This window comes from Oreochromis niloticus, linkage group LG18 (assembly GCF_001858045.2).
Source record: "Oreochromis niloticus isolate F11D_XX linkage group LG18, O_niloticus_UMD_NMBU, whole genome shotgun sequence".
NCBI lineage: Eukaryota > Metazoa > Chordata > Actinopteri > Cichliformes > Cichlidae > Oreochromis > Oreochromis niloticus.
Genome location: NC_031982.2, coordinates 36425826 through 36528784, shown reverse-complemented (window position 1 = coordinate 36528784; position 102959 = coordinate 36425826). Strand labels below are relative to the sequence as shown.

Genomic DNA, 102959 nt, shown 5'->3' with positions numbered 1-102959 from the left:
TTTTTCTGCATTTGGTATAGAACAGACTCCAATTTAGACGATCTCAGGCCCCCTCCCCACCGGAGAGGTGACATTCAATGTCCCAAATTGTCAGTCTGGATAGCTGTGACCACCACCCAACACACAATAATGTCATGAAAGCATCATTTTAAAAAAGGGCTATGCAAACATGGCCAATAACTTTCATTCTAATGATGTGCAAAATGATTTTGGGCACAAAACAGATTTTGCTGTTAGAAAACTTGCAGACTTCACTATATACAGTGTAGACCCTCTAAACTAAGTTTGGGGGGTGTGATCTTTCAAGAAATGCAGACCAAACTGTTGTTGTTTGTTTACTTACACAGCATGTCTTGTAGAATTAACTGGAGTGATCAGCAACACCATAGTGCAGTCATATCTCAAGTCTAATAACAGAAGACAGGAAAAGATCAGTAAAGAAACAACTTCCCCAAACCAAAGCACAAATAAAACAATAAGTAAAACAGGCTGATCTAAAGTATGATTAAAGTTCAGCCTGATTAATATAAATGTCACTGACAGTTGCTAATATATTGGAAAACCAAAACACTTACTGATGTCTTTCTGTCCAACAGCAGGAGTGCTGGTCCCGAGCCTCAAAGACAGTAAGAAGCAAGCAGAGGGAGAAAAAACAGAACATTTTTCAGAAACTGATTTGATCCTTAATGGCTGTGCAATCATTGTAACAGAGTTTTTCAGCGGCGCTCCTCCGCCATTGCCGCTCTTACAAGTATGCACAGGCTCCGACAACCGTGGCCGACAAATGCGATCCTCCTTTTCCCCAGACTACCCTTTCTGGGTCACAAAATAACCTTTTAAGATATTTTCAGGCGAGAATGTAGCTGTGTAATGCTCAAATATCTACTTAATTTATCAAAATATCACATATTTGCAAAAGTGCTTCCACGTTTTCGGAGAGCTCTGTTATCCACCCCCCACATCCCACACCTACCCCACCCCTAACGGCTGCACCTCCCGAAGAATTTTGTCTGGGCTCTTATCTCACTTATTTATTTCAAACAATCAACAGAAAATTTCACCACATATTTTTATATAAGGTTTTTAAGGCTGTGGTGTTAATTTTTAAGTAACATGAGCCCAGCGGCAGCAGCAACGCTAGGCTAACACTAGCTAGCAAGATTTTAAACCTGGTGCTAAACTAAGAGAAGCCACAAAATCAGTTTGAATAAGAGTAAACATTTACTCACCAAGTCAGTGTATCAGGTAAAGATCCACAGCAATGACAATAATAATATTTTGAGCTGAGCTTCTCCAGGTTTGCTCAACATATTCCATAAAAAATGCACCGTGAACATGCGGACTGATCCGAGAGTGAGGAGGACGGTAGTCACGTGACATTTTCAAAACACATCTTTCATCCTTCCGCCCTGAGAAGCAAAACTTCCAGCTTATGTAGTTTTTCTAAGTTAGGACAACTCAAATAAATTGAGTTTATCAGCGTTTTTGCATAAAAAGTACTGGTAACTTACTTAAATTGAGTTCTAATAACAAATTGATAAAAATTGAGTTCAGCCTATTTAATATTTTTAATTAAACACAATATTACATTTTACAGTGCAACACTTACGATGAAACGTTTTGCTGTATCAAAGGCAACCTTTGATGGAGCAATAATACTGCGCTTATTTTTCTATGAAGGTTTAAACTTTGAGAGTGTTTAAACAAGAGAGAAAAGTGTGAAAATGTTCATGCCTGTCTGAGAAAAGTGTATAAAGTGTGTAGTGAGAGGTTTTACAGTCTTAAAACATCTATAATAATTGTAAAAAATAAAGTTGGCTACTTCATGAATATCACCTATTGCGGGTTATTTTAGCATGTAACTACCGCAATAAACGAGGGACCGCTGTATATAGAACTATTTGTGTGTCTACATAAATTCATCAATTTTTCTTCCACTCTCCAGCGCTACCTGGAGCTGCGTAAAGACTATCACAGCTCAGTACCCCTTGAACAGGTTGCCAGCCTATCACAGGGCTAACAGAGAGAGGCAGACAACTGTTGTGAGAATGGCAGCCTGTGGCAGCAGCTCTGTTTCTTTTCTTTTTTTAATATTTGTTGCTAATCTTTTTTTTGTTGTTGTTATTTTAATGCATTTTACAGCATTGTTGGCTGTAAAATGCCAGCCAACTCTAATTTTCTGTTCTGAGAACCATTCAAAAATGTTAAATACATAATATTGTTGGTTTTTGTCAATTTTATCTTATTCCCCTGTGGTTATGGTAAAGTTCTAGCAACCACGGCTGCCAGTATTTTATGGTAAATCTACATTTTTAACACATGACACCAGAGAAGACACTGAATTCGAAGGAAGACTATTCTTCTTTTATTTATCAAAATCTATTTTTGATTTCCTGCAGGAGCAACTTCTGTAATTCCGGCACCAACACAGTTTTTCAGGAAGTCAAGCAGAGTCTTGGCTTCCTGCCATCCCTTAAACCAAAAGAGAAAAAACAATTAAGAGTGTCCTGAGACGAGAGACACTAAAACTTTAACAAAATTTAAATTTCAGATTCTTTCTATTTCAGGACCACAGAAAGCGACGATGTTTCCTCCTGAATGTTGATGCTGATATAAAGTGTTGGTTTGTGGTTGATGTGGATTTGCTGCTCATGTGAATCCTCCCACAGTGTTTCATTAGCAGCTGTAACCACAGTGACTCTGATAAAACAGGAATTAGCAGAATCCATCTGATATGAAGCTGTGCTTTGAATACCACTTCCCTCCTCTTTGAAGAGTAGTCAGATATCTGTGTTCAGGTTTTTGTACAGCCTCTTCTACACTTTGTATCACTGTGTTTCTAGAGCACAGTAGTAGAGAGCTGTGTCTGCCAGGGTTAGGGCTGTTATGGTCAGATCAGTTCATGTAGGAGATGTTTCTGATCCATATCGATCATCAGGAATATACTGACGATCACTCCGTGATCTTGCTCCTTTGAAGAGTATAAAATGAGGAGCTTGAAGGTCAGAATCATGTCTGTACCAGTGAAGGTAAACTATGTTATCACTTGTCTCATAGCTACATGTGAGTGTGACAGATTTTCCTTCTGTTTCAGTGATTTCAGTTTGTTGAGGAGTGATTGAGTCTCCAGCTGTGAGTCCTGGAAAAAGAAAGAAGAAAAGTAGTGAAATGCAGTCTGTATATCTGCTTAATGCAGCAGCTTCAACTAAACTTTAATCCCTGTTCTTAAACTCACCTATAATGTGAGATAGAAGCAAAAAGAGGTGCAGCAACATGTCTTTGGAGTTATTAAAGCCAGACAGACAGCACATGAACAATGTTCTTCCACTGCAGCACAATGACCAACAAATAATGTCATTGGATGAGCTCAACTTCAGTGGGCGGGGCCAGTTTAATAGCTCAGCCAATCAAATAGTTTTGTGCTTCCACAGCAGCTCTGTCTCTGTCTCTGATCTTTACTGCTTCATTTCTCTGTTGTCTTTGTCATCAGTCCAATGACACAAGAATCAGAGGTTTAACAGTGTGTGGCTCCCTCTAGTGGATGTTGTGAAGTATTCTGTTGTCTTTGCTCCAAAGGTTTTTGTACAGAGTTTTGATGTTTCCTGTCACTGTGGGCTGCAGAGCACAGTAGTACACAGCAGAGTCTGTCACTGCAGCAGAGGAGATCTGAAGAGTCATCAGTGTTTTATCTTCACTCACACTAACAGACAGTCCAGAGATTTCTTCTTTCATTACTTTTCCTGATGATAAATGATAGATCAGGAACTCTGGTGGTTTTCCAGGATATTGTCGATACCAGTAGAAATAATCATTTCCAGCTGCTTCTCTGGATAATCTATAGGACAGAGTAGCAGTGCTGCCTTCTACACTGAACACTTCTTTGTTGGTTGGAGTGAGATCTTCACAGCTGACACCTAAAGAAACAGAAACATATTTGATACTTTTATAAATCATCACAATTCAAATGTATTTCTTCAAACACACAGATTGTAACGTACCTGTTAGAATGGTGAGAATCAGTAAAGAAAGTGCATAATAGTCCAAAGACAACATGTTGAATGAAGGTAAAGTTTATGGTTTGTGTGCTGAACTCTGTTGAATGTGGAGGTTTCTCTCTCTTCTAGTTCAGTAACAGCTCAGCTCCTCCCTGAATCTCTCCTCCTCCTCTCTGATCTGGGTTTGAACTTCTCTCACTTCCTCCTCTTTACACACTAGTAGCAGCATTTTCACTTTCAGGTGGGAGCTCATATTTCAGCTCTGTGCTGCTTCAGTCCACAGATGATTCATGATTCAGTTTGTCAGCTTAAAATCAGCATACAGTGAAAAATGATTTCTATTGGTTTACATTAAAACACTCGTTTGTACAGCCGACATGAAGTTTGGATGTTGAAGACAGATTTAATTAAATATCTAATTATTTAAATCCTGTATGTATGTAACATTGTTAAAAATGTGTTTCTCATATTGAAACTCAGAAATGGTAATTTGTTGAAACCACATTCTTGTGGTTTTGTGTTCATTTTGTGGATATAAATTTTGCCTTGCTTTTTTGTTTCCTGTGTTGAGCGGCTCTGGGTTCACCTGCCAGGTGTTCAGCAGCACTTTGGTCTGAGCTCATTTTCATTCACTAAGTTTTTCTGTTTTGACGTTTTTACTTTTATTTTCAGTTCTTCCACACAGAGACAGTACCGAGCACGGCCCTGATGTGCTGCTGGCATCAAAATGAAATTTAGCATTTAAAATGTAAAAAGCGCCTTGAGGCGACTGTTGTTATGATTTGGTGCTTCATAAATAAAATTGAATTGATTTGAAAATGCTCATAGAATGAAATGTCTGAACATTTAATATGTCTGGTCAGTTCAGTTTGGGACTGAAATATTTTCATTGTCTTCCCAACATGTTTGGAAATGTCTGGACAAAAACAAGCTTTCATGGAATAAACCAACTTTCCAGATTTATTATATTTATTTTTAACATAACCTCATTTGTTTTCAGCCAGAAAACAAAAGTAGAACAAAAACACATTGAATATAACCCTTGTGTGGATTCTTTTAGCGGCCAGAAAAATTATGTAATTTATTAATATTTCATTCTCACACTCCTCGGCTTTGGCTCGTTTTCTGTGAATAAACAATTCACACTTCATGTGACCACGGCTGATTGAGGTTTTGGTGTGTTTCTATGTTTGTGTGTTTGATTTTCAAACATGTAGTCTTTTTCTGAGTTAAAGAAACATTTTCATAAATTGATAATAAAATCTTAAGTGTGGCCAACTCAGCCCCAAACAGCTGAAACCTGCACGGTAACAGAAAACAGGTTCGCTGAAGCACTTTGTTCAGGACTGTCACGGCTTACTGTCATTAATAAACTCTGTGTTTTCTTTCCTGTCAAAGTGATAATCATAATTGTTGATGGGCTAATGAAACTAGCTGTAAGTAACTCAGAAGGTCAGAGTTCAACTCCAGCTCAGAGTGGAGGCAACATTTTGAAGTCTCGGTGCAGTAAAGTGAAGGCTACAAACAACCAGCCGTCAGCTGCTGTGTGGCTCATGGTTGACGGTTCAATTCCTGCCTCCTGTGAAGCTACGGGTGCTTCTCTGCTTCTCAATTTGATTCCAGCACTACTTTCACAAAGTAGGTCAGGTGTTGGTCCTTAAAGATTTGTTACAGGAGCAGTTTGCCTTTGAGCCTTTGAGTTTGGTAGCGCTGGAGATGGTCAAGAGGAAAAGAACAGTGACTGTAAAACCTGGGATCACATCTCAGATATGGAACAATCCTAAACTGTGAAAGCTGTGGCTGGATAAACATGGGACTGAAACATGACTCAACCAAAGACCAAACTGTGGGACACAAAGAAAAGAAAACATATAAGCTACACGCACTAATGAAATCAAATATAATAATAATAATAATAATAATAATAATAATAATAATAATAAATCAAGGTCCATGTGAAATACTTTGCTGGAAATGGCTGTGATGATCACGCAGAAGAAGAAGAGGGAGGGACACAGGGTGATGTAGAGTGGAGGAAGGTGCACACAGATGGACTACATCATATGCATATCCACTGGAAGGTGGAGTCATGTAGCTAGGCAGCATCAGATGGTGGTCTTTACAATGACTGTGGACATGAAGAAGAAGAGGAGAGTGAAGGCAGAGCAAGGATTAAAGGATGGAAAAAGAAGAAGGATCCTCATGTTTTAATTGAATAAGAGGAGATTTTAATACGTGCTCTGGCTCCTCCCATCTGACTGGGTCAGTCCAGCAGGCGGGAAAATAAGACGCTGGATCTGTTCTGGGCTTCATGTGAAACATTTTTTTGTTGGTGTCTCAAAACAAATAATTCAGTTCGCTTTTATTTATACAGCACCAACTCACAACAACAGCCACCTCAACACACTCATAAATACAAGCACATCATTGTTACGGCCCCGGGCTCACGTGACCCGCCTTACTGCATGGAAATTCAAGGGTGCCAGGGCTCACAGGTGATTGGCTGGCCAGGGACCTATGCCCGCTCAACTGCATGCAGAATGGAGAGTGCAAGTCCACACACACCATTGGCTGCTGCGGGATCCTCGGATGCAGCGGACCAATGACGCAGCTGCCTGCGTTTACCTGGGAGTACAAAAGGCTGAGGATTCTTCAGTTGTGGGGGACTCTTTGGTTTGATCAGGCTGTCCCTCCTGCCTCTCTTTTTAAGTTGCTGCCTTTGAGATGATTAGTGTTCTTGTGTTATTTGAATGAAAGAGAGTTGTTTTTTTGTTTGTTTAAATTGCCTCACTACCTAGTGAGTCGTTTCACTAACAGTTTTCAGTTGTGGTAATAAACCTTGTGTATTTTTAAAATCTGACCCTCCTCTGGGCTCATTTATGTCGCCTAGCAGAGCTGGGGCGTAACATTCATCAGTCTACAATAGCAGTGCTTTCATCATGTGGTGAGACGATGGAAAAACTTCCCAGATTGAATCTACCAGATTATTGATCATGTTGCTTCTGACAGAACTGTCCATGTATGTGGTGCACCTAAAGCCTCCTGGAGAAACGGGTTAAATAATTGATCGTCTATAGTTTTGCTCACATTTTCTAGATTTTCCTCTCGGCTCTCTGGCAGGTTCTTTTTGCCGTCTTTACCTTTTCACCATTTCTCCAGGAGGCTTTGTCATGTTTAAAGTGTGTTTCAGTTAGCCTTCACTTTATAGTGATCTTAGTTCCCCCTCTGTTACGTTCCCCCCGAAGGGGTCTAGGCGTGCGAGTGAGGGGACCAGTAACAAATGGGTCCGGAAACAGAATGAAAAGGAAAACGCACAGAGTTCTTCAATAATAATATAGTTTTATTACAAATAATATAGTTCTGTTACAAACAACATTAACTTAAAGAGCCGGCAACGCCGTTTTACCAATAATGTCAAAGAAACAACAGAAACACTCGCAGCAACAAAAGACAAGAAAACTACTAAACAAGAAGGAAGGCACTTCCCACACTTCCTACTTAACTCCTCACCACGAAGAAGAGACACTCTCAGGGCCCACAAGCCCGTCTACTCACTATTCAGAGGGAGGCTGTCTGTCCAAAAACCTAGCACAAAACCATGTAGAGTCACCAAGTGAAAAACCACCCTGCTCACTGCTCATCCCCAGCTTAAATAGCCTCAGAGGTGATTGCTGACAGGAGTCAGGTGGGAAACGAGGCTAATCAAGAGCAGCTGTGTCCTGGGGAGAGAGGAGAGTGAGAGAGACAGAGGGGGTAGGCGTGGCAAGAGGGGAGGAGGTGGGGAGAACAGGCAAACACCCCACCCACACACTCCCACAGCCTCACAGGATGTAACATTCCCCCCCCCCCTTACATTAAAGCTCTACCGCAAAAACAACAACATCTTATTGTGAGCTGCGTGAGAGTGCATCAGCCACTATATTGTCAGTACCTTTTTTGTGTTTGATCACCAGATTATAATCCTGGGCCAGGAGTGCCCAGCGCATCAGTCGCTGGTTGTGGTTGTACATCCGGTTCAGAAAAACGAGGGGATTGTGATCTGTGAACACGGTCACCGGGGAAGCACTGGAGCCCACATACACTGAAATGCTGCAGAGCTAGAAGCAGAGCTAAGGCTTCCTTCTCTATGGTAGAGTAGTTCAGCTGATGGTGTTTGAACTTCGCAGAGAAGTAACAGACCGGATGGCACACACCCTCCTCATCATCCTGCAGTAGAACTGCCCCGGCTCCGGTGGCACTGGCATCGACCTCTAGCTTAAAGGGTCGAGAGAAGTTAGGAGCCGCCAAGACAGGGGTGCTGCACAAGAGGGATTTTGCTGACTCAAAGGCATGCTGGCACTCAGCTGACCACTCAAAAGGCACCTTTGGGCTATACAGTTTGGTTAGTGGAGTCAGAACCACAGAAAAGTTTCTACAGAAACACCGGTAATATCCAGTCATACCTAGGAACCGCCTTAGTTCCCGTCTGGTGGTTGGACTCGGGTAGTCCAGGATTGCAGTAATCTTCGCCTCCACCGGGCGGACCTGTCCAAACCCCACCTGCTTACCTAGGTAAGTGACTGTTGCCTTACCAAACTCACACTTAGCGAGATTGAGGGTCAACGAGGCCTCGGCTAGCCGCTGAAACACTGTCCTCAGGAGGGACATATGATCTGCCCATGTGTCTGTGTATAGCACTACATCATCTAGATACACATTGCACTGGGGCACATCTCCCAACACCAACTGCATCAAACGCTGAAAGGTAGCTGGGGCATTTTTCATGCCAAAGGCCATTACTGTGTATTGCATGAAGTGGTCAGGGGTGACAAATGCAGAAATATCTGAAGCTCTGGAAGTGAGAGGCACCTGCCAGTAGCCTTTAAGGAGATCGAGTTTGGTGATGAATTTGGCAGGGCCTATGCTGTCGATGCAATCTTCCATACGAGGAAGCGGAAATGAGTCAGAGACCGTTACAGCGTTTACTTTCCGATAATCTGTGCAGAAACGGGGTGTGCCATCAGACTTAGGCGTCAGTAGACATGGGGAGCTCCAGGGGCTACAACTAGGTCGTGCCAAGCCGTTTTCTACTAAGTACTCGACTTCCTTTTTCATCACCTCACGTTTGGCGATGGGGCAGCGGTATGCATGCTGCTTGATTGGGGCTGCGTCACCAACATCAATGTCATGCTCACAAACATTGGTACGGGAGGGTACGTCACTAAAGAGAGACGGATAGGAGTGCAACAAGCCAAGTACATCCTTACACTGGGACGGAGGAAGATGGGACAGGTGGGTCTCGGCCTTAGCTAAAAAAACAGAATTTGACAACCGCCCACATTGCTGTCCCTCAGAAAGGGTACCCAGATCATCATCACCCTTAACTTCTACACTTAGCAGGGTAACAGGGACTGGACTGGGGACAGCCGTCCCAGCGGTGTCTGATGGTTCTGTCATGCTGGTGTCTCTGGTATGGTATGGTTTCAGCATGTTAACATGGCATAGGCGAGTTTTCCTCCTGCGTTCTGGGGTGTTGAGAATATAGTTGGTGTCAGACACTTTTTTCACTATCACATAAGGGCCTGAGAAACGAGCCATAAGGGCAGAATTAGGCACGGGCAACAACACAAGAACTTTGTCCCCAGGCTGAAACTGTCTTTCCACTGCTTTTTGATCAAATCGTCTTTTCATGTTCGCCTGGGATACGAAGAGAGCCTCTTTTGCTAACAAAGCAGCCTGTTGCCGCCTGTCCTTGCATGTTTTTACAAACTCCACCACATTAGTTTTAGGCACACAACCGCTGAGAAAACTCTCCTTCAGCACCTTTAGTAGACCCCGCACATCACGTCCAAACACCAGGGTAGCTGGGCTGAACCCCAAAGACTCCTGCTTCGCATCACGTATTGCGAACAATACAAAAGGAACCCCTTCATCCCAGCTTTTTCCTGTGTCATGGCAATACTTACTCAACATTGCCTTGAGAGTTTGATGCCACCGCTCAAGTGCACCTTGTGACTCTGGGTGATAAGCACTAGACACAGAATGAGAAACTCCAAAGGACTGTAAAGTCCGTTTAAAATCCCTGGACATGAAATTGGTGCCCTGATCTGTCTGCACCGTTTTCAGGAGGCCAAAGGTGGTAAAGAATTTGACTAGTGCTTTGGTAATGCTTGCTGTTGTGATTCTCCGCAGTGGAATTGCCTTGGGGAATTCAATTCAATTCAATTTTATTTATATAGCGCCAAATCACAACAAAAGTCGCCTCAAGGCGCTTTATATTGTACAGTAGATAGGACAATAATAAATACAGAGAAAAACCCAACAATCATATGACCCCCTATGAGCAAGCACTTTGGCGACAGTGGGAAGGAAAAACTCCCTTTTAACAGGAAGAAACCTCCGGCAGAACCAGGCTCAGGGAGGGGCGGCCATCTGCTGCGACCGGTTGGGGTGAAAGAAGAAAAACAGGATAAAGACATGCTGTGGAAGAGAGACAGAGATTAATAACAGATATGATTCGATGCAGAGAGGTCTATTAGCACATAGTGAGTGAGAAAGGTGACTGGAAGAGAAAAACTCAATGCAATGGGAATCGAGTGGACACACACATTATGGTTAACAAGAATTGATTCCCGGCCCGCGTCTTTGGTAAGGGGCCAACACAGTCTACCAGGATATGCTCAAATGGTTCACCGACAGCAGGGATAGGACGTAGAGGGGCGGGGGGCACCATCTGGTTCGGTTTACCCACAAGCTGGCAAGTGTGACAGGTGTTACAAAACTGCACTACATCTGCTTTCATTGCCGGCCAAAAGAAATGCTGCAGTATACGGTCATACGTTTTAGTGACACCCAAATGACCTGACCGTGCATGATCATGTGCTAACTGTAGCACATGCCGCCGCAGACTTGTCGGAACCACTATCTGCCGCACTGTACTCCAGTCTTCTCCAGGCCTTGGGGTCCACTTGCGCATCAATAAACCTTCCCAAACGAAAAATGTCTGCTTCTTGCTCCCCTCACCACCCTTATCCTGAGCTGCAGCGGTAAAACACTTAACTAATGAAGGGTCTTCTTTCTGAGCCTTCACAAGTGCTTCCCGGGTGAGCAGAAAAGGAGCTCCAGACTCAGGGGCTGGCTCAACCACACTTTGAGCCAACTCTAAGGCTCCATTATCTCCCTCATCAGTACAGGGCATCACATCCTTCTCTAGAATAGAGCCAATCACTGATTCTGACAAATCAACCCCCCCACCTTGTTGCTGGGCACGTGAATGAGTCAGAACGCTCACCGGGAACACATCCGGGTGCTGCTGGCTGAGGGCATCTAGCACAGGCCCTATAACAGGATTGTTGGTCACCTCAGGGGTAGGATAAACTCTCCCACCCGCGATATCATTCCCCATTATAAAATCCACCCCATTAATCGGGAAAGAAGGCCGCACACCCACTGAAAAGAAACCACTCGCTAGCTCACTCTGTACCCAAATACGATGGAGGGGAGCGGGCACAAAACTCATCCCAACACCTCTCACAATGACGCTAGCGTCACAGTCAGACTTCTCATCAAATTCAAGCACACTGGCTAGCATGAGGGACTGTGAGCCACCAGTATCACGCAGGATGGTCACTTCACGCTTGTCCTCGGGCTTACCAGACAGCGAAACTGTCCCCTTAAAAACGAAGGGCTTAAAACACTCATCCGGGGTCTCAGGGGAGGGGGGCCTACTGACAGGAGGCATGGTTTTAATCAGCCCGACCCCTTTTGGTTTACGTGAAGTTGAGACTGATTGTGAAGCTTATAAACGGAAACAATCTGCGATCAAATGGCCAGACTTAAAACAGAAAAAACACTTCCGGTCTGCCTTGGGACGAGACACAAGTACCTCACTCTTCGGGTGCTGTGCAACTGGCACCTCGCTAGCCTTTACTGGGGCATCGCGTCTGTCATACTTGCTGACACTGGTTTTGTGGACGAGCGCGAACTCATCAGCCAATGTCGCCGCCTGCTGTAGTGAGGAAACCTTTTGTTCATTAATATATACTGCAATGCGCTCGGCAATGCAGTTCTTAACTTCCTCTATGAGCATCAGTTCCCGGATCGAAGCCAGGCCAGTGGCTTTGCAGGCCGCACACCACCGATCGAAAAGAACACCTTTTTCTCTGGCAAAATCAAGATAAGACTGACCCTGTCCCCTTTTCAACCCCCGGAAACGCTGCCTATAGGCTTCTGGGACCAGCTCATAAGCCAGCAGGATAGCACTTTTCAGCTTATCATAGTCCAGGCTGTCCTCAGCTGACAGCGAGGAACAAACTTCCTGAGCCTTACCTGCCAGCTTACATTGGAGCAAAATGGCCCACGAATCCCGTGGCCAGTGCAAAGCTGTGGCTATCCGTTCAAACGATTCGAAGTAGCTGTCAACCTCAGTGTCACGGAACACCGGAACCAGACGACTGTTTTTTCCTACATCAAACAGTATGTCTGCCTGGCGAATGGAGGCAGTCGGAGGAAGGGAAGCCTGCTGGAGTTCCAGCTGCCGCAACTTAACAGCTGTCTCCGCCTCCACCTTTTTTAGTTCAACCTCCCTGGCTCTGGCAAGCTCTGCATCTAAACGCCTAAGCTCCAACTCCTTCCTTAACTGGAACTCCCTCTCACGTTCCTCCTTTTCCAACTGGAGACGAGCCAGGCGTACACGAAGTTTAGCATCCTGCTTCGAGCCTACACTTGATTCAATGGAGAGAGGTTCAAAGCGAGGCAATGTCATGGGTTTGTCCTCAGGCAGCCCCTGAGCAACAGGTGTAGACACCGATGGACCTACAGCTTGAGCTGGCACCTGCGGAACAGGCTGAGATGCTACACCATGCTCAAGTGGACTGGCAGACACTGGCAAGGCCACTATCCCTTTCTCCACCAAGCCAGACACAAGAGCAGCTTTCAGCTCAGCCTTACGCAAAGCCGTGGAAACAGAAATGCTAAACAATGATGCCACCTCATGCAAATCCCTCTTCCTACATGCGTCCAGCTGGACAAGCGAAGGGTTTTCCTTAAACACGGCAATATCAAAGGTAGCCATTAGATCCAAAACAAAAACTACCTGAGGCTAACAATAACAACAAAGAAGCACCACCTCCAATACACAAATGAAAAACAGGCGGGAAATATGTGTGGCCACAGGTTAACCAATAAATAAAAATACCACCGACCCTCTCCCCAGACCTACCTACTAAAAACTTAGCCTAGTTAGCTTCTGGAGTGTACCAGGCTCGAGGCAACTTTAAAGGCTAAGCATCAAGTGCACAAAGCACCGACAAGCCTACCCCCGACAGGGAACTAATCCCCACCCGGGGTTACTCCGAAAATAAAAAAGACAAAATAAAAAATGAGTGCCTGAAGGAGGAGCTTACGCTCAGCTAGACACTCCCCTGTGCTAACTGGAGAGAGAGCGCAGCAGACACCATGCAACTAAACAGGCCACCGGCAAACAACTCACTAAAACTCAACTACTATTCCTTCCATTCATATCCCGGACGAGCTCCCACATTGTTACGTTCCCCCCGAAGGGGAACATTGATCATGTTGCTTCTGACAGAACTGTCCATGTATGTGGTGCACCTAAAGCCTCCTGGAGAAACGGGTTAAATAATTGATCGTCTATAGTTTTGCTCACATTTTCTAGATTTTCCTCTCGGCTCTCTGGCAGGTTCTTTTTGCCGTCTTTACCTTTTCACCATTTCTCCAGGAGGCTTTGTCATGTTTAAAGTGTGTTTCAGTTAGCCTTCACTTTATAGTGATCTTAGTTCCCCCTCTGTTACGTTCCCCCCGAAGGGGTCTAGGCGTGCGAGTGAGGGGACCAGTAACAAATGGGTCCGGAAACAGAATGAAAAGGAAAACACACAGAGTTCTTCAATAATAATATAGTTTTATTACAAATAATATAGTTCTGTTACAAACAACATTAACTTAAAGAGCCGGCAACGCCGTTTTACCAATAATGTCAAAGAAACAACAGAAACACTCGCAGCAACAAAAGACAAGAAAACTACTAAACAAGAAGGAAGGCACTTCCCACACTTCCTACTTAACTCCTCACCACGAAGAAGAGACACTCTCAGGGCCCACAAGCCCGTCTACTCACTATTCAGAGGGAGGCTGTCTGTCCAAAAACCTAGCACAAAACCATGTAGAGTCACCAAGTGAAAAACCACCCTGCTCACTGCTCATCCCCAGCTTAAATAGCCTCAGAGGTGATTGCTGACTGGAGTCAGGTGGGAAACGAGGCTAATCAAGAGCAGCTGTGTCCTGGGGAGAGAGGAGAGTGAGAGAGACAGAGGGGGTAGGCGTGGCAAGAGGGGAGGAGGTGGGGAGAACAGGCAAACACCCCACCCACACACTCCCACAGCCTCACAGGATGTAACACCCTCCCTCAGTGTTTATCCTCTCCTGTGGTTGGTCAGTCTTTGTCCCCATGTTTGCTCGTCTCTCCACAGTCACCGTGTCAAGCATGTCTTGAGTCTGAGGCCGTTTATCAATGCCCAAGTACGCGAGTACGTACTCGCGTTCTCGGTGAGTACGTACTCGCCGAGAACGCACGGGAGTACGTACCCGCCGAGAACGCGAGCACGGACTCGCGATATGTACAATTGGAACACCTGGGTACGTGATGATGTCACAGGTCCGGAGTTTTTACTGCCGTCCCCTCCTAATTTAACTGTGAGTAACATGTTATGAAGCTTAACTGTAATCACAGCCAAACCGGTTTACTCAGGAACAAATAAAACACTGAAATAAACCAAACATTAACATTTAGAAGTGATCTAAGTGACTTATATATCATTTTTAACCTCAGTAGTGAAACCTCTATTAATAAAAATAGTGTACATGTACATACGTGTACATACCTTAATAAAAACAAGCAGGTGAGATGTTAGAACGCTTTTATTTCTATTCTAGTGGACACTCAATACTATAGACAGCTGCTGGAGTTTCTTTAACCTGAGTAGTGAGAAGTCCGCGAGCGGAGGGGGGGGTTGAAAACGATGTGCCGGGAGTCCGCTGTTGAGTTTTGGACGAAATGCATTCTGGGATATATAGCTGTCCCAAGTCCACACCGATGCATGCTCGATAAAACGGGCGGAGCGAGAACACATCCGGGACTTTTTCGCGTTCTCAGCTTGATGCGTACTTCGAATTGGAACAGTACTTGGTCTCCGACTGATGACGTATCACGAGTACACGAGAACGCAAGTACGCACAAGTACGCATATTGATAAACGCCCAGTGTTTCTTTCTGTGTTTCATGTCTTATTTTGATAGTCCTGTGTGTTCAGTTTTGCTTCCTCCCTGTCTCGTTATGTCTCATTAGCTCCAGCTGTGTTCCTAGTTCTTCCTAGTTCCTAGTCCTCATTTCCTAGGCTACGTCCACACGTACCCGGGTATTTTTGAAAACGCAGATTTTTCTATGCATTTGCACCTTTTGTCCACACGTAAACAGCGTTTTCGGTCACTGAAAACGGAGATTTCTAAAAACGCCTGCCAGGGTGGATATTTTCGAAAACTCCATTTTTGCATTTACGTGTGGACGGGATTATTTTTTAAAACGGAAAATCTCCGTTTTTCAAAAATACCCGTGTACGTGTGGACGTAGCCCTAGTTTCCAGTTTGAAATATGTTTTCTTGTATTTAGTATTTAATCCTTTTGAGTTTCGAGTGCTGCATTTGGGTCCTCATCCTGCCTACCACAGCCGCACAGGACAGAGATAACCGGGGTTTCATATTCAGTTTGATTAAGAATCAGTGATTGTTTTAATATTCATAATATGCACACTTCAGTTATGTTTACCTAATTAATGACTTAATGATTGAGCATGTATGAAGACAAGCAGGTCTTAAAACTTTTCATGTTCTGGCCTCAGAGCAGCTCACCTGTGCTGAGGTCAAGATTCAAAAAGTTTATTTTCATATACACCGTGAAACACAAGTGGTTACGCAGAGCAACGAAACTCTTACTTTGTGAGCTCCCTTCACACAACTAACTAAAATAAAAAATAAACTTAACTCTGAGATAGGAAATAATAAAGTAAAACTTTAAAGTAAAGCTTATATATGTAGTTAAGCTACATAAGCTTAATTTTAAAGTAAAGCTTATGTAGCTTATGTTTGAGTGTAGTCAGAATTTAAAGTGCAAGTACTTATGCCACACTGTCAAAGTGGTAATATACTCTGAATATGCAATATTAAAATTGTTTATATTGTATTTAAATATTGAAAATTGCTAATTTACAGGTCAAGGTCTGTACAGCGGAGCAGCTCAGGTTGTGTCAGTCGTCCTCGGCTCAAATGGCTTCTCACTGCAGACAGTCTCACCATTATTATTAACATCAGTCAGGACACCAGAGCTGTCATCAAGAAGGCCCAACAACACCCCCCTGTGCACGCTGAAGAACGTGGACACCCCCATCCAAACATTTTACAGAGGCACCATCGAAAGCATTCTCGCTTCCGGGTTTGGAAACGACACAACAGAGGAAAGACACAAACTGTAAAGATACTGAGAACTACAGAGAAAACCACTGGTGCCTCACGGCCACATCTTCAGGACATCTACGCTTAGGCCACAGAACAGCCGGCATCATGAAGGCTCCACTTGTCTCTCACACAGCGTGCTCACACTCAGGCAGTCTGGGAGGAGGAACACAAGCCAACCACAGTATGTGAACAAATCATTGGGACGGATGGTGTCTTCAGATAAGAATATTTGTAGCTATTTAACATTCATAATGTTTATTTCATTATTAAATATTCTCATTTATTCTTTTTCAACATTTACTGGCAGTGTGCTACTACTAAGTGTCTGATGTGTGAAAAACAACTTTGTGTTTATGTGAAGCATAAAAGTGACAAATGTACGGTGGCCCTGAAGTGCAAACCACAAAAACAAATCACAAAACGCACAACAAATTGAAAAGCGCAAAAACAAATTGAAAAGCGCAAAAACAAATTGAAAAGCGCAAAAACAAATCTCTTAACGCAAAAACAAATTGAAAAGTGCAAAAACAAATTCACTTAACGCAAAAACAAATTGAAAAGCGCAACAACAAATCACTTAATGCAAAAACAAATTGAAAAGCGCAACAACAAATCACAAAACGCAAAAACAAATTGAAAAGCGCAAAAACAAATTCACTTAACGCAAAAACAAATTGAAAAGCGCAAAAACAAATTCACTTAACGCAAAAACAAATTGAAAAGCGCAAAAACAAATCACAAAACGCAAAAACAAAAACAAAAACCAAACCGGAAGAGGTAGGTACCAATGCTGCAACAACAGGCATCACTGATTGGATGATGGATCCGGTAGCCTTTTGAACCGGAAGTTGTTCTGCCGAACGTGGTTATGAGAAAGAGCAGTCAACGGCTGTATCCCAATTCAGGGTCTGCAGCCTTAAAGTACGCAGCCTCAACGATCCTCAAGGGCCGCGTACTCAAAAACGCTAAGGCCGGAAGTACGAGGCTTGTGAAATGGGACGGTCTAGCCTCCGTCGCGCTGCCCAGGTTGCCTAGCAACCATAACACCAACCGCTGGAAACGTTTCATACAGCTTTGACGGAAATGAAGGAGAACATATTTTGTTCGTGTGTTTGTTTCTACACGAGCTTTGTGTGATTTAATACGTATCTGAGGCTGAGACCACAGGACTGTAAAATATGATTGTTGGACTTCATATCTGTACTGAACAGTCATTTAAGATTAGCTAGTAAATAACAATTAGCTAATGTTGTTCATGAGACTAAAGTCAGTGTAAATATGATATGGCCAATATTATAGTTATTATATTAATCATAAGTTATTACAGCAGTGAGTTTGAACTCTCAAATCAAATCACTTCTATTGTCACATCACATGTGCAGGTACACTGGTACAGCACATGTGAGTGAAATTCATGTGAGTGAACTCTGTGTCTAATACTGAGCTTCAGTAAAGATTCAAGTTGCAGTTATTTATATTTCCTATCACCTTAAATCTTCACTCAAAGACAAGTATCTCTGACAGTGTATATACAGATGTATCATATATAAGAGACAAACATTGTTCTTTTAATATGTTGGCATTACTAAATTTGGCTCAATGCTTACATATATGTGTAAAAAGAAAATGTACGAGCTGTGATAACTGTTTCTGATAGAATGAAGATCAGACTGATATATGAAATATTCCTTTATTGGGTGAGAAAATCAGACCATGTCATAACTGCTTTAAGTCATACAGAACAGATATCAGAGCCTTAAACAGGCTGACTTCTGCTAAATGGGTCAAACTGGGCAGAAAGTCTACAAACACATAACATCCTTATAGAATATGATGTAACACTATAGATCAACTTACCTCAGAATATATAAAGCATATAAACAATTACAGCAATATGATGCAACAAACACAGCAGTGCTACTAATCCAAAATACTCAAAGCTTCATAGAACTGAAACAAACATTTATCTTTAGCTCCATTCTGCTGCTGATACATACTTTAGGTTTCTGAATATGAAACTTGTTGCTGCCTTTCATAGTGTGTAACTTGAAGGCCCTGAGTACTTTCTCCCACACTGAAAACACTGGGATGATAACATTATTTGAACATTACCTAATAAGACTGATTCAGGACAGACAATTAGTTATTCTAAACTTTTCTAGCAGTCCTTCACAAACAGGGAACAGTCTGTCTATTCTCTCCATCTGTCAGCTGCTGCTGGCTCTTCCTCCTCCTCTTCCTCACACACTGCTGAGTTTGTCCTGGTGGATCATCAGGGGTGCAAAGCCTCACAGATGATGTGCAGCAGTGGGTCCCTCAGTCTGTCCTCACTCTGGACACTTGCAGTTGTCACACATGGAAATCAAATGTGTGATAAGCTGCAGGATTCAAACACAAGTGTAACTTATAAATACATGTTCATACTTTTATTCCACAATCAGAGAGAAAGAAACAGAGAGAGAGTGCAGGACAGACAGACAGGTGACAGTCTCAGGTGTACACACTGCTACAAAACAGCACAAGAGAAGGAGGATTTAGTGTTTGTGTTATTACGAGTGCTAAACAAGAAGAGTTCCCAGATGGTCCAGTGGACACATGTGTGACTCCTGTGATTAAAGCATCTTTCTTTCAGCTTAACGAGTGAACCGTCAGCTCGTTCAAACACACGTTAAAGTCCGTTTGGCTCGACACCACCGAACAGAGGCAGCAATATAACATAGCTAACATTAACAGTGCAGTGAATCCTGCTTGTGCCGTCATATTCAGGACTGCAAACCGAGCAGCATCACTGACTTTCAGCTTGTTGTGTTTGTGGATATATGACTGACTTTAATTATCCATAAAATCATCACATTCTCTGTAAGATTAAGGTCAACTATTGTATTATTATATTTTAAATGCTTTGAAACAAAGTAAACGCTGAAAGTACAAACATCGCTAATGGCAAATAACTTTGCCGACATGTGGCCAACAGTAGTGTTTTAATGTTCCTCATTATTAAACATTTGCACATAAAAAAGTGACATCATATTCAGTACTTACGTTTAACAGTTTACTCTTCGGCCGCTACGCTTCTGCCGTCTGCGGCAAAATTATCCACAGTGACTGCCGCGCTATAAATTGTGGGATATGTTGGGCCACGAAGTCTACACCGCCACAGCCTTAAAATTCAGGAAAATGAAGGCCGAATTTGAGGGCCGCATTTTGAGCAGCCTTTGAATTGGGACAGCCTTCGGCGCGCCGCTGTGACGTAATTGGCCTTAAAATGCAGCCTTTAAGGCTACAGACCCTGAATTGGGATACAGCCAACATGTTTTGTCCAAGTTGTGGAAAAAAGTTGGTAGAGCAGTCACCAAACTTCCGAACAGAACAACTTCCGGTTCAAAAGGCTACCGGATCCATCATCCAATCAGTGATGCCTGTTGTTGCAGCATTGGTACCTACCTCTTCCGGTTTGGTTTTTGTTTTTGCGCTTTTCAATTTGTTTTTGCGTTAAGAGATTTGTTTTTGCGCTTTTCAATTTGTTTTTGCGCTTTTCAATTTGTTTTTGCGTTTTGTGATTTGTTTTTGTGGTTTGCACTTCAGGGCCACCGTACAAATGAATCTGAATCTAAGGTCAACATGTCCTTGGCTCAGGGGCGACAATATTTGCTGTTTGTGGGACACACTACTAAAAATATAAAAAGCATACAGTACTTAATTGAGATGGAACATTTTAACAACAAAAGTATAGATAACCCCTCCCCCCTCCCACAATGGTTTGTTCCAGCTCGGCTCTCCCCTACTCTGGCTCTAGCGTAATGACTGTAGTCATCGCTCTAGGGTCGTTGCTACCAGAGCGATGGTGGCTGAGACGCAGCGGAGCGGAGGTGGAGTGCCTGGCTTAAAACACGACATATTAGCTGCATTTAACCTTCAGTTACTCTTTATATAGTTAGGTAGGAGTCAGGCCATGTTTCTTTTTAGGTAACCTGCAGTGTTGAAAACGTGTTTTCCGACGATGTTTGCTACCCTACAATCCGTCCTGCTCTGTAGTAAAATCAGCGATATTTGACCGTCCTGTTGCTCCCATTGAAATGTATACAGCCTATTTAAAATCTATAACTTGACATTGTCCGTAGCTTCTGTTGTTACCACTGTCCTGTTTGAAATGGATACTAACTAGCTAACTGACTGAATGCCCATTAACCTTATAACTCCTCTTGTGTTTGTGTGTGTGTGTGTGTGTGTGTGTGTGTGTGTGTGTGTGTGTGTGTGTGTACAGAGAGACAGCCAGGTTCATAGTGGATATGAGGAAGTTTTTTTTTTCAAAAAAAGGAGCCACATTAGAGCAAATGATCCATCAATAAAGGATAATGTTGGATCAGTGTTTCAATATTTATATCTTTTATTAGATGTACATGTGGTTTGGTTATTTGCCTTTTGGTCAAAGTACACTGAGAGAGGACTTTTTTATTAGTGATCTTAATAGTATTTTATTTAATCTAATTGAATACAATCTATTTGTGTGTGATTGTGGGGATTGTCAGTCCAAAGAGGGAGAGAGGAAAGAGGGGAACATGAGGAGAAAGTACAAGGTCAGGAAGAACCAGGTAAGAAAACAGACAGGGAGTACTAACAGGCAAAACAGAAACTGTTAAACTGGCAAAGAAAAAAACCCAACTAATTTTACTCATACAATCTGGAAGTTGTGTTCTCCCTATATTAAAGCTGCTGTACAGAATCTGCAAAACAAACTGGGTGGTCAGCCCTGGCACTGCATTACCATATTGAACTTCAGTCAGAGGAAGTCACGGTTGCCAAAAACGTTTTGAAGCTCAAGAGTGAGGCTGGTGCCATTCCAGATATGTTAACATTGTACAATCTTCTGGATAATCGGATCTTCCCCACACTGAAAACTGTTATTCAGGTTGCCCTAACAAACCCAGTTAGCAGCTGTAGCTGTGAAAGGTCTTTTAGTGTCTTGAGTCAGCTCCATAACTGGCTGAGAAGGACCGTGGGTCAAAGCAGACTCCAGCACCTGGCTGTGATGTCAGTTGAGAAAGATGCTTGAGAGACTTGACCACCAAAATGTGATAGACAGATTTGCCAACCTCAAGCTGAGGCGACATAGGAGAAAAAAAAAGAAAAAATCTGCAGAGCCACAGTAGTATCTGCAGTAAAGATCTTTTCATACATTGTGTACATTGTACCATAGGCCAAGGTGTCTCCATTTTTCTAATTTTTTTAATAATATTTTGTACATTTCAAGGACTCTTCTATTTTTGGAGTGTATTTTTTATGTATCTGTATTATATTATACAAACACTTTAAAAGTGAATCTCTCTCCAAAAAATGCACTCAGTTTACTTTTTACTCACTGTGAGCATCATTCATTATTCTCCCGCAGTAATTAAGGTTAGGATATGTTTTTTTTGTTTTATATTCCAATCCATTCTTCTTTGGCAGCATTTAAATAACCTTTGTCAGATTTGATGGTTTTGTTACAGACTTTTCAAAAAAGTGTTTTGCTTTTCCCATATGGAAAAGATGTATATAAATCTTATAAAGTTTGTATCTGTCTTGTGTGAAACTTGTATGAAAAGCATACAAGAGTGAAAACAGATATAAGATTCCTTGAAAAATTATATAATGAAACTTGTATGTTTTGGATATTTACTAGAACAATATATGAAAGTAATGAGAAAGTGGCCACTTTCATGAGTAAATCATGTAAAGTTTTTACTATTTCTTTTCCATATGGGTTCTTTCACAACTGTGGGGATTAAATTGTGTTAAAATGTACAAAACAGTGATGTCATGTTTTGTGACGAGGACCCAGGCACAGAGAGACTTGATGAATTTAAGAATCTTATGATTTAATAAAGAAATTTGCAGACTTGCACAGAGATGGTAAAAATTATGATGACTGATAATGGAGACGAAGACAACAGACGACGAGGACAGGGAGGAACAGGGGTTTAAATGCACCAAGGAGACAGTCAGAGAGTACTCGGGACAACTGGAGACATTTAAGGATGCAGGGACTGACAGAGACGGGGAAGACGTCTCATTGTGACGTGTAAAGTTTATCTTGCCTGGCTGGGCAGCTCTCTGGGTGCTCAGCACCCCCAAAGCTCTGATCCTAGAATCGCCCCTGCCTTGGCTGTGTCCCAATTCAGGGTCTGCACGCTTGAAGTACACACACTACGCGTACTACGTACGGTGCGTACTACAAGTACGGGAAGTGCGGAAGTGAGAGGCTTGTGAAATGGGACGGTCTAGCCTTCGTCGTGCTGTTCAGGTTGCCTAGCAACCATGATACTAACCGCGAGAAACGTTTCAAACAGCTTTGTTTGACAGAAATGAAGGAGAAAAAATGTTTTGTTGTTCATTCATTTTTGTCATGACATCACTTTGATTAGTTGAGACCACAGGACTGTAAAACATGATAGTTGGGCTTCATTTCTGTACTGAACAGTCATTTCAAGATTAGTTAGTAAATAATAATTAGCTAATGTTGTTCATGAGACTAAAGTCATCTCACTGTGGTAATGTTAATATAATATGGACAATATTATAGTATTGTCAGATTATATACATATATATATATATATATATATATATATATATATATGAGCTTGAACTCTGGGTCAAAGATTCAAGTAGCAGTTATTTAAAATTCCTATCACCTTAAATCTTCACTCAAAGACAAGTATCTCTGACAGTGTATATACAGATGTATTATATATATGAGACAAACATTGTTCTTTTAATATGTTGGCATTACTAAATTTGGCTCAATGCTTACATATATGTGTAAAAAGCAAATGTACGAGCTGTGATAACTGTGTCTGATAGAATGAAGATCAGACTGATATATGAAATATTCCTTTATTGGGTGAGAAAATCAGACTATGTCATAACTGCTTTAAGTCACACAGAATAGATATCAGAGCCTTAAACAGGCTGACTTCTGCTAAATGGGTCAAACTGGGCAGAAAGTCTACAAACACATAACATCCTTATAGAATATGATGTAACACTATAGATCAACTTACCTCAGAATATATAAAGCATATAAACAATTACAGCAATATGATGCAACAAACACAGCAGTGCTACTAATCCAAAATACTCAAAGCTTCATAGAACTGAAACAAACATTTATTTTTAGCTCCATTCTGCTGCTGATACATACTTTAGGTTTCTGAATATTAAACTTGTTGCTGCCTTTCATAGTGTGTAACTTGAAGGCCCTGAGTACTTTCTCCCACACTGAAAACACTGGGATGATAACATTATTTGAACTATACCTAATAAGACTGATTCAGGACAGACAATTAGTTATGTTAAACTTTCCTAGCAGTCCTTCACAAACAGGGAACAGTCTGTCTATTCTCTCCATCTGTCAGCTGCTGCTGGCTCTTCCTCCTCCTCTTCCTCACACACTGCTGAGTTTGTCCTGGTGGATCATCAGGGGTGCAAAGCCTCACAGATGATGTGCAGCAGTGGGTCCCTCAGTCTGTCCTCACTCTGGACACTTGCAGTCGTCACACATGGAAATCAAATGTGTGATAAGCTGCAGGATTCAAACACAAGTGTAACTTATAAATACATGTTCATACTTTTATTCCACAATCAGAGAGAAAGAAACAGAGAGAGAGTGCAGGACAGACAGACAGGTGACAGTCTCAGGTGTACACACTGCTACAAAACAGCACAAGAGAAGGAGGATTTAGTGTTTGTGTTATTACGAGTGCTAAACAAGAAGAGTTCCCAGATGGTCCAGTGGACACATGTGTGACTCCTGTGATTAAAGCATCTTTCTTTCAGCTTAACGAGTGAACCGTCAGCTCGTTCAAACACACGTTAAAGTCCGTTTGGCTCGACACCACCGAACAGAGGCAGCAATATAACATAGCTAACATTAACAGTGCAGTGAATCCTGCTTGTGCCGTCATATTCAGGACTGCAAACCGAGCAGCATCACTGACTTTCAGCTTGTTGTGTTTGTGGATATATGACTGACTTTAATTATCCATAAAATCATCACATTCTCTGTAAGATTAAGGTCGACTATATATATATTTAGAAGTAAAGGCTTTAAAATCAAGTTAGTACAAACATCACTAATGTCACATAACTTTGCCGACATGTGGCCAACAGTAATGTTTTAATGTTCTTAAACATTTGCACATAAATAAGTGACATAATATTCAGTACTTCCTTCTGACAGTTCACTCTTCGGCCGCTCCCTTCTGCCGTATTTTGCGGCAAAATTATCCACACCCACCGCCGCGCTATGGATTGTGGGATATATGGGGCCACGAAGCGTGCACCGGACCACGCTTGATATTTGGGGAAATCGACGGCGCATTTGGAGTATGCATTTGAAGTACACTTCGAATTGGGACAGCCGTCGTCGCGTGGCGGTGACGTAATCGCACTTGAAATGCGTACTTCAAGCGTGCAGACCCTGAATTGGGACACAACCCTTGTGTCATCAGAGTGAGTTGGTAACAGGAAGGATGCTGTCTGTGTGTGAGAATGTGGCTCAGAGTGTTCAGCTCATCGAGGGTGCAAGATCAGAAAATCTCCACAGAACCTGTCCTCTGATTTAAGAGGTTTGCTTTCTCCGCTGCACTCATCCTCTTCATTCATTCTTCAAAGCGCCAAACAAACCAGAAAGGTTTAACAGTGTGTGGCTCCCTCTAGTGGATGTTGTGGAGTATTCTGTTGTCTTTGCTCCAAAGGTTTTTGTACAGAGTTTTGGTGTTTCCTGTCACTGTGGGCTGCAGAGCACAGTAGTACACAGCAGAGTCAGACAGCTGAAGCTTCTGGATCTTCAGAGGAACTGAATTTTGTGTTTTGTCGACTTCGGCATCAAATCTGTCTTTTGGAAACTCCTGAGCGTTATCTGCTGTTCCAGAAGTGCCACGCTGTAAAACATACTTTGGAAAGTTGTTTATTTCTTGTTTGTACCAGAACAAATATGGATATGCAGTTGTTGTTGCTTCAAATCTACATCCAAGTGTAACTGTGTCTCCTTCAGCAGCAATGACATCTCCTTGTTCCTGGATCACTTTGTCTTCTCCTTTACACTCTGAGGAAGAACAGAACATGCAGAGGAAGAGATGGATCAATAAACATGATTGAAGTTATTGAAAAGTTCCACAGTGTAAATGATGAAATCTCCTCTTTCTGTCCTTGTTGTGAATCGTGTGCAGAGGAAACATGTTGATGTTTGTATCTTACCAAAGAAAAGAGCAGCAAGAATAATCCACAGCCAATGTTCCATCTGTACAACAAGGTTTCAATCAACAGGAGAAACTAGCTGATGTTCAACATTCAGTCTGAGAATTGTTCTCTTCACAGCAGCACTTATTATTGACACAATGGTTGAACACAGTGCAGAAGGAGAGCACCGCCTACTGGATGATGTCGCCCTCTAGTGGAGCGTCTCTGTGGGTTTGCTGTCACTGTGGGCCTCACAGCAGAGTCTGTCACTGCAGCAGAGCAGATCTGAAGATCCATTCATCTTTGATCATCAACAACTTTAACAGACAGTCTGAAATTTTCTCTGTTTTGTGTTCCCAGTGAAATACAACGATCTCTGTTGGTGTTCCAGGATATTGTTAATATTAGAGGATAATTTACACTAATTAAAGTTTTTTTCGGAGGTATTCATAAAATTGTTCACTTTGCCCCTTCATGTGGCAGCCCCGATATCAATCAGTCAAATCAAAATTATTTATATAGCACATTTAAAAACAACAGTTACGATCAAAGTGCTTCACAAGTTAGGAAATAAATAAAATAAGTCAAATTTACCAAACAACAACAGAAGACATGACAAACTTAGAAGCCAACCAAATGATAGTCAAACTATCTTAAGTCAGATCCAGAGTAAAAAGATGAGTCTTTAAACGAGATTTAAAAGACTGAATAGACTCAGAAGAGCGAATGGCAATAAGGAGATTGTTCCACAGTTGAGGAGCTGCAATAGCAAAGGCACGATCACCTCTGGTTTTCAGCCTGGACTTAGGTTGCAGCAGACAATGAGAGAATCCTTCAGGTTTCAGGTAACTCAAGTCCACAGAGCTATGAGCAGACACAAGAGAACATGGTGAGGTAACAGAAGCTACAAGCACAAACTCATAAGTCATAAATTAAGAGCTGAATTTCCACCAGAATGAAGACAACAATCTGACAGAGAGTGGATGTTTCAGCTGGACCTTTCATTCCCCAAAACATGAGGAGTTAATGAGATCTGGTTAGGAGGTCACCAACACTACAAGCACCAACCAGCTTGCAGCCAAAGCTCTGCACAGCCCCATCAGCACTGAGTCCCCAGCCTCACTCAGACTGCTGCAAAAGCTCTGCTGGAGGTGGGAGTTGAAGATCACCTGAACCACTTTGATACGCCAGGCCTGTCCAGCATTCTCCCCCACCACCTGACTCAACTCACCCCCAGATGGTGATCAGATGACAGCTCAGCTCCTCTCTTCACCAGAGTGTCCAGAACATACTGCTGCAGACCTGATGATGCAATTACAGAGTCAAACATCCGCCTATACTGTGGTTAGCACACAAGTCCAGTAAAACAGAAACCACCATTCTGTCACTCGGACACATAAAGTCCTCAGAAGCACAATAGAGTTACCAGATGATGCAGCGTCCAGGATCCTGCTCAGAGACCTCAAGAAGGCCAGGCACTCTGAAATGTTGTTCAGAGCACAGACGAGAGTCTGGACCTGCCAGAGGGGGAACATCACAAAGTACCCAAAACTAGTTTCAGCAACCAGGAATCAGATCTTCATCTGCCATCGTTGCCAGCTGACCCAAACTGCACCGGTCCCCGGTGGGTCCAGTTTCTGCCTGCTCAGCTCCTCTGACAGCTGCTGTAGGACAGGCTTCACCGTGGCTTCTGTACAGCTTCTAAATAAGAACGGGCACTCTGTAGTTTTACAGTTAACACTGGAATTTACACGCCTTCAAATGACATCGTAGCATGTTGAATATCGTTTTTAATAGTCGAATATATATTAATAAAAATATCAATTTTATTTCTATAGCACATTTAAAAGCAACAAAGTTACCAAAGTACTTCACAATTAGTTATGAACAATAGAAAAAGAAGACATGAGATGAGGCAACAACAACATATTTAACATAAAAACAAAACAAACCTGATGGTACTCAAATTGAACTTGGATTAAAAACTAACGTAAAAAAGTGAGTTTTAAGACGCAGTTTGAGACACTGTATAAACTCTGAAATACGAATATCGAGTGGTAAGTTATTCCAGAGTCTGGGTGCTGCTACTGCAACAGACTGATCTCCTCTGTGCTTTAAAGACGACCTCAGCTGTACTAAAAGCATCTGGCTGGACGATCTTAGTGGTTAAAATAATAATCAGCTATACTTTTATTAGTGAATGCCCCCTCCACCATCCCAATGATTCCATGGACTTAATCAGTTAGACTGTGGGTTTCAGTACAAATTAAATTTGTTGACACTGTGGAAAATAATGTTTTTGTTTATCTGAAAAATTTTCATTTCAGACATAAGCATGGGCCAAAATCCTGGACCTGCCAGAGGGGGAACATCACAAAGTAACAGAGCAGGACAATGATGAAGGAGAGCATCATCATCTGATGTGATGAGTTCAAAGAGAATAAATGGAATAAGCATGAGATGGTCTTCCTGGTTGGACTTTTAGCTTCATGTGAGAGATTTTACCTTAAAGAGATAAACCTCTGTTACTCTGTTTACTTTGCTTCTGCTGCATTTTTGCATGTCCTCATCCACTAAATATAAAATAGTGTAAATGAGCAGCTTTTGATGTTTGACAGTTTTTATTGTGTCTGAACGTTCCTACAGTTGGTTTGTGGTTGATGTGGATTTGCTGCTCATGTGAATCCTCCCACAGTGTTTCATTAGCAGCTGTAACCACAGTGACTCTGATAAAACAGGAATTAGCAGAATCCATCTGATATGAAGCTGTGCTTTGAATACCACTTCCCTCCTCTTTGAAGAGTAGTCAGATATCTGTGTTCAGGTTTTTGTACAGCCTCTTCTACACTTTGTATCACTGTGTTTGTAGAGCACAGTAGTAGAGAGCTGTGTCTGCCAGGGTTAGGGCTGTTATGGTCAGAGTAGTTGATGTATCTGATGTTGTGGACTGATATCGATTATCAGGAATATACTGAGTTGTGGATCCTCTTGCTCCTTTCCAGAGTATAAACTGCGGAGCCTGAAGGTCAGAATGATGTCTGTACCAGTGAACACCAGGGGTGCCACTTATCTGATAGTTACATGTGAGTGTGACAGATTCTCCTTCTGTTTCAGTGACTTCAGCTCGTTCAGGAGTGATTGAGTCTCCAGCTGTTAGTCCTGGAAAAAGAAAGAAGAAAAGTAGTGAAATGCAGTCTGTATATCTGCTTAATGCAGCAGCTTCAACTAAACTTTAATCCCTGTTCTTAAACTCACCTATAATGTGAGATAGAAGCAAAAAGAGGTGCAGCAACATGTCTTTGGAGTTATTAAAGCCAGACAGACAGCACATGAACAATGTTCTTCCACTGCAGCACAATGACCAACAAATAATGTCATTGGATGAGCTCAACTTCAGTGGGCGGGGCCAGTTTAATAGCTGAGCCAATCAAATAGTTTTGTGCTTCCACAGCAGCTCTGTCTCTGTCTCGGATCTTTACTGCTTCATTTCTCTGTTGTCTTTGTCATCAGTCCAATGACACAAGAATCAGAGGTTTAACAGTGTGTGGCTCCCTCTAGTGGATGTTGTGGAGTATTCTGTTGTCTTTGCTCCAAAGGTTTTTGTACAGAGTTTTGGTGTTTCCTGTCACTGTGGGCTGCAGAGCACAGTAGTACACAGCAGAGTCAGACAGCTGAAGCTTCTGGATCTTCAGAGGAACTGATCTGATGCTGGAATCCAGTGTGGATGAAAATCTGTCTCCAGCCTCTGTTTTCCCTTCACCAACTTTAAAGCGACTCAGGATGAATTTGGGGCTGTTGTTTCCATCCTGTTTGTACCAGAAGAGAGAAGGAGCTGTTGAGCTGCTGTTATAGAGACAGTGAAGTGTTACTGTGCCTCCTGCAGCAGCAGTCTCTTCTCCTTTTGCTTGCAGCACGTTGTCTTTTTGTGCTCTGCATTCTGTAAAACACCAACAAACAGTATCAGTGTGCTGTTAAAGAATCATGTCAATGTTGGATTGATATCAAAGAAACAGAGTTGTGTTCATACCGAGGCACATAGCAGCCAGCAGCACTGAGATGAACAGAGGCGTCATATCTGCAGTGTAGAGTAACTGTGAGCTACAGCAAGTATAAAGAAGCTGTGATCTCTCTGTTTAGTCTTCATCAACACTAAGTTGGTGGATTAGAAGGAGGAGCCTGATCACAGTGACAGGACTCATTCACAGCCCTGTGTTATTCCCCCTGCTGACAGCTTTACACTCAGCACGTCTTTCTGCTGCTCTGCTTTCATTGGAGATCTTGTCTTGGATGTAGGTTTGTAGGTTCTCAGTCATCCAGGTCATGGTAGTTTTAGGAGCTTGAAAGGACGGCAGCTGGACTTCATTATATTATCTGAAGACGTGTCAAATCTCATCCAAGAAGCTTCTTCAGTTCTAAATCCAAATGGTGGAGAGTCCCAGGGATTTAAAGCCCAGTGGGAGTTGCCCTTTAAGAAGGTCATTGATCCATGATTAATAATGTTTGTCATCACGAGCCAAGGTGTGAATTATTACCACCAGAGGTTCCAGTGAAACCATTCTGAGACCTCATCCTATCATCTGCTCTATTGAGATCACCTGACACAAGATGTGAGTGGGGGTGAGGCGTCTGGGAAGGATCTCAGACTACACTGTAGGTAGCAGACGGTTGGTGCCATAAGCCCCGCCCTCTATTTAAAGGGGGTCGTTCACAGTGGACACAGATGCTTCTTTCACTCCTCTTTCAAACCATCTGTCTTCTCTGCCCAAAATGTGAACACTGGCATCCTCAAGAGTGATTTGACCTTTGACCTTTAGGTGCAGATGTATACCTGAGTCTTGTCCTCTTCTGTATTGTGTCATGCATTTATGGAGTGGCTGTTTGTTTTCTGCAGTGTAGAGGTCTGAGCACTCCTCACTCCACTGCACAGCATGCACTCCATTGTCTCTCTGCTGGACAGTCTAACAGATAAACTTTGCCCAGTGTGTCCACATGTGTACAATCTAACATAGACGTTATTCATTGCCTACAGGTATCCCCTGCTGGAGCTGCAGGAGTTTCCCACAAAAGCTTCAACTGATTGCTGTCACTGCAACATGAATGAAAAAAGGAAAAGAAACTCTGCCTGTCTGACTCTGACTTACCTCTGTTTATTTTCTTTATGATTACAATTTGTGCACCATTAACCACTAAATTAGGAACATTATTGTCAAGGTCCTGCTTCGCTGACCCAGTGTTTTGTGCATTATTGTTCAGGTTTATTCATTTATATAGCACATTTACAAACAACAGGGTTGATCAAACTGCTTAACAATCAGCAAAAAACAGCAAGAGATTAAAAGTTAACAAACAAACAACAAACACACCAACAACCATCAAAGGTGACAGACATAAAACAGGCCTGATGATAGTTAAAACTAATTTGATCCGAAAGCCAAAGTAAAAAATTTAGTTTTCAGATGCGGTTTAAATGAATGTATAGACTCAGAAATGTGAATAGAGGCGGGGAGACTATTCCAGAGTGTAGGTGCTGCAATTGCAAAGGCCCGATCACCTCTGGACTTCAGTCGGGATCTAGGTTGTTCTAAGAGCATCTGGCAAGAGGATCTTAGTGCCCTCCTGGGGTCATACAAGCAGAGGAGTTCAGTCAGGTAACTGGGTGCCAAATTGTTTAAAATTTTAAAAGTAAGCAAAGAATTTTAAAATCTTTACGGTGTTTGACAGGGAGCCAGTGCAAATTAGCCAGAACTGGGGTGATATAATCATACTTTCTAGCACCTGTTAGAAAGTGTGCAGCAGCATTTTGAACTAACTGCAAGCGGTAGAGGGAGCATTGTTGGAGGCCCAGGTATAGAGAGTTACAATAGTCCGGTCTACAGGTGATAAATGCATGAATAAGTTTTTCAAGTACTTTTAAAGGAATATAGGGCTTCACCTTTGATATCAAACACAACTGATTAAAGCTAGTTTTTACCACTGAGGACACTTGCTTCTCCAATTTAAGAGAGCTATCCAAAAACACTCCAAGGTTTCTTACCGTGTGAGAGAGAAGCTGGCAAGAGGACCAAGGGTGTCTGTTAACTGACCCAGAGGGGTATGACTGTCAAAGACAATTACTTCAGTTTTATTTTCATTCAAAGTGAGAAAGTTTTGTGATAGCCAAACTTTAACATCATGAAGACAGTTGAACAAAGGTTGTAGTGGGTCAGAGACATCCAAGTTCAGGGGGAAGTAAATTTGGATGTCGTCGGCATAGCAGTGGAAGGAGATGTTATATTTGTTGAAAATAGAGCCCAAAGGCAGCAAATACAGGGAGAACAAAGTAGGACCAAGAACAGACCCCTGAGGCACACCACAGTGGATAGGGGCAGAAGAAGAAAAGTACTGACCCATAGGAAGTCCTCTCTGAAAGATATGATTTAAACCAAGATAGTCCTGTGCCTTTGAGACCAACAACGTGCTCCAGCCTCGATAATAAAATGTGGTGATCAGTCGCCAGTTAAAAGTAAATCATTAAAAACTCTTACTAAAGCTGTTTCTGTACTGTGGCGAGGTTTAAAACCAGACTGGAACTTTTCACCAATATTGTTAGCGTCTAAGAAGGACTGAAGTTGCTTAAGAACTACTTTTTCCAAAATTTTAGACATAAAAGGGAGTTTGGAAATTGGCCTGTAACTGGAGAGAGCACAGGGGTCAAGATTTTTCTTCTTAATAACAGGTTGTACAGCAGCATGTTTCAAGGCAATCGGCACACAACCTGATGACAGTGATGCGCTCAGCAATAGTAGAATATAAGGCCCAATGGTGTTCAAAGCTTCCTTGAAGATGCAGGAGGGAAGAATATCATACGGGGAGTTAGAAATTCTACGGTGACCAATTATCTCCTTTAAGGTGGAGAAAGACACTCAAACTGCTGAAAAACAATCTGAACTTGAGAAGCAGGAACTTGGCCAGCCAATGTCAGCAAATATGGAGCCCTTAGGGCTGAGATTTTATCAGTGAAATACTTGAGGAAGTTATCACAGAGTGCGGTTGATTTTGATGCTCCAACATGGAGGAGAGTGAAACAGTAAAATTTACAGTGATGATAAATAATCAAAATGTTGCAGTGAGTCTTTCTGAGCCTGTCATTCATATTTTCTTTGTTATTTCATATCTCAGCTGAGATGAAGAGCGTGGACACACCGGACTCCAAGATGGCAGCGTGTGTGTGTGAGTGTGTGTGTGCGTGCGTGTGTGTGTGTGTGTGTGTGTGTGTGAGTGTGTGCGTGTGTGTGCGTGTGTGTGCGTGTGTGTGTGTGCGCGTGTGTGTGTGTGTGTGTGTGTGTGTGTGTGAGTTTTTTCTGAAAATTATCTGTGATTTTAGTCACTGAAGCCTCTTCAACCAACCACTGTCTCACAATCTGGATCTTCCTTCTGAAGCATCCCTCCTGTTTTTAAACCATCTACTGAATCTTCTACATGAGAGGTGGACTCACAGCAGGCTTGATGGGCCCAAACCTCCCATGATAAAGGAAAGAGCTTTTTTCCTGCTTCTTACTCCACCTCTGACATGTTTTACCTTAGTATGTAAAAAAAACCACTGAATTACATTTTTATTGTACAGCTGTTTTCTCCTGGTGATTTCCTGTTTACTTGTGATGTCATCATACAAAAGAGGAGGGTGAAAACCCAGGATGGATTTTCAACATGGGTTGAAAATCTCTATGTTTTGTTGCACGTCTGTCTTTGTGACTAAAACCCTGCTAGTCTCTCTCCAAAAAGTTGATTCTGTTCATCTGGACGTAGCGTTTTGTGGGAGAAACATTTCATCATCATCCAAGTGACTTCTTCAGTCTCAGCTGACTGCAGGTTTCAATCTTATAAACAGTACATTTGCATAATGACTGAAACCAGCCCACTGAAGGAACAATGGGCTGTGAGGTCAGTTCCTTAATCATAATTATGCAAATTCCCATGACCATTGATCAACAATCACTGACCAAAACCCACTGATCAAAGAACACTGATCAATGGCCATGAGTACCATTCACAGAGAGTTGGGGAATGGCTGCAATCACAGCGTTGTAAGATGGTGACAGATGTACCCTTAGGCCCCCTCCTCGATTCAGAGATGGTCTTTCCCTTTTCACGTAAATGGCCTCCTTGACTCCGCCCTCAAACCAGCGTTCCTCCCTGTCCAGGATGTGTACATCCTCATCGTTGAAAGAGTGTCCACTGGCCTGTAGGTGTAAATAGGCTGCAGAGTCCTGGCCTGATGAGGTTGCTCTTCTGTGTTGTGCCATCCGCTTCGCCAGAGGTTGTTTGGTTTCCCCGATGTATAAATCCTGGCAATCCTCCTGGCACTTCACAGCGTACACTATGTTACTCTGTTTGTGTCGGGGGACCTGATCCTTGGGGTGGACCAGTTTTTGGCGCAGCGTGTTTTGGGGTTTAAAAGCCACAGAGACCCGGTGTTTAGAAAAAATGCGTCTCAACTGTTCCGATGCTCCTGACACATATGGGATCACTACAGGTTTTCGCCTGGGCAGCGGTTGTCCTTCTCTCCTGGATCGGCTGGAGCTTTCTTTAGGTGCCTTCCCAGCTTTGACAAAAGTCCAGCTGGGATAACCACATTTACTCAGGGCCTTCTTGATGTGCTGTTCTTCTGCCTCCCTGGCCGCTGTGTCAGTGGGGATGGTGTTCGCTCTGTGTTGTAGCGTCCTGATGACACCCAGCTAGTCTGTCTCTGATCTTTACTGCTTCATTTCTCTGTTGTCTTTGTCATCAGTCCAATGACACAAGAATCAGAGGTTTAACAGTGTGTGGCTCCCTCTAGTGGATGTTGTGGAGTATTCTGTTGTCTCCAAAGGTTTTTGTACAGAGTTTTGGTGTTTCCTGTCACTGTGGGCCTCACAGCACAGTAGTACACAGCAGAGTCTGTCACTGCAGCAGAGGAGATGTTGAGATCGATTTGTTTTTGATCATCTACAACTTGAACAGACAGTCCAGAGATTTCTTCTTTCATTACACTTCCTGATCCCAAATGAGAGATCAGGAACTCTGGTGGTTTTCCAGGATATTGTCGATACCAGTAAAACTGGTCACTTCCAGTTGCTTTTTTGGAGTATCTATAGGACAGAGTAAGAGTGCTGCCTTCTACACTGAACACTTCTTTGTTGGTTGGAGTGAGATCTTCACAGCTGACACCTAAAGGAACAGAAACATATTTTATTCTTTTATAAATCGTCACAATTCAAATGTATTTCTTTAAACACACAGATTGTAACGTACCTGTTAGAATGGTGAGAATCAGTAAAGAAAGTGCATAATAGTCCAAAGACAACATGTTGAATGAAGGTAAAGTTTATGGTTTGTGTGCTGAACTCTGTTGAATGTGGAGGTTTCTCTCTCTTCTAGTTCAGTAACAGCTCAGCTCCTCCCTGAATCTCTCCTCCTCCTCTCTGATCTGGGTTTGAACTTCTCTCACTTTCTCCTCTTTACACACTAGTAGCAGCATTTTCACTTTCAGGTGGGAGCTCATCTTTCAGCTCTGTGCTGCTTCAGTCCACAGATGATTCATGCTGTAAATATAAATCAGTGAGGGGAGGCTCAAGACTTTCACTCAGTACTGTACAAAGTACTGACAGCCTCACATTAACCTGATCTCACATCTACACAGACACTAACCCCATGCCTGTAAGTCAGGCTGAAATATCTGTATTAGGCAGTTAGTCTACTAACTGGAAGGTTGATGGTGCAATTCCCTGCTCCTTCAGTCTGAATATTTAGTTTAACTCAGTTTTATTTATAAAGCACTAAATCAAAAAGCACCCCGAGGTGTTTTATGTCATAAAGACTCGACAGCATTACAGGGAAAATTCCAACAGCTGATTCCCTGAGAGCAAACACTTGGCAACATTGGGAAGGAAGAACTCCCTCAACTCCTAGAAAATACTACTAATACAGTTACAAATACTGGTACTACAATAATACTACAATTACTTCTGCAAAGAATAATGATTATTATTGACATGATGTGGAGTTGGAAACACTGAAGATTATGTCTATATGTTCATCGTCTATGACTGAATCTGAAAGTGGAATAATGTAATTGGTTGGTTTAATTTCAATGGGCGGGGCCAGTTAGTTTTTGTAATTTCATCTCAGCCAATCAAATAGTTTTGTGCTTCCACAGCAGCTTAGTATGATTAACAGAGAATGGTACTCATGACCATTGATCAGTGGATGCTGATCAATGGTTGTGACAATTTGCATATTAATGATCATAAACTGACCTCACAGCCCATTGTTCATTCAGTGGTGCTGGTTTCAGTCATTGTGCAAAGGTCAGCTGAGACTGAAGACGTCACCTGATGATGACGAAACGTTTCTCCCACTGAAAACATCCAGATGAACAGAATCAGCTTTTTAGGATTTGCTTACCTGGATGACTGAGCGTGCATGTTGGTGTTCCAGGATATTGTTAATATCAGAAGATCATTTATACTCATTAAATCGTTGTTTTTTTTTTTCTGAGGTATTCATGAAATTGTTCACTTTGCCCCTTCATGTGGCAGCCCTGATATCACACCATCATCTTCACACAGGAAATATTCATATTAATTTCTCTCCACTACGATTAATACATGACTTAAATCACTGGAACAACCTCTCAGTGTCATGATTACAGGAATGCATCGACTCTAAAGCAGCCCACATGAGGCTAAAGCTTTACATGCTTTTATTTTGAGAAGGTTCAAAGACAGGGGGGGAGGTAAGCAGGTTTCCTGCGGAGGGACAGAGCAGGGAGACACCAGAGAACTGCCCGAGAGAACGACTGCTGAGTATCAGTGCAGTCGGAATTGCTTATATAGTATTTATTAGAGTCCTTTCTTGTGTTTCACTTTTAGAGTTTCTGTGTCAGGGAGGTAAGTGAAGGTTTCAGAAGGCTGAGTGGGTGGAGAGTGGATGGGCAGGTGAGTTTTCCAGGTGAGTTTTCCAGCTCTGTTACAAGTAAGTCCTTTCCAAACAGCAGACAATGAGAGAATCCTTCAGGTTTCAGGTAACTCAAGTCCACAGAGCTATGAGCAGACACAAGAGAACATGGTGAGGTAACAGAAGCTACAAGCACAAACTCATAAGTCATAAATTAAGAGCTGAATTTCCACCAGAATGAAGACAACAATCTGACAGAGAGTGGATGTTTCAGCTGGACCTTTCATTCCCCAAAACATGAGGAGTTAATGAGATCTGGTTAGGAGGTCACCAACACTACAAGCACCAACCAGCTTGCAGCCAAAGCTCTGCACAGCCCCATCAGCACTGAGTCCCCAGCCTCACTCAGACTGCTGCAAAAGCTCTGCTGGAGGTGGGAGTTGAAGATCACCTGAACCACTTTGATACGCCAGGCCTGTCCAGCATTCTCCCCCACCACCTGACTCAACTCACCCCCAGATGGTGATCAGATGACAGCTCAGCTCCTCTCTTCACCAGAGTGTCCAGAACATACTGCTGCAGACCTGATGATGCAATTACAGAGTCAAACATCCACCTATACTGTGGTTAGCACACAAGTCCAGTAAAACAGAAACCACCATTCTGTCACTCGGACACATAAAGTCCTCAGAAGCACAATAGATGTTTTTTTTTTTTTTTAATAAATCCTTGCAAACACAACATGTGCCCTCTCTTTGGAAAGAAGCAGTCGTGGTTCCTGTCCCTAAATCTAGACGTCCAAAAATTCTAAATGACTTTAGGCCTGTTGCCCTTACTTTAGTTGTAATGAAAGTCTTTGAAAAAATCATCAGAAATGTGATTATGAAAGAGACTGAACATCAGCTGGATCCAATGCAGTTTGCATACAGGCCCAACAGAGGAGTGGAGGACGCACTTTTGACTTTACTAAAACTGATTCTTAAACATGTAGAGAGTAAAGGGACTTTTGCAAGACTTCTTTTTATTGATTTTTCTTCGGCTTTTAATACAATACAGCCTCATATTTTAATTAAAAGACTTTTAGAACAGTTTGAAATCAGGAAAAACCTGGTGGGCTGGATTTTTTTTAACTGACAGGTCAGAAAGAGTGAGAATAAACAGGATTCAGTCTGACCCAGTGTTCTCCTCCACAGGTTCTCCTCAAGGGTGCGTCTTATCGCCCTTATTATTCATTCTCTATACAAACATGTGTCAGAGCAGATATGAAAACAGGGTCATTATTAAATATGCAGATGACTCTGTTATTGTCAGCTTACTGAAAGAGGGTGAAACTAACCACGGTCCAGTCATTGATGACTTTGTTCAATGGTGGGAGGAGTCTTATCTCCAGCTGAACATATCTAAAACAAAAGATATGGTTGTTGATTTTAGGAAACAACAAAATGGGCACAGAGTCACTTTAATTAAAGGTCAGAAAATAGAGCAAGTACAATCATATAAATATCTTGGGACCATAATCAATGAAAAACTGAACTTTGATCAGAATTGCAAATCAGTTTGTAAAAAGGGTCACCAGCACCTTTATTGTCTTAGGAAACTTGCTCATTTTCACAGTGACCAAAAATGTTAACTTTGTTTTATCGTTCTTTTATTGAGTCTGTTTTATCCTTTTGTTTGGTGGCATGGTTCGGTCAGACCTCTGTCACAGAGAAACACTCTCTAAATCAGATAGTGAGATGGTCCAGTCGTCTGATAGGTGAGCCACAGTCTTGTTTAGCCTCCCTGTACTCCAAGCAGGTACAGAGGATGGCTTTATCAATCCTTAAAAATGGTTCCCATCCTCTAAGGGGTGAATTTCAGCTTCTTCCCTCAGGACGGAGGTTTCTGTTTCCGAGATGCAGGACAAAGTGTTATAAAAATAGCTTTGTCCCCGTTGCTGTCACTGAATTAAATAAGAACTGTTTTTGATTCGAAATATTAAAATTACTATATATGTGCCACAGTGAGGTTTATATCTTTACTAGGTATGTGTGTTTTTAAAGGGATGCCAAATGCTGTCATTTTTCTGTAAAGCAAATTTACCTTTCCTATGGGTATAAATAAAGTTACCTTGAACCTTGAAGAGTTACCAGATGATGCAGCGTCCAGGATCCTGCTCAGAGACCTCAAGAAGGCCAGGTACAAAGTACCAGAGCAGGACAATGATGAAGGAGAGCATCATCATCTGATGTGAGGAGTTCAAAGAGAATAAATGGAATAAGCATGAGATGGTCTTCCTGGTTGGACTTTTAGCTTCATGTGAGAGATTTTACCTTAAAGAGATAAACCTCTGTTACTCTGTTTATTTTGCTTCTGCTGCATTTTTGCATGTCCTCATCCACTAAATACAAAATAGTGTAAATGAGCAGCTTTGGATGTTTGACAGTTTTGATTGTGTCTGAACGTTCCTACAGTTGGTTTGTGGTTGATGTGGATTTGCTGCTCATGTGAATCCTCCCACAGTGTTTCATTAGCAGCTGTAACCACAGTGACTCTGATAAAACAGGAATTAGCAGAATCCATCTGATATGAAGCTGTGCTTTGAATACCACTTCCCTCCTCTTTGAAGAGTAGTCAGATATCTGTGTTCAGGTTTTTGTACAGCCTCTTCTACACTTTGTATCACTGTGTTTGTAGAGCACAGTAGTAGAGAGCTGTGTCTGCCAGGGTTAGGGCTGTTATGGTCAGAGTAGTTGATGTAGAAGATGTTTCTGATCCATATCGATTATCCGGGGCATACTGATCACCTCCTCCTGATATTCTCCAGAGTATAAACTGAGGAGCCTGAAGGTCAGAAAGGTCTGTACCAGTGAAGGTAAATATAACTGTAACCCATCTCATCAACATAACGACCACCACTTATCTGATAGTTACATGTGAGTGTGACAGATTTTCCTTCTGTTTCAATGACTTCATCTCGTGATTGAGTCTCCAGCTGTTAGTCCTGGAAAAAGTAGAGAAAACGAAGCCATCAGACTAACATTGTCCACGAGTATTACTGTGGGGATTTTTTAAAGACACATTTTACTGCTGATTTCTCTGAAGTTTCTCTGATTTCACACTTGAAATATTTTTCTGTTTAATCATCACTCCAAACTTGAGCTCAAAGAAAATCCAAACTGGATCTGTAACGCTGTAAACATGTCTTTGAATTTCAGGTGTTCCTGTCAGAAACATACGTACCTACGAGAGCTGCAAAGATCCAAATCACAGCCAGTTTTTCCATCTTTCCAGAGGAGAAATGTTGGAAGTGATGTTCACTGGGAGTTAGCTGTGAGTGGTCTGATGTTCACAGCTGGAGTCAGACAGGTTTCTGCAGTCAGGAGGAGGAGGAGCTGCTTTTGTTCTCATGTGATGTGTCATGAGGAAGCAGGAAATGTTTAAAGTTTTCCTGCTTCAACTTTGTTCACACAGAGCATCTGGTTCTTCTCTCTGTGGTGTCTGAGCCAAAGAACATCCACTAAACACTCATGTCTGGGCTCAACTTTGAAAATAAAACGTTAAATGTCTGTAACCAATAAACATTTACAGCTTGTGTAATAATAAATGTAACACTGAGAAAACTGTTGGAGTCAGATTTGAAAGACCTGAAAACTAACGCAGTGACACAGATGAAGGAGGTTTTACTCCTTTTATTTGATACAGCAGCTGAAAAATAAGCTGCTGCAGTTTCTGCTCTTTTGTCTTTGATATTTTTATTTCAATATGATGGATTTGTTTAGTTGTGTATTAAAAACTAAATGAAAGTCAACACTGAAAGCTAAACAGTGAAAATAATTTCCTATGTTTTTATTCCACAGCCTGTCACAGCTGGGGAAACAGTCGTGTAGTGTGTGGGAAAAAGGACTCAAACGCAGGCACTTACTGAGATGCGAGGGAGATTTATTATAAATGACTGAATACAAAGTGGGGATGGCAAAAACAGAACTAAGGACAATCTAAACTGGGAGAAACTAAACTATACAATGGCAAACCTGAAGACAAAGGGGAAGGAGAAGGAAGGGGACATGGAGGAGGAGAAGGGCAGGAAGAATGTAAAGTAGACACGTGGACAGTTTCACGGAGACTTTCCCAGACGGACTAGAAAGGAGCACAAGTTCACACAACATAAATACACACAGAGGGACACAAGGAAATATAGATATAGATATAAATATATAGCTGGACCTGATTAACCTGACGAGACAGGGGAAACACTAACATCACCAACAGAGGGAGCACCAACCCAGAAAATCTCAAAACACAAACCATCCCAAGGCAAGAACACGAGTCGACAAATAATAATAATAATAATAATAATAATAATAATAATAATAATGATAATAATAATAATAATAACACTTCAAACCAAAATCACTGAGTCCGCGGACTCAGGACCCTGACAGCATGGAGTTTAATCCATTCATGGATCTGTTTTCTCTTCTCACTGCAGCCTTGCTGCTCACAATCATTTATTCATTGACTGCAACAAACTGAGATATCCTTCCACTGCAGATGACTGCCTAATTACCTTCCTTTAACACCTAATAATCCAGGCTCCATCCAACTCCTTTTAAACTGCCTTGAAGAGGTCAAGGCTTGGATGGCTCTGAACTTTTTGAGCTTCAATGAAAGCATAACAGAAGTAATTATATGCAGCGCTAATAATAACTGGTGCAATCCGCTTATTAATTGTGGGTGAGTTGGGTCATACATCGAACAGCAGGTCACAAAACTGGGAGTCATTGTGGATTTGAATTTTAAATGTAATAAACAAATCAGTTCTGTGTCGTCTCTTAACTGGTGCACACAGGCATCAACATATCTCACCTGTCCTCTCTTCACTGGCTTCCTGTTTGTCACAGAATTAATTTCAAAGTCCAGACGTTGGCTCATAAATGCCTAAATGGTCTAAATGGTCTTGCTCCTCCATACCTTTCGGATACCTTCGCCAGGTCTCTCTTGGAATTGAGAATTTTTATCTCAGTGAGATTTTTGACTGGAAAAATAAAGGACTAATAATATACTTCAGCCTCATATTCCCTTAGATCAGCCATCCGGCTGCTTTTGGTTGTCCCTAGGGTTGCCAACTCCATGAAAAATAAATAAGGGACACCTCATGGCCAGGGCTGGGCGACCCGATTGTCTTCACCCTTCCCAGTGTGGGGAATTTCCTAGCTCTTTTTTGTGTGTGTGAAATTATTTTTTTAACCATTTGACAAAGTGCGTCCATTTTCAGCTCAATACTTTTGTTTCTAAATACGGAACGATTCCGTTTTTCAAGGGACGGTTGGCAACCCTAGTTGTCCCCAAAAACTAGACTGGAACTTGGAGGAGAACGAGCTTTTTCAGTTGAGGCTCCCAAACCCGGAAAACGTTGCCTTCAAATATTAGACGGCCATCTTTGCTTCCAGCTTTTAATTCTCTTTTGAAACACATCTTTTCTTTCAATAGTGTTTGGACCGGTGTGAGCTGCTGTGCTCTTTTCATTCTCTTTGTTTTATTTCATGTGAGTGTCTTTATCTTTTGTCTTTGTGCAGCACTTTGGGCAAACTTTCTATTTTTTAAATGTGCTTTAAAAATAAACTGGATTTGGACTGCCACAGAGTGAGACTTTAACCAGGAACCAAAGGTAGCTATTGTCCACTGCCGGAACCTCACCATGTGACACAGGCGGAAGTAAACAAACAAAGGCGTTATTACCGTCCCACGTGTGTGTCTGAACACAGATACTGTTGTGTTGTGTGAGCCGAGTGTGTGAGCTGTGGCAGTAACAATGCCTTCAGTTCAGTATCTGAGAGAGTTTATCAACGAGCGACTAACTGCTGCTGCTGAACAAATATTCTTGGAGTTTGAAAAAACGATCGTCCAGTACGAGGAAGAGATCGACCGTCAGCGCAGACTGCTGGATATCACCTGGAAACCCCAAATCAAGCTGCACAGGACAGGTGAGTGTCCCTCTGAGGGAGGATCCTGATCACAGCTCTGCGGGACATTTCTGATTGTGAGGACTTTTTGGAGATGTGAGCTAACAAAGAGCAAACAGAGGACAGGACTGCACTGTGCTCCATTCAAACAGCAGGCGCTGAAATCAGCCTGGATTTGAGCCTTTAGTCAGAACTTTCTCTCTTGATTATTTAGTGAAACAAAGTTAGGATTAGGAGATTTGTGAGTCTGGTTCAGAGGGGGACCCATGTGCCGAAAAGCTCCCGGAAGACTCGTGGTTGGTGTCCGCCCTGGTCCGTTTCCTCCCCGCTCTGTCCCTCTGTCTGTTTGCGCTCCAAAAGAACATTCCTATAGAATAATTCATGTTATGCTTTGAAATCAGTCCGGATTTGAGTATTTTATTCAACCTGAATCCATCACAGAATGAGTTTGTTTAGGTGGACTTGCTTTTAAATACTCTAAGAACAACAAGTAAACCTGCAGTGCGAGAGCGAAGTGCTCTAATGGGGTGATATGTAGAGATGGCACGATACCACTTTTTTAATGACTCATACCAATATCATAAATTTGGATATCTGCCGATACCGATATAAATCCGATATAGCGTATTTTATGATCAATAAAATGTTGTTGTTTTTTTAATATCTTGCTGCATTTTGTATAAGTTCATACTCAAGTTTTAAAAAACAAAACACTAAAGCTATTCTGTTATACCTGTATGCAAAAAATACACTGCACCCCAAATATTTCATAGTTCAGCAACACTGATCAATCTAATAAACTTAAACCTGCTCCATCCTCCCTATTCTGGTATTTTAAAGACTACTTAGCAGAAATATTAAACAACCTAACTAACAGGGTTGCAAACTCCCAGCAAAAAAAAAAAAAAAAAATAGGGAACCACCCCCCACCTCATAATGCTTAATTGACTTAATCGACTTTAATTTAATGCATTTGTGAAAAAAAAAAAAATGCACAGAAATCAATAATTTTTCTAGAATAATTAAATAGATTCAACATCTTTCTTCAACAGAATTGCAGACTGCACAGATGGTTCCCAAAGGAAAAAGTACTATAGCTTACTAGGGTATAAGTTTGACTTAATAGTTCCTATAGGGCTTTGGAGCGTGATGTCACGGGGGTGGGCGTGGAAAGGATTTTGGCCCGATCCGCCATTTTCGGGGTCTAAGCGCAAGCGGCGGGCGAGCAAAAGCACAAAAGCACAACCATGGTTCGTACTTGCTGTGTGATCGGCTGCAATGTTCGATCTTACGATCGGCACGGGAATAAGCTTGGGTTGTCTTTTTATGCTTTCCTAACCTGGAAGCAATTTCAAGGAGCTCAGGTATCGGATGTTACCAAACGAAGGCGTCGAGCCTGGATAGCAGCCGTGAGACGAGCTGATATCAAGTTCTGTTCCATCTCCCGGTATCACTTGGTGTGCTCCAGACATTTTCATTCCGGTAAGTGCTAAATATGTTCATATCACACTTTATAGCTGAATAATATTATCGTTGGTGGTCTCAGAAGTTATAGAAAATGCGATCAAACATCGAATGGAGTGACTTTGCAGACATATGTGCTATGTGAAGATTCGCTAATTCTTTTGCACAACTGTAGGGAAGCCTGCCTATGAAATGGATCAAACAAATCCAGACTGGGTACCAACGCTACACATGGGGCACTCCGAAATCCGAACATCACATGCAGACCGTCACAGGAGGCGAACACAACGGGAACAAAAGAAAGCACTAGTAGGAGGTAAACAACAACCGCACCCCCCACCACAATCTCTCATTTTAAAAGTTGATCTTAGTGTCCGTCAATCAACACATACATTTTTGAGTATTCATACGACCTTAATGTATAAACCACTTAAAAATTTCCTTGTGTATTTGCACTCTTTGTATTGGACAGGCTTTCACAATGGAGCAGCAAAGTGTGAAGGTGAAGCCTCAGCAGAAGTTACCACAGAAGAGCAGCCAGAGATGGACACCACAGAAGAGCAACACCATAACAACCCTGTGATTTTGTCTGAGGGCCAGATTTGTGATGGACACGTAGAAGCAGAGGTAACAGGTGCAGATGCAGAAAACGCTGATCTCAGAGAGAGACAGACAGAAGATCAAAGACCGACAATTGATTGTGTGCGCTGTGTACAGAGCAGAGCAGAAATAAACCGGCTGCTGGAGGAGAACAGAAAGCTTAAATCACTGTTGGACAAGACAGAGCTGAATGAAAACTTTTTACAGGGTGACACGGAAAAAGTGAAATATTACACTGGTCTTACTTGTTTTGCTATTTTTATGTCTGTGCTAGACAATGTAAAAGCTTTCCTACCAGCATCAAAGAAACTGTCGCATTTCCAAATGCTTTTACTCACACTTATGCGACTTAGACTTGATCTTCCTGTCCAGCATCTTAGCATCTCTATTCAATGTCTCCCACAAAACTCTTTCTTCTGTCTTTGCTGATACAATTGACGTTTTGTATGCCCGCTTAGGAATACTTGTACACTGGCCAGAGAGGCACTGTTTGCAAGCAACAATGCCTCCACAATTTACGGAAGCTTTTGGAAATCGGGTAGCCATCATTGTTGACTGTTTTGAAATTCGTACAGAACGACCATCTAATTTAAAGGCTCGTGCTCAAACGTACTCGCACTACAAGGGTACACACACCATGAAATACCTGATCGGGATTACTCCCCAAGGTGCAATTTCATTCATTTCTAAGGGGTGTGGGGGCCGTGCATCAGATAAACACATCACAGAGCAATGTGGCATACTTAACAAGCTGTTACCAGGGGATGTAGTTTTGGCTGACAGAGGCTTTGACATCAGAGATGCGGTGGGAATGATGTGTGCGGAGGTTAAGATCCCAGCATTTACAAGGGGCTTCTGTCAACTAGATGCCAAGGACATTGAAAATACACGAGCCATTGCACACCTAAGAATCCATGTCGAGCGAGTAATTGGCAGTTTGCGCAATAAGTTCAAAATGCTACATACCACTATGCCAATCCGTTCTCTTCTTCCATATGAGGGTGAAGACGTTACCTTTCTTGATAAAATTGTGCAGGTGTGTTGTGTTTTGGTTAACATGTGCCCCAGTGTGGTAGTGAAGCCAGACACACATGAGACTTGTTCTTGTTAATTAATGATTGTGAAAACTTTGAGTATATCTCTGAGGAAATACTACTAGGAAAACCTTTTTTTTTGTGTAATTGTATGAACACACTGACATCACATTATGTAACCATTTCTGTATCTGTATACTATAATTGACTGTTTATCATAGCTTTAAACTCTGTGTTTCACTAAAATAACATTATAATAAAAGCCAGGTAACGACAAAGATCTGCATTTGACGCTTTATTTTACACTTAGACAATTGTTACATGGTAAGTGCTGCAGTGTTGAAATCAAGTTATACATATTTCAATGCACTTCTGACAAAAAAACTACACACAAGAAAGAAAAACTTTGTGACCACTCAGGGCTGCATTTTGCATAGAGAAATGTTTTCCTACTAGTTCAGGAAGGCACACCTTCTGAAAGAACTCCTGAGCTTTCTTTAAACGTGATTCCCAGAAGTGCACATCTGGGAAGATGCGTACAACTGCCATGTCTTTTTGTGTCCAAACCACGAGGTCGCAGTGCTTTGCGTTGGACACAAACACCTGTGTTTGCACTTGAGAGTAAAAGTGGTGAGTCTTCTTCAAGTTAAGTCCATTTGCTGTCAACTCGAGGCAGAAGTCTTTGTCATGTGCATCCAATGCTTGCTGAATGCTGTCAGATCTGTACTTAAATGGACATTTAATTTCCAGGCAGCCCTTCCCACAACATTCACACGTGGTTAGACCGTCAGGAGATGCACCTACTTCAGGAAAAGCCGTGTTAACAAGAAAACCACACATACAGACCTGTAGGTTTTTGTGACACGCTGACATTTTCTGGGTGTAGGCGTGGCGAGCGTCTGGTTCATGCTCCAGTCCCCAAGTTGTTTGCACAGTATAGACAGAGTTCACAGGACAGCAAACACGATTAACCACAGTAATGGCGGGTTTTTCTACAGTGGTGGCACACACAGCATGCATCATTGAAGCCGTGATTCTCCCAGCACGCCAAACATACCATTCTGGACTCTTGTGTTGTAGTCTTGTGCGTACCTCGATAGCTTCTGCCTGTTCTTCAGTAACTTTTGCTGTGTTTTCGTACTTTACACAGTGCAGTTGTAGCTCGGTAAGACCAAGGGACTCTGCTCCTGTGTTGTGCAAACACGCCAGAGACAGTGGTAATGTGGATGACTTGACAGTGTGTGATGTGTAGTATTTCTCCAATCCAGACAAACACACTGCTTTATTGTGTTTTTGAAGTGTGTCTAACACTGGTGACAACTCCTCAAACGTAGAAGAAGGAATCTTTCTTTTTGAAGGACGGCTTCTTCTGCCTTTCACCACAGATGGTCCCTTTATATTCTTATCAAGAGTCTTTTTTTGTGCTGCTGAAGACGTATAGTCAATGTTATGGCCAGCCGCTGGCAGTATCTTGGTTGTGTTCCCCGGCAAAACCCAGTAGGCTGATTCATCTGTGACAGTCTTTGTGCCATGGATCCTCACTGTTGCCTCCACTTTAAACAGAAGTGCAGCGACATGGGTGCAGGTCTCTGCAACTCCGGCCATACAGGTGCAGTGTGCGGCTTCGACCTTCCCCGTGGTGATTACAATTACCCATGGCCGTAATGCAGGTTCATTTAATCTTTGGGAGTGCAATACCTGGAACATACAAGGACAAGGTTGATGTAAAGACAATAAATGAAATGAAATGAGACAGGGGGGACACAAATTGGCGTTAGGTAATAATTTGCCTGATTATCAATGTGTTTGCTTGCATCTACTTTACAATTATGGGCACATAATAGGATAACAACATTTTAGCAGTTCAATGATACATGTATAACATTAATTATCGCAGGGGGTGGACAATGCACTCCAGCCGACTTACCTTGGTATGAATCATGACGTACTCGCAGTTTGGCAGCTTGAAAATAGCCAAATCTTGCACCCAGCCGTTTGTAAATTGTATGTGCGCCTCCAGTGACTTGTAATTACGAAACTGGTTCGCTGTGTAGGCGCTTACTCCACAAACAAGATAGGTGAAGATATCTGGGTAGGACAGTGGCGGTAAGTCATCTGGGTCTTTACTCCACTGCCGTATTTCATATGGGTCCAGATTTGCGATGCACTCTATTTTTTTCAAGTACCGCTGCTTCGCCTCTGGACGCAATCGGTCTCTATACCGTCCGTTTTCTTTGGAGCTGCTTTTAAGCATGATTCGTCGTCTTCGTTCCAGCACAGTGTCTCTTTTTATTCGTAGACCCCGAAAATGGCACCGCACTCCCACAATGCATTGCGGCGTGACGTCAACTCCAAAGCCCTATATACAGTAATGGATTTCCATATATTTTACATCAGATGAAAACTTTGGTTGTAAGATTCAGATAATTATTTATTAAAAGCTAGACATGACAGTAAGAAAGAAAAGTATTTTTGTGCCCCCCCCCCTTTCCCTACCTGCCCCCCTGGCTAAACTTTGCTAGATCCGCCCCTGCACAGTTACCAGCCGTCAGCTACGTAGAAAAGGATCCTGGTGTAGAAAGTAATATTAAATACATTCTAACAACAGCTTATCAAGCTTAAACGTGCTGCTGTTGTTCCGCCGCTGGTTTCCTCTTTCTGGTGCAAAGTGGGCCAAAAACAAAGAAGAGAGACGGACTCGTGACAGAAAAGCCGATCAGCTGATCATTGATCAGTTTCATGATTGAAGTAGCAGCAGGAGAGGGAGAGAGAGAGAGAGGCAGTCGCTCCATATATCGGTTGTTAAGCTTAACGTGGAATGCTTTACAAACATTCAGAGATGAACTTACACACTTGCTTTACTTCTGTGGGATAACTTTCTCTGAGATAAAATCCCGGTTTGGAAGCAGGTAGCGAGGCTCCAGATGCTCAACCAGACCACCGAGAGGTCTTGCACGCTCAGCCGCTCTATCACGTGACGCATACTCCTCCAACGTGCTATGGTTATGAGCTGAGTTACACTATGTCGCGAGTTTTGTGAGGTGCTTTTGTGATATTTAATGGATCGCATTACATTTTTTATTTCTCTCCAATAGCCAATCCAGTAATTTAGGTCAGTATCGGAGCAATACCGATACGGAATATCGGATCGGTCCATCTCTAGTGATATGGTACTACAAGGTCATTAAGATAAGATGGGCCCTGATTATTTAAGACCTTGTATGTGAGGAGCAGGATTTTGAATTCTGGATTTAACAGGAAGCCAATGAAGGGAAGCCAGTACAGGAGAAATCTGCTCTCTCTTTCTAGACCCTGTCAGGACTCTTGCTGCAGCATTATGAATCAATCAAGGCATTTCAGAGAGGTTAGGACTGATAATACTACAGTAGTCCAGCCTAAATTTAGAAGCACAAAATTAGAGGTCATTTATGTCTTTAAGACATTCCTGCAGTTTAACTAATTGGTCTGTGATACCTGGCTTCATGGACAGATAGAGCTGCGTGTCATCAGCATAGCAGTGAAAATTTATGCTATGTCTTCTAATGATGCTGCCTAAGGGAAGCATGTATAATGTAAACAGAATTGGTCCTAGCACTGAACCCTGTGGAACACCATAATTGACCTTAGTGTGTGAAGAGGACTCTCCATTTACATGCACAAATTGGAGTCTATTAGATAGATATGATACAAACCACTGCAGTGCAGTACCTGTAATACCTACAGCATGTTCTAATCGCTCTAATAGGATATTATGGTCGACAGTATCGAACGCAGCACTGAGGTCTAGCAGGACAAGCACAGAGATGAGTCCACTGTCAGAGGCCATAAGAAGATCATTTGTAACCTTCACTAAAGCTGTTTCTGTGCTGTGATGAGCTCTGAAACCTGACTGAAACTCTTCAAATAAGCCATTCCTCTGCAGATGATCTGTTAGCTGTTTGACAACTACTCTTTCAAGGATGTTTGATATGAAAGGAAGGTTGGAGATTGGCCTATAATTAGCTAAGACAGCTGGGTCTAGAGATGCTTTTTAAGTAAAGGTTTAACTACAGCCAGCTTGAAGGCCTGTGGTACATAGCTGATTATTAGAGATAGGTTGATCATATTTAAGATCGAAGAATTAATTAATGGCAGGACTTCTTTGAGCAGTTTTGTAGGAATGGGGTCTAAAAGTCATTACTAGTTAACGTTAAAGGGATTGTTGGCTCAACAGAGCTTTGACGTTATGTCAGCCTGGCTACAGTGCTGAAGAGAAACCTGGGGTTTGTTAAGGTTCAAAAATGTTGAGGAGGAATCCATAAATAAGCACTGATCCGGGCGTGTGCAATTAGACGGCATTTTAATGAATACACATGTGTGAGTCCGAACGCTGTGCAGATTTCAGCGTCGAACTGAACTTACAATAATTAGACAAAGGTTTTATAGGGTTGGCAGTCTTCCTGTTACCAGGCAGACTTAAACAAAGCATACGTCACTCCACAACCACAATGACTTTTAACATAGTCTAAAACAAACATCTTCTTCGGGTCGAAGCCAGGTGCTTCCTGTCTCCATCCTCGCTGTCGCTCATCTCTGGGACATCTGGTGTACTTCCTGGAACAGACTACCACGTACGCACCCAAACTTTGCAGTTATAAACTCTTACCTACTAAATGAGTCTATCTGTGTGTGCGTGCACGTGCGGGGGCGCGTGCGTGCTGTGTACTGCGTACGTGTCATGACCTCTCTATTTGTGTCTGTATGTGTGTGTATGTCTCGTCTGTCTGTGCGCAGATGCTCTCTGCACCTTAGTTGACCTCAACTCAAGCAACCAGGCTAAGGCCATCCTGTGTGTAATGATCTTAACTTCTATGTAAAATGTATAAAACAAATGTTTTAATCTAATACAACTACTTAAAGCTTAAATCAAAGATAAATGCATAATAAACACCCTACTCTTTGGCTTACACTCACTCTGCTTTCGGTTTCACTTCTGCAAAAGCATGCCCTGCAGACGTGTTTCCTGTCTCATTTTGGCACAGCGTGTATTTCCTGTCCCTGCAGTCAGTTTCTCACCCACTGAAGACTTCAGTATAAGAATATAAAAACATTCAAAAGCCTTTAAAATTGTAGATTCAACTCAACCATTTAAAGTGGTTCTCACTGAACCTGTAATAAAGACTATAACCATATATTTGAACATCTGAATGCAACATCACCATTAATAATGAAATGTTAATGATGATTATAAAAAATAGCAGCAAATAATAGCAGTAAAATATTCTACCACTCCGGACAGGTTGTTCTTATTTTCTTCAATCAGTGATGAATAGTAAGATGTTCTGGCTTTGCGGAGGGCTTTCTTATAAAGCAACAAACTATTTTCAACAGCAGTTTGTAGTTTAATGTGTGTCTATCCTTACTACTGTACTTTTCCTGGTTTTCACAGTATATTTCCTCACATGTGTTTTTCTTATATCATTTCTTTGTCATTTCTCCTTTTGTCCCTCCAGATGTCCCACAGCAGCATGTCTGTAAGGAGGAGCTTCTCACTGACCAGCAGCTCTGTAACCAAGCGAGTCTCAACCAGAAGGAGTCAGAGCTTCCTCATATTAAAGAGGAACAGGAGCAACTCTGCAGCAGTCAGGAGAGAAGACAGGTTATACTGAAGGAGGAGACTGATACCTTTATGGTGACTGCTGATTATGAGGAAAATGACCACAGTGAACCAGAACAAAAGAGTAACCAGGTTCTCTCTCACAGCTCTGCTGTAGGTGAGAGCCAAGATCAGGGAGTAAGCAAGAAGTTTGATTCAGGATCAGCTAGAAATAGAAACAAAAGTCACAACAATGCAGAATATCCACCTACTTCAGGAAGTCAATGTAACTCTGATAAAAGTAAAAAGTCCTCAAACTGTGATGTTTGTGGAAAAGCCTTTAAGTATAATTATATAATGAGAAGGCATTATCGAGTCCACACAGGTGAGAGGCCGTTCTCTTGTAAAATGTGTGGGAAAACGTTTATATCTGCTAGTTCTTTGTCGAAGCACACAAAAACTCACTCAGGTGTTAAGCCATTTTGTTGCACAACTTGTGGAAAAAAGTTTATGTATAATAGTGATTTACTGAAACACATAAGAACACACACTGGGGAGAAACCATATTGTTGTAAAACATGTGGAAAAATGTTTTTATATAATAGTGATTTACTGAAACACACAAGAACACACACTGGGGAGAAACCATATCATTGTGCAACATGTGGGAAAGTGTTTGGATATAGTAGTTCTTTATTGACGCATATGAGAATGCACACAGGTGTGAAAGCATATACTTGTAAAACATGTGGGAAGATGTTCAAACGTAACTGTCATTTAACAGAGCACATAAGAACTCACACAGGTGAGGAACTTTGACAATAAAAGAGTTCTAAGTTCTATGTACAGTTGCTTGCACACTCAAATTTGGAAGCAATACCACAAAGGTGTGAAAATAAAGAAAACGATATACAATAAAGAAGAAGAAGAGACAATATGAGAACACTATGTACACTATAAACATGATGTAGACGTCATAATAAATAATTGTAAATAATAAATAAGGGTGGAAGGGCTATGGTCATTAAGGGATGGAGATTGCACAAATAGCCGAAATATTGCACAGCAGGAGCAGAATATTGTACGGAAACAAAAAGAAACTCACGCACACACACAAAAAAGCAATAATGATAATAATAAATAGCAAATAGCAGCACCAGAATGATTGTAGGAAACTCTCAGTTTGCATTTATTTTCCTTACAGCCCACGGGAAGAAGCTGTTCTTTAGTCTATTGGTTTTGCACCTGATGGATATGAACCTTTTTCCAGAGGGCAGGATGTTGAATAGATGGTGGTTAGGATTGAGGCGGTCTTTTATGATTGCCCTGGCTCTGGAGAGACATCTAGAGCTGGAAATGGAGTCCAGGATGGAGAGAGCACAGCCAATCACCTTCTCTGCAGTTCTGATGACCCTCTGGAGTCTCATCTTATCGGCTCTTGTGCAATCGGCGTACCACACAGGGATGGCGTGCAGCAGCACACTCTCTATTGTGGCATGGCAGAAGGAGACTAGGGTGTCATCTCAGAACCCTCAGGAAATGGAGGCGCTGCTGGGCTTTCTTCCCCAGGGCTGATGTGTTAGTTGTCCAGGATAGGTCCTCGGAAATGTGGGTACCAAGGAACCTAAAGGAGGGCACTCTCTCCATGTAATCACCTTTTATTGGGGGGGGGGGGGGGATCCGTTTTTTTGTCTTGCAGAAGTCTGTGACCATTTCCTTGGTTTTCCTGGTGTTGAGGTTTAAGTTATTGTTGTAACACCATTCTGTCAGACGTTGGACCTCATCTCTGTAGGCGATGTCGTCATTGTCAGTGATGAGCCCCATCAGAGTGCTGTTGTTTGCAAATTTGATGATGATGTTGCAGGGTGCGTGGGGGTGCGGTCACTGGTGTAGATGGTGTACAGGTGTGGACTCAGCACACATCCCTGTGGTGAGCCAGTGCTGAGTGACAGGGTGGATGATCTCTGGTTGCCAACCTTGACAGATTGTCATCGGTCTGTAAGAAAGTTTTTGATCCATGCACATGTGGGAGTCCAAGTTTACCAGCTTGTCAATAACGATGTCTAGGATGAGGGGATTAAAGGCCGAGCTGAAATCAATGAAGAGCATCCTTACTGAAGTCCAAGGAGGGCAGTGGAAATTGCATCTTCAGTTGGACCTGTTTGCCTTATAGGCAAACCTGGTGGGGGTCGAAGCTGGGTGGGAGGGAGTCTTTTATGTGCGTTAAGACGAGCTTCTCAAAGCACTTAGCAACTACTGGAGTCAGAGCGATGGTTCTGTAGTCGTTGAGGCCACTGATGGTGGTGGACTTGGGGACTGTGGGATTATTGTTGCTGATTTGAGGCAATGCGGGACAGTGGCATGTGACAGGGAGAGGTTGAATAGTCTGGTGAACACAGGAGCAAGCAAGTCAGCGCAGGTTTTGAGGACACTCCCAGGTATTCCACTTGGCCAGTGGCCTTGTTGTCAAAGATGTGAAAAAAGGTTCAAAACCAGAACACAGTTGTGGCGCCATATGAGAACTCACACTGAGAGGTGTACTTTTGACACAAGGTTAATTGCTCAGTGAGCTGTGTTGAGCTAAAAGTCAGAGGTTTGTGTCACAAAAGTAACTCTTTTTATCTAATTCACTGTGGTAACTTACACTGAATATATAACCTGGTCAGGAGCAGGTAATGTGTTCAGAGTTTCACTTTAAAAGTGTCTGTGTTGTTATACCTCATTCTAATCTGCTGCTAAATCTCTTTAACACTGATTAAATTGTAGCAATTAGAACACACAACACAAGAAAGTAATACAATTAATTTAGATTTGCAACAAGCTAAAGCAAATCTTTTCTTACTTTTTACTGCTGTAAGTTTCAGGTCTCTAATGTGCAGTTGTTCCCTTAATACCATCTTCATAATAAACCCCTCAGGTTAAAGTCTTTTTAGAGAAAACAGTGTCTAGGTAGAGAGTTTCTAAAGGTTCAGAGTTAAACCACCTTAACGCAGTAGTATACCTGCTGTAACGGTCATTTTGCTCACCACCACAACCATTTTTTTACAGAAACTTGTTGTACACCCACTGTTACGGCGCAGATCAGATCAGCCTGATGTCTTCAGCTGTCAGACTGCGATGTGATCAATTTTTAACTTTTTGTTGTTGTTGTTGTTGTTTTGTCTTTTCCATGTGTATCAAAAAACTGAAATCTACTGTTGTTGAATTAAAGTTCGAATTTTACAATTATGATATAAACCAAAAATGCACAACAGCTGTTTGTTTTCTTTCTTTCTTTTTTTATCCATCCAAAACTCAAACATGACGGCCAACCTGCCCACTGTGGTGATCACTGAGTAAGGGAGCAGGTTGGCCGTCTATCACAGGTCTAACAGAGACAGAATATTCACACTCACACGTTTGCGTGTGTGATTTTAAGTTTGACTTTTTTGATCTCACAGGTAAAACTGTGTTACAGCAGCAGGATGATAAAGAGTAAAAAATGTGCAGTATACAATAAACAACAAATAACAGAGTTAAAATAGAAGTGCCAGGTAAGGGTCTAATACTCTGAGATACAACAGGAATGTAAGACTGGCATTGTGTAAGCAACTCATGAGATAAATAACAACGAAAAAAGTACAACTACATTTGTACAGTCAAAGGGAAACTAGTCCAATGTTCTTCTCACAGTTTCAGTCTGGTGGAGTAGTGATGTGTCGGTTGCGAACGAAATGGCTCTTAGAGCCGGATCTTTGACGTGAACAACGCGAGCCATGTTTTTTTTTTTTTTTTAGAGACAAAGCACATACAAACTCCAAAACACGTACAAAACACAACAGAAGTGCTCCAGGATGCTCCGCGCAGTGTTGAGCTTTTGTTACCTGGTGGCTACACAAGCCAGCAAGTACCAACGACCGGATTTGGTGTGTGGTAGTAACAGGTAAATGAACATTTTTTTTAAATTATTTAAATATATATGAGTGCTTGTGCATAAATACACAAACAATACACATGCTTTCAATTGTGTAATTTAAGTGATCTAGGTAGCTCTATTTTGGAAGGTTAGTAAACGCTAGAAATGTGTTTGGAGTTTGTACGTCCTTTGTCTCTGGGGGCCACCGCATATATTTATATATAAATATATAGAAATAAAAACCACTTTTTTTTTTTACATTAGTCATTCCTTTTGTGCATAATTTTATATTGTAGTTAATAATAAATTATTTAAAGCAACAAAACAACCTGAAGAGCCGGTTGGGAGCCGAAAGAGCCGGCTCTCTAAAAAGAGCCGGAAATCCCATCACTATGGTAGAGAAGTAAAAATAATAATAATAATGATAATAATAATAATAATACATTTTATTTGTGGGCACCTTTCAAAAACCCAAGGTCACCTTACAAAAGAACAAAATTAATAAAAGGAGCAATAGTCATAAAATACATAAAATAAGTTAAAATTGCAAACCAGAACTTGACAACAGATAAAATCAGCACTAAAGTGAATAAACCAGTTTGAACAGATGTGTTTTGAGCTGTGACTTAAATACAGGAAGAGAGTTCCAGAGCCGAGGAGCAGAGCGACTGAAGGCTCTGTTCCCCACAGTGATGAGACGTGCGGACGAAACAGTGGTGATATGAAGCAGGTCACACAAATAGGAAGGAGCAGATTTATGGATACACTTGTATGTGAGAAGATTTTAAAGTTTATCCTTCTATGGGCAACTAGTGAAGCTGCTGAAGAACTGGGGTAATATGAGCTCTTGATGGAGTACGAGTTATGACCCGAGCTGCAGAGTTTTGAAGAAGTTGGAGTTTATGAAGGGACCTTTAAGGGAGACAATATAAGAGGGAGTTGCAGTAATCAATACGGGATGTAATAAAACCATGGACAAGGATGGCAGCAGCATGGGGAGTAAGGAAGGGGCGGAGTCGGTTAATATTACGTAAGTGCAAGTATGCAGACCGGGTTATGTAATTAATGTGAGACTGGAATGAAAGAGTACTGTCGAGTATGACACCCAAACTCTTAACCTGAGGGGAGGGAAGGGTGGGAGAATTTTCAATGTTAATGGAAAAACTGTGGGATTTAGTTAAGATAGAGGCTGTGCCAACGAGTAAAACTTCAGTTTTATTATTGTTAAGTCTAAGAAAATTGGAGGAGAACCAAGATCTTATCTCCATAAGACAGTTTGAGAGGGAGGTAGGTGTGAGGGATGAATTGGGTTTAGAAGAAATGTAGAGCTGGGTTTCATCGGCATAACAGTGAAAATTTATATTATATTTTCAGAATATGTGACCAAAAGGGAGCATGTAAATAATGAATAAAAGAGGCCCTAAGAAGTGTTTCTTTCTCTGAGCCTGTCTGCTGCACAGAGCCGCCTGGAGGACCCCGACACAAAGCCCTGCCCCAGCTTTCAGCTCTGCACTCAATAGTTTCCTCATTTCATATTCTGATGTAATCACAGCGATTTTAGTAAAGCTTATTCACTTTCCACCCCAACTTCCAGCACAAAAGCAAAGTGAATGTTTTGTCCTAACTCTCTGTCGTTGCACCGTGTTACATAAAAGAAAGAGGAATCCACTTGTTTACCTGCTTCATACAAGCTTAAAACAAGACAAAAAAGAAGAACAAAGTTCAAATGTTCTGTTCTAAACCTGTTGTGTTCTAAAAATTAATTTGAGAACTGTAGGAAAAGACATCCCAACTATTTTTAGTTTTATTAATACTGGCAATAGTGAGAAGTGTTACTGTTAGGTTTGAATGTATTTGATATAGGCCATCCAATTAGGGTAAATATCATGTTTTTAGTTGTTATAATCTGATGAGGAATATTTTATTTTATTTTTTGTTATTTTATTTTTCAGTTTTCCCCCTTAACATGATCAGGCGGTTTGCTAGGCTCAGTGTCCCTAAGAGCTAGACCAGTCCAATCACGTGACAAAAACAGTTATCCAGAGGACCCCACCACCACCACCCCTTTCCTGCCTCTGTTGCCACCATGTGCCCCCTTTACATCTCTGTCTGCCCCCTCATATATGCCTGTCTAGAACCAGCTGAGCCTCTAACATCAACCCAAATTAACAAGTGCCACTATCAAGAGCTGCCAATACAAGTGAGACAGGCGAGGTCACATGCCACTGAACTCATACAGAGTTAAGTGCCAGGAGGATTGCCAGGATTTATACATCGGGGAAACCAAACAACCTCTAGCGAAGCGGATGGCACAACACAGAAGAGCAACCTCATCAGGCCAGGACTCTGCAGTCTATTTACACCTACAGGCCAGTGGACACTCTTTCAACGATGAGGATGTACACATCCTGGACAGGGAGGAACGCTGGTTTGAGCGCGGAGTCAAGGAGGCCATTTACGTGAAAAGGGAAAGACCATCTCTGAATCGAGGAGGGGGCCTAAGGGTACATCTGTCACCATCTTACAATGCTGTGATTGCAGCCATTCCCCAACTCTCTGTGAATGGGACTCATGGCCATTGATCAGTGTTCTTTGATCAGTGGGTTTTGGTCAGTGATTGTTGATCAATGGTCATGGGAATTTGCATAATTATGATTAAGGAACTGACCTCACAGCCCATTGTTCCTTCAGTGGGCTGGTTTCAGTCGTTATGCAAATGTACTGTTTATAAGGTTTGGGGAAACCTGCAGTCAGCTGAGACTGAAGAAGTCACCTGGATGAGTGACGAAACGTTTCTTCCACAAAACGCTACGTCCAGATGAACAGATTCAACTTTTGGAGATTTACTTTCCTGGATGATTGAGAATGCATCAAGACGTCATACAGAGTGTGTGGCTCCCTCTAGTGGATGTTGTGGAGTATTCTGTTGTCTTTGCTCCAAAGGTTTTTGTACAGAGTTTTGGTGTTTCCTGTCACTGTGGGCTGCAGAGCACAGTAGTACACAGCAGAGTCAGACAGCTGAAGCTTCTGGATCTTCAGAGGAACTGACTTTTGTGTTTTATCGACTTCGGCATCAAATCTGTCTTTTGGAAACTCCTGAGCGTTATCTGCTGTTCCAGAAGTGCCACGCTGTAAAACATACTTTGGAAAGTTGTTTACTTCTTGTTTGTACCAGAACAAGTATGCATAAGTAGATGTTTCAAATCTACATCCAAGTGTAACTGTGACTCCTTCAGCAGCAATGACATCTCCTTGTTCCTGGATCACTTTGTCTTCTCCTTTACACTCTGAGGAAGAACAGAACATGCAGAGGAAGAGATGGATCAATAAACATGATTGAAGTTATTGAAAAGTTCCACAGTGTAAAATGATTAAATCTCCTCTTTCTGTCCTTGTTGTGAATCGTGTGCAGAGGAAACATGTTGATGTTTGTATCTTACCAAAGAAAAGAGCAGCAAGAATAATCCACAGCCAATGTTCCATCTGTACAACAAGGTTTCAATCAACAGGAGAAACTAGCTGATGTTCAACATTCAGTCTGAGAATTGTTCTCTTCACAGCAGCACTTATTATTGACACAATGGTTGAACACAGTGCAGAAGGAGAGCACCGCCTACTGGATGATGTCGCCCTCAAGTGGGGCTCAGAAATGACAATATTTACCCCCTCAAAAAATAAAGATTGCGTCGGATCTGTGACCCAGTGTTTATGTGTTTTGGGGTTTTTCTACATTTCTTTGATTTAGTGTAATTTGTACTTTTCTGGCTTTCTGCTTATTTTATCGTGACAAAGTGGGTGAGAACACAATTTGTCCATATTCTTAGTTAATATTCTTGTTTTGATTTAGCCATATCTCATATGTAGTCTGCAATAGGCAAACATCTACTATCCCAGGTTTGTTTATGTTTTGCACTTTTACAGATTATGTAACATAACATCTTGGTTTAAATCAATTCCTAATTTTAACAGCTGTACTGTACTCTGCTTTGGTAACTATTGTCCTTGATGTACATATCACGGACTCGCGATATGTACAATTGGAACACCTGCGTACGTGATGATGTCACAGGTCCGGAGTTTTTACTGCCGTCCCCTCTTAATTTAACTTTGAGTAACATGTTATGAAGCTTACCTTTAATCACAGCCAAACCGGTTTACTCAGGAACAAATAAACAAATAAAACACTGAAATAAACCAAACATTAACATTTAGAAGTGATCTAAGTGACTTATATATCATTTTAACCTCAGTAGTGAAACCTCTAATAATAAAAATAGTGTACATGTACATACGTGTACATACCTTAATAAAAACAAGCAGGTGAGATGTTAGAACGCTTTTATTTCTATTTTAGTGGACACTCAATACTATAGACAGCTGCTGGGGTTTCTTTAACCTGAGTAGTGAGAAGTCCGCGAGCGGGGGGGGGTGAAAACGATGTGCCAGGAGTCCGCTGTTGAGTTTTGGACGAAATGCATTCTGGGATATTTAGCTGTCCCAAGTCTACACTGATGCATGCTCGATACCACCTCATCCCCCATCACACTGAACACTGGTGCTCCACAGGGGTGTGTACTGAGCCCTCTCCTGTACTCACTCTACACCTACGACTGCACGGCCACTAGAAACTCCAACATCATTGTGAAGTTTGCGGATGACACTACAGTGGTGGGTCTTATCACCAACGGTGATGAGACGGCCTACAGGGAGGAGGTCAGCGCCCTGACCCACTGGTGTCAAGACAACCATCTCACCCTCAACGTCGCAAAGACAAAAGAGTTGATAGTGGACTTCCGGAGGTGCAGAGGAGTACACACCCCCATCACCATCAACGGCGCCGCTGTGGAGAGAGTGAGCAGCTTCCGCTTCCTTGGTGTTCATCTGGCTGAGGATCTTACGTGGTCAGTACACATAAACAAAACAGTGAAGAAGGCGCAGCAGCGCCTCTTCTTCCTCAGGAGACTGAAAAGATTCGGCATGAGCCCCCGCATCCTCAGGACCTTCTATCACTGTGCCATTGAGAGCATCCTCACTGGATGCATCACCACCTGGTATGGCAACAGCACCGCCTACAACCGCAAAGCTCTCCAGAGAGTAGTGCGGTGCTCTGAACGGATAATTGGAGGTGAGCTTCCCTCCCTCCAGGACATCTACAGGAAGCGGTGCCTGAGGAAAGCGGGGAGGATCATCAAGGACTCCAGTCACCCCAGCCACAAACTGTTCAGACTACTTCCATCAGGAAGGAGGTTCTGCAGGATCCGGTCCCGTACCAGCAGACTGAGAGACAGCTTTTTCCACCAGGCCATCAGACTGCTGAACACGTCATAGACACCTCACCCTCACTACTGGAACTTCAACATTATGCACTCCATACTGTACATTAATGCCACTGTTTTGCACATACCAACCTCTGTATATTTTATATATCTTATTTTATTGTTTACTTTATTTCATTTGTAAAACATGTATATACACACACACACACGTAGAAAAACATATTTAGTACACACGTTCAGTAATGTATATACTAGACTTGTAGTCAAGACCGCCTAATCCGAGACCAAGACGAGACCAAGACCAGAGGGTATCAAGACCAAGACAAAGACCAAGACCAAGTTGAGACGAGACCAAGACCGAGACCGAGTCGAGACGAGACCAAGACCAAAACCGAGACAAAAAAAGTCTTTAAACTGCAGCCAGATGCTGCTTCGTTTACAGGTGTCGGGCATATTTATGTGTTTTTGCTTTCGCACAGCCCTCCTCACCGCTGTCTACTGTCTCACTCACTTGCTGAGAGGACAGACGCACGCTCCACTTGACTGTCGCGTCTCTCACCCTCTCTGTTTTTCACATAATGATATTATCCTATATCCTCGCATGTGATTGGCAACAATATGGTAAATGGTAAATGGCCTGCATTTGTATAGCGCTTTTCTAGTCCATAGGACCCCAAAGCGCTTTACACTACATTCAGTCATTCACCCATTCACATACTGGCGATGGCAAGCTACATTGTAGCCACAGCTGCCCTGGGGCGCACTGACAGAGGCGAGGCTGCCGAACACAGGCGCCACCGGGCCCTCTGACCACCACCAGTAGGCAAACATGGGGTTAGTATCTTGCCCAAGGATATTTGGCATGCAGCCAGGATGCAGCCTGGGATCGAACCACCGACCTTCTGATTAGTGGCTGACCTGCTCTGCCACCTGAGCTACAGCCACCCCTCCACCCCATATGGAGGGATTGGAGTATAACTGAGCCACTGTGCGAGAGCTGAGCAGCCAAAGGAAATTAAGTGAGGGTAGAAATGACTGAAAGATTATTAGGCTCTGTTTTGAGTTTTGTTCAAAAAAGAATGACTTCATATAGGAAAAAAAATAAATATCACATATGCAGGACACCTTAAACTAGTTTTTTAATTAAGCAGCAAGGCAGAACAAAGTCGGGGCTGTATCAAGACACGAGGACTAAACCCCAATTCAACCAGACCCAGAACTGATCCGGAATTAAAACAGGACTACAACAGTTCAAAATCAGGACTGCTTAGGACTTAACCAAGACGGAACCAGAATCAGAACTAGATGATAGTAGCACTGAAAATCATCATAGACCTGCACTACACTTATTTTTTTAATTCTACCAAAGTACACTATTTAGATTCAGAAAAGTTTATATAATTATTTAGCCTTGTTGTGCAAACAAGCCTGCAAAACTTAATAAATATAGAATTTGAAAAGTAACAAATGGTATCTAAAAAGAAACAGGTACTAGATACATGTTCTGATGAGTTTTGGCAAACAACCATTTGACTGACATGTGTGTCTCACCTGCTCTTGTTCCATCTCTGCTCCTCTCTCTCCCTCTCTGTTCCTCTCTCTCCCTCTCTGTTCCTCTCTCTCCCTCTCTGTTCCTCTCTCCCTCTCTGCTCCTCTCTCTCCCTCTCTGCTCCTCTCTCTCCCTCTTTGTGCTGACAATCAAGCCAAACACCAACATCATCAAATATACAGTTGAAACCAGATATTTACGCACTCTTCAGATAAAAACACAAACACTTTTTTAATTGTAACATCAAATCAGACTAAATGTTTATTTTTTTAGATTGATAAATATAAAAAACATATTTGTTAACTTTAAGAGTAAAGAGAGAAACTATCTGTATTTCTTAATTGCAAATGGCACCAAATTGTATTCAAAATTGAGCCACACTTATGGAGCTCCACAATTCTGTTCCTGGTGTTTTGGTTGACATCTCTTGATTTTCACATGTCACAGAAACAGGCTCTGTGTTTTGCCTTATATGCTTCCACAGCTGTGCCACCAATTTACTCACATGGACTCTATGAACCTATCAGAAGCTTCTTAAGCTCAGAATGGAATCGTCTGGAGTTTTTCTTATTAATTAACAATAAACTTAGTGTATATGTACTCCTAAATTTGATGAAAGGGATAAAAATAGACAGCTCTGTCTCTCTTTATTCTGTCATTAAACTAATTCAAAAGATTAGTTTATTTATCTAAAACAAAAGTTTACTCTAAATTAATGTTTAACAGTAAAAAATAGTTTTTATGTTTTCTCCCTAAAGTGTAAATATCTTGTTTCATCTGTGAATATACTGCTGTGTATTGAAATTCCTCTTGTTTTGCATAGATATACTGAACAACATACAAAGCATAATATATAAAATAACATCTACCTGAGTTTTTTCTTTGAAAGAAGCTTCTTATGTCCATTGTTGTATATCAGTAAATTACTGAAACCGATTTAGAGAGTTTGTTTAGCCGTGGAGGGTAACAACTGAAAATATGAAATGTAGGCTAAGACTCTCTAAAAAATCAGCATTGTTGTTCGGCTTTTTATTTATCCATTTGTTGATTCACTCGAAGAGCAAGTAACGCAACCAACTGATCAGTTTGATATCAATCTTTTGTGATACACCGTCATATTTACATTATTAGTTCAGTACGAATGATTTGCTTTGGTACCTGGTCAAACTTAAGCTCTCCTCTGTCTGCAGCAAACTCGCAGGCAGCCAGTGTTGCCAACTCCTCGGTAAGGAAAATCGCTATTGGCTGTCCTAAAAGTCGCTAGAAGTCGCTAAATGACGTCATCACCTAATTTGCATAATTGGTCATGCTAATATAATTGTAACCTATGTTGTTGGAGAGAGAAATAACATCGTGGAAGAGACATAAAGTGAGTAAAAAACGTCCTAAATGCATTTAGAGTTTATTTAGAACTACAAATTAAATTTCTTTTAGCAATTATTGGTTTTTTAATGTCACAATTCCAACCCTGCTCCTTTACCCGGGCTTGGACCGGCAAAAGTGATCTGAAATAGGCACTCTGGTGGAGTTACTTTGTGTGTGTGTGTTTATAAGTAGTTTTAAACCTTGTGATCCACAAAACAGCATAAGAGTAAAAGAGTAAAAGAAGAACTGACTGTGTTACAGCACCCGCTGCTTGTTGAGAGTAAAAGCGATACGCGCTTTCACGTCTTTTTTTAGCGACAGGGGGTCTGAAAACTCGCTAAATATAGCGACAAAGTCGCTAAGTTGGCAACACTGCAGGCAGCAGCTTCTCCCCCCTCGCTCACATGCGTGCTGTGCTCAGTCACCTAGTGCCTGAGCTCGGATCATACCAAAATTAGGGGGAATTTACGACGGTGCCCCATGCTTCTGAAAAAATGACCCGGGCTTAAGCCCAGTAAGCCACCCCCCCGCTCCGCTAATGGTTGACTCCAAATCTCCCGAACACTATGTCGATTTGAGAACGGAAGACCGAAACAGCGAGACCAAGACCGAGACAAGACAAAAGTCCGTCGAGACCAAGACGAGACCAAGACCACGTAAAAGTGGTCTCGAGACATCCAACTCTAGTATATACCTTTATATATTGTACACATATTTATTACTTTTTAGATTAGCCATTTTTATATTTTGCTTGTTTTACGTTATTGTATTTTTGCACAACTCTGTAGCTTGAGAAGCTCGCACACAAGAATTTCACTCACATGTACTGTACCAGTGTACCTGCACATGTGACGTGACAATAAAAGTGATTTGATTTGATTTGATTTGATAAAACGGGCGGATCGAGACCACATCCGGGACTTTTTCGCGTTCTCGGCTTGATGCGTACTTCGAATTGGAACAGTACTTGGTCTCCGACTGATGACGTATCACGAGTACACGAGAACGCAAGTACGCACAAGTACGCATATTGATAAACGCCCCAGGTGAAGAAGGGGGAGAATCGTTGTAATTTAATAAAGTTGATTTTAGACTGTGTTTATACAGATATGGATTTATTAGTGCAATATGTATGGAGTACACTGTAGAGTTTTATTGCTAGGAAGGAGTAGCAGTAGGGGAGACCGGGGATAGTTGTAACATTTTTGACATTTCTGTCTGTAAATTGGAGCTCTTTTAAGGTAGTGGATTCAAAATTTAATGCAAAGTATTTACATGTCTCTGCTATTAAATAGTGCAGCTATTTTCTCTGCAGCACAATTACCCATTGCATGGTATGGTCTCAAACAAAAAGAGTGAAATGTTACAATTAACCCCATAGTCTGGGTTAGTTGTAACATATCCTGGGGTGAAATGTAACACAATGAAATAAGGGTACTGACAAAACATTAACATGTAATCTTTTTTATTCAACACATGAATGCACATAGAGCCATTTATGTAGCTATGTGTGTGTGACAGAATGCAGAAATCTAGCTTTTGAACATATTCCAACCCCCCAAAAAAGACAAATTATGGAATTTTCTGCAACTGAATATTTCATTAATTTTGGTTGGTCTTCCTTGAGTTTGGCCTCATTGGCTCAGTGGGCATTATAACCTACAACTCTTGCACCAATTTTGAACATAACAATGAAGCTGAAAAAATGTAGTTGTGCACCAGCATCACAATTCCATTACTTTTTATTAGTGGTGCAACGGATCAAAAATCTCACGGTTCGGATCGAATTACGGTTTTAAAGTCACGGATCGGATCAATTTTCGGATCAGCAAAAATAGAAAAAAAGACAAAAATTCTACTTGCCGTTTACTTATTTAAGTATTTTTTGTCTATTAAAAAAACATTCAACTGAAGACTCATTCCACACACTTATATAAAAACTAATTAAGGTGCAATATGGACATTATGGGCCATGCTGGGCAGCCTCTGCATCCTCTGCACACGGCCATAAACAACCAGAGGAGTCTGTTCAGTGACAGGTTGCTTCTCCCAAAGTCAAGGACCAGCAGACTTAAAAAGTCCTTTGTCCCACACGCCATCAAACTGTTTAACTCCTCGCTGGAGGGGAAACGGGGACAGAGGAGGGGGGAACAAGTAGCTGTAGTGCCTTTTCACTGTGCAATAGTTTTTGTTAATATCCAACGGTGTAATAGACTCACAATACTTAAAATGTGCCGTTCCCTTGTATTCTTATTCCTATTTATTCTATTTATCCCTTTTGTATACTCTGTATTTATATATGTGTATATATGGTATATTTCTGCTCACATTCTGCAACTTCTGTTGGTGCTGTGCTACTGGAAACTGAATTACAGTTTGAACCCACCCGAGGGATAAATAAAGTTTCATCTAATCTAATGTAATCTATAGGACAGTGCAGGGCTTTGTATCTACCACTCCGCTGTGATATAACGAGCGGTCACGGTCACGTGGCTTTCCGTTGCCCTGGAGGAGCTCCACCCATTTGTAGTTTGAGCAACAGAAGATGCCTGGGACAGTTCAGCCGTAACTTTAAACTTCTCCTGCTCATACATGCTTGGAAGGATCTTGTCACTGAAGTGGACGCGCAACGAGATATCATAGCGGGGCTCAAGCACATTCATCATAGTTTAAACCTTGTTTTGCACAACAGACGACGGCCTCCCGTCTGCAGCTAAACACCCCATTAGCTTTTAGCTTTAGCCCGGTCGGACTGGGCAGCAAAGGGCTGCTTAAATGCCGCAAACTCCTCTGCTCCGCTACTTGGACCGCTGGCGCTGATCATAACTACCGCTTGACAGACTGACCACGCGCACCATACCCATACTTTTTTTTCTTTTTCGAATCTTCGGATCACGTGCGTACCGAACCGTGGAGTGGGATCGGTTTGGATTTCGGATAAACCGTGATCCGTTGCACCCCTACTTTTTATCATGGCTTACCTTGGTGTGGTTTGCAAAGTGCTTCAGAAAGATGAGGAAATCTGTTTCTTGCACCCATCCTGATTTATTTCCACTACCAATACTTCCTACTGGTCCATCTCTGACACAGTGGTCTGCATAATGTATGTGTGGGAACACAAACAGTGGAGGAATTGTGTTGCCAATGGCATTAACCGCATATACAAAGGTGACCAGTGAACATCTCTCTGCTGATGTCATAGACCCCAATATGTTTAATATAAGTTAAAGTAATAGTGTGGTAAGTTGTAACATCTGCATTATTGTTACAACTAACCCAGACTCCTATAGCCATGAACTAGCTAAGATTACAGCCAACGGCTAAAACATTAGCACTAAAGACCTACACAGAATATATCCCCATAGACATACAAATAACATAATTTAAGTTTGATGAGTTAAACTGCAAAGCAGATAATGCTATTAGAAATTGAAATAAAGTAGAAAAACTTACTTTTTGTCATAAAAATTAGTTTTTTTTGTGTTAAATTGTCTGTGTTTGACAAAATGTGCTGATTTTTCACATGTGATAGCAGAACTGAATTGGGCATGCACAGGATGAGTGACATCATTTGAAACTTAGCCCTGATTGGAGAAATTGGAAGTGTTACAACTGACCCACGTTACAACTATCCCCGGTCTCCCCTATAGGTTTGAGTAGTGATGGGTCCACCAACACTGACGCAACAGCGCATGTATCCAGCTCACAGAGCGAAACCTGTATCGGTGCGTGTGTCGCTTTAAGAAAAAGTTACGTGATCGATACAGCTGCTGTATCGATCACTGCCAACGCGCCAAACTGTGTTTAAAAGCATCCGCATCTGTCAACGGAATGAGTCACCACCTGTTTTTGTTTCAGTGTGATCTATCAGAACAGGAAAAACAGCAATGTGACCTGCAGTGTAAATTATTTATTTTATGCAGGTTAAATGTCGCATCTGTTCTGCGGAGCTTTCTTACACAAACAAAAGCACCTGCTCAGTGTTCAGAGCCAAACATGAAAATGAGACAAACACACCGAGAATGAACACAGGTCGGCCTATATAGACATTGAACAGCTTCATCATCTTTTTTTCATTAATATGTGTTTTATTATTTTTGAAATCAAGCATGTAGGAAGACTGTTCTGGTCCAGGCAGTCCTGAATTTTATTATAAAGGACTGCCAACCCCTTAGTATTGTGGAGAGTGAGGGGTTCAGGGAGCTGGCTCAGGTCCTTGATCCATCATATGTTTTGCCAACCAGAAAGGTTTGTATAGACAATGTTTCATCAGGTAGCTGATGTGTACTAATTTGGGGTAGATGACAAAAACCAAAACAGCCATGCATTTTTTTTAGTATTTCAGAAAACCTGTGGCAGGGGCTCGATGAAGAAGTTGGCAGACAAACCAACAATGCAACAGCGGACTCCATCATTGAGGTCCAGCGCTACTCGGAGGAGAGAAACATTCAAAGATCAGAGGATCCTTTAACGTACTGGGGGAATAGGAAGACATCTTATCAGAACCTTTCCCACCTGGCTTTACAGTTTTTGTGTACCCCAGCTTCATCTGTGTATGAACACTCATCCCCCAACCCAGGGATCACCACAACATAACCTAACAGACCTACACCTTAGTTCACAGATTCGCTTTGTCGAGGGTTTATTTCTGGGACTTCACACAACCCAGGATTCAAATCATGAATACATGATGGGCTTGGATTTACAACATTATGAATGAAATGCGCTCTATTTGGAAGCAGACGGCCCCCCTCCCCTGTCGACGGGTTGTGTGTGAGACTTTGAATCATCAAACTGTAAATTATAAATTTTAAATTTCCAAAAGTTGAATCTGTTCATCTGGACGTAGCGTTTTGTGGGAGAAACGTTTCTTCACTCATCCAGGTGACTTCTTCAGTCTCAGCTGACTGCAGGTTTCCCCAAATCTTATAAACAGTACAACAGAATCAACTTTTGAAGATTTACTTTCCTGGATGATTGAGAATGCATCAATAAATTTTAAATTGTTATTGATCCCTTTACCCCGAGTCCTAAAGTGTATATTTATTTTCTTACTCTTCTTATATTTATTGATTGTTTACTTGCACTGCTGTAACTGGAGCCTCGTCGTCTCGTCTCTCTGTATACTGGTCTGTATGTAGCGGAGATGACAATAAAGTTTACTTTGACTTCAGCAGCAAGCAGGCGCACTGAGGGCTCTCGCGCTCACTTTATAGAATTTCGAAAAAAAAAAAAACATCGGTGCAAATTATCATCACCATCATCATTAAGTCTGTATAATAATGTCTGGTGTTTGTTGTGTTGTTTTTATTTTGCGAGTTGGTTATTAGACGCTGCTCCAGCCAGCCAGAGAATCCCCCGCCGCCCCGCCCTCTCCTCCCTGTGCCGCAAGCAGCAGGCGCACCTCGCAAACGGAGGGCGCCCTTACTCCCAGCAAATGGGCGATAGAAAACCGATCGGTGCCTGTGACATCTCCAAAATGCGCTGGCATGACGTCGGGGCAGCATGAGTACGAGCAATTTTTTTGGACATTCCCGTGATGCCGCCCTGGGCAACCGCCCATGTCGCCATCAAAAACCGCTACTGCCGGTGTCCTGCAGGTTTTAGATGTGTCCTTGATCCAACACAACTGATTTAAAGGCTAAATTACCTGTTCAACATGTCCTGAAATTCCCCAGAGGCCTGGTAATGAACTAATCATGATTCATGTGTGTTGACCCAGGGTCAAAACCTGCAGGCCACCGGCCCTCGAGGCCTGGAGCTGCCCACCCCTGCCTTAAACAGTGCTAATCTCACATATTCACAAATGTTGATGGGAAAATTCTGTGATTATAATCACGGATGATATCATGTCTAAACCTGTTTCCACAAAAAAAGATGAAATTGTGATGTTTAATATGACATGAGCTCATTTCATGACTTAGTTTTCACTTTACATTTCAACACCATGTTTCAATGAAATTGAGACAACAACAATGTAGGAGCCGTATGAGTTGTTCCTCTTTTGATTAAGTGGGTTGGTTTAAATGGACTCACTGTATTGGTGCACGGGTGTGGGCGTGTCTCATGGGTGTGTTAGGTGATAAATGTGGTTGCACTCACCTGTTCACCGCACCTGATGTTGATGAGCAGAAAGGTAGGGTGAGCATGAGGCAAAACCTTCTATTGACCGCAGCTTGAATTATTTTGATGTATTTTGACTGTAACTTGATGGTTTATGTATATTTATGCACTAATTGATGCCATAGGCCAATGTTGTAATTTGGCATAGTAATTAGTGCAGTTCTTTGCGAGTTGCAGGTATTTGTTTGTGCAGTCTGTGCATTTGTTTAATAGTTAATCCCATGTGCTGATTTGTATATTGGACAGTTGTATGCGGAATAAAAGGAGCAAATGATACAGAAGTGCGTTTATTATTGAACGTCATCTGTGTCCTCATGTTTAGCCTGCCATGGCCGTTGGTTGGAGGAGCCCCAATAAACAATAACAACAATAGACTGGAAATGTTGTGCAATTCAAAAACAGGAAGAATTTGAGAAGAAGAAATCGAACATGTGATGCTAATGAGGTGAATTATTACTGTAAAAAGAGCGTCCGAGAGAGGCTGAGAGTTTCTGAGGTAAAGAGTGAGAGGGCACTCTGTGAAAGACTGAGTCTCAAAATTATTAAAATTAAACAATCCAGTTTCTCAACATTAAAAAGAATTTGTGGATTTCATCATCTACAGTTCATCATATTCATCATGTGTAATTTTGTTTCTGACGAATACTGAAATAAAATCCCAAATAAAAACTGTAGAAGGACTTTTTCACTGCGGAATGAAGATTTAAATGTCATGTTCTGCCGGTGGAACTTCCTTATGCACAAATAGATGTATACCAGTATTACTGGGATTTAAGGAAACACTGCTGTTGAAAATGTCCAGCACAGGGAGTATTACAAGCAATTTAATTCAATTATTGTCACTGCCTGCAGGATCAGCAGGTCGCTGATCAGTCGTTTCTGCTTCTCTCTCTCTCGCCCTCTCTCGCTCTCAGGGGAGGACCTCATTGCTCACGGTTTTCCCCTGTGCTTCCCGAAGTGGCGAATGTCGAAGAGAGAATGGATTTGAGTGTGGATTGGATACACCTTTTTGGACGTTGTAAATAAATTCTCTTGTGTGCATCTAACCCCGGAGTCCTGCGTGAGAGTCCACCACGTCAACCGTAACAATTACATCAAACAAAAGAAAAACATCCACAGTTGCTGCCAAAGATCGAGTTAAAAAACTGAGGACAGACAGAAATTGCAGCGCAGCTCTATAAAATTACTACTCACCCTAACTAAGTGATCACACTCCAATACCACTGCACTTTAAGCTCCACTTCTCCACACTGTGTCCACACTGGCTGTCACCAATAGCGCCTGAAGACGATGGAAGGACTGGGGTCAAAATCATTAGCACAACGTCTAAAAACACCAAGAGAACAAAGCAAGATAATTATTAAAATTATAAAACAGTTGAAACGCTAGTGGATAATAAAATTGTGCTTTATTAGAAATTTAAGGAGATAAGCACACAGAGCAGAGGTTTAACAGTGTGTGTCTCCCTCTAGTGGATGTTGTGGAGTATTCTGTTGTCTTTGCTCCAAAGGTTTTTGTACAGAGTTTTGGTGTTTCCTGTCACTGTGGGCCTCACAGCACAGTAGTACACAGCAGAGTCTGTCACTGCAGCAGAGGAGATCTGAAGCGTCATCAGTGTTTTATCTGCACTTACATAAACAGACAGTCCAGAGATTTCTTCTTTCATTACTTTTCCTGATGATAAATGATATATCAGTAACTCTGGTGGTTTTCCGGGATATTGTCGATACCAGTAGAAATAATCGTCACTTCTTGCTTCTCTGGATAATCTGTAGGACAGAGTGAGAGTGTTTCCTTCTAAAGTGGACTCTTCATCCTTGACTGCAGTGAGCTGATCACAGCTGACACCTAAAGGAAGAGATAAATGTTGTTAAAGACGATGTTAAACTGTGAGCGCCTGTTCCAGTGATTTCTAGCAAACAGATCCTTTAAAGACATTTCTTCTTCCTGCTTTAACCGACCTGTTAGTGTGATCAGAAACAAAGGAAACATGAGCCAGTAATGCAGTGACAGCATCTTCCACACACTATCTGTTCTGTATGCTTTAGATATTGAATGTATCTGACAGTGGGAGTCCTTTTCTGCTCTGTGACAGTGTTGCTCCTCCTTCAGCCTTTTCCTCCTCTCATATCTCTGCATGTTACAAACACCAAAACCACACCTGAAAACACAGAATTTGGAGGAAACAGTTCTTCTGGTGTCTTTCTTGCTTTTAGTTTTCACATCTTTATTCAAAAGGAATATTAAAGTCTACATTTAAACAGAAATGTGACAGAAACTGAAACAAATATTTTTCAAAGGAAAACGCCACAGAAACGTGTTTATTTTGAAGTGAATTTGATTTATTGTCAGGTCAGCATTAAATGCTTAAACAAATTAAAGGTTTCCTCTGTATCTGTACCAACCTTAGTTAGCACTGCAACACAACTGTTGTGTCAATTAACCCAGTATATATGGCTTTCATCAAACCACAACCCCAAATTATTTTACCCTTTCCAAAATTTGATCTTGGTTTCATTCCCAACTCTTTTCCTTCTAAAAAAAACATTTCAGTTTTATCAACGTAGAATTTAAACCCCCATTGATACGACCACTGCTCCACCTCTGTAATTGCTCTCTGTACCTTCTTTACCATTAATTCCACATTTCTTCTTCTTTCTCTTGCTCACATTGCAAAAATCTGCAAAAAGTGCGAACCCCATCCCACCCTCTATGTTCTTAAACACATCATTTATCAGCAATGAAAACAATAATGGGCTAACTATGCTAACTGTTAGTTGTGTTGCACGCACACACTGCTCTCTATACTCCGCTTGGACTATTTGAATTAGTTTTTGTGTTTTCTGAGTTTTGATTTCGGACCACAGCCAGTGGACGATCTGTACCAACCTCAGCACTGCTTCTCAGTATGGGCCTGAAGAAAGCCCCTGACAGCTGAGGAAGGCGTTGATATTAAGAAGTCGTTTGAGTTTGTGACAGAGGAGATTTCTGTTGTCAAACTGCAGAAGAAAGGATCATCACTGGGCTTCGCATCAAACCCGGGTCATATGCTCAGGCGGTGGCCCCTGACAGCGTAGAGGAGCCCGGAAAAGAAGATGTCAGCTCCACGGAGCATCAAGTAGTTACCTTTCCTTGGACTAAATGTGTTAAATTGGACTATAACAACATTGAGGCTTGCCGCCCTTCACCCTGAAAAAATGACATCAACAAAGCAGCCTCATTGTGAGATTTGGTAACAGAAAACTGATCAAACAAGGAAAGAAACTGAAAGGATGCGATGTCTTCATGAATGAACATCTGACAAAACAAAACACTGACTCACCAGGAAAACACGTTACTTGAAGAAACAGAGACAAACTCTAAATACATGGAGCACAAACTGTAAAGGATTCATTAAACTCAATGGAACACCAGAACGAGCCAAAGTGTTGGTCATCAGAAACATTTAGGACCTGGACAAATACTGATGTTCATCTTACTGTCACGGTTCTGGGTCATTTCGACCCAGCATTGTCTGTTTCTTATGTTTTGGTGCTTTTCTGTATCATGATTTATGTCTGATTCTTTAACTCTCCTGTTTTAATGAGTCTTATAAATCTATGTTTCAGTTTGGTTCTGGTCATGAGTTTAGTTTGATGTTAATTCTTCTTTAAGTCTCTGTCGTCTCTGGGTTCATGTGTTTTATTCTTTCAGTCTGTCTCTCAGTGTCAAGTCTGCGTCTTTGTGATTTGTTTCGTGTTTTCTGTTTTATTTTGATAGTCCCAGTCTGATGTCAGTGTGTTCAGTTTTACTTCTCTCCTGTCTCGTTAGTCTAATTTCTCCCAGCTGTGTCTGCCTTTCCACCAACTCAGGGGATTTATGGGCTTGTTGGATGAGCTGCACGAAGCCCGCGAGGTTCTTCAAGCTTCTGTTTATGATAAACTGGGACTGAGAACATTTCAGCACACAGACCATAATGTTCTGGACTTGGACAAAGATATAGACCCAGAAAAAAAGGTTCTTCTACTACATCAGCAACAACTGCTGCTACTTCACTGATGAACAGTTTAGTCACACCATCAACACGAAAAATAAATGATCAATAATCAATTTTAATAGCAGAAGGCTGTACGCCAGTTTCAATAATATAAAGGAATCTTTCAATCAGTTGACAAAACTATTATTGCCATTTCTGAAACATGGATCAAAGATGAAACCACCATCCCAGTCTATCTGTCAGAGGCGCTGCCCCAGATCTCCATGTAACGTAGTAGATGCAGATCAACCATGACAGCTCTACAACACTGAGGCCCTTCAGGAACCTCATCCATCCCAGGGGCCTGGCCACCAAGCAGTTGTTTAATTGCATCACTGATCTCAGCCGTACTGATAGACGAGTCGTCCCCCTCATTCAGAGAATCTGCTGCTTCTACAGAAGACGTGTCAGTGGGATTCAAGGGTGTCCTGATGCCACGTGCATTTGTGCACATCTTTAAATTTGAACACGGTGTTCACTGTGAGCAAAGTCCAATAACAAAACACTAAATCAAATCAGGCAGGCTGTTTCTCCCAATCACAGCCGCCCAACTCTTTTTTTGTTGTCCACATGAGGATTAAAGTCTCCCAGTAGGACAACAGAGTCACCAGATGAAGCACCCTCAAGCACCCCACCCAGTGACTCTAAGAAGGCTGGGTACTCTGAACTGTTGTTCTGCTTTGACTATCAGCACAAGAGCTCACACTGGAGAGAAGCCATATCACTGCAAAATGTGTGGGAAAAGGTTCACATGTAGCTGTAACTTGTTGCAGCACATAAGAACACACGCAGCTGAGAAGCCTACTAAAATGTGAGAGAAAAGGTTAATATCTAATATCTATCCCGTGAAAATCCACGCAAGAAGTCAAAATCAGCAAAGTAATGCTTGAAAAACATGAAAAATATTTGTTTGTTTCTTATAATAATTAGATGTTACATTATAAATGTTGAGTATAGTTATGTTTGGGGGTTTTTGGATACTTTTTAGATCAGTTTTTTTCCTGTTACTTGTTGCTTCATGTTGCTCAGTTTACTTTTTGATTTATTTTGGGTTTTAACAAGAGTCTAGCTCTGCTGTGGACCAGCATGCACTGGGGAAGGTTCAATGTTTTGGGATTTGTTCTTTTTTTTTTTAAACAGTGAATGAGAGGCAGAAGGAGCCATGATGTCCTTTTTTTCTTTACTTACCAAGGATGAACTCCACAGATTTTGATTTTTGATAAATAGCCAGTACACAAAGTAAAAATCCCAGCTCTTAGGTCCAAGGAAAGAACCCCTCATTGTCATGGCACACAAGGCGAGCCGTGTGTAATTTATTAAAGGACCCTAGATGCAGGCACTAGTGATGTGAGTGGGCTTTTATTGAGGAGGAAACCTCAACTGGAGAAAGCTAACAAAACACAGACCTGAAATGGCAAAGCAGGGAGACGCAGGTAGATGACACAGAATGAAGCAGGGAATGAAAACAGATGACGGAGGGAGATAACGCAGATCAACCAGCAGATCATCCAATCAGTGGATGGGAGACAGGAGGGGAACACACCTGGGAGAAATCAAAGCTGACGAGACATGGGAAACGTAAACTGAACACACTCACATGAGACGAAGACCTTCAGAATAAACCTGACCACCTGTACTGCTTCTGGGGAGAGGTGAGACTGGTTAGGGGTAATGCCACTTTACTGAAGTTGCGAATGAACTTCCAGTAGAAAATTAGCAAACCCCAGGAACCTCTGGAGCTCTTTCCAGTTCTTGGGCACCGGCCAGTCTACAACTGCTTTAATCTTAGCAGGATCCAGCGCCGCTCCAAGCTGGCAGCTAGTATCAGCAGCTCCGACCTGACCGAGTCCTTTTTCTCTTTAATATATGTTTTCTTTGTTGTTCCTGTGTTTCTTCTTTTTGTTTTTCTATTGTGGACTGCTGTCCCCCGCAATGGAGCTCAGAATTTTATGTAAGAAAAAAGAAATTGTGTATGTTTCTGTACTGTGTACTGTTTGTTTGTATATGTGTCTTTCTGGCTGCTGTTACAGCCAAATTTCCCCTTGTGGGACAATTAAAGGATTATACTAACTGTCCCTGCTCGACAATAAAATCCAAGGTCGAACCGTCTGTACGTGAAATTCGCACTTCTCACCTTTCACAAACAGCCTATTTTCAAGTAGCCGTTGCAGGACGAGGCGCACATGCTTGACATGTTCTGTTCGGTCTCGAGAGAAGATGAGAATGTCATCCAAGTACACAAAGACAAAGTGGTTGAGGAAGTCCAGCAGAACGTCGTTGACCATGGCCTGGAAGACAGCTGGAGCATTAGTGAGACCAAAAGGCATGACCAAGTACTCAAAATGCCCCAAGTGGGTATTAAACGCCATCTTCCACTCATCTCCCTCGCAAATACGTACCAGGTGATAGGTGTTGTGGAGGTCCAGCTTGGAAAAAATTTCCGCACCCTGGAGCAACTCAAACGCTGATGCTAAGAGGGGCAGGGGGTACTTGTTCTTAACAGTAATCTTGTTTAGACCCCGAAAGTCAATGAAGGGACGAAGGGTCTTGTCCTTCTTTTCAACAAAGAAGAACCCTGCCCCGAGAGGTGATGTAGCGCTCCAGAGATTCGCGTTCTGGTTTGGAGATGCTATATAATCGGCTGGTGGGTAACGGCGCCCCAGGTAACAAGTCAGTTCCACAGTCATAGGGACGGTGAGGTGGAAGTGACAGGGCAAGATCTTTACTGAACACCTTGGCCAAATTATGGTACTCTGCAGGCACTGCAGACAAGTCAGGTGTTTGGACTGGGTCGGCAAGAGCAGTTTGTGCCAGGTTAGGAACCGCTGACCTTAAATAGTGTTCATGGCACCACACGCTCCACCCGGAGACACGGCCCTGACTCCAATCTATTTGGGGATTGTGTTGCTTGAGCCACGGATATCCTAACACTAATAGAGTGTTTGGGGATTTGAACAGAAACAAACAAATCTTCTCGACGTGGTTACCAGACAGAACTAAAGTTATCTCTTGTGTGTGATGAGTGATTTCTGCTAGCAGGCTACCATTGAGAGCAGACATCTGTAATGGTTCGTGCAGCAAGACCTGTGGGAGACCTAACCTATTGGTGAGAGCAGCATCCAAGAAACTTTGCTCTGCCCCCGAGTCTATTAGAGCTTTACAGGAATGAGTGATTGATTTAAAGGTGAGCTTAGTGGAGCAGTGTAGGTGGGAAAAACAGTGACACTCGGCAGTAGCCCTACTGTTACTGATGGGCAAAATTGTGATGGGCAAGAAACAGCAAAATGCCCCCCTTTCCCGCACATGAGACACTCACCCTGCTGGCATCTCTTCCTCCATTCTACAGCGCTGACCCTCGCTCGCCCCAACTGCATCGGCTCTTCCTCCTCCTGAGGATCCGGTTCCACTTTTTCTCCACTGGAAGTAAAGGAGCCAGCCCAAGTGCCTGGGCCCCCACCGGCCCGTCGAGTCTCCCAAGGCCGCCTCCAGCACTCTCACATGTGGTCGTCCAACCTGATGCACATGTTAACCAGAGCTTCAAGAGTTTTAGGTCATTCCTTTGTGGCTAACTCATGTTTTAGCCCTTCGTTAAGGCTGTTAAGGAATGCCCCCAAAGCACCTTTTCTTCCCAACCGGTCTCCACAGCCAAAATCCAGAAGTCCACCGAAAAATCAGCCACACTCCTCTTCCCCTGTTTCAAGGTAAACATACGATGAGCAGCTGAGTCAGGGCTGGAGCCTTTATCAAATACACAGCGAAAGTTATCCAAAAAAGTCTGATAGTTTATCTGAGGGTTTGCACTGAACACAGCTTGGGCCCACTTCAACGCTCTTCCAGTCATTTGTTACACCATGAGAGTAATTTTAGCGCTGTCTGTAGCATAGGCTTGGACCTGCTGCCAAAATATTAAAGCACATCGGGTCAAAAAGCCACCACATTTATCTAGTTCACCAGAAAACTTTTTGGGTACAGGCAGTGTGTGCTCTCGTAGCGTCGGGGGTGGAGAAGGTGGTAAGGGACATGCAGCAGCCACAATGAGTGGAGGTAAAGGAGGAGGAACACTTTCAGCTGCTGTGCGAGAATTTTGCCACATACCTTTTAATTCAGTGACAGCCTGAAGCAGCGCACTTTGTTCTTTAGAAATGTGGTGCAGCATCTTCTCATGTCATTCCAGAAGATCAGCTTGAAGCGACAACTTACGTTTAACAGGGTCAGAGTCCGCCGAGTCCATTTTTGGGTGGAGTATTCTGTCAAGGGGCGGAGAAAGAGCGGACTTGACAGCGGAGCTCCTTGCAGGTAAACAGTGTGCTTTATTTACAAAGTGGTGAAAACAGTGAACAGCTGATCCATGTACAATGAAAGGTGAGTGGGTGGTTTTCTCCTATTCTTTTCCTCCGTGCCCGAGTAGAGAATAAACACCCGGTGTCCTCCAGTAACCCTCGTCCCACCTGGTGATTAGCCCTTGAAATTTCTCTCCTCTCTCCTCGTGGTACCTGGTGACAAACAAACAGAGCACAAAGATGACGAGGTAGTTCCTGAGGGAGAGGTTTAATCCACACATCAGCAGCTACACTACCGAGTTTTGCTAATACTCCAGCGCTGACTGAAAGTCAATTGCTCTGTTAAATAGTCCAGCTAAGATGGCGGAAGAAAACAAACACAGAGAGAGAGGGGAGAGGGAGCGAGAACACAACATCACGGGCAGGCCGACCAGTGAGGACCATCAGACCATGACACCATGACACTCATGGATGGATTTGTTTGTTGGAACCTTTCAGTCTGATCTGTGCGGACTGGTTTATCCGTCCTTCACCTGCAAAGACTACACCAGCGAGCCCTCGGTGTCGGCCTGCGTCGACAGCACGTTCAGTGTTCTTCTGAATCTGCTGTGTGGTCATACTTTAAGAACTCTGTCGGAAACGACTGAAGTTTGAAATGTCCAAAAGTTTGAAGTCTGGACTGCTGTGATTACACAACAGCTTTCTGTCACGATCGGGGGAAACACGCGAATTAAACACAATAATTCGGCGCGCCCGTGTAGTGTGCTGGCTAGACCCAAACGCGGCGAAGGCTAGCGATGGGTTGGGACAGGCACCCAGTTACCCTAGTAACAATCGGTGCACGAAACAGGGCTTCGGGACCGATCGTGGCTCAAGAGTTGACAGTTCACCTTGTAATCGGAAGGTTGCAGGTTCGAGCCCCGGCTCGGACAGTCTCGGTCGTTGTGTCCTTGGGCAAGACACTTCACCCGTTGCCTACTGGTGATGGTCAGAGGGGCCCGGTGGCGCCAGTGTCTGGCAGCCTTGCCTCTGTGGTTCTGATGTAGCTTGCCATCACCAGTGTGTGAATGGGTGGATGGCTGAACGTGTAAAGCGCTTTGTGGTCCTTAGGGACTGTGTAAAGCGCTATACAAATACAGGCCATTTACCGATGTTACAGGCAAAGAGCGAACGGAGCCGGGATGAGAAAATGAGTTAAGAGAGATAACACTCACAGTCACTGAAGAGGATGGAGACTGATGACGGCAGGGATTCGGAGCTCCTGACATGAAGGGAACAATGTCTGAGCGGAGAACAGGTGGGTGGTGTCTCTCTTTTAAACTCGACCCCGTGGTCAGCTGACCACTACCTGACACTTTCACAGCTGCACGCATGATTCATGAACAATCTAGAATATTCAGAATGTCTACAGTTGTGTGTTGTTCACTTTGCTTTCCTTATTTTAGCCGCCTGACTGTGAGGACATGAAGCTGCTCACTGGAAACTCTCCCTGCTGCTGCAGAAACATGTGAGGAGTCCTCAGTGTTTAGATCAGAGTCTGGACTCTTGTGGTGGTGGAGCAGGGCTGAAGAAACATGCTGAACATCTGGATGGATGTGATGTGGAGCAGGACTGCTGATGACCTCAGTGGAAAGACCCAAAGACTCTGGTCCTGATGAAAGGTGGAGGAGGGCTGCATCCATCTGACACTGAGAGGGGAAACACTTAAACATGAGAGCAGGACAATGATGTTTTCACCAAATCTGAAGGAGAGCATCATCATCTGATGTGATGAATTCAAAGAGAATAAATGGAATAAGCATGAGATGGTCTTCCTGGTTGGACTTTTAGCTTCATGTGAGAGATTTTACCTTAAAGAGATAAACCTCTGTTACTCTGTTTATTTTGCTTCTGCTGCATTTTTGCATGTCCTCATCCACTAAATATAAAATAGTGTAAATGAGCAGCTTTGGATGTTTGACAGCTTTTATTGTGTCTGAACGTTCCTACAGTTGGTTTGTGGTTGATGTGGATTTGCTGCTCATGTGAATCCTCCCACAGTGTTTCATTAGCAGCTGTAACCACAGTGACTCTGATAAAACAGGAATTAGCAGAATCCATCTGATATGAAGCTGTGCTTTGAATACCACTTCCCTCCTCTTTGAAGAGTAGTCAGATATCTGTGTTCAGGTTTTTGTACAGCCTCTTCTACACTTTGTATCACTGTGTTTGTAGAGCACAGTAGTAGAGAGCTGTGTCTGCCAGGGTTAGGGCTGTTATGGTCAGACTAGTTGTTGTATCTGATGTTTGAGTTTTATAACGTTTATTAGGAATATAATGAGCTCCATAATTTGATTTTGCGCCATTCCACAGTACAAACTGAGGAGACTGAAGATCAGAGTTATATGTGTACCAGTGAAGATAGATATCATTGTCATTTGTCTGATAGCTACATGTGAGTGTGACAGATTTTCCTTCTGTTTCAGTGACTTCAGTTTGTTGAGGAGTGATTGAGTCTCCAGCTGTGAGTCCTGGAAAAAGAAAGAAGAAAAGTAGTGAAATGCAGTCTGTATATCTGCTTAATGCAGCAGCTTCAACTAAACTTTAATCCCTGTTCTTAAACTCACCTATAATGTGAGATAGAAGCAAAAAGAGGTGCAGCAACATGTCTTTGGAGTTATTAAAGCCAGACAGACAGCACATGAACAATGTTCTTCCACTGCAGCACAATGACCAACAAATAATGTCATTGGATGAGCTCAACTTCAGCGGGCGGGGCCAGTGTAATAGCTCAGCCAATCAAATAGTTTTGTGCTTCCACAGCAGCTCTGTCTCTGTCTCTGATCTTTACTGCTTCATTTCTCTGTTGTCTTTGTCATCAGTCCAATGACACAAATGTTTTTGTACAGAGTTTTGGTGTTTCCTGTCACTGTGGGCTGCAGAGCACAGTAGTACACAGCAGAGTCAGACAGCTGAAGCTTCTGGATCTTCAGAGGAGCTGATCTGATGCTGGAATCCAGTGTGGATGAAAATCTCTCCTTGAACTCATCTTCTGTGTTTCCATCATCCCTGCTAACACGACTCAGGATGAATGTGGGGCTGTTGTTTCCATCCTGTTTGTACCAGAAGAGATTATTATTTGTTCCACTGCTCTCATACTGACATCCAAGTGTAACTGTGTCTCCTTCAGCAGCAGTGACATCTCCTTGTTCCTGGATCACTTTGTCTTCTCCTTTACACTCTGAGGAAGAACAGAACATGCAGAGGAAGAGATGGATCAATAAACATGATTGAAGTTATTGAAAAGTTCCACAGTGTAAAATGATTAAATCTCCTCTTTCTGTCCTTGTTGTGAATCGTGTGCAGAGGAAACATGTTGATGTTTGTATCTTACCAAAGAAAAGAGCAGCAAGAATAATCCACAGCCAATGTTCCATCTGTACAACAAGGTTTCAATCAACAGGAGAAACTAGCTGATGTTCAACATTCAGTCTGAGAATTGTTCTCTTCACAGCAGCACTTATTATTGACACAATGGTTGAACACAGTGCAGAAGGAGAGCACCGCCTACTGGATGATGTCGCCCTCTAGTGGAGCGTCTCTGTGGGTTTCCTGTCACTGTGGGCCTCACAGCAGAGTCTGTCACTGCAGCAGAGCAGATCTGAAGATCCATTCATCTTTGATCATCAACAACTTTAACAGACAGTCTGAAATTTTCTCTGTTTTGTGTTCCCAGTGAAATACAACGATCTCTGTTGGTGTTCCAGGATATTGTTAATATTAGAGGATAATTTACACTAATTAAAGTTTTTTTCGGAGGTATTCATAAAATTGTTCACTTTGCCCCTTCATGTGGCAGCCCCGATATCAATCAGTCAAATCAAAATTATTTATATAGCAAATTTAAAAACAACAGTTACGATCAAAGTGCTTCACAAGTTAGGAAATAAATAAAATAAGTCAAATTTACCAAACAACAACACAAGACATGACAAACTTAGAAGCCAACCAAATGATAGTCAAACTATCTTAAGTCAGATCCAGAGTAAAAAGATGAGTCTTTAAACGAGATTTAAAAGACTGAATAGACTCAGAAGAGCGAATGGCAATAGGGAGATTGTTCCACAGTTGAGGAGCTGCAATAGCAAAGGCACGATCACCTCTGGTTTTCAGCCTGGACTTAGGTTGCATTAAGAGCATCTGATTTGAAGATTTTAGTGCTTTTTTAGGATTATACAAATGGAGAAGTTCTGTTAAATAGCTAGGTGCAATGTTATTTAAGATTTTATAAGTGAGTAAAAGAATTTTAAAATCAATGTGAAATTTCACAGGAAGCCAGTGTAAGTTAGCTAAACTGGAGTCATATGATCATGCATTCTGGCACTCGATAAAAGGCGTGCAGCAGCGTTCTGTACTAATTGCAACCGGTGAAGAGAGGAGTGAGGGAGGCCTAAATAGAGGGAGTTACAATAGTCCAGTCTAGAGGTAATGAATGCATGAATAAGCTTTTCAAGGTCCTTGGGGGAGAGGAAAGGCTTAGCTTTAGAAATTTGACGTAGCTGATAGAAGCTGGATTTAACCACAGTAGATACTTGTTTCTCTAATTTGAAGGAGCTATCCAGGAGTACCCCGAGGTCTCTTACAATGTGGGAGAGGTAGCTAGCAAGTGGACCAAGAGTAACAGTTAGTTGGTTCAAAGGGATATGGCTGTCAAAGACAATAACTTCAGTTTTACTGTCATTCAAGGTTAGAGAGTTTTGAGATAGCCAGGTTCTCACATCATGAAGACAGTTAAACAATGTATGCAATGGATCTGTGACATTCAGACTCAAAGGGAAATAAATTTGAATGTCATCGGCAGAACAATGGAAAGAAATATTATATCTTTGGAAAATAGATCCCAAGGGCAACATGTACAGAGAGAATAACATAGGGCCCAAAACAGACCCCTGGGGCACACCACAGAGAAAGGGAGCAGAGGAGGAAGAGGAGTATTGCCCCATAGTGATAGAGAATGACCTCTCTGAAAGATAAGATTTAAACCATAATAAGGTTGTGCCCTTAAGACCAACTACTTGATTTAACCTTGATAATAGAATGTTGTGATCTACTGTGTCAAACGCAGAAGTCAGATCCAGTAAGACTAAAACCACAGAGCAACCTGAATCAGTGGTTAAAGGAGATCATTAAAAACTCTTAACAAAGCTGTCTCAGTACTATGTCGAGGTTTGAAGCCCCACTGGAATTTTTCAGTAATACCATTGGTATCTAAGAAGGCCTGAAGTTGTTTACAGACCACTTTTTCCAGGATCTTTGACATAAAGGGAAGCTTAGAAATCGGCCTATAATTTGAAAGAACACTGGAGTCAAGATTAGTCATCTTAATAGTCTTAATAGTCTTCTTGAACAACAGCATGCTTGAAGGCAGACGGTACACAGCCTGAGGACAGTGATGCATTCAATATTAATAAAATACAAGGCCCAATAGTATTCAGCGCTTCCTTAAAAATAGGGGCAGGATGAATATCATAGAAAATGGGATAGCAAACAGTAGACAAAGCTCGAGGAGACGGCTCGCCGAAAACACTGGCACCATCATGGAACCAAATCTCAGGACTTTTCCCTTGATATCACACCATCATCTTCACACAGGAAATATTCATATTAATTTCTCTCCACTACGATTAATGCATGATTTAAATCACTGGAGCAAACTCTCAGTGTCATGATTACAGGAATGCATCGACTCTAAAGCAGCCCACATGAGGCTAAAGCTTTACATGCTTTTATTTTGACAAGGTACACAGACAGGGGGGCAGGTAAGTAGGTTTTCTGCAGAGGGACAGAGCAGGGAGACACCAGAGAACTGCCCGAGAGAACCACTGCTGAGTGTCAGTGCAGTCAGAATTGCTTATATAGTATTTATTAGAGTCCTTTCTTGTGTTTCACTTTTAGAGTTTCTGTGTCAGGGAGGTAAGTGAAGGTTTCAGAAGGCTGAGTGGGTGGAGAGTGGATGGGCAGGTGAGTTTTCCAGCTCTGTTACAAGTCAGTCCTTTCCAAACAGCAGACAATGAGAGAATCCTTCAGGTTTCAGGTAACTCAAGTCCACAGAGCTATGAGCAGACACAAGAGAACATGGTGAGGTAACAGAAGCTACAAGCACAAACTCATAAGTCATAAATTAAGAGCTGAATTTCCACCAGAATGAAGACAACAATCTGACAAAGAGTGGATGTTTCAGCTGGACCTTTCATTCCCCAAAACATGAGGAGTTAATGAGATCTGGTTAGGAGGTCACCAACACTACAAGCACCAACCAGCTTGCAGCCAAAGCTCTGCACAGCCCCATCAGCACTGAGTCCCCAGCCTCACTCAGACTGCTGCAAAAGCTCTGCTGGAGGTGGGAGTTGAAGATCACCTGAACCACTTTGATACGCCAGGCCTGTCCAGCATTCTCCCCCACCACCTGACTCAACTCACCCCCAGATGGTGATCAGATGACAGCTCAGCTCCTCTCTTCACCAGAGTGTCCAGAACATACTGCTGCAGACCTGATGATGCAATTATAGAGTCAGACATCCACCTATACTGTGGTTAGCATGCAAGTCCAGTAAAACAGAAACCACCATTCTGTCACTCTGACACATAAAGTCCTCAGAAGCACAATAGAGTTACCAGATGATGCAGCGTCCAGGATCCTGCTCAGAGACCTCAAGAAGACCAGGCACGCTGAAATGTTGTTCAGAGCACAGACGAGAGTCTGGACCTGCCAGAGGGGGAACATCACAAAGTACCAGAGCAGGACAATGATGAAGGAGAGCATCATCATCTGATGTGATGACTTCAGAGAGAATAAATGGAATAAACATGAGATGGTCTTCCTGGTTGGACTTTTAGCTTCATGTGAGAGATTTTACCTTAAAGAGATAAACCTCTGTTACTCTGTTTATTTGGCTTCTGCTGCATTTTTGCATGTCCTCATCCACTAAATATAAAATAGTGTAAATGAGCAGCTTTGGATGTTTGACAGTTTTTATTGTGTCTGAACGTTCCTACAGTTGGTTTGTGGTTGATGTGGATTTGCTGCTCATGTGAATCCTCCCACAGTGTTTCATTAGCAGCTGTAACCACAGTGACTCTGATAAAACAGGAATTAGCAGAATCCATCTGATATGAAGCTGTGCTTTGAATACCACTTCCCTCCTCTTTGAAGAGTAGTCAGATATCTGTGTTCAGGTTTTTGTACAGCCTCTTCTACACTTTGTATCACTGTGTTTCTAGAGCACTGCTCTGCTGTCTGATCATTTCCTGATAACATTTACATTTACAATAATTGATTACACAGCAGTGGAGAGTAGACTTTATCAAAGTAGATGTCTTTCTGAAAGTGCTGTAACTAAGTTTAAGAATATAATCCACCCACTGTTATCATCTTCAATGCCCTGTACCAACATAGAGCAGAGCAGCTATCTGAACGCTACTCCAACAGAGGTCGATTATCTTGTTAATAATTTTACCTCCTCACTACGTACGACTCTGGATACTGTAGCTCCTGTGAAAACTAAGGCCTCAAATCCAAAGTCCCTGACTCCGTGGTATAATTCTCAAACACGTAGCCTAAAGCAGATAACTCGTAAGCTGGAGAGGAAATGGCGTGTCACAAATTTAGAGGATCATCATTTAGCCTGGAGAAATAGTTTGCTGCTTTATAAGAAAGCCCTCCGCAAAGCCAGAACATCTTACTATTCGTCACTGATTGAAGAAAATAAGAACAACCCCAGGTTTCTCTTCAGCACTGTAGCCAGGCTGACAAAAAGTCAGAGCTCTACTGAGCCAACAATCCCTTTAACGTTAACTAGTAATGACTTCATGAACTTCTTCACAAATAAAATTTTTATCATTAGAGAAAAAATTACCAATAATCATCCCACAGATGTAATATTATCTACAGCTACTCTTAGTACCATCGATGTTAAGTTAGACTCTTTTTCTCCAATTGATCTTTCTGAGTTAACTTCAATAATTAATTCCTCCAAACCATCAACGTGTCTTTTAGACCCCATTCCTACAAAACTGCTCAAAGAAGTCCTGCCATTAATTAATTCTTCGATCTTAAATATGATCAACCTATCTCTAATAATCGGCTATGTACCACAGGCCTTCAAGCTGGCTGTAGTTAAACCTTTACTTAAAAAGCCATCTCTAGACCCAGCTGTCTTAGCTAATTATAGGCCAATCTCCAACCTTCCTTTCATATCAAAAATCCTTGAAAGAGTAGTTGTCAAACAGCTAACAGATCATCTGCAGAGGAATGGCTTATTTGAAGAGTTTCAGTCAGGTTTCAGAGCTCATCACAGCACAGAAACAGCTTTAGTGAAGGTTACAAATGATCTTCTTATGGCCTCTGACAGTGGACTCATCTCTGTGCTTGTCCTGCTAGACCTCAGTGCTGCGTTCGATACTGTTGACCATAATATCCTATTAGAGCGATTAGAACATGCTGTAGGTATTACAGGTACTGCACTGCAGTGGTTTGTATCATATCTATCTAATAGACTCCAGTTTGTACATGTAAATGGAGAGTCCTCTTCAGACACTAAGGTCAATTATGGTGTTCCACAGGGTTCAGTGCTAGGACCAATTCTATTTACATTATACATGCTTCCCCTAGGCAACATCATTAGAAGACATAGCATAAATTTTCACTGCTATGCAGATGACACGCAGCTCTATCTATCCATGAAGCCAGGTAACACACACCAATTAGTTAAACTGCAGGAATGTCTTAAAGACATAAAGACCTGGATGGCCGCTAACTTTCTGCTTCTTAATTCAGATAAAACTGAGGTTATTGTACTCGGCCCTGAAAATCTTAGAAATATGGTATCTAAGCAGATTCTTACTCTGGATGGCATTACCTTGGCCTCCAGTAACACTGTGAGAAACCTTGGAGTCATTTTTGACCAGGACATGTCCTTCAATGCACATATTAAACAAATATGTAAGACTGCTTTCTTCCATTTGCGCAACATCTCTAAAATTAGAAATATCCTGTCTCAGAGTGATGCTGAAAAACTAGTTCATGCATTTATTACTTCCAGGCTGGACTACTGTAATTCACTATTATCAGGAAGTCCTAAAAACTCGCTGAGAAGCCTTCAGCTAATCCAAAATGCTGCAGCAAGAGTACTGACAGGGACTAGAAAGAGAGAGCATATTTCTCCTGTTTTGGCTTCCCTTCATTGGCTTCCTGTTAAATCCAGAATTGATTTCAAAATCCTGCTCCTCACATACAAGGTCTTAAATAATCAGGCCCCATCTTATCTTAATGACCTTGTAGTACCATATCACCCTATTAGAGCACTTCGCTCTTGCACTGCAGGCCTACTTGTTGTTCCTAGAGTATTTAAAAGTAGAATGGGAGGCAGAGCCTTCAGTTTTCAGGCCCCTCTTCTGTGGAACCAACTTCCAGTTTGGATTCGGGAGACAGACACTATCTCTACTTTCAAGATTAGGCTTAAAACTTTCCTTTTTGCTAAAGCATATAGTTAGGGCTGGACCAGGTGACCCTGAATCCTCCCTTAGTTATGCTGCAATAGACGTAGGCTGCCGGGGATTCCCATGATGCATTGAGTTTTTCCCTTCCAGTCACCTTTCTCACTCACTATGTGCTAATAGACCTCTCTGCATCGAATCATATCTGTTATTAATCTCTGTCTCTCTTCCACAGCATGTCTTTCATCCTGTTTTCCTTCTTTCACCCCAACCGGTCGCAGCAGATGGCCGCCCCTCCCTGAGCCTGGTTCTGCCGGAGGTTTCTTCCTGTTAAAAGGGAGTTTTTCCTTCCCACTGTCGCCAAAGTGCTTGCTCATAGGGGGTCATATGATTGTTGGGTTTTTCTCTGTATTTATTATTGTGCTATCTACTGTACAATATAAAGCGCCTTGAGGCGACTTTTGTTGTGATTTGGCGCTATATAAATAAAATTGAATTGAATTGAATTGAATTGAATAGTAGAGAGCTGTGTCTGCCAGGGTTAGGGCTGTTATGGTCAGAGTAGTTGTTGTAGGAGATGTTTCTGATCCATATCGTTTATCAGGAATATATTCACTCGAGTATCCTTTGGCTCCTTTCCTGAGTATAAACTGAGGAGCCTGAAGGTCAGAATGATGTCTGTACCAGTGAAGGTAGATATCATTGTAACTTGTCTCATAGCTACATGTGAGTGTGACAGATTCTCCTTCTGTTTCAGTGACTTTAGTTCGTTCAGGAGTGATTGAGTCTCCAGCTGTTAGTCCTGGAAAAAGAAAGAAGAAAAGTAGTGAAATGCAGTCTGTATATCTGCTTAATGCAGCAGCTTCAACTAAACTTTAATCCCTGTTCTTAAACTCACCTATAATGTGAGATAGAAGCAAAAAGAGGTGCAGCAACATGTCTTTGGAGTTATTAAAGCCAGACAGACAGCACATGAACAATGTTCTTCCACTGCAGCACAATGACCAACAGATAATGTCATTGGATAAGCTCAACTTCAGTGGGCGGGGCCAGTTTAATAGCTGAGCCAATCAAATAGTTTTGTGCTTCCACAGCAGCTCTGTCTCTGTCTCTGATCTTTACTGCTTCATTTCTCTGTTGTCTTTGTCATCAGTCCAATGACACAAGAATCAGAGGTTTAACAGTGTGTGGCTCCCTCTAGTGGATGTTGTGGAGTATTCTGTTGTCTTTGCTCCAAAGGTTTTTGTACAGAGTTTTGGTGTTTCCTGTCACTGTGGGCCTCACAGCACAGTAGTACACAGCAGAGTCTGTCACTGCAGCAGAGGAGATCTGAAGAGTCATCAGTGTTTGATCAGCGTTCACTTTCACAGACAGTCTAATGACTGGATCTGATGTCAGCTGTCCTTTGTCTGAGTGAGAGATCAGGAACTCTGGAGATTTTCCAGGATATTGTCGATACCAGAAGAAATAATCACCAGGAGCTGCTTGTCTGGAGTATTTATAGGACAGAGTCACAGTGCTTTGTTCTAAACTGGATTTCTGAGTGTCGAGTGCTGTGAGCTCCTCACAGATCACACCTGCAGACAGAAAAAAACTCAGAACATGTAAAAGTCTTACTGTCTCACAAACAACAGAGATGGTGATTAAAAATGAACTCACCTGTTAACAGGAAGAGAAGCCAGTAAGGAAACACACAGTGATGTAATGACAGCATGTTGAGGAACATAAAGTTTGTTTTGTGTTGAACTCTGTTGAATGTGGAGGTTTTTCTCTCTTCTATAGTTCAGTAACAGCTCAGCTCCTCCCTGAATCTCTGCTCCTCCTCTCTGCTCTCAGTCACTCCTCCTCCTGTGGTTAACACACTTTATAACCAAAAGGATTTAAGGGAGCCGTGTGACACGTCACACAAGCAGAAGTCACATTAACGATGTAGACAGAGTCAGAGAGTCGGTGATACTCACACAGTTAAAAAGTCTGAAACTTGAGACATTTGGAGAAAAATGTGTAAGAAGTCCTGAATTCAAGAAACATCTCAGAATAGTTTGTGTATGTTGGGAAGGATTTTTGTTCACAACTGTTTGTTCAAATGAAGCATCATCTTATTTGATTGGATCTTAAAACACAAACCTGAGAGACGTCATGTCTGTGGACACGACACGCAGGATTGTTGTGGTGCAGCAGCAGTCCCAGTTACAGCTGACACTTTTGGACACAACATCTGTTTTACTTTGTGGCTCTTTGGTCAGTTTGATGGTGTGTGATTCTACAGGAAATTGATGATAATAATAATCATTTCTTGAGTGTTCATAGTTAGTTTCTAGTTTCTGTTTGTTTTCTAGCTTCCAAGTTCTTAGGTTTCAGTTTAGGTTATGTTTTCTTATTTTGTAATGTCTGAAGGTTTCCACAGCAAACAAAAGCGTCTCTCAGTTAAACCTTTTCATTCATGTCCTGCATTTGGGGCCGACCTCTGCCTGCCTCGCAGCACTGCCTGACAGATTGTTTATCTTCTGACAACATAAGTTTCTCATTTTGATCTAAACGGAGCTTGTGACCCATAAACTCTTCACTGAGGTTGTCACGGTTGACACTGGCCAACCGTGGGGATGTGGGGAAAGGAGGACCCAGAACGCAGGACTCTTCACTGCAAGCGGTGCGTTTATTTACAGTGCAAAAAAGGCAATAAATCCCCGTGATCTCCCTTTACTCCCGTGTCGTGTCTTCTTCCAACAAAAATTCCCAGTTTAGTGCTCTCTGCTCCTGTGTCTTCTGCACTCCCCGTGCTTACTGCTCTCTGTCGTCCCAAACTCCTCCTGAGGGAAACAATAGAGGCAGCTGTTAAATACTTTTCCCCAGCAGGTGTACACTCACGGACTTTTCAACTAAACTAGAAGACTGACGTGAAGCCTAACGCAATAATCCCACGTCAGTGGAAGCGCCATCGCTCTCCTAAATAGCTCCCCCGACGAGCCCTGATCAGCAGCAGGTGGGTGGCAAGGACTTCGGGTTGGCCAGTCCCCTAGCAGAGCCACACCCACCAGGCCTGAAGGTGCCTGTAACTTGGCCAACAGAAAACAGCTGCAGACACATGCACACACACAGCTGCCTACATACAAATGTGGACACAGAACAGTAGCAGTGCAGACGACACACACACCAAATAATAATAATAATAATAATAATAATAATAACAACAACAATAACTGTCCACGCTGCCCGAGTCCCCAGAGCCGTGACAGTGGTTCTGATTTCAGGCATCCTCAGTAACTCTTATGAAAAATACATTTGTGAGATTAGACTCTCAACACCAAACTCAACTGAAATTTAAAAAAATGTTGGTTTTTCATTGTTAGTTTTGTTTGTTTTTGTGTGGACCAACAGAGACGATCTAAAAGTGGGAAAAAGCAGAAGATCAGTCTCAGGCTGGATGAGAAGCTTGTTATGTTTGGAGGCCCCACAGAGACACTTTGATGCTTTCAGCAGAGACAATAATTAAACCACAATGGATGTTATTGTTGTCATTATTGACTTTAAAGTGTAGCTTTATACTGTCAGATATATAAATGCTTTAATGCAAACACTCATATTTCACCAGAAATACACAGGGACATATGTGCTGTGCATACATACTGGCATATTTCACTTATGAATACAGAGACCAGAATATTCTTATTATCATAGTTATAATAGTAATTTCAATAGATCATATACATCCTGTAGCACTTGTTTTGATTTGAATAATTAATGAAATTTAAGGTGCTTGTAAAGGTTAATGCTGAGTGTAATAATGATATCAAATATTGTATATATGCGCATGATTATTGGTTATTGGGAATCAGGCAGCACCATGAGTTCATGTATTGATAACTGATGACCAGGCCTGCTCACATTCAGGCTGAGAGTCTTCCATGACTGTCACGGTCCAGAGTCGGTGACTCCGTGTTTACGTTTTGTTTATGTTCTTTGCTTTTTAAAAAAAATATTTTTATTAGTTTTTTCATTTTCACAAACAATCCATAATTACATAACATAATATTGTTTACAGTTCACAGCAATACAAACAAACAAACCAAAAACTAAACACAAAACAAAACAGCAGCTCAGATCCATCTAAAATAATAATAATACACTACAGTACAATACCTGTGGTCCCAGTAGTAATATGCAGTTTGAATCCTTGTAGCATAATATCAGAGACATCAGGTTCCACATAATTCCACTCCTTGAAGAATTGGTCTGTTTTTGAGTTTAGTACACATGTAAGATATTCCAGTGGCACTAGATCCAACACTACTCTCTGCCAGCCTTTGATAGTTGGTCTTTTTCCTTCATCCACTGCAGTAGAATATTCTTCCACACACAGGTGAGAATACAATACAACCTGCTATTATTCTTGGATATTAAACGCCGGCTGTGGAGGCCCAGTATGAGAGACACAGGGTTCAATTCTAATTCACAACCTAAAATCTTCTCCATTTCAGATTACACATGAGAACAATATGCTTGCAGTTTCAAACATGACCAAAAGCAGTGAGTTAGGGTACTAATTTCTGTCTTGCATTTGAGGCACATGGGTGAGAGGGTAGGATTGTATTGATGTCTGCAGTATGTGCATATATGCATTCTGTGTATGATTTTTAACTGTATTGCTTTGGTACGATTACAGACTGAGATTAATGTGGCTTAACTCCAGACATCTTTCCACTCTTCATCATCAATTAACTCCTCTTCCTGCGTACCTTTAAGCCTCTGTGACATCATTGAAGGTGTGAGATATAAAGCCTTATAAACTATCTTCACAGGCGCCTCTTTGTCTGTTAAAAATAATCATTCTCAACAGGAGAGTCTTCATGGTTCTCACTGAAATTAGTACTGTGCAAGATATAACTTATCTTTCGATAATGGAAGAAGTCATGTTTGGGGGGAGAATATTTCTCAACCATTTGGTCAGATGGCATAACCACAGTGTCAGAGAATCAGTCCCTCAGCCTGTGAACCCTCCTGTCCCTCCACTGCTTAAAACCTATATCGAACATCGCAGGTTGAAAGTCAAGGTTATTCACAATTGATGTGAACATAGATGTTAACTTCAACCTTCCCTCAAGTCGACGTACTGATCGCCAGGCCTTAAGTGTATGAAGTGTGACTGGATTATCACAGCTCGATGTAACAACAGTAAGTCCCTTAGTGGACACTTTGAAAGGGAAGTTTCAATACTCAACCAGATAGAGCGTGAGTTATTTGTGACCCAGGCATGAATACACCACATGTGAGTCAATTGATATGTTCTAATATTTGGTACAGACCCCGTACTGAACCTGGGTGCTGTAGCCATCTTAAGTTTGGTCTGCGTTTGTTAAAATAAAAGAGCTTAGCCAGCCATTCAGATCCTTCATCCCCCTATTTGAAAATATAACTAGAATCATTTGGACAGGATATAACAATCGAGGCGAAATATTCATCTTAACCAAAGCCGTACGTCCTAAGTAGGAAACTCTCCAAATCCTGCTTTACCTTCTCAAACAGAAGGACAAAATTTGCTTCATACATTTGTTTAAATTTCAAAGTTATAAATATCTCTAAGTATACAAAACCTGTGGGAGACCACATAAAGGGAAAGGAAGGCAGTGGCATAGCCTCCGACTTAGTCAAATTTACTTTGTAACCAGAGAATTGACTACATTTTCATCAGGTGCCATCCTTATAGCCTCGGCTAACGGTTCAATGGCAAACAAAAGAGGTGACGGGAGCAGCCTTACCTCGTTCCTCTAAATCAGGGGTGGGCAACTCCAGGCCTCGAGGGCCGGTGTCCTGGAGGTTTTAGATCTCACCCTGGGTCAGCACACCTGAATCACATCATTAGTTTGTTACCAGGCCTCTGGAGAACTTCAGGACATGTTGAGGAGGTCATTTAGCCATTTGAATCAGCTGTGTGTTGGATCAAGGACACATTTAAAACCTGCACCGGCACTCGAGGCCTGGAGTTGCCCACCCCTGCTCTAAACAATGGAACACTATGTGATTTCAGTCCGTTAGTCAAAATGGACGCCTGAGGACTATCATACAAAATTTTTACCCACTTAATGAAATTATCATCAAGACTGAATTTATTTAAAGAGTAAAATAAGTAAATCCACTCTAAAAGCTTTTTCTGTTGTTTGGCTGGTGTGGTAGGCAGATCAAGCTGGGAAAAGAAATCCTCCATTAATTCCAGTGCATCAACTGGTTGTTCAGACATAATGTCTGCAGTAAAATTCTTTGAAGGTGTTATTGATGATTTAACTATCATATACGTGATCGTTCTGAGCATCACAAATAGCTGTAATAACTTGTATTTCTGATCTTTTTTGGTACCATGTGCCAAGTATTTTCTGGCTTTGTTTCCATGTTCATAAAATCTTTGTCTGGTAAACTTGAGGTTAATCTCCTCATCTTGTGTAAAAGGCTAAGGCTGATCTGACTGCAGATATCTCTTGCAGTGAGGCAGGAGTTGGGGAGTCACCATAAATCCTTTCTTTTGATTTAAGCTCAGTCATTAACAGATTCTGCTTCCTCAATTTCTGCTGCCTCTTAATGTAATAATAATAATAATAGTGGATTGCATTTATATAGCACTTTTCTAGGCACCTGTAGAATTATAGGAATTATTTTAGGGTTACTGTTCATAACCATCATCTTTATCATTGCATTAATTATCATTTCATCCAAGCATTTATTGAAGTGCTGGCATTAGGTTATAATTTGTATTACAGGGGTTATCATAATCAAATATTAACAGGTTTATTACAGGTTGTTCTAAAATTTAAAGGTTTTCGAATGTTTTTATATTCTTACACATAGTCTTCAGTGGGGGAGAAGCTGAGTTGCAGGCTGACAGGAAACGGCGTGCTTTTGCAGAAGTGAAACCGAAAGCAGAGCGAGTGCAAGCCAAAGAGCCAAAGAGTTATTATGCATTTATCTTTGATTTAAGCTTTTAGTAGAGGCTTTTGATCAAAACATTAATTCAGTAGAGTACACATATATAGTCTTGGTTCGGACATACACGTAACCACACGCACACTTAGTTAGAGGGATCACTGATAGGGGAAAGTTCAAGTTGCTTAAGTTGAGGTCAACTAAGGTTCAGAAAGCAGATGCAAACTCTGCACGTACAGACAGACAAATAGTGAGAGGTCATGACACGTACGCAGTACACAGCATGCACGCGCCCTCGCACGTGTACGCACACACACATACACACCATGGTAGATCTATTTTGGTAGGGCAGAAATGCAGAAGTGTGCCGAAGTACTTAGAGGAAGTGCAACTGATGTTCCAGGGAGATAAGCGACAGCGAGACTGGAGACAGGAAGCATCAGCCGTCGACACGAAGATGATGTTCTATGTTAAAAGTCATTGTGGTTTTGGTGTGACGTATTTCTGCCTAGTAACAGAAAAGGGGGCTGTACAATTCTTAACCCCATAAAACAGTTGTCTGAATATGATAAAGACAGTTCAACACTGATTGGGTTGTTGAACTCACACATGTGTTTATTAAAATACTGTCTAATTCCACACGGGACCGGATCTGTGGTTTTTTATGGATTCTTCTCTCAACATTGAACCCTAACACACCCAAAGCGCTTTTACAATTCCACTATTCATTCACTCTCACATTCACACACTGGTGAAGGCAGCTACAGTTGTAGCCACAGCTGCCCTGGGACAGACTGACAGAAGCGAGGCTGCCATATCGCGCCATCGGCCCCTCTGGCCAACACCAGTAGGCGGTAGGGTAAAGTGTCTTGCCCAAGGACACAACGGCCAGGACAGAGAGAGGAGTAGGATCGAACCAACAACCTTCCAGTTACAGATGAGCTGTTTTCCTTTCTCATTGTATTTTCTTGAGCTGTGGTAAATATAATATAAATATAATTTAACACCTGTCTTAGAAGCAACATTCACGAAAGATGTGTAAGAAAAAATGTCTGAGAAACAGAAAATGATGGATGAAGATTAAAAGTCACTAACAGGTCTGAAACCATCAGGCAGTGATCTGCACATCTGATCATGAAGAGACAGTTTTAAAGAAACTGCAGTGAAGAGAGAGGACAACAACGGTGGATGATTCATTTATGTGAGAAATCTCTCCTTTAAGAAGTGAATTATAGTTTCTGTTTTTATGCAAAAGACATTTTATTCATTCAACCAAACAAACCCAGAGCGTTCTCACTCCCGGGGCGTAGCATGGCGACGTTTTGTCACGTCCCGCGGCGTTCGTGAGGAACGCGAAAGGTGACCTTCTGCGTTCTGATGGTACGCCCCGGGTTATGGCTGAATTCCAGTGGTATGACGGTTCCGTGGTAATATACGTTCCAGCCATGTATTCCAGCCCTAAACCTAACCTTATCCCTAACCCTAACCCTAACCCTATTTCTAACCTTAACCAGCACAGAAATGGCATGAAATAGTGTTTTGTAAAGCGATTTGAAGAAAATGAACGAACATGTGTAGATAGAGTCCCAACGGTTCTCATGTTTTCTCATTTTTCCGATCTCGTCATGTAGGAACGTGTTGGGTACCCGAAAGCGTAAAATGTTGACGATTTGTCACATAGCGTAAAATATTACGCTTAGGGAGTGAGAACGCGTCGACAAACCAGAGTTTAACAGTGTGTGGCTCCCTCTAGTGGATGTTGTGGAGTATTCTGTTGTCTTTGCTCCAAAGGTTTTTGTACAGAGTTTTGGTGTTTCCTGTCACTGTGGGCCTCACAGCACAGTAGTAAACAGCAGAGTCAGACAGCTGAAGCTTCTGGATCTTCAGAGGAACTGATCTGATGCTGGAATCCAGTGTGGATGAAAATCTCTCCTTGAACTCGGCTGCTGTGTTTCCATCATCCCCACTAACACGACTCAGGATGAATTTGGGGCTGTTGTTTCCATCCTGTTTGTACCAGAAGAGATTATTATTTGTTCCACTGCTCTCATACTGACATCCAAGTGTAACTGTGTCTCCTTCAGCAGCAATGACATCTCCTTGTTCCTGGATCACTTTGTCTTCTCCTTTACACTCTGAGGAAGAACAGAACATGCAGAGGAAGAGATGGATCAATAAAGATGGTTGATTAAAGGAGAACAATCTTTAGGTTTACACATTCATCAGAAAGACATATATAAAAAATGTCTCTGATGTAATAGTAAAGATAATTTAAAGGTAACATGATTTAAAATCACATTTAGTCTTTATAATAAACAAGTCTTCATCTCCTCGTCTTGTTGTGAATCGTGTGCAGAGGAAACATGTTGATGTTTGTATCTTACCAAAGAAAAGAGCAGCAAGAATAATCCACAGCCAATGTTCCATCTGTACAACAAGGTTTCAATCAACAGGAGAAACTAGCTGATGTTCAACATTCAGTCTGAGAATTGTTCTCTTCACAGCAGCACTTATTATTGACACAATGGTTGAACACAGTGCAGAAGGAGAGCACCGCCTACTGGATGATGTCGCCCTCTGTCTCCTCTTTGAGCTGGATGTTCACTTTTCTCACTTCCTCTTCCTCCTCAGAAATGTTCAATAGTTATATACAAGTTTGAGCCTTTACTGAAGGGTGAAAGGTCAGTGTAGACTTCTTGCAGAAAGCTGCCTCTTTCATTATTCAGTGAAAAATAAGTGCTGCATATGCTGTCCTGTTAAACTTCATCTCCCAGTCATCCTTAAAAACAGTTCTTCTTCCTTCATTTAAATGGAAAGTTCACACTGTTTGGTGTTTAAGGTTTTAGAGAGCACCTTTTGTGTGGTTGTGAATAACACTTTCACATTGCAGAGCTTCATTAGTTTGCTTGCTGACCACAAGAACACCAGCAGAAGCACTTTTTTAACAGCAGCTCTTTTCTGAATGGACCAGTTTTAGTTGTTGGATTGTTTTTAAGCTGCTTTTACTGCTTTTACTGGGGAATGATCCTTTATGTTCTAGCGCACACACTTTAACTAAGCACCCAGCTCAGCCACAATCATTCAACAGTTATAAATGCAGTAATACTAAAATGAATCAAACTTTTAATTTTTTTTCTTTTTGTGTCTCTGTTTCTCCAGAACTCGATGCCGTATTCAGTGGCCCTGGAACATGAACTGCTCTCAGTGAGTGGAACAGGAGGTGATCCCACTGCCACAGCCGAGTAGCCATCCTGGAGAGGAGGGGGGAGCTTAGGCCCCCACCTCTTCATGTAGGCTGCTGTGACCATGGCAGGACCACAGCTTGCAGCTCCAACACATTTATGTGCTGTGACTCTCAATGGCTGGTCCAATGGCTGGTGACCACACAGCCCTTGTGGACCACGCCCCACTGGGGAGGCGTCTGTGGCAACTGGGGGTGAGTCACCAAACCCACCGCTTGGCCCTGCTCCAGTTTGGTTGAGTCCCTCCACCAAAGGAAACTCTGTGTAAGGCCCAGGTGGACGATAGATGATAACAAATAAAACAGCTTTCAGGCTTTAAAATGAATGAAAACTCTGTCTGGGTCTTTGGTAGATTAACAAGCTGGTGTGGAAGGCTAGTGCACATGTGTATGATGTAGACGCGTGGGTTTGAGCTCTCGCTTGGTGCTAATGATAGCTGCACTAGCAGGGCTTTGGCTGAGCCTAAAGTTGTCACCACAGATGACAAGATTGAAATGTAGAACATATGCCAGGAAATATGTAAGACAATATCTGAATCAATCCTGGAGAAACCTGATGAACGGTTTGATGCTTTTGAGGCCAAGTTCCAGTCGGTGCTGTCCGTACGGACTGACCTACAGAACCGCATGAATTAGCTGCCAACATCCTATATTTGGAATGGCAAAAGGGCCAGAATCTCTAAAGTGCATTTGCAGAAATCCAAGAGAGACGGAGGGCTGGGCCTGCCAATTTTCAGACATTATTACTGGGCTGCTAATATTTTAATTATAACAAACCATTAGAATCTTGAATCAGAGTAGAAGATTATCTGTACAGATATGTTTTAATCATGATTTTATGCCTCCTTGGCAAGATAAGACTTCTCATGACTGGAGAGAAACCCTTATTCTTATTAAGGATTTGTATATTGATAACAAATGTTCTTCATTTGGTCAACTAAAAGGGAAACATAATCTGCTGCATTCACATTTATATAGATATCTGCAGGTCAGGCATTACATCCAGTCCAAGTTTAAAGATTTTGCAACTCTACCGTCAGAACATGGCATCTACAAAATACTCGAGACCTGATTCCAGACATCATATCACAAAAATTGTACAGTTATTTGGTACTTCTGTTGTAGTGCATACAGCTGGGATTAGGCAGGCTTGGGAGAATAAATGGGGGATGAAGGTGCCTGAATCTATGTGGAGTAAGTGTCTGTCTAAAATCCATTCTTGCTCCCTGAACATTAGACACCAGTTAATTCAATTAAAATCCTCCACCGGCTACACTATTCTAAGCTCAGACTGCCCAACATTTATCCTTCTGTCTCCCCAATGTGTGACAGGTGCAGACTGGCAGAAGGTACGTTGTTCCATGCCTTTTGGTCTTCTCCCTCATTAACAGGCTTTTGGTCTAAAATATTTGACTGGTATTCCAAAGCATATATGAAACCTGTACAGCCTGAACCTGAACTTGTCATTTTTGGATGTTCTCTGACGTCAGAGCTGCTCCCGTTTAAAGTGCAGCGGCCATTGGAAGTAGGTTTGATTGCTGCCAGGAGGCTAATCCTGAGGCAATGGAAGTCCCCCACTCCTCCTTCCTTTCAGTTGTGGGTAACAGACGTGATGTCCATAATACTAATGAAAAAGTTCAGCAAAGACTCAACAGATTCTCTTGGGAGTGTCTGGAACCCCTTCTTGGGACACTTTGAAAAGCCAGATTGGACTAAACTGGACCCAGATTTGTAAACTCTAATCAACTCCAGCTTTCTGTGGTGTTTGTGAAGTGCATGGTTGTTTGTTTTTGTTTGTTTGGGGTTTGTTTTGTTTTGTTATAAATTTAAAAAAAATAGCAAAAACAAAAATAATTAGCTGGTGTGGAAGACTGTTAAAACTGCAACTCCTCCTGCAACTGGATAGTCACGTTTCTCTGTTGTCTTTGTCATCAGTCCAATGACACAAGAATCAGAGGTTTAACAGTGTGTGGCTCCCTCTAGTGGATGTTGTGGAGTATTCTGTTGTCTTTGCTCCAAAGGTTTTTGTACAGAGTTTTGGTGTTTCCTGTCACTGTGGGCTGCAGAGCACAGTAGTACACAGCAGAGTCAGACAGCTGAAGCTTCTGGATCTTCAGAGGAACTGAATTTTCTTTCTTGTCGACTTCGGCATCAAATCTGTCCTTTGCTTCAGAATTTTCTGCTGATGAGAAAAATCGTTGAACTAAAAGTTTTGGCGAGCCGTTCTTTTTCTGTTTGTACCAGAACAAAGTTGGGCCTGCATCACTCGTTTCAAATCTACATCCAAGTGTAACTGTGTCTCCTTCAGCAGCAGTGACATCTCCTTGTTCCTGGATCACTCTGTCTTCTCCTTTACACTCTGAGGAAGAACAGAACATGCAGAGGAAGAGATGGATCAATAAACATGATTGAAGTTATTGAAAAGTTCCACAGTGTAAAATGATGAAATCTCCTCTTTCTGTCCTTGTTGTGAATCGTGTGCAGAGGAAACATGTTGATGTTTGTATCTTACCAAAGAAAAGAGCAGCAAGAATAATCCACAGCCAATGTTCCATCTGTACAACAAGGTTTCAATCAACAGGAGAAACTAGCTGATGTTCAACATTCAGTCTGAGAATTGTTCTCTTCACAGCAGCACTTATTATTGACACAATGGTTGAACACAGTGCAGAAGGAGAGCACCGCCTACTGGATGATGTCGCCCTCTAGTGGAGTCTCTGTGTTTTGTACAGACACTGTGGGTTTGCTGTCACTGTGGGCCTCACAGCAGAGTCTGTCACTGCAGCAGAGCAGATCTGAAGATCCATTCATCTTTGATCATCAACAACTTTAAGTCAGAACAGACAGAATAACTCTGTAACTTCATGATCTGTGTTCATGTTAAATATGTCAGCTCCCTCTGACTGTGAGCAGAAACAAAGTCAGAAACAGACTGAAGATCACTGACAGCCTGTGAGAGATAAAGAGAATCTGTGTCTGCATTTAGTTATAGCAGTGAAAGATGAAGAGAAGATATGATGGAAAAACTTTTGTTCAAATTCAAAGCTCAAGTGAAGACTTAGTGAAGGTCAAAGGGAAGAGAAATCACAACTGCAGAGAATAGGGGGACACTGCAGCAAGTAGACGGCACAAATGATTCATTGAATTTGCTGTTTACAAAGACAGAACTGAAGCGCTCACTTAGGTAATCCAACCTTTCAGCACCAGTGTTGGGTCTGTTCCCACAAACCCCGCTAATTCTAGAGACTTATTCATCATGAATGAAAACAAGACAGTCAGCGATCGATCGATTACTTGCGCAAGGGAGGCCTCGTCTATGTCCAGCATGGAAGTGACCCCGATGAGGGCCTCCTCTCGCTGGCTTTTATTGACAAACTTCAAACAATAGTTTACAAAACACCTCCCCTCGCAACCCCCTTTGGTTACAAAGACAAGGCACTGTATGTATATGCATGCAGGTGTGTGTGTGTGTGTGTGTCCTCCTGCTGACCAAAGGGTCGTAAACGCAGGAAGCTTACATCAAAGGAAGTAGATCTTCCAGATAGGATGTATCTGCTATAAAACCTCCCCCAACACAAAGTGGTTAGAGGTGCTCAGGATCAAAGGAATAGCTTTGATAATACTGCTTGAACTAAGACTGTACAAATTTAAGAAACACAATGGCAACATTCAACAATTAGACCTAACATTTCCCCCCTTTTTGTCATTGTATATACTTAAATTTCAACTTATGCACCCTTTGTTTGGACAGTGACAGTGTAGATTTCATTCATACACAACTCCTCTTCATTCACCTTCTATCGATGCAAAAGTTCACAGTTAATACATGTAAGCAGTTAACCTGCTTCTCATTGATCTCATACACAGTAAACTACATCCTATACGTAAGCAAATCAGTATCAACAGTCCAAAAACAGGAATTAATATTTTCAAAAGAAGATGCCACCAAGGACCAGACATTCACCAAGTTATCCAGCCTTGTGGTGCATCTACTCCTGTCGTGCAATTCATTATGTATTCCTGCAAGTAAACAACTGAATGTAACAGTCAAACAAGAAGAATCAACATTCTCAAAAATCATATGTCACTACAATACAACTGTATACAGACATAGACATTCAAACACATCAGTTGACTTTATTGTTTGTCCATGTGGCTCTCAGCTAACTTCAAAGCTGTAGCCTGGTCAACACCCTTCTTTATGACTCCTATCAACCCCCAAATCTTCTCACTGTAGGCATCCTGTGGGGGTTAGAGTCAACTGGTAAATTATCCGCATTTACAACTCTTCTGCTGTCCTGTTGTCACCACAGGAAAAGCTTTGTAAAGGAAATTGGATCAAGGTGTTTTGATCTTCTTGGCTCAAAACCTCAGCCAGCTTGATGTAGATGTAGATGATGTAGATGTAGACAAAGGGCTTCTCTGTTTGCATCCTTCTTGCAGAGGACACAAGAATAGGTGACGTTGCTCAGATTTCATGGTAAATCTCCAACTTGGACTAATCCATTGCCCTTCATACACATAGGCAACTGGCCTGTTTCCAGTTTATTTAGCTGTTCAATGTCCTGCAGCAAGTCAGATAGTTGGAGTCGGACTAGCAGGTCTGTCTTACCAGAGCAGTTCACCTTCCCAGCTACTGGTGAATCAACCGTCAGGTTCAGGAGTTGAAAAGTTGGCAGTGTTCCAAGTATGTTTACTCCTGGATGTGTTGCTACGGCAACCAAACAAACTGTCTCGCTCTCAGTGATGCTATATGGCCACAGTCCAGAAGAATGTGTAGACAGTGGCTTCACAAGCATAACCATTGGTCTCGTTCTTTATGTGAGCGGTTGTGTTCACAAACTGCCACCAATAGTTGGTTGAAAACCCCATGCAGGCACTGGGTGTGGTTTGCTCTGTCCCAGTGCGCTCCTGTCATCCCACTCTGGGTCCACAGGCACAAGAAGGCGCACAGCACATTCCCAGCCATCTGATGAGTACCTGTGGCTCAGTTGGTTTCTTCACCGGATTGAGACGAGGGGCCCTGGAGGCTTTCCCCCCCCTTTGTACCCGGTCTTCCTGCCACTTACTCCGAGCTGGCCTGGATGTGTGTCACCTTCTTGCAGTGCGCTTGATGTATCCAAGTGTCCTTTCAGCAATCTTCACCGCTGTGGTCGTCGTCAGCAGCATCCGATATGGACCTTCCCACCGTGGACTGGACCAGCACTTCCTCTCCATGGCCTTGTCCACATCCAATCTCCAGACTTCAGACTCTGCTCCTGTGGAGAACAGAATCATCTGGCAGATCATTTGTTCTCAAGACTTTTTTACTTTTAAACACTTTAAGCATCTAACCTGCTAATATGCTCTCTCTTCTGCTCTCCTATCATCACTACAGAAGACTAGAACTCTAAATGCTCTAACATATATAATCTCAAAGAATCAGACCATTCTCTGTTGGAGTAATCCTCATGTACATTCATATACATCTTAACTAATTCTACACAGTCTAACCATGTCCTGCGTGTCTCTTCCAAAGTCTTCCTAAGTTTTAACTTTACTGTTCCATTAGGTCTCTCTACCAACCCTGCACTTTGTGG

At 42.1% G+C, this 102959-nt stretch overlaps 1 protein-coding gene, 2 long non-coding RNA genes and 4 gene segments (V, D, J or C); 2 read left to right on the top strand and 5 right to left on the bottom strand.

Annotated features, from left to right (window-relative positions):
• Positions 1–29266: 29266 nt before the first annotated feature.
• Positions 29267–30001, bottom strand: LOC109201755 (T cell receptor alpha variable 38-2/delta variable 8-like). The segment is given in 2 exon segments: positions 29267–29655; positions 29746–30001. Coding segments are annotated over 2 exon segments (429 nt in total).
• A 6388-nt stretch (positions 30002–36389) lies between these two features.
• LOC112842836 (uncharacterized) lies at positions 36390–38802 on the bottom strand. Its single transcript, XR_003214860.1, has 2 exons — positions 38762–38802; positions 36390–37216 (listed from the first exon to the last, which is right to left on the bottom strand). It is a non-coding gene; the product is annotated as an uncharacterized LOC112842836 (long non-coding RNA).
• Positions 38803–42335: 3533 nt separating this feature from the next.
• LOC109201832 (zinc finger protein 2 homolog) lies at positions 42336–54503 on the top strand. Of its 5 annotated transcripts, none has more exons than XM_025900215.1 (3): positions 42346–42598; positions 51159–51635; positions 54299–54503. In XM_025900215.1, exons 1-3 carry the CDS (start codon positions 42427–42429, stop codon positions 54343–54345), a joined length of 696 nt encoding a protein of 231 aa, XP_025756000.1. In that variant the 5' UTR covers positions 42346–42426; the 3' UTR covers positions 54346–54503. The 5 variants fall into 5 exon arrangements, with proteins under 5 accessions (XP_025755999.1, XP_019213029.1, XP_025756000.1 ...); XM_025900216.1 differs by having other exon boundaries at positions 42357–42598; positions 51159–51428; XM_025900217.1 differs by having other exon boundaries at positions 42359–42598; positions 51159–51346.
• A 3537-nt stretch (positions 54504–58040) lies between these two features.
• On the bottom strand, positions 58041–58773 carry LOC112842806 (T cell receptor alpha variable 18-like). The segment is given in 2 exon segments: positions 58041–58432; positions 58586–58773. Coding segments are annotated over 2 exon segments (429 nt in total).
• An 18722-nt stretch (positions 58774–77495) lies between these two features.
• On the top strand, positions 77496–79690 carry LOC102075521 (uncharacterized). Its single transcript, XR_268571.4, has 3 exons — positions 77496–77769; positions 78913–79050; positions 79199–79690. It is a non-coding gene; the product is annotated as an uncharacterized LOC102075521 (long non-coding RNA).
• An 8740-nt stretch (positions 79691–88430) lies between these two features.
• Positions 88431–89461, bottom strand: LOC112842796 (T cell receptor alpha variable 3-like; the record flags this gene model as incomplete). The annotated part of the segment is given in 2 exon segments: positions 88431–88804; positions 88887–89461. Coding segments are annotated over 2 exon segments (441 nt in total), but the record flags the coding sequence as incomplete, so codon positions are not given.
• Positions 89462–95298: 5837 nt separating this feature from the next.
• Positions 95299–96802, bottom strand: LOC109201833 (T cell receptor alpha variable 38-1-like). The segment is given in 2 exon segments: positions 95299–96274; positions 96524–96802. Coding segments are annotated over 2 exon segments (429 nt in total).
• Between the last annotated feature and the right edge of the window lie 6157 nt (positions 96803–102959).

Coding starts and splice junctions, on each gene's coding strand:
- LOC109201832 (XM_025900214.1), top strand. CDS start 42,427: ATGCCTTCAGTTCAGTATCTGAGAGAGTTTATCAACGAGCGACTAACT. Junction 42,599..51,158: donor AATCAAGCTGCACAGGACAG/GTGAGTGTCCCT, acceptor TTTCTCCTTTTG/TCCCTCCAGATGTCCCACAG.